General features: G+C 43.4%; 3 protein-coding genes across 7 annotated transcripts; all 3 read right to left on the bottom strand.

The window, feature by feature from the left end:
- Positions 1-15,689: 15,689 nt before the first annotated feature.
- LOC119143395 (regucalcin-like) lies at positions 15,690-22,774 on the bottom strand. The gene is made up of 6 exons (XM_037377606.1): positions 22,609-22,774; positions 21,935-22,117; positions 20,287-20,502; positions 18,329-18,460; positions 17,501-17,655; positions 15,690-16,231 (listed from the first exon to the last, which is right to left on the bottom strand). The coding sequence occupies exons 1-6, from the start codon at positions 22,772-22,774 to the stop codon at positions 16,181-16,183; spliced, it is 903 nt and encodes a 300-aa protein (XP_037233503.1). The 3' UTR covers positions 15,690-16,180.
- Positions 22,775-31,452: 8,678 nt separating this feature from the next.
- On the bottom strand, positions 31,453-44,454 carry LOC119143104 (regucalcin). Of its 2 annotated transcripts, none has more exons than XM_037376977.1 (7): positions 44,387-44,454; positions 43,605-43,769; positions 40,576-40,758; positions 39,072-39,287; positions 37,413-37,544; positions 32,777-32,931; positions 31,453-31,785 (listed from the first exon to the last, which is right to left on the bottom strand). In XM_037376977.1, exons 2-7 carry the CDS (start codon positions 43,765-43,767, stop codon positions 31,735-31,737), a joined length of 900 nt encoding a protein of 299 aa, XP_037232874.1. In that variant the 5' UTR covers positions 43,768-43,769; positions 44,387-44,454; the 3' UTR covers positions 31,453-31,734. The 2 variants fall into 2 exon arrangements, with proteins under 2 accessions (XP_037232874.1, XP_037232875.1); XM_037376978.1 differs by lacking the exon at positions 44,387-44,454 and adding an exon at positions 43,905-43,976.
- Positions 44,455-52,524: 8,070 nt separating this feature from the next.
- JADE3 (jade family PHD finger 3) lies at positions 52,525-120,447 on the bottom strand. 4 transcript variants are annotated; one of them, XM_037376838.1, is made up of 12 exons: positions 120,244-120,446; positions 102,190-102,242; positions 87,082-87,141; positions 85,796-85,878; positions 74,152-74,309; positions 72,040-72,230; positions 69,562-69,773; positions 66,791-66,958; positions 61,223-61,339; positions 60,298-60,771; positions 56,954-57,071; positions 52,525-55,430 (listed from the first exon to the last, which is right to left on the bottom strand). In XM_037376838.1, exons 3-12 carry the CDS (start codon positions 87,128-87,130, stop codon positions 54,538-54,540), a joined length of 2,463 nt encoding a protein of 820 aa, XP_037232735.1. In that variant the 5' UTR covers positions 87,131-87,141; positions 102,190-102,242; positions 120,244-120,446; the 3' UTR covers positions 52,525-54,537. The 4 variants fall into 4 exon arrangements, with proteins under 4 accessions (XP_037232735.1, XP_037232737.1, XP_037232738.1 ...); XM_037376840.1 differs by lacking the exon at positions 120,244-120,446 and adding an exon at positions 120,045-120,063; XM_037376841.1 differs by lacking the exon at positions 102,190-102,242 and having other exon boundaries at positions 120,244-120,447.
- Positions 120,448-121,896: the final 1,449 nt, after the last annotated feature.

The raw sequence follows: 121,896 nt of genomic DNA, 5'->3' as shown, positions 1-121,896 counted from the left end.
TTACAATATTGGGGATGTTGCATAAGACTTCTTTCTTCTACCCCAGTTTTTTTATTTTCAGACGTAGCACATCTTTTCTCTATGCTGCAACATTCTGTTAACATGCTGTAAACTCAGGATTTAAACAACCTTAACTGAATTCCTGGATTTGGGGTGTTTGTTCTGGGGATGTTTGCAACACCCTGGCAATGGGTGTGTTTTGCTCCTGCCCAGACTTACTGATAAGTTCTCTCAACCTTCACCTAATTTCTGTCCTTGTGAACAAACAGGCAACTAAATATTTCTGAAGGGAGGTTGTATATCTAGCAGCAGCAGCCACGATGGCTCCTAAGAGCAGGGCAATTGGTGGGGAGGCAGCCTGCAGCACCAGGGAGGTCACTCTGGGCAATAAAAAGACCTGGGAAGAAAAACACAACCTGGACCTGCTGGGAGCTTCTGTGTTTGCTTCTGAGGTTACTGGACCACAATGGCTACTCCAACCTTGCAATGCTGTGAGCAGGACCTGATGGGGATGAAGAGCACAGTCTGGAGTCCGTTGCACCTGGTCCCCATGCTTGGGGCTGCCTGTCAACAAGGTGCCTCTGACAACCTGACACCAGCCAGCAGGAACCTTAGGCAGAAAGGTTTGGATGGGATTTATTTTGCCCAAACACATCACAGCATGCCATGCCATCAGGAAGAAACAACCCGGGCTTTATTTGCAACAGGCAAACTCAGTGATAAAATACAGTGGCTGGTAAAAATGCTACTGTGATGGTTAGGCATGGGGTGCAATACTGCTCCCTTCACATGATGGATTCTCAAGAGCCAGGGGTACATGGGATGGGCTTTTTTCTTACCCAAGTTTTGCAAGGTGGGGGAAATGTTTTGACTTAAACAACAGGAGAGGCAAAATTAGAGTTGAATTTCATTAGCAAAATTTTTTTTTCTTTTTTAAAACTTTCAATTAAAAAGAGAAAAAAGTCCTCAAGTTCCTCCAATTTAACCCAGTCCCACCAATGTTAAGCAAGGCTTCAGTGGGCTTGGAGGAAGATCCAGGCAAAACAATTTTCCTCTTAAACAGAAGCAAATGAGATTTTAATTTCATAATGTAGTTAATTAACTACACCAGTATTGATAAAAACAGTTAAGATGCCCTAAAAAATGTTTAGTAAAGCCAGCTTACTTCATGTCTGACACCAGCGGTGTTTGAAACAAAGCATTAAAAGCCCTTCCAAGAGGCACAGGAGAGCTGCTCATAACGTCCTACCAATAAGAGAAGCTTAAGGAGGAGATAAACAAACCTCTCAGATGCAGCATCTGAGAAGACAGGAGCCAGAGGAGAACCAAGCTGTGTGCTAGAACCCATTCAAACAGAGATAGAAACTGGGGAGACACAAAAAGTAAATGCATTCCTGTCTACTAGAAAGAATTTCCAGTTACAGGAGAAGGGAAACCTCCTTCTTTCATTCCTCCCTTTGTTCTGTTAGTTTGTTATCTAGTCCTTCAAAATTGTGCAAATGAAGTAAATTCCTGAGCTATTTTCTCACCATACTCTTGCACCATTCTCTTTCTCTTTTTTTTTTTTTCTCTCTCCTATCTGGAACCGGTCAGAAACAAAAAACAAAGCCCTTTACTCTGATGTCCTGATCCCTGGAGAAGCTAAGTGACAATGTAGACCAACACCTTTCATCCAAGAAGGCAACCCTCAGAGCTGCACAAGAGGCATCAGCCTGGGCAGGAGGGGGGCTGCAACATTACCCTGAGAAAGGCAAAACCATCAAGACACTGTGCCCTGCCCGCGTCTTTCCCGTCTTTCCCGTGTGCAGCTCCTAATCTAGCAGCAGCCCATAGGGAGGAGGAGGAAGGACTCTTTTTGCACTTAAATTCCTCACTATGGTGAAAGCTGAGGAAGTAAGTCTGGTGTCCTTCAGCAGCCATGAACAACACCCCACCTTCTTCCTGGGATCAGTTTTGAAAACCAAGTGTCTTTGTGTCCTCAGGAACAAATTTCCAGTACCTTTGACACTGGGCAAAGGTTGAAGCTAAGAGTGTCTGGGTCTTTAAGCCATCCAGACCTTAACTCCTATGGCTCTCATGTAGGTTAAGCCTTGATGGCTCTGGGCTCATAATGGATCATTGAGAAATAACTGTGAATATTCTTCTAAAGTTGGTGGGTTCTTTTCCCCCTATGCATTACTGATTTGTACTGTCAACCATAACCATAGACTGCCATGGAGCAAGACCTCTTAAGGGCCACACTTCAGCAGAGATGACTCACAAGCTGATACAGGTCAGATGATAAACTGGGTCCTCAGTGCAGAACCAGCCCTATTCCATGCCCTGCAAAGCTGTGCCTGTTGCAGCTTCATAGGCTTGTTGCACATGAGCAAAAGCATGTAAGGATGGATGTCTTGGGCAGTGCAGGCATGATCTGTGGTGACCTGCAGTAGAGGTTCACCTTCCAGCAGAACTTCACGCTGCAAACAGTACAAGTCATCCATGGCAGAGAATTTAGGTGCAGGGCTAGTAGCAGCTGAGCTCAGGATGTCAGTCTGGGTCAAACATTGCTAATATTAAAGGCTAAGATCTACAACAGAAAAATGACATGTTTCCAAAGGGGTCAGATAACCTAGGAAAGCACCTCATCTTTTATTATGTTTCTTCATTTTATTACAGAGTAACAAAGCACCATAGTGACCTCCCACACTACCACAGGGCACTAATTTATAGCATAGTCATTTATAAACTACTTTATTTATATTACTTGGCCTTTTTCCTCTATCAATATGACCTAAACCCCACCATCCATCGGTGGATTGTTTTCCACCAGTACTTGTATCAGGAATGTCGAGCTGAAGAGTTGCACAAGATACACAAGGGCTGCAGCTGCTGGGGCAGTCCCTTTCTTGCACCCTCAGGATGGCAGCTCTGCTGGAAATGTTTGTAAATGTAAATGTAAAAAAAAGTTAACACTTCCCATGTATAAACTAAGTCTGTGTTGTATTTTATTTTGCCTGAGCTAATTCATCATTATCCAGATATACACTCAATATGGCCAATCTTCCCCAGACTTTATAAATATGATATAATAAGTACCCTTCAGGTTGTTACATGGTATTTTTAGTTAGGAGATGTTGCTAGCACTGCTGTGCACAACAAACAGACTGCAATGTTGTCTGACCACAAAAGCAGATTTGCCAAGTCTCAAAATACAGTGTTAACAAATCACCTTCTATTAAAACTAACGGTAAAAAGCTACCCCGATGCACTGGAAGCTCAGCAGCTGTGTGAATGATTGCCACTGTCTGTTTGAGGGAGGATGCACAAGCAGATAGAGAGGACGTGCTCCAGCAGTGGCTAAACCCTATGTGACCGGTATTTGTTTCCTCCCGCGAGTTATTTTCCACAGCAATTTTCTTCCAGTTGGACTCAAGACACACTAAGGCTTCAAACCCCACCCACCCCCATCAGGAAAAAAACTCCACTGCCTCTTATAAACAAATCAAATCACAAGACTTAAATCTGAAGTCTTACCTGGTCTGACAACTAGCTTTTCCATGGATTAGGCTGTTCCAGACTGTCAGGTTTTGCTATAAAAGTAAAGCAGTTTTTTCTTACAATTGTATACCTCTGTATCTATTTTACCTGCAGTGATCATGGCAATGGCAACTGATCATAAAGCACAGTAATAAGTCTCACTTGCAGGAGCATATGAGCACATTTATTACAGCACACCTTAGAAGCTGCAGGGAGCAAGGACATTTGCGGCAAGTTGAAATGCAAGTTTTTCCTGTTCCCTGGTGACAAGTGAAGAACATGATGGCGCGCCCGCTGTTCGCTGTTGCACTTGTTAAATTTTTTGTATGAATAGCTGTCTTACTGAGATGAGAAAATTTCATTCCGTTCGTGGGTGTGATGAGAACCATCAGCTACAGATTCAGACATTCCTATAAATATACTTGAAGCACTTCTGATCCTGAAATGGTCCTCAGGTCCTCTGACCTAGTCAAAACTTTGTATCAGGCTACATGGTTAGACCCTTGTTTTCTGCTCCATACTGAAAGGAAGCTCATGTAAAGAACAGGCCTCAGCTAGTTGTTGACACAAATCCAAAATACTGGTCGTTTATAGGAAACGGAACTTGGCAACTTGGGTTTTTTTCATATTAGCTTTGGGGTTTTTTTTAGGGAAATGAGATCTATGCAGTTGCCTTATCTTGTACTGTCTTTCTTCCCATTTTCTTACCCCCAGCACTTTTTAAATCACAAGCTGAGTTCAGCCAAAATGGTATCAACCATAGCATGAGGTTCTTGATAAAAGCCTTTCTTTACTGTTTTGATAACCTGATTAACAGGCTCTTGGGTAAGGGCCAAATGCAGAGAGGCAGACATTGCTTCTCTCCTGTGGAGGTCACACAGTAAGACTGAGAGGGCAAAAATTCAAGAAAGTTTATTTTCTCTTTCTTCCCTCTGCCATAGCTAGAGAGGGCCGACCGCATTGCAGACAGCTGTACACCATGGGGTCTGCTTGCTGCTGGGACCCTGTGTAGAAAAAGGTCCCAGTGATTCAGCTTTAAACATCTACATTATATTGGCCTTCACATCTGTGATCCTGCAGTCATCTCCTCGTGTAGTGGTGCTGCAGCACCAAATGGACCAAGCTCTGAGCAACCCATCCCACCCCAGAACTGCTCAGTTTTGGCAGGAGGTTGGACTCAAGACCCCCAGGGGGTCTGAAGAGGGGGGATTTAGGTTAGATATAGGGACGAAATTCTTCACTAAGAGTGGTGAGGCACTGGCACGGGTTGCCCAGAGAAGCTGCGGATGCCCCATTCCTGGAAGTGTTCAAGGCCAGGGCGGATGGAGCTTTGAGCAACCTGGTCTAGCAGGAGGTATCCCTGACCGTGGCAGGGGCATCAGAACTAGGTGATCTTTAAGGTTCCTTCCAACCCAAACCATTTTATGATAATTCTATGATTAAATGCTTGTGTACAGCAGGAGAACAGCATACTTGCAGCTTATTTTTGCTCAGGTGTTAGTTATGGGCTCTGTATGCTAAACAGATTAACCCTGATAACAAGCATTGGTGGTGGTCAGGATGTACTTCTTCCCCCAGTTCCTCCTGTGTGGGCTTTCAAAGAAGCACTAACCAACAGCGGCGCAAACAGACAGAGCTGCTATCTTAATGGCTCACATTAGTGGAACCACCCCAATAGCAGAAGTCCCTAATTTGTGCAAGGCCTTGGCATGATAATCACAACTAAGCAGAAGTATTTGCACAATCTCCAGTTATTATTTAATCCAACACCTAGGGCAAAACATCAGGCTATTGTCTTGCAAAAGTCCAGAGTGATGTCAAGGGCCGTAAAATTCCTTACATGAGCTTTCTCAATTCAGGCTCAGAAAAACACAAATAAAAACATGACTCATGTTCTGACAGAGCAGCCGAGTCTCATCCTCCACTTTGAGCAGCAGATGAGCAGGCATGTCCCTGCATATTACCATCCTTCTTGTCTTGATTAGGCAGGTTTCCTTCTAAAACAAAAGCTAATGATTTTGCTCACTACATGAGAAGTGAAAGCTGGAGTTTCTTTCTCCAGTCTTCTTCAAAACTTACCTCCAAAGAGTAGCCCTCAGGCAACAGGCACATCTCCTTGAAACACATGCAGACTGACAGAAGTACACACAAATTATAAATTCCTATATATTCCCCATAGTTAGCCAGTAAGCCTAGAAGTCTCGGGGGAGCTTGTTAAAAACACACAATTCCCCCCCCCCCCCCAACCTGTGTGTGCAGGTACCCCCAGGAGAGCAGGGAGGAATATAAACAGAAAATTCACAGGTGTTTGGTCCTTGCATAGGCAGACAGCAAAGGGAAGCTCTTCCATCAGGGCAGCCAAAGTTCACACAGCCATCTCCCACCGCCATCCCTCCCTACACCCACGCAGTCTTTGTTTTCCTGGGGGTATTATGCTATTTAGCAGCATTTTGGTTGCTTCACCCAGCAGATCTTGGCATCACCTGGAGTTTCATCTGAGAGAAACTTAGCATGTACCTGGAAGTTGTTCCCACCAGAGGATTGGAGCCACACAGCAGAGGCTGTTGTAGAGAGCAACCTCTGGAGAACAAGTCCTCCTATCCCCAACTGAAACCAGACAAACTGCAGCTACCAGGCTCCTTTAATGCTGATGGCAACTAGCTCCCCTGACAAGCCATCTCCAGGAGAGGAGAAGCTCTAATTGGTGCTAATTGGTCAAAATTGCTTTCAGGTGTTACAGAGAAGTTGTCTGCTGACATCAAGCCAGCACTTCATGAACGTCAGGCAGACCTGATGGTTCATATTGGATCAACATACTATGAGATGATGTGGTAGTACAAAACAGACTGGAGTCAGGCATGGGCATGCAGGTCACCATTAGCCAGAGCATCTGGCAGAAACGTGCGTGCTTTTTCTTTACAAGCCTGGCTTTATGCCAGCTGCAGGAAAGCCAGCCAATACCCGGTCCATTACAGAGCCTACTGGTACAAGAGAAATCACCCCGCTTTTTTAGCATATTTAAAACATCTGATTGAGGGGTTTTTTTAGGAAGCAAACACTGTGTGTCATTACAGCCAAGAGCTATGAATCGGTTGAAGAGTCATGGTGTTAGGTTTACTGTGACATCAGAACATGGCTTCATCACAAATTGAGTCTCCTCAAGTCTTGTCTCAGATGTATCATCTATTTTCTAGAGTACCAAATTCAACATTTAAAAGGACTTTCAGTAAGAAAGGGTTATGCCAACAGAGGTCAGTGCATCACCATAACTCAGTCTTTCCTAATCTTAACTGGTAGATTATTTTTTTAATGAGAGGAATTATTTAAGAGGTATTTTAAGAGGAATCATCCTAGTCACTAGCTCATCCCAAGAACAATAATAGAATAATGAACAACAAAACTCCCTGTTTTTAAAGGAAAATAGAGAATTTTAGTGAACCTAGCATTTTTTTACATTAATTCCTCCTCCACCCCTCAACCACACACAAACATTTAAAGCAGATGCTGAAAATAAATGAGAAGCTCATAAAATTACCCTATGTAGGTTTATTAGAAAAGTCACTAATATGACTGGAAATGTACCTGTCAGTACATTCCACATAATGAAGAGAAACTACAGCTCACCTTAGGACATTGTCTTTACATCAACAAGCAACTGTATGTCAAAACGTGTAGCTGAAATGGATAAAGCCGTTTGTTAAGCAGGAAATCTAATTTCTGCCCTATTAAGAAACCCCTAGTGACAGATTGTAGAAAATAGGAACTCTTTCTTGTTGACCTGCCTCTTAAGGAAAATCAAGAACAAATTCCTAGCATAGCCACCTCAAAGCTGCCTTTGGCAGCTTTGGTGCCTGCTTGCTAGGCAGAGATCACCCACACTGCAGAGGTGAGCGGTAAGGACACAGAGCTGACTCAAGTTACTCCCACTCACTCCTGTGAAAGCGGGTGCAAACAGACCTCATTGACATTGGCGGGGTGGGAGGAGGATGGAGCAACAGCAGCAGCCAGAGGAGGAAAGATGGGGTCTGCAGGGCTTGCTATCAGCTTTCCTGGGCATTAATTTTTGCCTTCCCTTCTCTCAGCAGCTACTCCCACTATGTCCTATTACCAACCTCTACTTCAATCCCCATGTCGCCAGAACCCACCAGGTGTCAGTGGAGTAGGAGGCAGCATATGGGCCTCTCCAAATCTGCTAAAGATTTCTTAAGTAATCCTGCTTGTGCCTCAGTTACCCAAGAGTGGGGATGATAGCACTGATCTCTTTCCAGCTCTTCCAGGCAGACAGTCTTTGTGTATCTTTACCAAGTTTTCTCTAGCAGGGTATCATCTGTCCTTGGTGTTCCTCATACCAGCAGCAGTGTAAAGAACATCACGTGCTTCAGAGAGGCTTATTGATCATGAAAAATGAAGCTCTTATCAATCAAGGGGAAACAAATTGAGCAATGCCAGGCTCCAGCATCCCTTAACTGAGAGGACTCCTGTGCCAACCTACATAAACCTCCCCTTGAGAACAGAGCTTAGAGAAGTCCCCCAAGCACCCAAAAGGTAGAAGTGACCACTGTCACTACTTAGTTTTCCTGCCCAAAGGCACAGGCCTATGCCATCACCCAGTAATCTCCCAGGTCACATTCTAACCTTTCGGCCAATGCCACCTACATTTGAGAGAGAAGTCCAGGTCACCAGAACATTAAGGTGAGATTCAGCTCATCCAGCTCCACAGATACCTGCAGTGCAGGTGTCTACTGATGTCTAAGGATGTCCACAACCCAGCTAAGATGCCTTTTGCAAATTAAAAGGTGCAATTCACTAGCCTCGAGTAGACATCTAAAATCAGTCTGCTGAGTTACACCCTAGAGCTGCCTGTTTCCCACACAGTGAAGAACTTGTTTGTTTCAAAGCAATAACTTTCATTAAAGAGCACAAACAAGCTGTCTGGAGAAGCAGAAAGAGCCCTGGCCCAGGCAGAAGTCTGGCAGAGGGGACAAGAGCACACAGCCATGGACAGTCATCCCAGGAGCACTGCCGACAGAGTAATAAGTGATCCCACACCGGATCCACACAATTGTTCCAAAAGTACAACCTTTCCCAAACCAAGATAGCACAGTCAATTTTGTCCATAGTACTCTTTTTTTTTTTTGACAGAAACAGAAATTTATGCCAAATCACTCAAAAAACCCCACAACCCCACTGTACCAGAAAATATTAATGCTACAGTACCATCTCAAGCTAATCTTCATGTTTTTCACTCATTTTCTCCACAGCAATATCCCAGGTCATCTGGAGCTTCCATCATTGGTTTGTAACTCCTAAGAGAAAGCAAATACCTACTTGAACCTTTCTGTACATGCATTGAAAAGATAATTTTATGTCATATTTCCAGTGATTGTGGCTGTACTGGCTTTCCTGAGTTCCCATCACATAAGCAAGTCCAAGCTGCTTCAAAGAAGCATGTACAAGTCCTGGGGGAGGATAGGGTAGAAAGAAGACTGAAGGGGGATCCAGGTACAGACAGAAAGCATGGCATAAGGCAGGACTGGAAAAAGTTAGTCTGCCATTTTCCTGCCACACAGCATCTGGCAAGGCATCCAGGAGATAGCTTAAAACCCACCTGTAGACCTTTGCAAATGGGGAAGAGTAGTAGGAGGAAAGCCACTGTAGTTGATTGGCTCACATATATGCAATTAATAGAAGGTCAATCTGTTATTTGACTTGCAATTTAAACAAAATACATAAATATCTGTAATGAAAAACAAGAAGGGATTTGAAAAAAACAGAGGGTGTTACAAATAGTTAATAAAACCTGGCCTTGGGAGAGTCATAAATAAATCAAGCTAGGGCACAAGATAATCTCAAGGAGAACCAAATGGTTAACGAGACCAAGCAGAAAATTCCTTGAACTATGTGTAAACTATCCTAACTGGCATACTACGAAGTCCACCCTCCAGCAAAGAAAGCCCCTTACCAACAAAGGCCCCTCCCCACAGAACATGCAGGGTGAAAAAAAGAATGTTGTATCTTTAAATGGTGACCGGGCTTGTAAGAACAAATGAGAATTAAGTGTGAATAAAGGTAATTGTGAACAATTGTTCAAAGTGTATAAAGTGGTTTACTATGGCTAGCTTTGTGGATTTACCATGCAGCCCCCATCTCTGTGCAGACATGCAACGAGTGGTCTCTTGGCTCTGAGTGTGAGATTGGCTTTTTGCCCAGTGGGTGAAGAACTCTGTGAGACCACACCACTAATCAGGCTTTCTAGCAGGAACAATATAGAAAGCTTCTGGGTCCATACACACCCTCATTTTCCTAGAGCAAAGTGAAATACTCTCAGGCAAGAGAATGCTTCCCAAGATACCCAGCATGCCAAAACAGAAACCAGCCCAGCACCTCATAACGCAGGCAAGGCTCCCCTTCTCTGCTCCAGATCAATGTTAAAGAAAATGTATTTTGAATTGAGAAATTTGAAGTGCTGAAGCTGCTAAATGGCAGAACCAGGCCTCGTCCCTTGTATAGCCCTAATCCAAGGCTGGTTTAAAACTTAGTCAAGTTGATCAGTAGGACAATAGAGAAACAATAGATGATCAATTTGTGTACACAGATGCTCACAGAAACACAGGTGTTTTTAGAAAAAATAGTATATGTGAATGGGAATTGCTTGTTCAAAGACTAAGTGTGCTTGAAGGATTGTGTGAGTTAAAGCAGGCAGAAAGAGTGATCCGAGGAGGACCTTGGAATCGAGGCAGAGACTGGAACTGAATAGATGAATCAAGTGGGACAGGGTCAGGTGATGGATTCACAGAACTGACAAGACTAAAGGAAACTTCTAAAAACTTCAGACACTGACTAATAATTTGATAAGTGTACATAAGCTGTGCTGTATCCCTTTGTTCTCTACCACTCACTGAGGTGGTGGTCCAGCTCTGAGTCATGATTAAAGCAAGTGCAGCGGTACCCACGTCTGTGTGAATTTTTCCTTTAACAACCAACCTCACACTCCTTGGCTTTCTTGTAGCTGGCCTGTCACTGCTCCAGATTCTTAATGTGACCGTGTTACCCCAGTGGCGTTGATGTGGGGATAACTCCATCATCGTCCAGTCCCACACCCTGCACTTACACTCCTCACCAAGTTAAATACAAACAGGTCCATTGTGTACCAGCCCAGCTTTTTGTGTCTGAGCTTTTTGAGTGTCTGATTTAAAAAAAAAAAAAAAAAAAGTATAGGTCTTTGCAAAAAGTATGGGAGAGAGCAGTGGCAGTTCAGCTTTTCTCCCACTGCTGTCTCCCTTTGGGTACAATAAACTATATAAAGCCCTGCAGAGGATGGAGCGAACATCTTCAGTTTTCTCTGACCCCTATGTGTCCCTCCAGGTACAATTTTTCCAGTTCAAGCTTTACTTCCACATTATGGAGCCCACCCTCCTGTCACTTGCCTTTTACCACACCTGCTAGCAACATGTTCTTCCCCTTTCTGTGCCTTCACCACATTTTGCTTTGTCATCACCTCAGCTTCCATGTTAAGTCTCACCTCTGATAAGTCTTTCTCTTTCCGTTCATCTTAAATTCTTCCAGTGTATCACTGCCATGATATCAGCTCTTTCCAAATGATACCACAGTCTTGACAGGGCATTCATCCGTATCTTCTCTTCCCCAACATGACTTGGGTACTGCTAAACACAGTTGAATACTTTTTTCTTTAAGACAGCAGCTGATGAGGATGAGGGACTTACACCTCCTCAGAGGTTATCACAGCTCAAGTGAGTCTTATTTGTGTGCAGGACGAGAACCTGACATCAACACCAACTTTTTTTTATTTTGAGGTTGTCAGTGCTGCACCATGCAGCACAAACTCAATAAACCAGTACTTTCAGCAGCTCAAGCAATCTATCATCTTAGACAAAATAAATTAATCTACAGTTATTTCTGCCCTTCAGCCATTCTTTTGCAGACATCCAGTTCCTGCTCATATACCTCCCAAGGAGATACCTCTTGTTCCTGCAGCTGTTTTCCCAGTCAGACCCATCTGTTGACCAAAGTCACCCCACAGGTCACCCAGTAGTCCCGTTAATAGTTCATAGGGCAAGTAGCTTCTCATTTTCCAAGAGTATTTTCATGTGAATAGAGGTTCAAAGTTCAGTGTCTCTCTTTTGTGGGCTGTGCATTATTACCTCTGAAATCCCAGTACACATTGACACAGAGATAACAGCAAGAAGGTAGCAAAGATCTGGATTCAAAGTTATATTTTTGACACTGATGTGAGTATGCAGCATGATAGGGTCAAGTAAAAAAAAAAACAAACCAGCTATGCAAAGCCAGGTCATTTTAGCAGGGAAGCTACCTTCTTGTGTTGCCAGGGACCTATTTACCCACAGCAGGTAGCACTTGTGAACTTTTTATTTAAAGTCAGCTGTTTTGTGTCTGTCCCTTCCCTCATTAGCAAAGAGACAATCTTTACAGTTTCTCTTTATGATGAAGTAGATAATCACAACAAGAAACAGATAAACAAAGATTGCTAGAAAAATTATTATGTCTCCTTATCCAGGATTAAGAAACATTTTCACATCTTCTTTCCTGCCTGAAGTCCTAGGCACAACAGTAAAAGGCAGTGAAACAAACACTACATCCCTGTATTTGCCGGTTCCAGGCCTGTGAGAGCACGTGGGTGCAGCAGCAATGCCAGCACAGCCGTGATGTTTAACCAGCTTCACTCACATCCTGGCTGCACTTACGAGTATTTGGAGATCCTCGGTTTAGATTTAACAGGTTTTCTCAAAGACATGTCTTTTTGGGCAGGCAAGAAAAGGCAGATAGTTTGTCCCACAAGGATTAGAAAACACAGGGATCAAAATCTTCCCAGTTGAAAGCATACGCCCAACACACAGAAAAGCATGCGAGAGAAGTAAGATTTATCCAGCCTGGTATGGGTTAAATAATCATTAAACATAGCAAGTACTTAGGAAAGCTTATAAAAAGCAGGATGTACAGACCAATCCCTTACAAAGGAAGTCGGCTCCCATCGTCACCACTGTCTTATTGACAGGCTGTTTTACATTTTGCCTGTGATCGATGTTGGGGAGATACTCCATCAGCAGCTTACCCCTGGGCAGGCAGCGTCCTCCCTGCCATGCTTCTCACTGTGCAGGGCTGACCCACACCAACCACATGCTCAGTCATCCAGTAACCACCTCAGAGCGTATCCTCACCAAGGAATACAGACACCGTGTTGTTCCCTACACACACAAAGGGAATGAATCCAGTCCTATACCCCCTTCCTTGATGCCTTCGCCTGGCCTAAGGCAAAGGGTCTTTGCTTCATTTCAGTTAACAAGGCTGGAGAACAGTCCCACCATGGTTTTCAATCAACACCATTTTAGGAAGCAAAATCACAAAACAGCAACTTCTGAAATTGGAAAGAGAAGTAGTGGGCCTTTGGGTAACAGAGAGAAATTCACCTTCAAACCTTTCTTTAATTTGGGAAGCTGCGCTATGAGACATCCCAAAACGCTTGGACCTTGGAGTCTGAGTAGCACGCACAGTGTGTCCCTTTAGAGATGGAGGAAGGTGTGACTGGGGAATTACAAACCAGTGAGCCTGACCTGTGCGCCTGGGGAAGCTCTAGAAAAAAAACCGAGGGTATTAAGGATTTCTCAAGTGCAAATTGTTTCAAAATTATCTACTTTCCTTTTCTGGCAGAGCAAATAGCCTAGTGGGTAGGCAATTTTGTAAATAACTGGATATTTTTAATTAAATAAGGCATCTGCACACACTTCCTACATTATTTTTTTTAATTAAAGGTTAGGACACTTGACTTGCCTCCAAATGTCATGCCTTGCATTCCTCTCCAGGTGGGGTAAACAGGAAATCTTGCATAATTGTCAGGGCTCCTTATACCAGTTTGGTATTGACATGGTGCCAAATGGCATTTAACACCTTTACTCATAAGAACCTTCAGCAGCTTAATTACTATTGGAATTATGACTAGGAAAAAACCCAACAGCTCAATTGTTGAGCAAACATTAAAATTAACCGAACATTTTATTTCTCAGTTAGGTTGTCTTTCTGCAGCATTATGGACTCACCTCCCTTCCAGGGCAAGGTAGGAGTGAAGCAGAGTGACGGGCCAAGAGCCTTCATCCTGTTTTACTAATCATCTGGTCAAGTATCACAGGAGCAAAGTGTTTGCTAACGACCTAAAATAATCGTCTAGAATAAGTGTTCAAAAAGTACCTAACATGGATTTTACAGTAGACTTCAGGTAACTGCACTGAAATAAATGTACTTCAGAAAATTCTGTTCAGTGATCAAGTATATTCAATAGTGCTTAGTGAATAAATCTCCCTTCTTGCCCCCCCTGGATCTCACATTTCTTTCTGGACTATGGCCTGGTTCAACTGGGGGGGCCAAATATACCACCTAACCTTCCCCATGTTACATCCTCCTTCAAAACAGGTAGGACATCGTCCTGGGACATATGGTTTGGGCTGCCCTCTGCCTGATCAGAGCTCAGAACCAGATCTCCTGCTTGTCAGCTGGCCAGAAAGCTACCACATAAGAGAGTCGGATGTTATGAGCATTTTAAAAGAAAGCAAGCAACCCAGCCTGGTTCTTTCAAGACTGCTATGAGGGACCCCTGGCCAGGAGAAAGATGCTGGCTATGGAGAAAACAGCTAATTCTAGGGGCAATCTGCATACAGCCCCATGGAAAATAACACTTCTGCATGGCTAACCACAGTTTCTCTGCTCCTCCATGCATGGGTTATTGTGGGAGGTTATCCTCGTGAGGCATTGAATACTTACTCCCTGCTCATACTGTCTGAGGGCTTACTCAAGGCTTGAATAGCAGTGGTGGAAAGGCCAAATACCTCAGAGAAAGACACTGAAACCTAAGTCTGGTAAATGATGAGTATTATTGACTTCTTTGTAACATCACAAAGTGTCAGCGTTAAGGATCTGAATATGTATTATGTGCTGTCTTCCCAGGCAGTGAAAAGATAGCAAATTCAATGCAAAGGCTAGATTTCACTGGATATCTACAGGTCTCAAGCATTCTTAAATAATGAAAGGATCACAGAGGTTCAGTGAATCCAACATAGTGTTGGGTCATTATTTAAATAGCCTCTAAAAACACACCTCGACATTGTGCTTTCTGCAGCACCAAGGTATAATCAGCTCCTGCTCATGGAGAAATGAACTGAAGGTCACGGAGATGTAGGAGACAAAATAGCTTTGTCAGGGCCCAGGTTTGCACAAAGCCAAGGAAAAACTGAGAGACCCCCTCCACTGCACTCTTTAAGTTTTTCACAGACTCATCTGCCAGCATTTTCCAAAGTGCATTTCATTTACTTAGATGCAAGGTGCTATTTCTGCTCTATCTGCAGACCATCCAGTAGAAGCAATGAGAAGAGGTGAGCAACTTCTCCACTTCCATTGCTCATCCACTCAGGCTGGCCAGATTTTGGCCAGGACCTGGCTCACTGCAGGTATGCAGAGGCCTTCAGGAAACCCCCAAATTCAAAAGCTTTGATGTAGTCACTGGTGTGGGAGAAAGCCCTGTACAGTTTGGGCAAAGGGAGAAACATTGATAGGCCAGATTTTCATTCCCAGGGAAGAAAGAGCAGGTGAGGGTAATGCAGCGAGAAACCTGGGCAGATATATACAGCATTAAAGACAGGGACAAGGATTTCCAACTTAATACTGATCAATATGGACCACAAAGAGACAGCAGAAAGCTGGCAAAAAGTGAGATTAAGTAGAAAGAGAAGCTCAGGGGGAAGAGAAGAAAAAGAAAATCTGAAGGGAAAAAGGAGGAAAATACTTGAAACAGCAGAGGAAGAGCTTTATAAGAAGAGGAATAAGAAACCATGCATGCAGTAAGAAAATATGTAAAGCAAAGGGAAGTCCATGTGTATAGGTGCAAATATGACCCCGGACAGGACAACTCTAGGGAGCATCCATTTTTGGTATCAGGCCATCCTGGCAGCTCACAGCCTGTTTGTACTCGGACTGTGTGTGGTCACTCAGCATTTTCATGGTAATATCTGAATGCAGGGAAAAAAACAAACCGTAAGCATATTTTAGGTGTGATTGCATAATTTATTTTCAGCAGCATAAACCATGTTCTAAAGACAAGATGGAAGAATTTATGACAAGGCAAATGGAAACAGGCTAGCAAGGATGTAAAAAAAATAGAGTCTGGATACTACAAATAGGTCTGATCACCAAGAAAACACCTCAGGGGGAGTCCCACAGCAGAGGAGTAGTCCAGTTCAAGCCATCACTCTTACAATATTTATTAAAATCTGCCATGTCATTGCTGGTAAATCACTGTAACATGAAAAGACAAACCAGGAGTCAGGTTCTTCTTTGGGAACACACAACCTTGAAAATCCAGAGCTGGTCATCAGAAAGTTCAACAAAACTAAGCTCAGGCTTATGTAGGTTTATGGAAAGTCACAAAAGCTATCAAGGTGTAACACAGATTAACTTTACCTCTCTAACCTATTGCGTCAAGCCACAGGCCCACGGAAGAAAGAATATCTTCAATTCCAAACAAGCATGCTTTCAGTTTAGAAATCCTCACAGATAAATTCTGTAGTTCATTGGACTTCTGCTTGTCAGAGCTACTACAAGATGCAAGCATTTCTTCTTTGTTATTTAGTGTCAATGTTCAAGCAGCATAGAAATTCTGTGGGATCCCTTTCACACCCAGGCCTGTTATCTGTTTAAAAATTACAAAAATAAAAAAAGGAAACATCTCCAATTGAGTACAATGAAAACACTCAAATGTTGTACAACAAAAACCATAGCAACCTACCGCTACATGGAAGGTCTCCGGCTTCAAGAGGAGACCAAAATGAGTCATTACATGGAGTTCTTTAGAACTCTTTAAGACTAAGGTCTTTATTAGCACCACTCAATAATTTTGATAATTTACACATTATTTGTAGCCCTTACATGTTGTCCCTATCTCTGCATTGATGAAATCACTCATAGTAACTTTTAATGTGCTTTGCCCATGCAAGACAAATGTGAGTTTGGAAAATATAAATTCCCTTCTAGAACTGGAGAACTGAGGAACAGAGATAAAAAAAACAAAGCTCCTAAACTCTGCTGCTTGAGAAATCTATCAATTCTCAGCCATGAGAAATCTCCCCCAAACACTGCTTTCAACTATAAGGTCCCAGATCCCAGACTAGATCTCCAGCCCTGCTGGAACATGTCTTCATCCTATTGCCAAACTGATTACAGTCTGGGTTTGTTTGGTTTTTGTTTGAGTTTGTTTGGTTTTTTTCATTTCCACTCATTTACGACCCTTCCCTTTCCTGCTGTGGTCAGCTTTCAGGGAATGAGGGCAATTGCTCATTAAGAACTGCATTTTATTCTCCTGATGTACTTTTTGCTAATGGACTGAAAAATGAAGAGATAAACAAGTTTTGGATTCAAGAGCCCTGGACAAAAATGTATATTATTAGTTTCTCAAAATGTAGCAACCACTTTTAACAAACTAAAAAAATCCCACAAGTTTTGGGATTCGGGTGCAAATTGGGTGAATTTAAGAATTTAATTTTTAAAGGAGCAACCTGTGCTGTAAACATCTAGATTTCTTGTCACAATTAAAAACTGAGAATTAAGGGAGTGAAATTTCCAAAACTGATGAAAATATAGGAAGAAATAGGAGCAAAACTCAAGTCCTGACAGTGTATTACAGAATATGTTATACAGGGCAGATCCAGATCCACTGGCTGCCTTCAGCCCCTGACTGGATATCAACTTCAGCTAACCAACATGTCAACACTATTACCAGCAATTTCTTCAAATCTTCCTTCCAAATGCACGAGCAGCTGTGCAAAAGCAGCTGTGCCTGGCCAGTGGACACGGAACGCATCTGGACCAGCACATCAGGCCAGTGGGATGAGTGAGGGCACCTCACTCTCAGAGCATGAGGCTTGGCAGGTCTGACATACAGAAAGAAAGGAAACGTGCTCACCTTGAAGATCTCTCCTGCGTGAGGTTCCTTGGCTAAGGTGGCCTCATCCAGTCCATCGTATGCAGAAGTCACATACATTTCTGAGTAGTCTTTTCCACCAAAGCAGCAAGAGGTGATCCTCGGAGTAGGCAGCCTCACGGTTTGGATTCTTTTTCCTGGGAAAAAATGTGCAATTGTTTCCTAATGTTCATTTTCTAGGAAACATATAAATATGAATGCAGTACTAGTGCACATGGCACAGATGTGGTATTTACTCAGAAGGCATCTCCCCTACAGACAGGGGCCATATGCTAAATGACAGTTTGTGGGGAAATCAAATTATTTCATCTGCCTCATGTCTAACTAGTTTTCAGCCTCTCCCCAATATCTGTGAGGCATCGCTTCCTTTTCTCACAATGAAGCAACACAGTATGAGAAGCCAGGAAAGGCAAAGACACCTGGCCTGGGATGGCTGTCATTCCCTAACAGCATTTCCCAGTTAAATGTTTCAACACTGAGAATTTTTTCTCCTTTAATTGCAAGTTTGTAGTATTTCTTGTAATAAATGTGCAGTGCTTTTTGTGGGATTTTAGTGGCATTATTAAGAAGAGGGTGTGGTGCATCAGCAGCCCACAGGAGCCAGGGTACCCGTGTAGAGGCAGCGCGGGGATCACTCTTCATGTGATCAGGGTCTGGGCCAGCGATGCTCTCGACAACCCATGGGGCAGAACTGGGCAATAAATGACACCACCTCATCTCACCTTCAAGGCATTCCTCCTGGGTGCCTTTCCTCTTGCGTTCATGGCATGTAGCTGACACTCAATACGCAGGTGCTGGCGGAGGCCTTACCTGTCTCTGGGTCTATGCGAATGACTCTCCCACCATCGATACAGGCCACCCAGAGCTTCCCTTCTGCATCTATGCACATCCCGTCGGGCATTTGCTCCTCCTTTTCTAGACGGTACAAAAGTTTTGGGCAGGCTGCAGGGAGAGTTACAGAGCTGGTGTTACATGGGCTGGTACCAGTTCTGTATCAGATCCCAGTCTAACATATTCCATGCTCTTGCAAACTGGTAAATTCACTTTCTGTGAGAAAAATGCACTGGAATATGTATATCATGTGCACATTTTGCAGATGTGTTAAAAGCCTAACTGAGCCTGGCAGAAGCAAGCCCCCAGCAGAGCCATTGCAGTTTGGGATTGTACTGAATTAGGGCTCCTGTTATTTTACCAAGGGAAAAGAACCTGTCCTTCCTGTTAACCCACTAGCTGCTTGTCATGCCACAACTGCTGCAAGAGCAGTGACTTTTCCTGCACTTCCATTGATCATTACAGCCTGGATTTCTTTTTATGAGCAACGCATCACACACATAATGACTTGGGTTTAAATGCTGGCAATAAGCAACTTCTGCCAGCTAAAGATCAAGAACTTTACTCTTTAATGGCCAAGAAAGCTACCGGTTTTGATTAAGCCTGGACACCAACTGCTGGCAGTCTAGGCGGCAGTGCAGATGGCTTGGTGGACACGTGCGCAGTCCGTGGACCAGTGCCCATGGGCAGAGGTCTGCTTGCTCTGACCCAGAGCTTTCTGGCCATTACACTACCCAAAAATAGCCAAGGCTAGGAAGTTCAAACTAGTTACATTTTTGTATTGGGAGGGGGGGGGGGAAGTTGGACTAAATCTTCTTTAGAAGCCTTATATCCTGAAATTTATAGAAATATATTTTCTTAGCAATTGTAATCTGAGTGAATGTAATTATTCTGTATGATATTCACCCATGATTACAAAGTCCACGCTAATTAGAGTGTGGATAACTGGCTAGCTGAAAAGGGTCACATAGACATAGTCCAGCTGGCTGGACAAAAATGCACATCGCTCTCAGCTTATCTGAAGTAAAGCAAAAATACACTATCCTTGGCTGTTCTTGTTACACAATAACAGGAAGATTTTGGTGGGAAAAGAATGTTGCAGGTGGGAACAGATAACTACAGAAGAGAAACTAGGGGCGGGCTTGGTATTTAGGCAACTAACCAATAATGAGCTTAACTTTTGTAATATGTATGAGCTAATTATAACAAGGCATAAAAGGTGACTGTAAGAGACAATAAACGAAGTCTGCTGATCACTCATATTGAGTGACTGTGTCTTCCCTCTGTCGCAACATTAGAGTACAAAGGCACTTCAGCCATTTAAATTTCCACGGAGTATAACAGATCGATATAGCTCCAAAATATTTCATAGAGTTTTGAAATGGGTTTGCACCCATTTCGCTTGCACCTGAATTTTCCTTTTTGCAGATACAATAAAAGATGTTTGTCCAGAAAATGAATTTAAGTGAAATTTGCCAAACATCTGAAGGCAATTTTAATTTCAGAATTGGGAAACCTTAGTCACAAGGATAACTTCATTCTTTAAATATATTTCTGTGATACACATGCATGCATATTCTGTATTTGTATTTATGGAGCTAGTACAATCAAAGCTTTCCAGTAGATGGCACTCAAGAATAAATAGCATCCTATAAATTAATTTTCACCCTGCAGTACAGATGACTTCTTCCCTGCAACTCCTTGAACGGGTCTAATATGATTATTTATCCAGATTAAAGTAAATGAAGGATTGTCAAAACTTTGTTCACCTGGTGTGTAACTATATTTGAGAAAAATCACAATCAGCCTGCTGACAAGCTGTAACCAGAAGATATGAGATCTGTCAAATAAATCACTGCATCTTACATGCCCAGGTCTCACTGCAGAAAGAGTAAGAGTCATCAAACTTGTCACCAAATTTAGAAGAGCATGTGTACCAATCTTTCCAGTGTGCACATCATAGCTGAAGGCATGCACAGCATATGCCAGGCTGTCAATGTGAAAGAAGGTCCTGTGGTCCAGGGACCAGTCCAGACCATTGGAGATGTCCACCTGGTCTAACTGTTTTATTACTGAATGGTCAGGGAAAAGGGTATAGAGAGCGCCTTGCCGGCTCGCTCGGACCCCTGGTGCCGTCTCTTCAGCCATTGTACCTGAAATGGAAATGGGAGCACTGGTTAGAAAGTAGAAGCTTGCTCCTCGTGCTTGATTAAAAACCTCCTCTGAGTGTTACTAAGAGGTCCTAGGGAGAAAGGGACTAACCCGGTCTTATCAGATTGATGAGAAGGAGGAAAAGGAGCCGATCAGGAGCAGCTGCGTCCCGCAGAGGTGATGCTGACTGATGAAAGGATGAGCTTCTGCATTGCTGTTTGAGTCATAGACACCAAAGACCCAAAGGAGCACCACGATGCACCAGGGGCCGAGGTTCTGCTCACAGCAAAAGCCAAGATGCAGGCAAGCATCATGTGCTCTTTTTGTTGTTGCTCCTCATAGGCTACTTTCATCATTTAAATGGGCTGTTACCTTAAAATACAGGTGCTGTAAAGCACACTCATCTCAGAAGCAAGTGGAGAATGCCACAGAAGTGAGATTTTTTTCTCAAGGAATTTATGCCTCAGTGTTAACCCCGTTAGGTATTTCCTGATTCTCTCTCCTCTGGAGAGAGCTCTGCAGTGATGGGATGGGAAGCACTCAAGGAGGACATTACACCTTCTTTTAAGTATGACAGACTGCTTCTGTTGGTCTCCCCTTTCAGAAGCCCTCAGGAGCTTATTTTACAATGCTTGGCCAAAACCCCTGTTAAAAGCATTGATCCTCCATGCACAGCTGGGAATGGGTGTGCAAAGCAGGTTTTTCTCTCTTATTCTTGCCCTTAACTCCAGTGACACGTTATCCCTCAAGCATAATCATGAGTCAAATGAATTTCCTGACTTTTGGCAAATTTGAAATAGTAAGAAAAGGCTGGTTGGCAAAACAAATACAGAGCCATTTTCATTCCCATCAGTCGCTCTCCACTTCCAGCTTGGATTGCTATGCTTGGCTCATCATTTATATGACAAAAAGCACAGGGGCACCCTGGCTGCATTGCAACCAGTGGGAAAAGTTCCTCTTGCCTTCAGGATGCCAAGGATCTCTCACCACATCCCTGTTTCCCATGGGCTAATCAGGGGAGGCTGTACCTGAACAGTGCAACCCGCAGCTCATCATCTACTCTAGGAGCTGTATCCTCCTCTATACCTCCAAAAACCTTCCTGTCTACATGTCTACCTTCACCTGCTTTTCACTTTCTGTGGAGGGAGATGTTTGAAAAACACCATCTTCCAAGTAGAAGGGGAGCCTTCCACCAGATGGCCCTTGTCCACAGCCTCTATCTTCATTATAAGTCAGAGGATGCGGCCAGCATCTCTTGTCCTCCCCATTGGGCAGTAACTGAGCAGAGGGTTTACAAGATAGCTCATGCTCACGACAGTGGTTTTTGCAGGGAAGTCAACAGAGGAATTGAGAACATGGAATAAAATGCACTATATAAAACACACGGTAATTAGTTCCTCTTTGCTCTTGGGGAAATTTCTGCCAGAAACTTACCAGCAAAAAACCTCCCCTTTGGATCCACTTTCCCATCATTGAACCTGTTGTTGGGCTTATCCTGCTCAAGCTCAAGGATGGTGGTGACCACCTGGGTGTCCCAGTCCAGAAAGGCAAACCTGGTTCCCAGGGCGATGACATAGCCCCCGCACTGCCGCAGTGCCACTGAGCCGACACGGGCATCTGAGGGCAAGAGGGAACAGGAGATGGTGGGCAGCTCCAGGGCCATCAGCCAGCCCTACCCCTCCCCACCTCACCGAGGTCACCTGGGTTTGATTGGGACATCCCTGACCCAGGACAGGCTTAGCTGATGCTAAGATCCTTCTCCCCTGAGATTGTTAGCACATCTCGCTGGCTTTACAGTCCCCGGATCCTTCCACCATCTGGGCAGACACAGCCATTAGGACTGCACCTTTTCCTCTGCAGGTCCCAAAGGAAACATGCCTTCCCACTGGGGCTCAGCAAGGGCAACATGGCCCTCCACACCTCAGCATGGTCCCCTCTGCTCAGCTGGCTTAGGCCACACTGTGCTTAGCAACACGTCAATGAAGGACAGGGCATGTGGCCCATGGAACATAAGGGAGACCACCATGCCGCAGGATTCCTACTGGGAGGGATGGGCAGGGGCAGGCAGAGAAGACTCCCAGGATGAGGTGGTGAGTACGGACCCTTACCCACAGACACACTCTGCACCTCATTGGTGACTGGGCTCCAGCGGCAAACTTTCTGTGAGTTAATGTCTACGTAGATGAGCGCGCTCTCCCGTTCTTCCCAGACGGGGCACTCTCCCATCCTGTTCTTCTCCTTCACAACAGATTCAATTTTGATGGAGGAGGACATGGTCTGAGGGGAAGAGAGTTGACAACGGATTTAAAGAAAAGCTCTTGTGTGGATTTTTTATGCCTGTGATGCTTAAAAGCAGGGTTTGTAAATGGAAAACCCTCTAAATCCCACATGATGGAGTAATTTAAGAGGCTTCATGGCTGGAACTCAGCTTGAAGTGCCAAGGCTTCTCCTTAGCAAACCTTTCCTAGGTGAGAGGCTTTAAGCCAGAGCTGCTGATGAGGAACTTGCCTCCAGGCAAGGGAGCGCTGGGACAGGGCCCTGAGCTGGCACCAAGCTGTTGGCTGGGGATCGGTGATCCCAAGGGCCCCCCAGACCATGGGGAGGGACTGGCAGGCAGCAGCACCAATGAGCCAGAAGCCTTTTTGTGGAAAAATGAGGCTCTGCCTTATTAACACAGATGCATTGATGTGCTCCACAGGAAGACATGCATGCACCCACAATACCGACTGCAGTTTGCCACCGAGGCCACCAAAGACCGAGTGCCTGTTCCCACACCGAGTCAGCGTGCATATGCAAACACTGGAGATGGCTCCTGCCTTTCATGCTCCTGCGTTTCATCTCCGCTGCCCCCCTCACTGCCCCAGCCACGGCTCCAACCCCTGCTGCAAACTCCGAACTTCACCCTGTGCCAGGCTGCAGGGTGTGATTATCCCGGCTGCTACTCCGGGGGTGAAGCCACCCGTCTGTGAAGCTCCCAGCCCAGGTGCCTGCTCCTGCCAGGGGTGTCCGTGCCCCGGCTGCCCCGTACCCCCATCCCTGCCGCAGCAGGGTGCCTGTGAGGACACTGGCCACTCTGCCACCACCCCAGCACAGGGTGCCCAGTCCCTAACACTTGTGTTCAGAGCCCGTTGATGGCCTCCAAAATGGGTAGCTGGGCCCCAGGGCCTGCCCTGCCCCAGCTGCGGTGCGAGCAATACCCTCCGCCATTCAGCTCCTGCAGGAGAAAGGGGCCTACTCGACGCCTCAGTCACCGCTAATGGAGACACTGCTGCTGCTGCTGCTGCTGCTGCTGCTGCTGCTGCTGCTGCTGCGGCTGCGGCTGCGGCTGCGCTGCGGCACCCACCAGCCTCAGCACATTTTTTCCACAGATCACAGAGATATTTCTTGGGAAGCAGCCAGTCCCTGACATAACACTATTCCTACAGATTAGTGTCTTCAAGCGGGCATTGTTTCTTGGTAGGTGAGCTGGTGATAAGGTTTACAGATAATTAATTAGCACTAATATGCTTCTAAGTATGTGGGAAGAGCCAGTCATCACTCTGAGTGGAAACAACAGGGCTGGAGACCCCTATCTTCCCTGCTCCCCAGCCCCAGACATGCATGATAAGGAGTCACCCTGCCAAGGTAAGGTCCAAACAACCCATTTATCAGGTATACCCTTCCCCCTTCCAAGAAAAATGGCCAGGAGAGGCCGGGCAGTGAGTTGCTCCCCTCAGGCAAACAGCATCAATCTAAAGTGTAAATAAGGATACGCAACGAGGTGCCAGTAAAACCTCCTAAAACCTGTTAAGCCATGCTTAAGCTGGAGGAGTGAGTTTCTCTTGGGTTAAAGCCTTATGTCATGTGGCTGCTGTATTTGGGACCCGAGGCTTGGAGATGCATGCTGACTTTATTGTATCATGGTCTGGGAAACTCAGACCTGCTCACCCCCATGGGGAAACGTGGTTCGGCAGCAGCCCAGCATCCACACAGCTCCCACAGAGGCAGAAATTCTCCAGATCTGCAACAGTCGGCGTGCATTTCTCTCATCAGTTGTTTCATTGACCTAAATGAGCGTTACTAAACCTTTCTCTTCCCACCAACTCCCATTTCACTTACCGCCCTTCTCCAGGTTCTGCAGCAACAAAACTGGGGCCTGGCATGTAAGCCATGGTGAAATACTGATTCACAGACCCATCCCGCACACCACGTAAAGAGTACGCAATCACGCCATTACCAGCTGTTTCACAAGGCACAGGCAGGGGAGAAACCAACCTGCCTGCACCAGCTGCCTGCTTACCCCTCTCGCACCCACCTCCATGATACTGCAGAGACCTGCCCCATCCCACAGAGCCTCAGCACGTGTCTGCCTTCCCCAGGTGTACATCCAGCCTCAGCATCTCTCCCCCCCACCAAAGAAATAGGCCCCGTGTGTCCCTCCAGCTGTGGGGTTTTATTCAAACAGCTGAATATTTTGTCTTAAATTGCCCTGTTTTGAAGAGGGCAACTAGAAGGAAAGATCTGTGCCTTGCTGGCTGAGGTTTCACTAACTTTTACAAGCAGCTGAAAATGGAGGCTCTTAGCAGGAAGGTTTGTCCAACCCTAAAAGGCAGCACTGCCCTCCGAAAGCATCCCCACAAACTGGCAGCGATGCAGCCCCCAGTTCCCTCTGTGCCAGGTGGTCCACCTCCTGCTGCACCCTCCCTGCGGCACTCCATGGAACTACGCAGCAGCAGCATTTCACAGAATACAGCGGCTCAGAGGGAAAAATGAGGAAACGACCGCAAAAAGCCTCGTTCAAAACACCACGTTTGGCTTCATCACTCCCCAGGCCTCCTGCCACCTGGCACCTTTTTGTGCAGCACTTCACACCCTGCTTGGTGCAGCACTGATCCATCAGAGATAAGCATGCAGGGGAAAAAAGAGCAACTCCAAGCAGAAAGCACAAAATCCTGATGTATTCTCCCCAGATAAAATCCCTGCAGACAAAAACATCACGTTCACCCTGCCTATATCCTCTCTGCAGTATTTTGTTGGTGTTCTAGCCTCCTGGACTTGTGCCTAAACTCCTTATGGAGACTAAGAGGTTGACGGGTGTCCCTGAAACATTTTCCAAGTTAAACTGTTATCAGAATAACAAGCTATCAGAATTTGAAGACTGTAAGAAAAATTTCCTATTAGGAATCAAAAACTAATGTAAAAACATCCAGTCTGCTCTAAAACCCAAAAATCTCTTTCTGGTAGCTATTTAAAAACAGCCTTTCTAAACCTCAGTTACATCCCTTTTCAAACGATCTGGACAAAACCTGGTCATTTCAGTACCCCTAAGATACAGGTAAAATACAAACGAATGACTGGCCTTAAAAGGTTTCTTTGCTGTTTCTCTCCCTCTCTCCCCCCTGCAAGCACACATAATTTCATTTTTAATTTTAAGCTGAAGCTTTGAATAAGCAGGCAGACAGCTAAAGCTTTTAATGTGCGTACAGTGAAATAACTGTCTGCATAAACCAAGGGATTTTAAGAACCCTTTTGCCTCAGTCAAACAGCTGAATATTTATATCAAGCTGGAGGACGCCTATGCAAAACTTTGCAGTTCATCACATCAACACACCTGCTGAGGAAAATATTGCAAGACCTGGGTTGGTATCCCTTTTCCAGCGCTGGTCCAATGAGTCCGGCTGCTGTTTTCAGCGACAATTAAAAACATGCAATAGTTGATGTTATCTGCACCGAGCAGGTAGCCTTTCACATTTTGTATTCAGTCAGCAGTCACATGAATGATGAGGCATGGACCAAAGCCCTTCTGAATGGTCTGGTTTGTGGTGCCAGCTGGTGCCAGCAGCAGAACATGTGATGGGGAAAACCCTTGCTCAGTATTTTTCTCATTTCATGAGAGTGGGAGAGGGAAACTGAGACATTGCACCATTCTGTCACCCTGAGGGCTAGCCCAGTCTTCCCAAATTTAGGGGCAGATGAACATCTCAGGTGATAAAAAGGGGAGGTTAATAAAAGATGCAGGGGAGGGTTTTGTAGTACCAGTCACTTTGAATGATAAGGAAAAAAATATTCTTGTGATTAAGGCATACTAGCATCATTAAGGCTTGGCTCCTTTTCCCCGCTGTGCCACAGCCTGCTTGGGTGCCGAAGTCACCTGCTCTCCTCACAGGGCTCCTCACCTCGAATATGCAAAGCCTGAATCCTGCCTTGGCAGAGAGCTGCAGCACGCCCCAGGAAGGGCTTTGGCCACAGAGCCTTGGCAATTGCCACGGATGCTGCAGGACAGCAATATCTTCTTTGGCTTTGAAGACTTCTATTTTTTCCTTCTTCAGTATTTGCGACTTTCGTCTGTGGTTAAAAGAAGACACCAAGTGCCTTCTCCTACCCAGCCCTGCTCAGCAGAGGCAGGTGATGGTGGGTCCCCCCTGTGGCTGGTCCAGCAAGGTGGGGGCAGGGCAGGCTTACCATGGGGACAGTCCAAGCCAGGTGGTGAGCTAAAGTGACCACCAGCATTTTAGTGGCAGGGCGCCTCCCCCAGTCCTGCATGCTGCAGCAAAGCAGGGAGAGGCAGGAGGCAGGTGGCTGCTAGCAGGCACTGCCCTCACCACACTCAGCAGGGGCAGAAGCCACCTGGGAGGAATCAGACCCAATCCAACAGGCAAGAGCAATGCATTTCTTTACTTGTGCAAAACTTCAATGAACATTTTAATTTGATGTTCAAATGATTCACAGGATGAACATTTTTCCCAATTAAGCAAATAGCCGAGACAGACCTAGTATTAATCCTATCATAGTCACCATTGATCCACATTTAGAGATTAAAAAATTACAGCCTTAAGCCAGAGACTAATTCAAACATTTCTAGCAAAAAAGCTGGCAATATTTCCAAGCCAAACTCCTGCCAAGGTCACTGCATTACAAGCAAAGTGCTTGTGGGCACCCTGAGGACTCTCCTCAGCCTTCCTTGGCCTCCCAGCCCAAGCTGTCAGCTCCATCTCATTTCAGCACAAACCTTCTGTCTCTGCTTGCTCTCACAGATCTTTTCACATTACTCTCTGCTTTCCTTCTTTTAAACTAAATGATAACTTTGAAGGGAGGTTCATGTAGAATAATATACTTTTTTTTCACAGCATTTTCAGCTGCAAGACATTCAAAAGGAAAATTCTGGTTTGCAATCATTTTAACTGCTTCCATTTAAAAAGAAAATGACTGGTTCTCAAGTGCAGGAGAGAAAAAAAAAAGTAATCTTTTTTTCTGCAAAATACTTCCCAAAGCATTTTTTCTAAAGCAATTTCGGTGGAGAAAACCACACTTTTCAGTCAGCTCTTTTCTTCTGGTGACTTGATTGACTTCCCCACCACAGGCTGCGGCAAACCAAAACCAAGTCAGGCAAAGGGACAACACATCTGCCTCGCTGCAACTTAAAAAAAATGTATGCGCTGCTTTCCTGGCGAGCAGCTTGTATGCTGGATCATCAATGGCACTAGGCAGGACAGCAGCCGGGAAAAATACTAGCAGAGCACGTTTCTCTGATTTACTTGGGAGGCTGAAAATGCTCTGGGGACACCCCCACCACATTTAGCACCATCTCTTATTCCTACCCCACTGACTTCTAGACTACCAGCAGAAGTATCACATCTCCCACCCTTGGCATGCCATTTCAACATCCCCCACGTCTACCTTTCCAGAGGTTAGCCAGTTTAGGACAAGACACACCTCAAAGGTTTTGTGGATGCTGTTGATGAGTGGTGCAACCCCCGAGCAGCAGGTGCATGTGTTTGTTGCTAGCCAGCCAGCAATTGTTTTAATTATTTCTACAAAATAAAGAGCCTGCCCCTGCCGCGCACTTCATTTATTTCTAATGTTGCTGAGTTGCAAAGCAGAAGTTTATAGTGAAGCTGGCCAAAGGCAGCCGGTACCTCTGGCTGGTGCCTCACTGCAGTGTCTCCTTCTGGGGTGGCTTCCTCTCTCCTTTCCCACTGCTTCAGTCTCCTCTGATGCAACTCCTTCTACGTCTTTTCGCAGTGCCTATTTTTTATCAACATAGTGTAGTTGGGAGAGTGTGTCAAGGCGTTGGCACACTGCATATATTAACGTCATATTTAAATAGTTGTATTTGTCTTCTGTTACCTACAGGCATGTGCTCAGACAGTAGCTCTGAATTTGTTCCGTGGCTTACAAATATTTAGTAAATCCATCGCTCCCCTCTTTTTTTCCACAACTCCCCCAAAATTACACTTGTGTTGCTTATTCCCCTTGAGAGTCCATCCCAGGTTTCGGTACTCCAGAAACCCAATTTCACATGTAATTTAATTGTCCCAATCTCTCAAAGTCATTCTTCACCTAGACAGAGTCTCCCTTTTGGAGATGACAACAGGCATGGTTAGAGTTAATGAAGACACAGTTATTAAAATCCTCAGGCAGGGAGAGGTGTAGCTACTCACCCCAGTGATATCCCACTCAACAGCGTTGTCCAAAAGTGAAGCCAAGGTTTATCTTCCTGTGGCTTTGCCCTTCTGTAGGAAGGGCCCGGTCCCTCCCTGATGCTTGAGATGGGAAGAACTGGAGCTCCTGGGCAGTCAGTGCCGCCTGCTTTTATTTCAGCAGAGCTGTTTTGCCAGCAAAGGATTACCTGAGTTTTCTCCAGCTTGGTTGGGAATAAATACGCTTCACCTATGACTATAGATTTTGGTCACGAGGGTGAAGAAACCCTTCAGGGCACAGCAGCTGCTCCTCCTGATACAGCCGTTCCTGTCACTGGGCTCTTGCTCAACCCTAATTGAAATCAGTGCAAGTCTGTGATCAAAGAGGTGAGCGCCATTAATAAGCAAGGGATTAAACAAAAGTCAGGAAGCCTTCCTAATTGAGGGAACCAGCAACTGCTCAGCTCCAGTTTGCTGGATCCGGCGCTCTGTCATGGGACTCGTCAAAATATGCTGGCAGCACCTGTTTGGGCTCCTCGGGCTGCGGCGCAGGAAGCAGCTACAGGCTCTGCACTGGAGGCTGCGGCGAGACATGCTCCCAGGACATTTCAGTTGATGTTAAAAATACAACTCTCCTGGCAGAGTTGGCTCTTCCTGCTCATGTGATGCCCGTGAAACCAGTGTAGCAAAGCCCAGCGGGTGATCTTACAGGAGGAGGAGGAGGTGGCATTTATTTACCATGTCTGCAGATGCTTATTTTACCTTCTCCTGCTGCCATGTTTACAAGCACAAAGACCTGTGCGCCTCAGACATTTGCCCAGGGCCGCCCATGCACAACATGGAGGATGAGGGGCTCCAGCAGCCTCATCCTCCCTGTCTCCTGGGTGCCTCTTGACCAGCAGTGACCAACTAATCTTTGACCGGACCCTTCATGCTTGTATGAGCACTTGCTGTTACCTTTCTAGCACAGCAACAACAAAAAAGGATCAGCGGTACCTTGTGTTGTGCTGGCCATCACCCTACTGCCATTGCAGCGGGCTGAGGGTGAGCACAGGTACAAAACCTCATGGTGTGTGCAGGAACCTCTGCAACAGGATAGCCATGGTAGAGCAGAGCTTATTTGTGTTTATGCCTATTTATTGCTTATTTGTGTTTATGCATATTAGTTTTCCACTGCATCTCTGAATGTCCATTAGCAATCAACGACAGCAGCCCTACAGCCTGCAGTTATCACCAGGTTCATGACTTCAGTGAGATCAGAGCCCTAAATTTGCCACCTTCACCATCTTCCTCAACTCATAAACCTTTCCTCTACCATGCTTTGGGATTATCTTGTAGCACGTACAGTAAATGAAGGATGGTAGACACTCAAACAAACAAGTCCTAGCTTACTTCACCACCTCATGCTCATCTTCTGCCCTGAAGCAGGGCTGCTTAAACCTCCTGCTTTTCCAGCTGCAGAGACATACATACCCCCACATGCTTTAAAGAAGGAAAACGGTGACTTGCACAGTCACCTTTCAAATCTTGGTTCAAAGCAGCACCAAGGCCTTGGTGTGGTCCAGGGGCTAGGCAGCTGTGTCACCCACCGCACACTCGAGGGGGCACAGCAGACACAAGCAGATCCAGCAGAGAAAAACTAACTCCTACAGATTTGCAGGGACACACTGGAAAACCACGCTGTACCAGTTCTTGGAGCTACCTGCAGAGAACACACACAGCCACTCTTGGCCAATGGTGGGTTACCCTCACGCAGCAGGACAGGGATGGACAGCTATTCCAAGTGCAAGTGGAGGTGCATGAACATGGGAACATGTCACAGGCCAAGAGCAAAACCTGCAGTTCACAAACCAACTGAGCTACATCACAGCTGTTTCAGCACAGACAGGCCTGAAGTTACCAGCAAAAAGGCAATCCAGTAAATAAGCTTGCCCTTTACAACAGGTGCTGTGAAGAAAGTACAATACACCTTCCATTCTGTGCACATTCGTAGAAGCTGTGGCCATTTGGGCATGTGGGCCCCTCCTGCCTCTCGGGCTGCTCTGGGGTTTGGTTCAGCAGGACATACGTGCAGGTGGTGCTTTCTTTTATACACAAAAGACCAAGGACACCTAACGCTTTCCTGTCATCACACATCTCCCTGGAACAGGGCTGAGATCTTCAGAGGATAAAAAAAAGTATGGTTCTTGATCCTAAACGTTTGGGTTTACATTTAAGAAAATGAGTGACATAGTGACATGCATTGGGGAGAGATGATGATCAACACCAGATGACCAGAGTTAAATTTAAGTACAACCACAGCTGAGGCCTTAAAAATGTAATGCAAAAAGGAAGCTGCAGATGCACCATAATAGGTATTAATGCTTCAGTTGTTGAGAACGTTATGGAACAAATGAAGTTCCAGTTAAAGCAGCGGTAAGACCACAAATGGATATTTTATCTGAAACTTTGAAAATATGTAAAAGAGACAGTACAATTAAGCAATAAATCAATATAGCCTAAGTCGCAAATGAGACAGGAGAATAAATAATAAAAAGAAAAGACATTGAAACATTATTTAATCATAAAAGAAAGTTACAATATTCAGTAGTTTATTAGGGTGAGAATCTTTTTAGCACAACAGGAAAAGTACCATCAGATATTTAATGTCATAAAGTTTAAAGGAGAAAAAAAAGATCAGTTTTTTAAATTCCATGTATTTCAGTAGTTTTTCATCCTTCCCTGATGAGGTATTGTGTTATGGTTTCAAAGCAAAAAGATGCTGAGCACCAGAATATGCCCTTCCAACTTGTCTTCCTTATGTCAGTCCTCTAATCCATTCTGAAGAACATATATTTAACCTGCAAATGGATACGGTGGGACTCCTTTCACCCCTAGCCCTGTTATCTATTAAAACAAAGGGAAAAAAAAAGATTAGTCCAATAATTCACCACTATCAGACACTTGCTTTTCTTTCACAACTAGACGTGCTTTAATTTAGAAAAGGACTGTGTTGTCCAACTTGACATCCTGCTATATTTTGCACACAGCAGCTCATCACAGCCAGGAACTTCAACCTACACTCTTTCTCTAAAGCTGAGTAACCTCAGGCCAGAGTCCATTCCCCAAAAGCCTCTTCTCAGATACTACTAAGCCTTAATTCTGCAGTTTACAATGTAACCTTTGGTATGCAAACATACGGAAGAGCAGGGCTTTAAAACAAATCCCACGGTGACAAATTTTTAAGGAGATAATTTAGTTTTAACTAACTAGAAAGTAAATAAAAGCAGATGGTTTTATTTGCCATTGATTAAGACACAAGTATTTACACATTCCTTCCATAATAGAAATATGAATAGAAAACTGAAACTGTGTTGGGAGGGTGAGAAGCAAAAAGGTGATGGCATAGAAAATTTGCAATATCAGCATTGTTACGAATTTTAAACCCAGAAGTATTTTCAAATCTCTTTTAACTTCCTTGTCCTGCGACAGGAACCAAAAATACAATCAATAGCTTAACGTACATAGCTTCCAACACAGCAAGTTCCATCTGAATATGAGGAAAAATATCTTTACTTTGAGGGTGAGGGAGCACTGGAGCAGGCTGCCCAGAGAGGTTCTGGAGTCTCCTTCTCTGGAGACACTCAGAACCCTCCCGGATGCAACTCTGTGTAACCTGCTCTGCGTGAACCTGCTTTAGCAGGGGGTTGAACTAGATGATCTCCCAAGGTCCCTTCCTACTCTGACCATTCTGTGGTTCTGTGATACATATATATATGACTGATGTTCTAAGAACCACTCTTCTCCTGCTTCCCACCAGTCCAACTGGTTTGCTACCTGAAAAATGCAGAAAGGAAAAAATGACCTTCTAAAACAACAGGGAAAAGTTATCATTCACCTTGAAAATCCCACCAGCCTGTGGTTGCCGTGAAAGCCACTCTTTATCCATCCCATCACGGGCAGAAGTCACATACATTTCTGAATAATCCTTTCCTCCGAAACAGCAGGAAGTTGTCTTGTCAACAGGAAGCTTCACAGTCTGAAGTCTTTTTCCTGGAAAAAAACATACATGACATTTCCTGTTCATCTACCCACAACAAGAAATTTAAACAAATTATTGTAAATAACTGGCGTGGAGCCAGGTGGTCCACAAAAGCAGGTACCAGGGCCGGGGAAGGTCCCATGCTGAGTTTCAGCATACCGCTGAGCACTGTGACAGGGAGAAACCAGACTTCTGTAAAGTGCGTTGTTGACGATGTGTCATTTGACAAGTTTCAGCCTCAGTTATCACAAAAAAATCCCACCCCCAATCCTAGCCTATCCTCTAATTAAAAAGCACAGACATGTATCTGAGCTCATCACCTCAGCTGCCCGTGCAGTCAGTCAATGGAAACGGGATATAATTCTTCCCTAAAACAGGCCACATGAATTATATCCTAGACCTGCTGACTTTTCTACTTCTAACTACAAAGGAAGCCTGGAGCAAGCAGACCTCATGCAGCTCGACTGAGGTGTATCTCATGCAACACCTCCAGTGCCTGCAATCAAGGAAGATTAATTCCTGTAAGTTTCTCCTGAAATTTCAATAGCCTTTCAAATCAAGCTTGAATAAAACAGGGATCATGGGACATATGTGAAGTTTACAAGAAACTGCTGCTACCATAAATAATACCATGCATTTATCATATCAACAAATAGCTACCGTCCTAATGACAGTAGTAAACAGATTGCCTCCAGCCTTAACCAGAAGACTGTCAAGACACCCTTACAGCAGACTTTTATAAAATTCCTCCTAATTCTGGGCAGTAAGTGCTTATACAAATCATGCCTATTTTAATCACTTACGATTGAATTTCTCTTTCTAGAAATAGGCTAAAGCACATGAATCTCCTTACAAAATGTGCAGTTTCCCTGGCCCCCCAGTTGCACGTGCAAAGGGCCTGGCCCTCTTACAGTAACTAACTGTTTAACGATGTGTTGAAATAGCAGGGAAGTAACTTTGATGCTGGGAACTCTACAAGGATAAAGAAAAAGTGGAAAGTTTGGCCCACATAAGACCTATGAGAAGTTCTCAGTCAGCTTCAGAGTGGGGCACCATTTCCCAGGAGGTGTTTTACCAAAGCAGGCACCTGTCTTTAAAAGCTGTTGCCTCACTCAACAAGCTGTGCCTTGGTCCCTTACAATGACATAGCAGCACTGCAATGAACTGACAAAAGCACAGACCAAATGGCTTCACCTGTACTACAACACTAAGTGGATCATAAGCACAGGTAAAAGCAGGGCCACATTATTAAGCCATTGGTGCAGTCCTGGTACAATTTTGGCCCACCTAGTTAGGTAAGCTGCTCCCCAGACACAGTCTGGGCTTTGATTTGGTGTGGGAAGACAGCCTGGTCGTACAAAATAAGCTATGAGATGCCTGTGGTGCAGGACTAAAGGGTATTGCCTGATCTGTTTTACCTGCTAGTATGGACGTAAGCAGTACATCCAGAATACAGCACCAAGGGGGAGGAGCGGAACTGTCTTTGCTTCTGACAACCCTGACATGAGGGCTGGATACTTTTAAACTCTCTTTTAATCCCAAAATAAATAAAAGAAAAGAGCAAGTGAGCAGTGGTGAAAGAGCCTCTTGTATGTAACAGTCTGGAAAAGCTGAGTACTCTGGGATTCCTGATGCTGTATAATAAGCTTATTTGGCACACATTTTGACCCACAATGGCCAAAGGAAAAATCAAATTCAAATTAAGAAAGAAATAAAACCCACTGTAATAGTGTTTAGATTGTCAGAGATTATTTGCACGTCTGGTTAACTTTTTTTTTTTCCCCCCTGAGAAGACCGTATTTTTCAAATTATCTAGAAAATTGGGACAGAAGTCCTGTCTGCTGCCTGGCAGTAACAAGGACCAGTATGAATCTCAAGGCAACGCTCCTGCCAACTTGCTCTAGCAACATGTCATGGTTATCCAGTCAGCTGGCAGTGGAAGGATTACATGGTGGCTTATAAAATGCTTCAGAGGACACCCCTGAAATTGGCTGACACCAAGTCTGGGAGAAAACGAGTGGGAAGGGCATTCAAAAGGAAAACACATGCACTCTAGAAGAGGCATGAGCCCCAAAGACAAGGGGAGAGACCCTGAGTGCACTTGCATTACAAAGCTCTGAGATGAGCAAGGTCTTCCTGGAGATGTAAGCAAATCTGCACCTGCATGCTCTAAAATCTACCTGAAGTATTCATCTATGCTTGACATCTATAGAAACGTAGCAAATCTTTTAGACCCTATACAATCAAAGGATATAAAAATACATTCATTAAGGAAGAATTGGAAAATATTTAATTCCTAATAAAAAACCACAAGTGCATAAAACTAGCAGGTCAGTAAGTGACCAGAAGGTATGGCAAGACTTGGCAACATACAAGTTAGACATCTTTTCCAAGCCCTTTGCAAACCTGGTGGGATCAGTCATCACAGCCTTCCCCTGCAGCACACCCTGAATCTAAAGGCAGCAGCTATCTAGGCTAAAGAAGCCCAGACCTGAATAACCACTTCACCCTGAACCTCAGAACCTTCACTTAGAAAAGACACCAAACAGATGTCCTCACCCATCCTGCTAAAAACACAACCCAGGCTTTGCTATCACTGAAACCTGAAACCTCCTCATGTGCTTTAGGTGCGCTCTTTATCAGTGGATGTATCTGCAACTGTCTGGCAGTCATTCAAGCCACACTTAACAGGTATGTGCATTAAAAGAGAGGCTTTCATGGAGTTCTCAAACCTGACTGGGTTATCTCCCCAAACAGTTGCTATTTGCTCAGAATTCAGCAAACTGCAGATCTTAGATGATATTACTTTAAAATGATAACACAGAGAGGGCAGATAAACATGAGATGTTCAAAAAGAAGGTGGCTCTTTTTGCTGCGAAACTTCTTACTACCGTTTGTTGTGAGTGCTAGGAGTTTTATGTGGGCAAGAGGAGACGGAACAGATTCACAGAAAAGAAATAACTGGCACCTCCTGATACATTGAAATCACATCCAGCTTTGAAAGACCCTTATCTGAGCATAGTTAAGAGACTGGAAGTGCATTAGGGATAGCTGCTCTGCTGTCAGTGTTCTCAGTCCCACTATGCATCTGCTTATGGACACTATTCCCTTTACCTTTCCCTTAAAAAAAAACTCCAATAGGAGGTGGAAAGGGAAAACAAGGGAACAAAGGAAGGTGAAGGCCAAGGAGGGAAAAGGTGGAAATAGTGAACCAGAGAGGAAAAAAATGGTAGAGTCCACTGCTCCAGGAGGGTATTCAAAGGGCTAGTGGAGGTCACCAAGGAGTGCTCTGCCCACCAAAGCAGGAGGATGTGGGACCAGAAACAGATCCCAGAGCTGCTGGGACCTCCCAGCTGGATTTTCCTCCTCCTAGGGTTGGGGTGCAGACTCTGCAGGACAAGAAAAAATCCTGCAGGTTGGCAAGATCTTGGACGCATACAAATCAAAAGGTGAGGGGGAAAGCACAGCCTGAGCCTCAAGAGGTTCCACCAGAGTCAGAAGAGAGGCTGCAGCCTGACCTGCCAGGTGCACATGTGTGCCAGGGTCCGCTGTGCACTGTAGAGGGGGCATGCGTCAAGGGACACTGGCATCCCTGAACCTGCAGCCCCACAAACCCCCAAGACTTCTGTGTTTGGGCTGGACCTGGGTTCAAGAGACCCCAGATGCAACCCAGTGCGGTTACTCCTATGCTGCATTATGCAAACCTGTGCTGTCTGGGATCTGTCAAAATCATGCTCCCATTCTCACCCACTGGCCCCTTGCAGACAGTGTGGCTCAGTCTCCCTGAAGTCCTTTACACCTTTTTTTTCACCCACACTAAATTGTGCCTGGCAGACCACCAAAGTGCAAATGAGAGTAGCAATGAACAAAAGGCTCAGACAATGGGCACACCCAAGACATTACTGTGGGAATGATAAAATGCTGTGGAATTCATTAAATATTTTTTATTATTTCAATTGCAAAACTTATCATGCAAATAATTTTCAGCAAAAAAATGTTGTTAGCATCAGTGTCACGTGGGACTTGCATTAACCTCAGCAGGCTGCCCAAAATAATACACTATGCTGAAGAAACGAGGCCAAAAAAATAGTTTAAGTCATCTTTGCTGTTTCATGGCTTATTCATTCTCATCTACATCATTTATCAATGACGTAAACACTGATCTTAAGTTTGGAGGATGCAAGAGGATGCTAAGTCAAACAACTCACAAGTATAATGGTAATCTCATCAGCAACTTTACCTTTTCCAACACAACAGAGGCTGGGAACAAAGGGCACTTATTTACAAAGCCAACTTCTGAGAGCAGAGACTTGTAATTGTTTAAATAAACAAATAAATAAAGAGTAGTGTTTTAAGAAGGGTAAATATACCATTTCTGTGAGGTGGAAAAAACCCACCTCTCATTCTTTGCTTTCTTTCTTCTTTTTTTTTTTTTTTTAAATAAAAATAAAAATAAACACAAAATTCCAGTCCACTTTTTGCAAGGACCTACCTGTCTCAGGGTCAAGGCGAATTACTCTCCCACCATCATAACAAGCTACCCAGAGTTTGCCTTCTGTATCAATGCACATCCCATCAGGAATGCTTTCCTCTTTTTCCAGTTTGTATATACTCCTACGGTTGCCTGCAGGGCAGAAAAAACACAACAAAACTGAGTGAGACAATTGTTAAAATTTTTATCAGTCACATTCCAGCAGTTATTTGTACTATTATTCTCAAAATCTGTGCTGAAGTCCTGAGCTTTTTCATATGAAAGAAATAGATCATGCCTGCTGCCCTGTTTGTTTCCCCGAGACAGTTTTTTCTCAGCGTGAAAGCCTGGGGATGAGTTTCTATCCATTGAAAGTATCATCCTTTTTTCTGGTGTACTTTTTCTAGTGCACTGCTTATGCTCCCTACTTACAATATTAAATGAATAACAGAATAAATTAATGTTACAGATACATATTCAGAAAATTAATTACTTGTTCTAAAAGCAGTTTGGATCATTTCAAGTATGGGTCACTTCCAGTACAGAACTGGAGACTTTTCAAACAGGCTGCTGGAACGTGCCAATAATCACTATTCTAACACAAAACTGACCTTCAGATACATAAACTGAGAGTTTATATAAACACAGAGTTAGGGAAAGCATCAACTTCAAAGGCATACTGTCAACCTAAAACCAAACAATTCTATCTGAACTTTTATCCACTGTTATTAAAGAAAATTAAAACAAACTTTCCAACATTGTTTATTTTATGCTCTGACAACTTCAATGTTTCTCATATGTAGCAATATTTTAAATGAGTTTCCTTTGTGCTCCTGGGGATTGTCAGATTGCCCACAGAAAGAGAGCAAGCCAGCGTGGGTGAGAGAGAGGAGAACCGCACTATTTACTAAAGAAAAAATCACTTGTAAGTCACAGCAGAGAGACATTGGGGGACAAGATGCTACGCCTAAAGTGAGTTTAAATTCACGGTTTTAAAACTAAATCCCAAATTGGCAGGGTTCTTTTAAAGCAAAAGCAAAAAGCAGTCCGTGTCCTCAAAAGCAAATTATTAGTCCAAGTCACCGGAATTGTTCTTTTGCCCAAGCCTGTAGAAGGCCTTAAGGGGTTGTGTTGTTTTGTTTTAAATAAATGAAGGAAGAAGTTTTGAGTTACTGCTTTCCAGCTGTTCTTCATCTCTGTTTGCAGAATCTTCATCTAAGAGCTTATATTTCAAAACACAAAACAGAGTGAAAAAAAACCTGAAGAAGCTCTCCGAGGTTTTGCACAAGACTAAAAGCTTTGTGTTATACTGCCTATACTATCAGTAATAAGAAACATGCAGCCACAGAAACATACAAGCCATACAAGAAACAGTCTGCCCTTTTTGCACAGGCAGATGAGATACGCGTTGTGTTTAGTAACAGTCGTCCAGATTACTACTTAAACTCTGCCACACAATTTAAATACTTTATAATATTACCAACAGCCTCTGCATAGTTCAAGCTAGGAGCCGATGCAGGCACAGACAGATGTTAATGTGGCTCCTGCTGTTTTGTTCTAAGGAGGCTTCTGAAGAAGCACTCCCAAAGCTCCAATCACCTCTGCATAACAACCAGAATGGAAGCAAACATCACAATCTTTAGGCACAAACAATTATTTTGGAATACAGCCAATTCATACCAATTTTTCCAGTTTGGAGGTCATAATCAAATGCATCCACTGAGTAGGACAAGCTGTCAATGTAGAAGAAGGTTTTGTGATCCAGTGACCAGTCCAACCCATTAGAAATGTCCACCTGATTGAAGTGCTTCACCACTGAGAGGTCAGAGAAAAGTGTATACAGAGAGCCCTGGCGTCTTTCCAGCACGGCAGGTCGAATCTCCTCAGCCATCGTACCTGTGCAGAGCCAGCGGGAACAAAGCAGGTTCAGAGTGAATGGGCTTTCCTCCAGGTTTGGTGGCAGCCCCTTGCTAGGATGATGACTGCACTGCCAAAGTAGAAGGGAGCAGTGCAGGGGCTTCAGAAATTCGTGGAAGAAACTGAGTTAAAAGCAAAACAGAAAGGTAGATTTCAAAAGTGTTTGCTTTTAGCAGATGAAAAAACACATCCTTTGGGTTTTTGTTGGACTGTGGCAAAAACGGTATGCAGCAGGACTTCTGCAGAGCTTTTTATTCAGTCATTCAAATATGAAGAAGGGTGTGGTCAGCACTTAACTTCCCACAAATCTTAACATCTTGTATAGCAGAGAGAATGGAAAAAAAATTTCCTCTTCCCTCAGGATGATGAGTCTTACTAAAGCCCCTTCAAAAACAAACTCACCTTTGTGGCTCGAAGTTGGCAACTGATACTTGCTCTTTGAGAGGCTTGGTAAATGCAAATTAAAGAAAGCCTGCAGACCCAGTCGCACAGCAGATGCACAGAACAATGTTTTAAATAACAGGACAGGATCACAGGACAGCTAGGGCTGGAGGGCACCTCTGGAGATCCACCAGGTGCACCCCCTGCTCAGGAGCAGGTTTAGCCGCTGCAGGTTGCTCAGGGCACTGCCATGTCTTGAAGGTCTCCACAGACAGAAACTCCACAGCCTCTCTGGACAACCTGTTCCACTGTGTGATCATCCTCACTAAAAGAGTTCTCTTACATTTAAGCAAAATTTCCCGAGTTCAGTTTGTGCCCACTGCCTCAGGTTCTGTCACTGGGCACCGCTAAGCAGCTCTGCCTTCTCTACCCACTTCTCTACCCACACTGCCCCCCCATCAGCTACTTACACACACGGGCAAGATCCCCTGAGCCTTCTCTTCTCCAGGCTGGACAGTCACATATTTTTTAGCAATACCATCTATAAATTCTGATTTATTAAGAACAAAACCCACAATGTCATAAATTTCTTACTGGAAAAGTATTTTTTATTGGCACTCTGCCAGTATTCAGACCACACGTGCCAACAGGGATGAGGCAAGACTGCTTAGGCTGGCTCTGAACAGTGGGTCTCAATAGCCCTGATGAGACGGTGTCCAGGTGATACATGTAGATTTGTAAATGGGATTAGACACTGCTTGAAGACAACAACAAAAAAATATCCCCACCATTTAACTATGAACAAACACTTGCCACATCTGCAGCTGATCACTGCATCTCATCACCAAAACCTAATGGAGCAGTGGAAGCAACTCCCACAGCATACCTGCAAAATACCTCCCTGCAGGGTCCACTTTCCCATCATTGAATCGGTTGTTTGGTTTATCCTTGTCCACGTGAGTAATGGTGGTTACCAGCTGCTCTTCCCATTTCAAAGCAGCAAATCTGGTTCCCAGGGTGATGACATAATCCCCTGATTTCCGGAGAGCCACAGAGCTCACAGGAGCATCTAGAAACAAGGTGAAATGGAAAAGAGGATTCTTTCATGTGAAGAGGGCATACTTAATGCATACAGAAAGCTGCTATGAAGAGAATCACCAGTTTGGGACATATAAACTCAGGGAACTTTACCAGCACCTGGTTCTACTAGATGCTTAAAAATACCCCACAAACAAACATAAAATGGGGTACTGATATGGGCATGTGTGCTTTTTACAACAGTTTACTGTGTGGGTTCCCCCCTCCCCAAGGGAAAAATCAATTGCCACTAGAGCTCTGGTGCAACTGTTTGTTTAGCACAGCTCCTGGGTAAATCTGCCCTACCATGGCCGTTCAGTCATAACTCACGGAGACAAGAGTATCTCTGCAGTGGGACAGGTCACACACCCCCTGGCACCACACTGCTGTGCAGTTCCGACATGCCTCCAGCAGCACCAAAAACACACCAAGGAGTGACAGAGCTTTCCAAGAGGTAGAGTAAAACAGAAGATTAGTAAATGCTCCATGGTTAGTTGACACTCATTTGAGCTATTATGCAGTAAAACCTCAATTGCAGGTTATTATAAAGGACTTGGTAAAAAAACCGGATAAATGAGTGAGAAGATAACATTTATGTTAAAGCCTACAATCAGATGCAATATAAGGAATAATAACTTTAAATATGGCAATAAAGTCTGCCATAATATTTAATATGCATGGGACTAATCGCCGACTTTCTAATTTAAAAATAAAACATTTTTTGTATTTATAGTTTTGCAGAGGTATAATTAGGCCATAGTTTCACAAACACTTATAACCGCCACCACTGCTGCCAAGAGAAATCTGCTCCCTTCTGCCTGCTTGCTCTTGGCTCAGGATGCCCCTTCCCTTCACAGCCCCAGCTGTGACCACGCCAGAAATCTGAATGCTATTTGCCCCCAACACCCAAGATGCACACCTGATTGCAAGCTCAGCTCTAGAAATTCCTTCACCTAGAGGCATGTGACCGCACTGCTGAAGCTGCTGGCGGTCTGGGCTCATCTACCCTGGGCGAGTGGGTGCCGCTTCTCCTTCCCATGCCAGCACAGAGGTCAGCAGCATGCCCTCAGCCGTGTGTGGCACCCGCCAAAGGAAGTCATTGTGCTGCTCTTCCAAATGCCAGTAACCACACCAATAAAAGCACTTTTCAGCCTGCAGCAGCCCCAGGGGCTTGGCCTGCAGAGCATGGGAATGCAACTCCCAGTCTGCTCTCCAGCAAAACACCTGGGGCCACGGCCCACAGGAGCCCTTCCACCTGAGCAGCCCCAGGGCCGGCCTCCCTCCCTCCCCCATGCCCAGCAGCCTGTATGCCCCTACCTGGTTCTCTCTGGAGGTGTTCCCCCCCCCCCCCCCGTGCCCCTACAGCCACAAGAACAGCCCCATTCCTTGACAAAGTGCCCCAGGGGGAAGGGATGTATCAGGCTAGCGAGACAGACACAGCCACCCTACTGTTCACTGCACAAATACTGCACACAAGTGAGCCAAAAGGCCCTTGTACCCAGCTCAGTCTGCTGCCACCCAAGGGGCTTCGTTAAGCTGCATCCACAGGAATTGATTTACTTGCGACACCACGTTATGCCAAACAGAGAACACTGACCACAAGGTCTCTGCCCTGGGCACCGTTATGTATGTAGTGCTGTTTTCCCTGTGGAGTCGAAAAGGGCATTTGAAGTTGTTGCAGAGTGTGGGGCTGCTGTAATTCTCTATAAGCTTCCCTAATGATTAACTTCTCAGTTTCCACTTTGGACGTTAACCTGCTGTTTTAATCACATGGCACTCTTCGGGTGTTTGAGGTCTTTTGGCCTTTTAATCATGCTACACCCAAAGGCACAGCTATTAATTGTAACTATTTTATTACTAAACAGAGGAAACAGAAGAAAGTAGGAGGGGAAAAAAAAAAAAAAAGTAGCTACTTCAGTTACTACCCCTTCTACATCTCCAGACAGGCCACGTGTAAAAGACTACACCTTTGAAGGTAGGTCTGAGCTGGGGGAAGAGGCAGGGAGCACATGTTCCCTCGGCTAAGGTCAGAGGAAGTAAGTTTGGGAAGCTGTATTTCCAAAATTACTTTCAGGCCTTCTCTCATTTTAGAACTGGTAACTACGGTAATTCCAAGGGCAGATAAGCCCAAATCAACTTTTTTGAATAATGTGAATATCTTATGGGTGGACAAAAGTGATTTTCACCAAGTATTACTGAACATGAGGAAGTAATAAATACAAGTACTTAAACCAATTAAGGAGCTGTCTTCAGACAGACAAATATTTATACTATCACATCCAGAAGTGAATCCGCAACTCCTTTAGAAAAGTTCCTTCTTAGAGTTAGCACTTCCTTCCTGGAACAAATACCTAAACTATGTTAAGTTAACTCTAGCTGGTGACACTGTTACCTTAAAAAAATATCATCTTCTTAAATCGTTATGGGCCAACTTCATCTAATAAAGAAAATGTTACCGGCATTACTCATTCACATCGGTAACAAAACTCCCACAGGCATCAACAGCAGAACTTTACCTTTGGGACAACGCGGGAACAAAAGAAAGCGAGTTGCGAACAACTCAGAGGGAAGGGAAGCAGGTCAAACGTAACCCGGCAGCACAGAATATTTAGTCCTCGGCACGAAGTCTGGCCAGTGCCCAGCGTCTGTGCGCAGCGCAAGCCCTAGCGTCCTCCTCGGCCTAGGAAGGTCGGGGTTAGGGAATGGTCTCAAGCAGACGAGCACCATGCCGCTGCTGAGGGGCGCAGCCCCAGCACCCAGAGGAGCCGTGCCCGTGCCCCCGGGAGGCCGGACCCCGCCGGGGGCACAGCCGGACCCCGCCGCGGTGCCGGTCCTTACCCACGGCGACCGCCTGCGCCCGCCGGCTGAGCGCGCTCCAGCGGCACACCCGCCGGCCCGCGATGTCCACGCACAGCAGCGCGTCTTCCTTCTCGTCCCACACCGGCGACTCCCCGATCCCGTAGCCCTCGCTGGCAACACACTCGATCTTAATGGACGACATGCCTGTAGAGAAAACCGTGCCGGCTGGGCGGGCGCCTGTCAAAAGCCGGCGCGTACACCGCCAGCCCCCGGGTCTCGGCACCGACGGCCGGTCTGCGGCCGCTCCGGAGCCGCGTTTCCAGCCTAGAGGGGTTTTACCCGTGCGGAGCGCCGGGCAGCGGAGCCTGTCGGTGCTGCTGCTGCCCACCGCCCGCTTCCCGCTACCTAACGACCCCCACCGTCCGGCGGCGGGTGGCCGTCCCCCGGCAAGGAGCACGGCCCGGCGCCCCCGGGGGGCTCGCACCGCTGTCATGCCGGTGACACGGCACATTCGTGAAGGAAAGGAGTGGGGGGGTGGTGGGGGGTGTCTTAGGGAAGGTGATAAAAGAAAGAGAAAAAAAGAGAAAAAATAAATCCGGGGGTGTGGGCGGCCGCCGGGAGGGAAAGGCCGGTCCCCGCACGCCCGGCTGCTCAGGCGCACCTCCCGCGGCGGCGGCATTGCTGCCGTGCGTGGGCCGGTGTAACTTAGACACTCGCGTGTGTGTATGCGTGTGTGTATATACATATATACATTCACACACACACACACACACACAAGAGAAAAGAGAAATGGTAGAACTCCCACCCCCTACAGGCCCTACCCGCTCCCAGCAGCGCACCCGCAGCTCCCGGCCCGCCGCCGCCGCCGCCGCTCTTATAGGCGGGGAGGCGCCGCGCCGCGGGGCTGGGGGCTGGCGGCGGCCCGGCCGCGGGTGCCCCCGCCAGGGGCCGGCCCCTCGCCCTGCCCGGCCCGGCCCGGCCCGGCGGGGGCGGCCATCTTGAGGCCCTCGGCGCCAGTGCCGGGAGGCAGGCGCGGGTGGCGGGTGGCGGGTGGCAGCGGTTGCTGGGGCCGGGGTGGCTCGGCCGCCCCGCCAAGAGCTGCGGGGGGAGGACGAGGGAGCGGAGGTCTCTCTCCGCGGCGGCCCGGTTTCCCGCTCCCCGCAGAGGCCCATTACCGAAAGGCTGGTTCTTGCGTGCCGCCTTGCTGTGGTTCAGGCGTTTGCTGGGCCTTGGCCCCAACTTCCAGCGCCGGGCATCTTTCTCCACAGCTCCTGCAGCATTGCCCTGCTTATTCAGAAATCCAGGGCCTTCAGCATGCCGTGCCCTCTTTTGCTCCCCTTGCTGTAAAGCCTCAAAAACTTCCAAAAGCGTGAGGCAAAGAGCTAACATCAACATCTCCGCATGCAGTTCTCCATTGCACCTGCCTGCCTCTGTGTGCTGTGGCCGCTGCAGCTCCCCGGCCTCCAGTCATAAAGCAAAGGGCAGCTTGTAAATGCCAGTGCTCCTCTTCAGCATCCCACAACAGATCGCCTTCTGACTTGGATCCAGTCATCCCCTGCGGGGATCTGTCATCTAAAAGTGCCTTCAGTCTCGCTGCTCTGTGTCTTGTGTGTCTTCTGGCAACTTGGGGTGCACCACTTAAGTGCTGGCTCACTGCTGTGTCCCTGCAAACCAGGATTCATTTGGCTGCTCCAACGCCCACCTTCCAGCCAGAGTCTCGTTTCCAGCTGGCACTTGTAGCAGCCCCTTTATTCGAGGGGCAGGTCCCAGTACTGCACACCAGCAACGCTACAGCACCCGCTGGGGTCTTTTACCAGGCAGCCCCCTCACAGCTCCCGTTACAGATTTTATCTGTTCCTTATCATACACCTTCCTATTGGCAACTGCCTCCCTCTCAAGCATTCTTACTGGGTTACCTTTATTCATACAGCAGGTGCTCACACCCCAGGCTTCATTTGGTGATTTTTTTTCTTTTAGCAGTGTATTTGAAAAGTTCATGGGCTACATGACCTTACCAACATGTATGTCATGCAGGCTTTCCTCAGTTAACTGCTCAGGTAAGGTGGCAATAGGTTAATAAATATCACATTGGTAGTCAAGCTTTCATTTTACAGGCTTGCATAGCTTTACTTCAGTGCTTGAATTTTCTCTTTCTGTCCCCACTGTGGTGTCATACAACAAACAGCAGGATTTAATCTCAGACCTGAGGCAAGCAAATTACTAGTGACTGCCAACACAGAAAACAAACATCCAGAAAAGTGCCACAGCTCGCTCTTTTTTCCCATACAGTTTACAGCAAGGAAAGAAGATCCGAAGGTTTAAAAAAAACCAACAAACGTATGTGAAGAATTCATTAAGTAAGTACAGTAAAGTACAAGTATTGCTTTTTACAAAGCTCAGCCACATTTGCTGCTCTCCCATTGCCCTGGCACACTACGAGGCCATTTGGGATACATGGCCAGCGCAAGGGCTTACTGAATTCAGCAGCAGGAGATAACTCACACCCTCAACCCACCCGGCCAGTCTCTCTGCTCCTTGCTGACTTAGCATGGTTTGGAGGCATCAAAACAAGCTGTGCGTTGGCACACACCTTGGGAGAAAATTGACAGCTTCTGCGAGTGCCAGGTTACAACACAAAAAATCCGGCCATCTTCTGAAGTGCCAAATATTTTGAACTTGGATCTCCAGTTACACAGGACAATAACAGCTAACCCAGACTTGCTGAGTAGAACAGCGTGGAATTTGTGGAGGGGTAGCTTCACAGAGAGCATCAGCTGAGGTCTTCTGCCAGTATGAGTTCACCATGGGAAAGAAGAGCACAGAAGAGATGGCTGCTGAAGGTGGTGCTGCCACATGGCTTCCCCATAGGGAACTTCCTGCTGTTGCATCGCAGCTGCATCATCTACTTTGTGGCCTCCAAATCTGAGCAATAGGGAGCACACACAGCACCTCCGTGGCTTCCAAAGGGGGCAGTTGGTGGTTCAGCATTTACGCCACATGGTAGGGCATGTTGCACACTTACCTCTCCTGCTTTGCAGGGAGCAGGGGACAAGGAATCTTACTGTCACAACCATGAAGAGCAGAAAGAATAAATATGTGATGCAGGAGGTCCCGTAAGGTGAAGTCACAGCCCTCCCCCAGCCTGTAGGTTCCCTGAGCCTGCCAAAAGCCATTACTCTTCTCGCCAGTCAAGGAATATTCAGCAGTTCTGGAGAACGGCTCAGTGTGCCACAGAGCTGGAAAAATCTCCCACTGCTAAGGGCTGCAGGCAAGAAAGAGTGCCGGATGATTTCAGGAGTTAAGAAAAGAAACCAGGTTTTGCTTATGCCGGTTCCAGGAAGGTCACAGTTGTTCTCTCCTTTTATGAGCCCGATCCTGTCTCTTCTTCATCTTTAGAGCCATCTTCTTTTTTCCTTTCACCTTTAGTCCTCACGTTTTACTTCTCTGTTAGTCCTCCTCCCTGTTTGTAGGTGGGAGGGCTGCAGACCTTATCCATGCCTGGTACAAAGTGCGAATGACATATTGGATGCCCATATCTTATAGCTGCCTCCAAGCACCACACCGCATAAAGGGAGTCTGTCGGGCCTCCTCCACAGCAGGGCAAGGTGCGGCTGAGAGCAGGGACTATGCCAAGGGCGCTGGAGCCCAAAGAGCCACTACCTCGGCGTAACCCTGCCCTGCTGTTACATCCATTAGGGCAACCATAGTGTGCATGTGGGAATTTACCACTAGCAGGTAGTACTGCATTTTAGCAAGGTGGGAGGGGGAACAACAAACCAAAACAAAAAAACCCTGACACCAAGCAAAGGCAGAGGTAGAAACATGAGATCAATCACTGCCATCAGTTGGCTGGAAAGCAAGAGTTGGTACTGCCATGCACTTGTTTTCATCCAAGTATAGTTCTTGGAATTGACCTGTGTGTCTGCATCATGCTTTTATGTGTTAGTAAGCAAGAAGTAGGTCCAGGAGAGATCAAACTGCTGAGAAGTCTCAGCTGTTTTCTAGTCTGGATGATCACAGTCACGTATTTAAATACTCATACAGTTTGAACGTTGGCCAAAGTACACCATTTCCCTACTTTGCAAATGCCTCCTTGGGAAAAAGTGGCACGAGGGTGCTAAACAGCAGACTCATGCCCATCGACTGATTTACGTGTTACATCAAGTCTAACACCCACTGCTGTCACACTGTCACAGAAGTTAATGCAGAATGAACTAAGAATCTCAAACAAGGAATATTTTCTAAAAAGGATTGCACCAAATTACCATGAAGTCATATTGAAGCATTTAGCCTTAAAAGTCCAGTTTTTCTCACAGAACCAGCAATGGTACTCTCCACTTATCACGGTTTATTATGCAGACTTTTTTCAGTACCATTTCTTATATACTGGCCACAGTCTCATGAAAAAGCATCTCACACCTAAGAATGCAGTGCTACAAGCAAACGTGTGACCCTTCCTAATGCAGCCAGCTTCTCAAGTGTTTCACAAACACCCCTCAAATGGTCACACTTGCACCTCCAACTTCTTTGTCAGGAAGCACCTGCAAGTCCTAGTTCCTGCCTCCTTAAGCCTCACAAAGCTCGAGTGCCCAGCCTGTGCCTTTCCAGCCCTTTGCTCTGCGCTTGGAGCAGCAGGGCAACAGGGCACTTCAGAAAGTGTTCTTCAGTGGAGCCTGGCCAGGACATTTTTCATTAATGCCTTACTTTTCTGCTCTTTGTACCCCACGTGACCCGGATTTGCACTTTGCTTGCCTCAGGATTTAAAAAAAAAAACAAAACAAAAAACCCCAAAAAAGCATTGATATGTGCTACGGCAGCTGCAAAATCATAGCCACAACGGAGGCTGTGCAAGGGAGCCAGGACTTCACGGAAAGGCAGCATCTTTCATTCAAGGAGTTGATTTAGCAACAGTGCTTTCAGTGTTTGGAGTTTTCAGGCACACAAGCCCTCCTTCAGGCCCAAATCAGAAGAAAACTTCAAATTAACTGCAGATTTGGGGTGACTGCTCTGAGCTTAATTTAGCACTCTCAACCAGACAATTTGAGAGAAGTCTGTTTTCTGTATAAGCCATTCATAACGAGTGCAAACTACAACTTGCTTATGGATATTTGCACCACCTGACTCATCCTGCTTTTGGCCTCTGTGCTTCCTCAAGCCAGTACAGACAGTTGGCTTCTTGTAGGAGTGATGAGAAGGAAGAGGGTAAGACAATGCTTTTACTCCATTTTAAAGGAGATAACAGAACAATGACTGAGCCATCGTTTGTAAGGAGCGGAAGTACTTTGGTCAGGCTCCATTCAACCAGATGCAAATGGAGCCAAACATACCAGTGATGCCAGGCCAGGGGCTCCCAAACTACTCAGCACCACCCTTCAGAGATAAGAGAGATGGAACTACAAAGGAATGCAACCAGATACTGTGGTTTCAGGTGAAGTGAGTGGGCTAGTTTAACGATTTCCACCCCATACACCTCCCCCCTCCCGCGCAGATGTCTCATTCCCTCACTAGGGCCTGCACTTCCAAAGGTATAACCAGAGCCATTTTCCCAAGTGTCATGTAACACTTTATATATATATATATATATATATATAGTTACTACTCCAGCAGACTCCCTGTGGTTGCTGAGACCACAGAAAATAAGAGCGCCATATCCTGATGTTAGTCAGAAAGGCTTCCACATGACCAGGAAATTTCTTGAAGGCATCTCCCTTTATACATCGCTGTTGCGCTAGGTTTAAAATTCTTCCTCAGGACACTGGCATACCAATTTGGTCAGCGGAGCATCTCTAGAGCTGTTACGGAACTCTCAAAATATACCTTGTGTCCCTGCCTTGCCCAGTGCTCTTCCCCACGGTGAGGGTGGGTGGGGCAGCAACTGGGGAAAAATTGTCTTGAGGAGAGTTAAGCCAAAAGAAACCATAAAGGTGTCATTACAGAGACTACTCAAGATTTAAAACAATGTCTCAGATAAGGCAGCCTAGGCAAGGCAGGTGCCCAGCTTCAGGGCTGCTGAGAAAGCAATGGGAAGGCAGGGAGGGTCTGCCCAGCCTGAAACAAAAGAAGAGTCCCAGAGAAAGGGCAGGGCAAGGTGGATCCAGGAGATCTTCCCAGCCAGAAGCAGCCTATTTGAGAAAGATTATCTGGAAGCTGTACACAAGAGGCAGGAAAACTAATGGGCAAATACTCGGGGCTGCTTCTCCTTACACAAGGTAGTCACGCAAACTTATCCAAACTATCTGCAGAGGGCCTAACCTGAGGAACAGAAATAGGCATGCACATCTGCTGTCTTCAAACAGCTTATCCAACTGCCGTGTAACATTTTGTTTCAGAAGGCTGTGCTTGCAGCCACTTCCATCCACTTCTGCCACATCCCTCCGGAAGAGTCCAGTGGTTGCTAGATGCACCAGCTGGGTTAGGAGTGGAGCCCAGGAGCAGTTATCCCAGGATGGTCTCTGCAGGAGGGGTATGTTGCAGAATTGCACCCCAGGAGGGGCAAAAGCCTGTTCAGCTGTGAAGCTGGCAGAAAGGAAGATTCAGAAGCAGCAGCAGCAGGGCATCTCTCATGAAACCAGAAGTCCATGAGTCTTCATTTCTTCCTAAAGCGGCTGCATTGAGGCACTCTATTGTTTTCCATCTCTGCCCTTCCCCAGTATTTTTCCCTTGCATGCCAAGCTTCCAGGTTGTGCAAGCAGCTTAATTTTGCTCATTAATTCACATCAAAAGCATATTTTCCTAATAGATGTGTCAATTCCCTGCAGTGCTAAACCTTCGCAAGTACTGGGATCATCAAAATTCACAACGATCAAAACGACTGGTTTCGCTGGATTATCTTTGCAGCTCACAGAGGCAGGCTTTGAACACTTGGTAACGCTCAGTCCCTCCCTGGTAGCAGGTACACACGGGGTGGCTGCAGTACAGCCTGTATGCCTCGGCCTAGTCACCCACGAGGTATCGCATCAAAACCAAGTGAATGTTTCAGGCTTCTATTTAATAGTTTAACAGTTGTAATTTCTCATTCTGTGGCTTGGGATTCACGGTGATGAGAAAATACTCTACAAATGGCACACACAAGTTACAGCTGAGAAACGTTTCTTTGGACAGGGACGTAAATGTGGAAATGATGGTCCTGGGAACCACCATGCAAGGCCCTACTAGTGCTTGTGAGAGCTTGGCCCAAGTTACCACCAACAAGTAACAACACGTACTTATTTTTAAAGGCTCTACAAACCAATAGCAGCTGTTTCCAAAATGGACATACCAATTTCCTCGGCCCTGTCTTTCCCATATCCCAGCCACCAGCAGACTGTACTTACAAAGGGAATAGGAGGCCACCAGTTAGAAAGTCACAGAAAGGAAGTCTGTTGCTGAAATCTGTTGCAAGAATGCCTTTAGGGAAAGAGAAATCCTGGTCCTGAAAAACAGCTGACAATCCAACACTTACTGCTTCTTCCTAATGCTGGTTTTCACTCTCTTCTGTATACACCTTATCTTTACAGCTTTTTTACTTCCTCCCCCCCCCCCTCCAGTTTCCTTTTCAGCTGAGGGACTGGCTGCTCCATTTCACGCAGCCCACCTCCAGCTCCATTCCTGCCCTGCCGGGGCCAACTGCCTGTAAGCCAGGCTGCAAAGCACGTTAGCTGCTCAGCTCACACCTCACCCTGCCCACCGCAGGCAGGAGTATCACAGCTGCCTCCAACACACAGACTGCAAATCCCCCATCTCTCTTGAACGCTGCCAGCTACCCAAGCCGGTCGGAGCAGGAAGGATGCTATCAGATTGGTTGTGCAGCTACACCTGCTCCTTTCTTTTCATCTTCCTCCTCAAGTTTTGCCTTCTTCCCTGCTCTGGCAGAGGGAGCAGCTCCTCTCTGGCAGCAAGGTGTATCACAGCACCGGCCTGTGGGAGTCGGGGGAACTACAGCAAAAGGTCACGCAAAACCGACACCGAACATCCACCCCGGCACTTGCTTGCACCGATTTTGCACACACACGGCAATAGCTGGCTGTTAAGTATTTACTCGTGCGTGTGTGTGAGTGTACAAGAGGGACGAGACAGAAGGCCCGGCTACGGCTCCTCCTTTATAACTTAATTTGTCCAACCAGGGAAAAACAGTCATACTACGGCATAAGCGAATACATTAAAAAGTGAGGCCAGGGTAGCAAATGGTCTGTTGCATTTGCTCAGCCAGGCAGAAACAAAAGCCAAGCTTGGACTATTTGCTATACACAGCAAATTAGTGTTCAGCAACTGCTTTTTGGGAGGCTGAAGGGGAAAGGTTTTTCTTGATACTTAACTTGTTGAAGTATTGCCAACTCTGCAGAAATAATTTACTCCTGATGGACATAGTACTGCTGTTAGACTGATGAGTTTAACAGCCCACCAGACACAGAGGATAAAGCCCTGAATAAATCACAACAAATGAAAATTCTGTTAGCAGTTTCATAATTTAATGAAAAAGTACTTGTAAAAAGGGGACATCTGAAAAAGACCGAGTCCATCTTGGAAAATTGAATATATATATATATTTATATATATAAAACAAAATGCAAAAACACAAAAAAATTTGACAAATAAGGTTAAGAGGTAATACTTCAAACAGTTAGCCACCGAACACACAATAAAAACTAGCAAATGCACTTTGGGAACAATACTTGAGAACTACATAACCAAGGGCTCCTTCATATTATATATTAAAATCATGTAAAAATTAGCAAAACCATTGCCCAGACTGGAAACAACTGAATTTATAACCCCAGAAGAGCAGAAACACTGAGTTTTGCTGAAGCACCATTTTCCCTCCCTTCTGTCATACACTTCTGGCCACAAAATAATACGAACACTTTGCTGACCTCCCAGATAAGTGTTCCCAATACAAGCTTCATAAGATTTCATGACCAGTGAGAGAGGATTACTAATAAATATTGAAGGAGAACTAAGAGAATCAGAACTGGAATACAAATGAACAGACATTTGTTTACTTATTCTGAATGACCCATGGCTTAGAACACAAAGCATTTCCCGTTAAAATAAAATATGTGGAAACCTAAAATGCTACTGCATATTTACACCAGAAGAAATAATTTTGAAGATACAGCTCTAGAAAGATCAATTACACAAATATACATAAAATCAAGAAGTGAAAAAAAATATTAAAATTAAGATGCATGAAGCAAACAGAGCAGAATTGCCAAGTATACTTTTTTTTTTATTATTATTTTTTCACTACTGAAAAGTCCTCCAGACCCTGCTGACCTGCTAGTCCTGTTGCAACTAGGAAGATTTTGAAGTTTAAAACAAATCTGAAAATGTCATTGCCATTTCCCAAGCTAAAAGCAATAAATTAAAGGTTATGAAGAAACAGGTGATTGTTTGGATTCTGCATAGTCATCTTCACGCTGGGTGGGGAACACTACATAGAAACGACATGTCGTATGACATGCCCTATACAACCTACAGCCCATTTCAGCCAGTGACGTGGGGACAGAGGATGTTGCGTATTTACGAAATGTACAGCATTTCAGAGAAAAACAGTGCAGTTATTTTGCTGATCAACAGAAAACCACCTGGAAAACAAGAACTTTGTTTGCATTCAAACAAAAATCCTGTCATTGAAACAAACCGACAAGGATTCCCTTTCCTTTTTGCTTCTTCAGTACTGGCTGAAATGTAATCACTACTTAACAACTGCTAATTTTAAAGGACATACAAAAAAGTGTTAGTTTGGGAAACAGCAACTGATCCAGAGGTTGACAAGCAGCTTAATAAAATAATAGACTTTCAGCAATTAAAAAAAACCAAACAAAACATACTCCAAATGATGACCAGCTAAAATTTTACAGACCTAGATGCCAGAAGTAAGGGTCCTACACCTGTATTCAGGCAACTAGGGTTGAAAATTTGTGCCTGCATAAAAAGTTCAGACAAAATTATTTCTAATTCAGCTTATTTTAAAAATACCAGGTACAAACACCTCTGGACATGATATCTCAGTTTCAAGAGGAACCTGGCATCACCGGTGATTGCCTAAATGTAAGTGTCAAATAGCATTTTTCTTTGAAGTAGTACATCTACTTTTGTAAACACTATCCACAAAATTAGCCATCTGTACTTGTTAGCTGGGTAAAATATTTACAAGTGCATCCCACAACAAGCAACTATGTACAGAGATTAAAAAAACTGAAGTACTAGAAGTTGTATATTTACAAAATAAGCAAATTATTGTGAAGAGAAACAACCTTCAGCACGAGCAGGGAACGGGGGGCACGTCTAGAGGTCAGCGAGTTTGGCAGCGCCAGTGATGCCTGCTTCCACCCTCCGCAAGGAGCCTGCAAACGCCACTGCAGTTCAAAGCCTCCTGTAGGAGAGGATCGTCACTTAGTAGTCACTTTGGGCCTGATCCAGCAGAACACACTGGCATGTGCCGGGAGATCTGAGCACAAATGTTCCCGGGGGAAACCAGCAGGACTTTTTACATGCTTAACTTCCTAACACATCTACGAGTGCGTTGCTGGATCAAAGCCATACGGCAGGTGCCCTAAGAATGCAGTTTCAGTGTCTCCGCTTGCAGTCTCTTGCAACGCCATAGAGCAATGCAAGAATTTCTTTAATACCTGTCCACCACCACAAGATTGACGTAACATGAACACATTGCCGCGCATGTAAGCTGGCAAGGGGGAAGCAGTTTCCTGAATTTATGCAAAGATTAACCGCTTCGTGCTCTCCCAGATGTTACCCTCTAATAAAACACATCAATTTACACATGACTTTGCAGTAACTGAGTTAACCTTGCGAAGACAGCAAGCCAATTCACAGTTGAACAAAACTACTCCGCTTTCTCTCCCCTCCCCCCATCCCCTACTGCAACTCTTCCTAACACAGGTCCTGGACTGTTTTTCTGGAACCTTTTGATGCTGAGCTTTGCACTGGTACACTGGAATACATAAAGGCTGAATTACCCCGTGGGGGCTTCTAATCACCTTTGTACCGAACTGTGAGAAATCATGTTCTTTTTGTTTCTATTGTGGCAATCTCTTCCAAAGTCCTTACTTGGGCTTTCTCTCTCTGAGCTACTGCGTCTTAACCTCACTTGCTCTTTGTTTTCATCGCTTTCTGCTTCAGAGTCACTCAGCTCTAAGTCAGGACAGTACCCATCGTTGTCCTGGTACGGAGCACCTTCAAGTGTCTGCTTGCTCCACAAGCGATCTTTTGTCGCAAGTCTTCTCGTTGGCTTTTCACAGCATCGGAGATCTTCCGTGGTCCTCACCAGACTGTTGGTAGCCTCTTTAAAGGACCGGCTAAAATGTTCTATGGTGGATTTTCTGAAACCGCTCTGGCTGGCCAAGTGAGCCGTGAGCACGGACTCTTGTTCGTAGGACGTCTGGCTGGAGCTGTCTCTCTGGCTCACATCTCCAGCCCTGCCCATGAGACCGTTGGATTTGGCCGCTAGCCTCGAGTTCTCCTGCTGCACCCGCCCATTCCCAATGGAAGACTGTCCATGCAAAGCAGCCTGGAGTGCTAAGGGCTTCCCGGATGGCTGGCCCCGGTGAAACTCCAGCATCTGTGTGGGGACAGAATCCTTCACCTCACTTCGAGGCTTGCCGATCCCTGCCAGCGACCCGTTACTTCTGCTATCATGCTGATACCTGGCGTAAGATTTTGCTTTAATTTCAAACGATTCCTTTGACATTGGCATGCTCCGTTTGCTGTAAACAGTGCTGTTGTTGTCAGGAGAAAGCGGTCTGTTTCCAGGCTTCAGTGAGTTATTTTTGCAATCTCCTAGTGCCGATTTGGGCATTTTTAACTTCAGGGTGATCCTGGGAGGTGGGTAGAACAGTGTGTTCTCTAGTGCACTTGTCAGGGTATGGCCTACAGGAGGAAGAGATGAGAGGGTAGGAGGAAAAAAAAAAGAAGCTTTTTTAAAAGAGGGTAATAGTTTTGTTATCTGTAACAAGTTTTATAGTCCATTAGAAGGTCATTCAACAGTAAGAAGCATTTACAAACAATTAGCATGAAATTATTTTAGGACATTAGAGAAGTTGGGATAATGAAAACTGTTCCAAATGATCCACCGTTTCAGAATTTAGGTAAGCATTTTAACATTTCCATTAAAAACAACAATGTGCCCTTTTTACAGGGCTTTAAGCCAGTGAATTGAACGAGTTTTGAGATATGACTGAAGTAGTTCCAACAAAGCTAAAAAAAGTTCATATTCAGTATTGGATAAAGAAAAAACAATGCTTCAAACTGAGTTTCAATTTGGACTTAGTTCAACCCTCTGCTTTGTATTATAAAATCCTCTACACTTTAAAAGTCTTTTCAGCCCAATATATTAGTCTTTATGGTATTATACGCATACAGCACCCATTGCAAAGTAGCTATCAAGCTTGTCTAATAAGCATTTAAAAAGCACTTTTATGTGTAAAGATATAAAATGAGTTTAGTAGACATTTCTAATAAAATGCACTTACACAAAACCAAAGTGCTTTATTAGAGTCCTGCTGCTTCCACGAAGTACTAGTATGATCTATAGCAGTTTATAACCCCCACCCTGTCAGTACTAATGAAACCTACCCTTGTTTCAGGGGTAGAGCAAAAAAAGCACAAAGACTTCACTCTAAATTGGTCATTAAAAACATAGCATGTATCTTGAAGGAACAGAGAGATCTTAATTTCACACTAAAGAAACAGCTGACTTCCCGATTAAAAAGCCCCACAACACGTAATTGCACTGTAATGTATACCCTTCCTCTTTCCAAATGTTGTATTCCTTATTACAAAATGGTCGCTATAAAAATTAAGGGCAGAGTGGGTTTTGGTATATCAACATTCCTACCTAGTTACTGTTCATTATTAAAACCCAGAGTACTTAAACTCTTTTTGAAGGAAGAAGAGTAACTGTGGATGGTGAGCTAAGAAATGCCTCTTTGCACTACTCATCAATCATGCAAGGCAACATAAGGACAGCAGCAATTCCTATCAAGTCCCTCTTCCCTTTTGCCTGAAGGAACAAACTACTGACAGCAAGTGAAAAACCTTCTCGGCTCGAGTGCCACAGAGCTTGCTGTGAGGAAACAGCACCATGAACTAGCAGCCTAAGAAAGCAAAATCCTAGAGATCACCACTAGCTCATTTCTGCTATCTGGATGCCGTAGCGATTGATAAGTAATAGGCACATGCCAGAAACAGCCATAAAATAAAGAAATATCCAAGTAAATATTTTAAGGGATTAAAAGAGGTTTGTGCGTGTTGCTACTTTCGTTGACCGTGTACTTGAAGAAAGTTTTTAAAGATTTACAGTGTTAGAAACACTAAGCAGGAACATAAAGAGAACACATTTTTTATTTTAAATACAGACAGAATTTGTAAATATTGTACATTTATATTGTTACCTGCAGCAATTTCCTGATTAATGAGCTGGACTTGCAAATTGAAGACCTGTTCATGTACTTTACTGTGAGATAACTTCAGTTTCTCTCTCCTGCTTACCATGTAGCAGAGATTTCTTACCTATGGAGGAACAGCAGGAGACTTAATAAGCAATAAGAAAGTAAATCCTGAAATAGTTTAAAAAGTGCATCAAAACCAGAATTAAACAACATTATGTGCAAAATCCCTTGGCAATGTTCTTGTGAATATTACTAAACACATGTAACTATGAATTTAAAAAAATCCTGGATTTTTTTTTTAATTGCCAATCTTGTGAATGCCTTGACTAGACTCTGCTGTATATTTTCGTCTAAGAAGAGTGAATAACCAAAAAATTCCAGTCAAAAGTAATTTCTAAGACTTGCTCGTCTGTAAGCCTGCTTCCACTGTGTACAATGCCAAGGATGCTACTACTGCAGGCAATACGGGATTCTCCCAGAACTTCCCTGCAAAGTGTTTCATAGAATAATTTTTAACAGCTAAACTATGTTTCCCCTAAAATTATTGCAACATTTTGAAATAAAACTTTTTACAAAGCTACCCAAGAGAGGCAGCCTGTTTAGACTAAAACTAACATGCATATCACCTCTAAAAGAACACTATGGCTTCCTGTGCAATGTACACATTTTGGCTGACTCCATGGCATTGACTCTCATGAGGTTCAACAAGGTGAAATACAAGGTCCTACCATGGGTCGGGGCAGTCCCCAGTATCAGTACTGGCTGGGGGATGAAGGGATTGAGAGCAGCCCTGTGGAGAAGGACTTGGGGGTACTGGTGGGTGAGAAACTGGACATGAGCAGGCAACGTGTGCTCACAGCCCAGAAAGCCAACCACATCCAGGGGTGCATCAAAAGCAGTGTGGCCAACAGACAGAGGGAGGCAATTCTGGGCCCCTACTATGCTCTGGTTAGACCCTCCCTGGAGTACTGCATCCAGCTCTGGGGGCCTCAGCACCAGACAGACACGGACACGTTCGAATGGGTCCAGAGCAGGGACTCAAACATGGTCAGAGTGCTGGAAACCCTCTCCTCTGAAGAAAGGCTGAGAGTTAGGATTGTTAAGCCTGGAGAAGAGAAGGTTCTGGGGAGACCTCATTGTGGTGTTTCATTATATGAAAGGGGATTATAAGAAAGACAGAGACAGACCAGGGCCTGTAGTGACAGGACAAGGGGCAATGGTTTTAAACTTAAGGAGGGTAGGTTTAGATTGGACCCGAGGAAAACATTTTTTACAGTGAGGGTGGTGAGAGACTGGAACAGGCTGCCCAGAGAAGCTGTAGATGCCCATCCCTGGAAGAGTTCAAGGTGAGGTTGGACAGAGCTTCGAGCAACCTGATCTAGTAGTGAAAGACGTCCCTGTCCATGTCTTTAAAGGTCCCTTCCAGCCCAAACCATCCCGTGATTCAGTTCCATATAATTCACTATTAGAGTTGATAGCAAAATTTCTACCTCATGTAATGAGAACAGGAAGAGGAACTGAAAGTTCTTGATAAACACTTCAAAGAGCTTTCAGAACACAAAACCAGCATAGGGGCTGGTTGAAAGATATTTGCTGAACATAATTCACTCCACACTCTACCATGTCTGTTCAGAACTGGAACCTCTCTCCCCAGAAAAGAAATTCAAAGATTCCCAAATCTATATTCATCCCAAGATATAACAGTAGAAAGTCTTCGGGCACAAGAAGTTCAGAAACTTTGAGAGAAAATGTTTTAAACTATGAATTACCTCCTCTCAGAATAAGTACATAAATTTCAACAAAATTTCATGCAAACCAACCACCTTGTCAAAAATCTCAAAATAGTTTCCTGAAAGAAAAAAAACATCCCAAAATTCAAACCCTACATTTGAAGCATGTTATGAGTGATTTTGTTTTTCATTTTTAATACGGATCTATATCCAAAGTAGTCCTGAAAAGGGGATCCAAGATGGATTATGACTAGATTCAAGACAACAGTTACACTGACAAGTGGAGATCTTGGCTCCAACACTTATCTCCCTGTATTTCCATGTCCTTCTCCCTCCGCTACCGTTTTCCCTTTTCATACAACACTACTTTCTCTCTTCTGCTTTTCCTTCCCCATTCCTCTGCAATGTCTCTGAAACACATTTAGCACATCCACTTTACTTTTTTTTACATTCGCTATCTATCTCTAAACACTTGAAAACTGCAGGCAATCACTAGCCAACAGGCCAATTTAACGGGCAAAGCCTGGCTTCCTCCCTCATCAGCTGCCAAAAGGCAGCACCCTGTATGCCTTCCTAATAAATTCCTGCTCTGAATTTTGCTGATGGATTCCGTATTTTCAAAATAGCAGCTAGCTGGCAATCTGATAAGAGCTGATAAAATGGTAATTTCCTTTTCCTCCTTCTCAGTAAAGCCACACAAGTAGTGGTAGACTCAGTGAGTTCTTTTCAGACCGCTAACCAACCGTAGCACCTAAGGCAGCTACGTGCAGTGAAAGCATCTAGGTCAAGACAGTGATGAGTGATTCAGCCTGCCCACTACCTGGGACTAGCTGACACCAGCAAAGAAGAGAGGTGAGTAATACTCCTGAATCAGATGCCATGGGAAGTGGTAGGAGTACAGGCCAGCATTAGGGTTCTCTGTGTGTGGAGCCAAAGCGTCACTGTGGAAGTTAACCATCTGGGTCTCCACCTACTTGTCTTCAAACCATGAGGGTAAGAAGCTCTGCTTTAATGCATTTTTAAGATTCTCCAAAAGCTTAATGCATACCCAACCAAAGAATACTTACTGCTTTACCCAAATCCAGAATTGGCTATTTACCATTCTATTATAAACATTACAAAATGCCTTTTTAATTACAAATCAAGAGTCCCTCCATACCAAGACAGAAGGTGGAAGGATAAGAATTTGTTAAGCCTGTCCCATTCCTTTGCTGTTTGCACTTTTGTTTAATAAAAGTCATATTTTTTGGTATTGAATCTGTATCACTAGCAAGTACTACAGCTGGGTCAAAGTAATTTACTCAATTTTTTTTAAACATTTACTCAGTTGAAGTTGAAATCAAAGAGTCAATTAGGAAATGTGTCCACTGTGTATAGAAACATGCATCTTAAAATACGTAAGGAATAACCTGTAAGCAAGTCAGGAAGCACTTCTTTCACACTGGATCTCTCACTGGACTGAGAAGGGAACAGGCAGTGCAGCATATCAAAAGCCTGGAGTTGAAGGCCTTACTTTTTTTTTTTTTAAATATTATTTTAAAAATCACTTCCCTGTGCTTCCCACATTCCCACTTCTGTTCGTCAACAAAGAAAAACTTTTACCAGTTAAATTCTTACCCTCTCTAGGTCCTGCCTCAAATGCATGAACATCCTCATGCGAGTATGAATACTATCTTCTTTTGGCTGCACCAAGCCATTTTCTTCATCCTCCTTGGGAGGAAACAACGGTTTGTTAAAGTTACTTTTTCGCTTTAATTTCCAGTAATTGTAGATGAAGTCTACAGCAAGTTTAGGAAGGCCAAGTTCTGCTGCAACATCCTCCACTTTAACTAGTGAGTAAAACTCCTCTTCCAGCTCTCGGAGTTTTTGGGCTCGCAAACTGGTTTTCTCGCTCTCCGTTTGCTTCTGGTCTGATACACTCTTGGGGTGCTCATCAACATCAGGCAGAGCATTCTGTTTGTTCTTGCTGTGCTTTAGACAATACGACTTGAACTTAACCTCATCCCCATCATCCAGGATAGTCTTCATCTCTAAACTATGCTCAAAGGCACAGGTGACATGAAAGGCAGTGATGCAGCTTTTCACGGAGCACTACAGACGAAATAAAACAAAAAACCTCAATCACTAACAGCAGCAACAAAGCAGAAAAAAAGGACTGAATCATTTTAATTATATGAAAGTCTATCCCTACAAAAATCTGTTTCCTAAGCACTCTTAAAAATAGCCGTTGATCTCTTGAAGCCGGTGGTACCTGATTTAGTACTTTGTTTGTGAACAGTGTTCAACAGAAGGACATTTCTATCCATCTCTGGCCCACACAGTAGCAGTCCTTATACATCTCAGCCTTATTCAAAAGAAGGCAACTCAGACTAACTCCTAAATCTCTGTGCTAGTGAACTAATTTGATAGTAAACAGGTGTAAAGAAGTAGGCATCTACCCAATGGTCACCTGCATTGTGAAGCATCTCTGAACACAGGAAGAGCAAAATTCAGAACTGAAACTGCCCTTCTCACATAGGCTCACCACAGGACAAGTACATACCTGAATGCAAGCACCAGTTTTCAGTTTGCATAAACTACATACTAGAGCCCATCGACTTGGTGGAATGTGAGACACCTTTGTGATCGGCTCCATCCTTTCTGGGCAAGCAATACTGACCTGTAAACAAAAAAACAGCATTGAAAGCAGTTATCAAGGCAATAAAAACAAGCTCTCCATTAATATCAGAAGAGGAAATACGACCACACGTTCATCTCACTGTGAGAGTTCCATGTGCTTATACTTCTCAGCAAGGGACCCTAAAAGATCCCACATGAAAACAATGGTGTGGAATACTACTAGTTTAACCTGGTGGCTAAAAAGTTGCAATTCTTCAAAACATCTGAGGCATTTACAACATGCCTTGTTACGAACAAGTTGAGAGACTACAGTAAGTGATGCTTATTTCAGTTCCATTCTGGGGTTTGTGTTTTTTTCTGATTGCTGTTTTTCCCTCTGCTGCTTTCACAGGTCTAACTTAAAAAGTACCAATTTACAAGCTACTTGGACCAAACCAGGAACACATACTTACCCAGAAAGTTACTTCTTTAAGATCCACAGATCTGCTACAACAGCTACTTCTGCCAGCTCACCATTCGGGACAGAACCAGATCTATCAGTCAGCAGCCAGGGAAAGCCTCACTTCCAAGCTCTGCCTCTCCACCGAGTGCTCCCAATGCAAGATGTGATTCTAATACACTTTCCTAACTACAGATTGTATCGAGTATAATTTGAGAAAGAATACAACAAACTTCTCTTACTGCAAAGCATGGTATATTCTCTTGTGCCAGTTTTCACATACTTAGTCTGGATGATCCATTTGTCTCTGGTAGACCAGATTATGGATATTAATACTAAAAGAAAGAAAAAAATTCACATAAGCGCAGGATACCTTTTCCTATTCTTTGTTATACTAACATCCACATATCCATTGTGATAGAAATTTCTCAGCTGCCTGTTGTCCATACTCAGAAACAAGGACTGTCCTCCAAAATTTGGACACCAAAACAGACATAAATTAACTCCATAGGCTTCCCTGAGATACTCCTGACAGACAAATTTTATCCAAGGGCAGAAACAAAAAGCTGGCCAGCTCTGAATGACCAACATGCAGAACTGGGCCAGTATGAGAATGGCACATAGCAGAAGATTTCAGTGAGATAAGTGCTCTGTCCCAAGAACGCCAGTCTCCAAAAGCTTGGATTTTGATGCTTACAGAGCACTTTTGGAATTTAGCAGTTGTGTGCTTTGGAGGTCTACCTGCCTGAAGCAGAAATACAATGCTGATTCTCACTAGGAAGAACTCCACACTTTCTATGAACAATCCACCTGTACAGAGCAGACCTGTATTTCCAATGCTGGGATAGAGGCCTACTTCTCAGAAGGGTCAGATCTAAGAATTCAAAGAAAGGAGGTTCCTAGGTCATGCTCTGTGGCACTGTGAGGCCAGAATAAAGCTGATTGCTTAAGAAAGCATTAAGGCTGAGATTTGAACAGCAATTTTTTTTTCCTAGAAAACTTTAAGAGCATTATGCTACAGTAATTTTCATAGATTAACTCCATAATAAGACTCTCCTAGGGAAATCCAGGTTATATGAATTAGTTTAACATGTAATAATTAAACCACTGACTTTACAAGAGCCAGTAGTCCAAGCTGAATTTCCTAGCTTCCCTTTGGGAGTACATCAACAATCACTTGGTGCAAGTGTTCATTTTAAAATCTTCTTAATCTCCGAGGAGGGAAGGCTTTGCTTCAGCAGACCTCCTCTGTAAAGCAGACTTATCCAAAGATACCAGTGCTAAGTTAATCAAGTCTGAGAGTCATAGTTGCTATGCTCAGGCTGACTAATTTTGCTACTCTCTCCTTATCATTGCTCTAAGGATCACTTTAAGTAGGTGGAAAAGATAGCTTTGCAAAAGTTGATCAACAGTTCATGAATGACATAAATTGACTGAATTAAGAGTTGTATTTGTTACAGTACTTCACCCTCTGATCCCCCAAACTGCAGTCCACATCTTGCGGAATATACTGAGGTCAACCTGCTGCATGCCATTTCCAGAAGTCCTCATTAGGAAGATCATGTGATGCTTCAGAGAGGGTCCAGGTTTTACCAGACAAGAAGGAGAATAGGCAGACAATATGCGATGCCCTCATCAGGTAGAGATGACCAATAATTTAATCCATTGTGGCCTTCCTATAAATTGATGGGAAAGCGACAAAGCTGTCCTTGAAATTCTTGAATGGTTCCACAAAATCACGTCCAGCACTCTTAAACATCATCAAATATAGCTTTTTTCCTTCCAAAACGAAAGAGCCTTTCATCAACCTAACTTGACCTTGCTCATAACACAGCTGGTTACAAATCACACAGGTATTTCTGAAACAATATTGTACAAAGATTGACCACAATTCTCATCCCATTTACCACTACACTAAGAGGCAAGACTTCCTCTGGGAATTAAGGGATTGTAGCAACTTGTCAGGTTGTCTATATTCCTCTCAAAAAGATGCAAGAATCTTTGGTGAATTTTTTTGGAGACTGAGTAACACCAGCTTTCCACTGTGCCTCCCAGCAGGAGCTGGGAATTGACATAGATCTTCTCCTTGTCCCTCTCTGTCCCTTTTAATGCTCTCCCTGCTCCTTCCCCAGAGGGAACTCATAAAGGTCAGGAAACATTTATGTTGGAAACACTGTCTATTCAGCTTGTAATGCTGCCTGTTTATATTACGCCACTTGTAAAAGCACAAAGAGGCGCTTACAGAGTCAGGTGTGATTTATTTATACTGGCCTCACGCCACCTGCATGTTTCTGATATTCAAAGAGAGGAGTCAAGGCAAAGTCTGTTTGAACTTCACTGCTCACAAGGGATCCAGAGAGTGGAGAGGCCAACCTTTTCATTCCCAAAACCTCCCACCCCACGGCAGAAATGATCCATCTGCTATAACATGTGGCTGTTTTCTCTGTTATTTCTTCACCTTGTATCAGGTTACATTTTGACTGCTGTACTCTGAAGAACCAGTTTTAAGAGTGGGATAGAGTGAAGAATAGGCTGTTGAAGCATCTTCTCTGTGACTGTTACACACATGAGCTGCCATCTTGATTGTCACCCTGCTGTCCTCTGCGCCCCTGCTAACCAGACAGCCGCAGCTGCAGGAGTGCACAATGATCTGCATCAGTGGCTGGGAAGGGCAGCCCAGTGGCTGGAGCACAGCCACTCACAACGGCAGCTAAGGGTAGTCAGTTTGATACCCTTCCAGCTGTAGCAATGAAAAATAACTTTCTGCTTCAGCTAACACCACATTGATTGAGGGAAGACATAACTGTAATGGGTTATCTAAGGCAGAGAGGGACCTTGAATTTCAAAACACCTGGTCCAAGTTTTCTGGTCTCAATGTTTTCTTTATTTAATTATTTTTTTAACAGAACTCCTTCTAAGAAAACATGAAATAGACTATGCATTTACACTAAAAGACAATAAAGGCAGAAGATATAAACCAATGAGTACACTGTGGAAAGTAAAACCTGTCAAACGTCCCAATCAGTCAAGAGAGGGTCAAGAAAGCCTTGACAGCATAAGATCACAAGGGAGGGAAGAAAAAACATTTTAAGACGGTGCTGAATGAGTTAATGAAGGAAAACACCTGGTGCAATTGCCTGCAACAATGCTAGCCTAGAAGTGGTGACCGAACAAGTCCCTCTGAACCTTTTATCACAAGGCACAGACATGTTTATGGCCCATTCCTCTCTTCATTCTGCCTTGCTCCATTTTGTTGGTTCCACAAGAGGAAACGGCAGTACACTTTGTAATTAATCTGTTTCTTTTTGGGGACTTCCAGCACTACTATCTTGGGGAGAAGAATAATAGGTATATAAGAATACGCTTTCCCCCCTAAAATTTCCATCCTCAGGTCTTGAGACTCTGCGTCTTTCTTGTCCCAATAGCACATAAGGCCATAGTGACCCTCCAGCCAGGAGCTGACCTGCCATTTTAGCACAGATTCCCAAAGGTTTCTTTGGCCTCTCTGGCAACTAGGCTGTTTTACAATGCAGGAGGCAGAGAGAAAATGGATCCAAGAGGCATTTCCCACCCCTACTGGCAGGTGCGACCTCCTCAGTATGCCTGACACACTTGGCATTGGTGTGGAGGAGACACGGTGCCCAAGGCCTGGAGAGACTTTCAGCCATCAAATGGGCTGTAGGAGCAGACAGATCCAAGGTCTCCCACCTGGGTGCTCCCCTGGCAGCTTCTCCCCCTCAGCTGGAGGGAGGTGGGCAGGCAGGAAGGCAACGTGTGTGTGCTCCATGCCCTGCTGCTGCCCACTTCCCAAACTTGCCACTTCCTTTTTTGCTAGAAAGAGAATCAAGGCAACCACATGCAGAAAGGACCTCTTAGGAAAACCAATCTGCTCAGAGCCAGGAGAGCTTCCAGTCAAGACACTCTGTAAGTACAGGAGAAATCGGGAGTTTTGGGTGTTTGTTTGTTTTTTAATTTTAAAATAAATATTTTGGTTTTCTCTCAACTCCTCTCTCCTTAAAGGTAGAAGAAACTGGGAAGTACAGGCAGCCCTTGAAAGGAAAAGTGCAACTGCAAAGATAAAAGACATCTCCTTGAAAAGCAGATATATGCCTGAGACAGAGCTAGGAATTACACACTGCATCTAGCTGCTACGTTAAAAAATTACTCAATCTTAACATCTCCCTCAAAGTTTTGCAAATGTGAGGCCTGGCTGCACTTAGGAGCAGAAGGTTCAAAAAATAAGGCATCCACCTCCCTTGATGTCACAGTGCTGACAGGTCAGGCTACTGCCTTGCCTTAAACTACCCACTGTAATGGATTTGTGTATCTTAACAGAAAGCAAACAGAAATATTCCAAGTATAAAATGAAACACAAACCCTACCTATACATGAGTTAACATTCCAGTTTACAGAATTATACTGTGATGCTAAACTTGATTCAAATGGAGAAAAAGAGTAAAGCTTCATTATGAAACTCTCCATATACACACGCAGGTGTACCAAAAAAGCCTCTACTTATAAGGCATAACAAAGAAGATAAAAAGCCTCATCTCCCCACTGCTCAGAAAAAGTTTAGTTAATAAAAACCCTAACTACGAGTCTTAGAATCCATCCTATACAAATATGCCATGTTTTGTCTTTTTTTTTTTTAAAAAAAAAAAGGAAAGAAAAAGACAGTGAATGTATTCATATAAATTATAGACCTAACTGAGCACACAGATTCTTCAGAAAGTAAGAGAGACTATGAAGCTGCATAACTGGTGTAAGCTAGTGTTCACTGTACCCTTTCTAGCAGGTCACTCAGATACCATAATGGCACCAAGAAGTGACTGCTGAGTAAATGGAGAGGACAAAGTGATTAATTAATGGAACATAAGCTGGACTCTCTCCCAGCCTTCACAGACTGTGCAGACTCATCAGAATAAAGCCCGGTATTAAGCCAGACAGACACCTTAAATCATGAGAACATAAAAAGGCAGAGGAGGGAATAAGGAAGGGGAGCACAGAGAGGAGTTTATGATACAAAAGAAAGAGGCAGAAATTAGGTTTTACCTCTGGAATCCAGAGAGCACAGCTCACATGTGCCCACTTGGTCCCTGTCCTGGTAGCTTTCATGGCACCTCCTCTTTTGGGACACAGGAGGCACTGAGGATGTATTCCCAGGACACAGGTGCGACACAGCCAGCTCCCTTCGGGTACTTTTAAGATTCCATAGCACGCCTTGGAAGAAAGAGGTATTGAAATCATTGTGCTGAAACATTTCACACATAAGCATTAATATTCATCCAGAGCAAAGCTTTCAAATAGTAAAGGCACAGTTTGGCCTTCATTTAATACTTCTCTGATTTCTTAAACTTAAAATGAGTCAAGTGATTAAAGAGATAAACAGCTTCTAAAGCAGTCTTTTTATGTTGGTTCCTTTTTAAAATATGTGCTGATATTATTTGTTTGTAGTGTAAAACACACCCACTGTGACTGCACAACACCACTGGTGTTAACCTCTGACTTTGCTTTTAGTGACTTTTAAATTTTTGAAATAAACCCAGAGATGTTTCTTTAAATTTGCTTCTGTATCTAATACTTTTTAAAATCACAATTACATACTGCTAATAACTTTACAGTCTAACATAATTCTATTTAGATGTGAAGGGATGTTAGCTGTTTGACTGAAGACCGTTTCCTGCAACATTAAACCACCTTTGTGGTTACAATTCTGTGAATTGTTTGTTACGTAAAAAAAAATATTTATATAACATTGCAACAAAAACTACAGTATATACTGAAATCATCAGGTGCTGGGGTTTATGCCTATTTCCTGAGTACTGCATTTAACCCCTTCAAAAATGAGAAATTTCTTAAGTTTTGCTAGGTCTGAGAATTAAAAGCAAAAGGAAAAAAGAAAAAAATAATCTGCTTTCTGATTCAAATTTCTAGCAGTTTTTAATGGTTAACTACACATGTATCTAGATACATCCTGCTGTATGGGCATACACACATATTAAGCTAAGTGTATCTGAAAACATGGGCTGCCACCAAGGTGTAATTCCACTCAGCTGCTCCAAATAAAAGGTTTATCAGAAGGGTGGCTTTCAGAGGAAATCCCACCATTCCTAACACTGTCTCTGGGATCAATAACATTGAAAGACTCAACAGAACACGATCATTAGATGTAACCACTCTTCCAGATTCAAATCTAGTATAAAATCCACACACTTGCCTTCCCAGCCTTCTGTTTGTAAGATCTCAGTATTTAATATGAAGTGGTAACATAAAACATTGCACATTTATGTCAGGCTTGTAGAGTAGGGGACTTTCCTGAATTAAACTCTGCAAGGCTGACTAACCTAAATGCAATTTTGATATGACAACTGTTGTAAAACCCAACAGGGGGAGCTGTAATCTAAATTTTACAAGTGATTTTTTTCCTCCTATGTGGCACATAGCCACAAGCATTCTGTCTATTACTAAAGCAGAAGTGACATTACACCTAAAATCACACTTAGGGGCTTGGAAATGGACTGAAACTATTTTCTAATTTAATCCAACTAGTAAGTGGAGGAGGCCTAGACTACTAAACCCAATAATTTCACATGTTTGAGCTTGCACAAGAGGACACGGTGAAGGAGGAAATTTCTCACACTCATTTTTCCCCCAATCTCCAAACCGTGTGATGACAAACAGACTTGAAGCTACTTGGTGAACCAGAGCCGAGCCAGATTAAAAATCAAATTGATTGGTTGTTGTTGTTAGGATTAGCTCTAGCCCAGATACGGTCCCCAGTTCATTTTGGGCAGATCCGGCACGGGGAAGGTCAGGAGCAAGGAGGCAGCAGGCCACCAGCTCAGCCTCAGCTGTCAGGAGGCAACCACAAGCCTCCAACTGCAAATGTATCATTACCTTTGAAGAGGCACAAGCAGGGGCTGAAGCAGACAGCCCAGCTGCCAGCCGTATTCCTGTCACTGGCTGCGTTACTGTGGCACTCCAGCTCACGCGGCTGCTTCACATGGTGAATCAGATCAGGAAAACGGCCGGGCTAGAAGCCAGCCCACCGTGAGCAGGGAGATGACAGGTCCTTTTTCAGCCAGATGTTTTCCAAGTATTACTTGCAGTCGTTACAAAAATACATTTAAAAAAACCCACCTTCTTAGTCTCTTCTCAATTTATAGCAAAAACTCCTTCCAGAACAGAACGCACAGAAACCACAGGATTCATATCCCTTTTTTGATTATAAGGATACCTCTGCCTGACTATGTTGAGCTCAGTCAGTGTAAAGTCTTGGCTACATGTGAAACTCATAAACATGAGCAACATTCAGACTGAGAACACCATTACTGCAGGTGCTTATGCCTGCTAAAAAAGATCAGTCTGTTAAAGTGCCTACATGTTGTTTCAGACGGCTAAATTTGGACAGCTCGTGTCTGGCCAATTAACTAGTAAGTCACAGAGGAAAAACCCCAGCTCTGAAACAAATGATCTTTAAATTCTTCACAAATAGGCAAGCCATCATTTCCTGCCCTGTTCATCTACAAAAGCAGGTTTAATAATAGGGGGAAAATTGTTTACAGTCACAGAGGAAGTACTTGCAAGTCCCAAGAACACATTTTGTGTTCCTATTAGACTGCAGATGTCCACATATTTACCATGCTATGCCACTTACTCTACTGTAGCTGTCAGGGTACAGAAATTCAATTTAGTATTACATCACCCTTCCTACCCAGAAAATCACAAAGCCCTCCTATTAACATTTAATACCAGTTCAAAGCCACACTTGCCAAGGTAAACTAAGACCACAGGACAGTGTCAACATTTGTGCAGGCACTAACCTGATGGACACAAATATTACATTTGTCACAAAACACCATGTCATTCCCATCTTCACTGTCAGGGGACCGGCACACATCGCAGATGACGTCTTCATCATATTCAATACCCAATCCTTCTTCAGTCTCAATAGCGTGATTCATGTTCTCATGACAGTGCCGTTCCAGCACTTCAATTGTTTTTTCCATTGTGTTTTCATCCAGGGGCCCGCATCCTGTGACACAGAATAGGGAAGGGGAATTAGAGGACAGTCAGGTGTCTCTGACAGAGTCTGAGATGCAAGAAGAGAAGACAACTTCTAGCAACTAAAGCAGCAGACACAGCGTCTTCTCTCCCATCACACATGGAAAAAATAATAATAATAATAAAAAAAAAAAACCAAAAAAAGAAAACCTTTTTCACTCACTGGCTAGTTGTAGCATTATTCTATAAATACAACTAGAACTAGAATAGAAGTTTAAGTTGTACGTAGAACACTAGACTGCCTGTTCAAGAGAACACTACAGCCTAAAACAGACAGCAGTTGCTGTAACTACTAGCAGCTCTCATATAATCATTCCTCCATCTCCCTGACTTTAAGAAACAATAATGACATCCAAAATCACATACAATGTTCTTCTGAAGACTAACTCCCCAGGAAATAAAACTTACCAAAACACTTTAGATCTTATAAAGATAACAGAAGTTACCACCACCCAGTACTACCCAGTACACTACTTGACTGATCAGCATGACAGTTATGAAAAATGCTTCTTTTGTTTTGTTGTGGGCCTTTAAAAATAAATTAGTAAATAAATATACTGTTGACAATCCATACTATCTGTTCACTTGAACACTACACATGCCATGTATATACACTTACAACTAATCAAACTTAGTGGAAGCAGAACCACTTAAAAAGGATTTGCTGTGACACTGGTCCTCAGCTTGCAGCCTCAAGACATATGCTACAAAAGAAACCCTACAATGTTCACAGCTACAAGAAACCTCCAAACTGCATCCTTTTCAAAATCCTCAGTCAAAAACCATGCTGCTGCCCATAGTTTACTATTTACTCAGACCTTCAAAGGCCTCCAAAGGATATTCATGTAACATTAATGTCAGAGATTAACATTTTAACTGCTTGACTATGCACAAGAACATGGCTATCAATTTTGATTCCTTGTTGCAAACCATAAACAGGGAGATGGAAAAGATAAATGACTGCTGATACAAAGTGCCTTCTGCTATTAAACTGTTCTCTCCCATGCCCAGATATTTTCTCACTCCCTGAATGAACTAAGTTACAGGATCATCCAGGTGTGAAGAGGACCTTCAGAGGGGCTCCAGCCCAGTCCCTGGCTCCAAGCAAAGCCAACAGTGAATCTCCAAGGCAAGACTGTTGCTCAAGTATGTCTAGTCAGATCTTGAAAATCTCCATGAATGGAAATCTGCCCCACAGAAAAGCTAACAGCATCTCTGCATGCCTGGGAAGCTTGTCCTTGCTTCTGCCTCTTACATACATCCTTTAGCACTGGAGCTCAGTTGTGAGCTCTCCTTCACCAAACCAGTTTCCTGACGCATCTACTTGGTCTCCTGGATGTCTGCATGGATCTTTCTTGTGCTTGGAGGAGACTGTTCTTGAAATCCTGCTAGCTCTCTTAATAGCAGTTCCATTCTTTGAAGCTGCCTGCCAGATCCCACCTACCAATTACCCAAATAAGTAGAAACCTGCTCTCCCAAAGCCCACGACCAGAAGGCTACTTCCTTTCCTCGCTACCCTCAGGATCTCAGTCACCACTACTTCCTATTATCACAGCCCTACAGATTTTTCCTTGTTTGTCAACAGCAAATCCAGGTGATGCCAGATATCTCCCTCTCTTGCCCACCTGTCCTTCCTAAAGGACCTGCAATCATCCATGGAAGAATGCCAGCCACCCAGGCTATTCCACCACAACTCAGTTATTCCAGTGATAATTCCAAGATTATTTTCCATAGCTCACTCCCCCTTATGGCCCTCTGTATCCACAACTTGCATGGAAAAAAGAAAGTTTATTTAGCTGATTTTAAACAAGCTAACATGTGTGAAACTTAATTACTTTGTTAAGAACCCAGCATGCAAGCTCCTCAGAACTCCAAATTTGTAGCAACAGTATGTTCGAGTTTAAGAAATGGAAACATCTGCTTTTCCTACATAAAATTTTTAACTTTGGAAGTCCTAAAATTAATTCCACCTGGTGTGGGCTTTTTCTCTCCTGCCTCACTCTGCAAAAGTTGCACATGGTTTTGGATGTGCAGAACTTCTTAGGCACAACAGGTAAAACACAAAACATTAACAGATTGAGCAAGTAATTATTTTAAGCATTTTTACCTCCTGTTTTTCTTAGCATTTCCATTCAATTCTCATTCAGCAATTTTTAAGATATCTCACAGACCAGACTATAACTCAAACAGCAGAAATTAACTGCTGCTTTTAAAATTAGAACATGTTGTGAAATTACCCATTTCTGTAAGCTCTTCATTTAGCTCTTGAAGCCAAAAGATGTCCATGTCATCCAAGTCATAGCGACACACAGATTCTGCCAGTTCCAAAATGTTGATGTAACCCGGTTCTGTAGGCTCTTGGCTGGAACAGTGGATGTATTTCCTGGGTCGCGTATACAGTACTTCTTTCACCTTTTCTGCTACAACCCTAAAGTAAAAAAAGAAATAGAGAGTTACAGCTTTTTAAGACTCATCCTCGCAAGACATGAAATATTTGCTGTAAGTGTGAAGAAATCAGCGTTTCACAGATCTTAAACTCGCCAGCAAGTGTAGCCAGGCTAGGGAGACAGGATTCTGTAAATGTCATTTCTTCACACAAAATGTGCTAAGGTTTGCTACGTATACAGAATCCTTTTTAAAATGTAAGCCTGTGCATATGATTTTCAATTTCACAAATGCTACTAGTGTGATGATGCAAATGTTTTTGAAACTCACAGAAAGTACTATGCACAAAAGCCCCTACAATCTTTGTTCTATATTCTTCTTAAATGATAGAAGGAAATCTTGCCAACTGATTTCTTGAAAATACCAGCTTTTTCATGAAAGCTTAGTTTATTCTACTGCAGCATGTCCATGTGTGTGAAGAAATGCTTGCTCCTCATTTGGGATAAACAAGCTACCCATATTTTGTAAATGACGCTTTATCCATGCTAAAAATGAATATTTTTGTTATGTAAGAACTATTCTGATGCCAAGCAAAAATGTAAAGGGGAAAAAACAGCTAAAAATCAACCAGAAAGCAAGGGAGAAAAATACTGGTGTTCTCAATCTTCCAATTATTTTAAGAGATAAAACTCAGTGTTTGAGTAGTAAACTAGACTATGGGAAAGGAAAGACTGGCCTTAGCTAGATAAAGTCAATCTTTTTCTGAATTCAATACATGAGGCCCTGCATGTGAAAGGAAGACGGGGAGATACTGAATGGAATGGTGCCATGTGTGAGCAGCTCTGCATGCTTTCTGGAGCTAAACCCTCCACAGGACAAGGATAAAAGAAAAGCTGAGGGAAACAAGGCAAGAGAAGTAAGGAATGAGCAGGCAGCAGTCAAGCAGTATCCCACGTAATTCTTATTGGACAATGTGGGTTATCAGTATTAGCACAAACAATGTTCTTCTGCCGTTCTTCTTTCCCCTTCACCTTGCTCATTTTCCCCTCTTGTTCCCTTGTGAGCTTTTCTTTTCTCCAGTCCAGCCAAATCTATAGCAATTTTTTCCTCTAATGTAATACTGCTGGTATGAGATGCAATATATTTATTTTTAATAACTTGGTACTGACAATAGCCCCAGTGGAAATTAAATTATGCTGGCATCAGCACTTTCACTGGACAATTCATTTGTCTTTGTCTCAAAGACCATGTTGGCAATAACATTTCTACATTGAAACATACTCTGTTTCCACCAGGAAGAGCTGCAGGACTACAGTGTTGCGTTTTCCTAGTCTAAGCACAGTGTGAGAGAACAAAAGATTATTTATCTATTTCCTGAAACAGAGATCACTGAACTTCTATAAAGTTAAGCAGCTGTGGTGAGAGAAGGCAGAAAGGGTTAAAGCTTTAGCAACAATAACCAAAATTAAACTATATGAACAAGTGAGTAACTTCATCAGGTATCATTAAATACTGCATGCCTACTGCTCTGTATCATCATGCTTCACAGGGAAGCCTTTCAAGTAACATGTGTAAGATTTGTGTTTATTTTTAATTTATTAAACTCACCATATTCAAATGAGAAAAGTTTTTAACTCATAGCACCATGTGACTCAGGAAGAGATCTCCTTTTCAAAACTTGCAATGTAGATACACTAACAGTGTACAGATAGAACCAGATCTGGACTGAAGTGTGTCCTGGTTTCAGCTGGCATAGAGTTGATTTTCTTCACATAAAAAATATTCACAGAAATGTTTTAAAAATTGGTACTTGTTTGGTTTAAGAACATGCCTGAAGGCTGCTGCATTGGAGATTTATCCGTAATAACACAGGAAAGGTGACTGCATTCAGACAACCTACTTTGAGAGACCACCTTCTCCAAATTGATGTTTCTTGCATGTGACCTGTTTCTGATCGCCATTACCTGAGAGAAGGCTGTGGAATAGTTTCTGGGCTGGCTGGAACCTGAACCCCTTTCTCCCATTCTTGTTTCCACGTGTCCGCAAAGATATAATATTCATCAGGGTTGACATGGTGAGAATCTGGTAGTTTCATGGCACTAATGAGATCCTTGCGGAACACCTGCAAGAAACACCAGGGAAAAGAGTGGCTTGAGAAAGAGTGTTGTGTCAAAGGAAGCAGTAGGTGTTTTTCTTAATTCACACTGAAACAATGCATATACCTTGATAATTTTTTAAAAAGAGTATCATCATATAAACTAGTAAACTTGAGATTACCTACATTATTAACTCTCAGTGTTATCAGGTGCGGTATGACAAGTTTGTGCTAATTCAAAAGCACACTGTTGCCCGAACGCTAATCAGAAGGAAGAAGGCCGTTACAGGTGACCAGGGAGAGAGGAAAGGAGGCCTGGGTCTGATTTAAGACTCCTCACCCTATCACTTTCAAATGACTTATTTTACTTGTCACTCTGTAGGCTTTTACCCCAACTTAGACACAAGGTAGCATATCCTTTTCTTTCGCTCAATTTAGCTACTTTAAACTGTCATATTCATCATGGGCTACGAACAGTTGCCATGGCGAAATTGATGTATAGGCACTTCTTCGTTTATTAAAACCACTTGAAGTTTTACTGGTCAGGATCTCTGGGATCAAAGATGAACAGCTGCCTTTGCTGAAACACAAGACCTGTGTGGCTCTGTGCCTGAACCCCAGCGATGCAGGCACAATCCAGCCTCAGCATCCTTTAGCAAACCTACGCAATGAAACGCGCCATCATGAAACAAAGCAAACTCACGACTGACAGTCCTCCAGCCATAACATTCAACTCTTGGCTCAAGAGGATTTTGTTTTTACAAGCATACAAACACAATTATCAGTCATGTCAAAGCTTACTTAATGTCAATGTCTGTCAAATACAGATGCAAGCAATTTAAATAAAAGGCATCTGCATCTTTTGTAATTTTTTTTTCCTCCGCTGCTACAATGCACCAGTTTAACATTCATAAAAGCAAAAGAGTGACTATGGCTTAGTGTTAGGGAGACATCACAACTAATTAACTGTATTATCATAACGAGAAATCAAATCCTCAAAGGGCAATAAAATGAAACGGAAAATATCCCTGTAATAAAGCTGTGGCAGGTTGAACTCTCTTCTTACTATTTCAGTTTTATAGCCAGAAGAGTGATAAAATATCTCAGAGCCAAATATCTTCATGTACCCTTTTCAATTTGACAGCACCAGACCGGTTATGCTTACTGCAAAAATTCTCAGCTGTTCTTGGAAAACATCAAGTAAACATTATTAAAAAAGGCTCTATGCTAAAAACAGGTATTGAAATAGGCTGCGGGTGACCTGGAACATCGGTGTTACTTCATTATGTCCTACAACCACATCTCACATGGGCTGCCAGGAGAGCAAGCTGACTGAGGGAACTCAACACCCAGACTCAAGGCTCTCTTGCTGCTGCTGTGTTATCTGCTCTGGGTCAGACCAGACTGTTCACTGTTGTCTTCTGTGTAAAACTCCGCAGGTACCTAACCAGCCTGATTAACATCTGAATGACAACAGTGAAAGCATTAAGACTGCAAGCATCCACTTTTTCCCAAGCAGTATGTGAACACACAAAAAAAGTAAAATTATTTGTGCCACTTAAAAGGTATTTTCATTTTCTGTGTTACAGATACAGAACCAGGATTATGAGAAACACTAACATGGGACAATTCCAAAAGGACTCCAGAAGGAAAAAACAATCCAATAAATAAGTAGTGCAATGACTGGTTTAATTATCAGAAAAGATATTCCTTAAAATTTATCTAAGTGTTTTACAAACTACCTTTTAAGCCACTGACGGAATATAGAAGTAGAGTGCCTCATATCAAACCCACTATTTTTTAAGCATTAGATCAAAAATGCTATTAAAGGCATCAGTATTATAACTACATTGCTTAGCAGCAAAGTCATCTTCTGATCATCCATTATGTATGTGAACTGTATCATTGCTATTTTTAGAGCACAAATCCCCTGGATTTTTGTTGTTTTTCTGACTGCTGTACAGTACTGACCACATCATCACCATGCCACAATATTAAGTTTTCTAAAATTTACAGTAGAGCTACCACCGAAGGTCAGAGATTTAACCAATATAAAGGTAACTGCTGAAATCTGAAGGAACCCCAAAACTTGACCAAGAGACCAGTTCCTAAGAACTGCCTATTCATACCTGTGATAATAGTGCAAGTGAGTATTTATTTCCTGCAGATGCTTGGAATCATTGGAATAATCTCTAGTCCTCATCATTCTTTATTTCTTCATGTCTGGCCAAGCAGGGTCTTCCAACAGTAAAATACTCTCAGAGGACAGTGTATGAGAACACTCACTCTGTATTTCCTTTGTTGTGGAAGTAAACCAAAACACCCAGGGGTCCCAAAGAGAGTTTTCTGACAAATCAAGTCAATTTTACCTCAGCAGTCAGCCTCAAGGCTATGAACTAAGCCAACTCAATGAAGAGCAGACACACACCTTCAGGATTTAGATACCCAGCTTTTCCTCATGGTTGTTTCTTTTTGAACACTTGTTTCAAAACCAGTGCAGCTCCTTTACTAACTATCCAACTGGCAACAGCTAGTCCGCTCCACAGCACATACTCTCCTCTTGGCAAGGACCAACTTCACTTCCAGTTACCCCACAAAGTGCAGTGGTCATCCTTCGGTTACCCAAAAGCAGTTCTATTTCTTACCATACATAAAACATAACCCTTCAATTTTATTTTAATATAATCTGTAGTATCACACATCTTGAGAAGACCCATGCCATGTCTAGGCTAATAAAGCATTCTCATTTGGACACATCATTCCTCAAGAGCAGACTCAGCTAGCTCTGCATGTCTTTACCATGATAGAGAAGGGCCTTGCACAGCTGAGCTACAATTGACCACAGCTAGCGGAGCCAGGTCACACACACAAAAATGGGAAATTCCCCAGCACTGTAAGTACTTGCTAAAGTTACTTTGTGACAGTGGGATTTAAAAAAAAAAAAAAAAAAAGAAAAAAGAAAAAGCAGCAATTGAAAGCATGAAAGAAGAGATGAGTTTTAGCCCTGCTTACCATGCAAGACTGCTTGGTCTGAACTTGTCATTTGATTTTGCTACCAGGAATTTTTAGTTTCAGCTGAAAACGGTGCAGTACTTTCAGCTAATGACGTCAATGAAAAATGTGTTTGCTTATGTAGTAATAATAGTCATCATCACTTTGTTGAGAGACTAATAATTATTTTACGCTTTAGAGCTGGGGCTTAAATCTAGAAGAGACCTTGTTCTTTGGTCAAGATTAGCTTTTTGCTCTGCAGTAGAAGTCTGCCTTGTTTTGCTAAGGCAATAAGAACGTCCTAGTCACCTCCTACAGAGATGCACCACAACTCTAAAGCCTTCAAAAGCTAAATTCTACAAAAATTCTCCAGAAATAAGGATGCTCTGCTCCCCCATGGCACTAATGCACCAAGCAACAACAATATCACAGAGCTGTGGAAGGAGAGATATGGTTCATACATTTTATTTGTTTTTCAGACTTACGAGTCTTATTTGGAAATTATGTTAGAAGAGTATGTAAAAAAAAATTAACTTCTTAGAACCTGTTTGTAAATGCTTCATCAAAAGCTGTCTGTGACTTCAACCCAAATTCCTTCTGGAAGCACTCTATGAAAATCCATTACATAATCTTTCTCAAAGGACTCTCCTGTGCTTACTCTGTGAATAAATCAAGCCTGTGAAACAAAGAACACGATTTTGTGTGGAATATTTTTATACACTAAAGATACCAGGGATGATACAAGTAATGCTACAGAGAATTACACTGAAGTATTAACACTGAAGACAGAGAATGGGTCTTGACTATACAACAGCCTTCTACAAACCCTATCTTCATTGAACAAGTCAAACATCAGATCTGCACAGACTGCAGCCACCTTTTGTTCAAGACCACTGCAAACCTACCACATTTAGAAGAGTCAAATACCTTTTCCAATACCCCTCTGCAAGATACTACTGAAGCTGACCGATGCTATTGCTCATTCACCCTATCTTGCCCAAATGCATGTGTGAGGGAAAACAAATAGATTGTGCTACCTCTTAAAATGGAAAGAAAACCAGTATTTCTTCCTGTGACACACTCTGAGCTTTCCAGTACTTTGACCATTTGCTTACAAACCCCCAAAACAAAGGTAAGCCACTTGTCACAGGCACCTAGGCCACCACTGGGAACCACACCTCAAAGGTTGAAGTAAATTATGGGTTAACTGCTGTGTTGTTAAAATCAAAGCAGGATTTCTGCTGGATTGTATGTAATCGCTTCAGTCCTAAGGCTTCCCCTGCTCCCAGCAGAGCCCCAAGTGAGTCAGCAACACACACTGCTCATGCTAGGTGCCCACTGCTTAGGGCCCCCCCAGAAGACCCACTGTGTTAGAAACAGAGCACCATGATTTTTAAAAACACAGGAAGAAATTACTACGTCCTGTCCTGTACTCCCACAAGAGTATACTCTCAGAAATCTTTTACAGAAAACCATGTGGAATGAGGGCCAATACCCTCTCCAACCAGAGAAAGCTAAAACAGCTAGTATTTTCCTGGATTTTTGGTCTCCTTCGCAACCCACCTTGAAGGCCAGCTTTGAAATTCCAGGTGCCAAATGTTCAAACCACAGTGGGCACTTTCTGTAAAGTGTAAAGTAAATTACACCAGGGTTTTTCATCGTGTTTGGGGTCCAGTAGTCTCTTTTTTATTCACCTTTGAAAGGATCTAGTAACTTTTATTCCCACAAGCACCCATAAAGCTTAAAGCTTACTCTGCTATTGTAGCTCTCACGAAGAACACCCTCACCAAAATCTAATACTTCAGAAGCAGCAGTTTACACCTAAAATCACCTTGTAAATAATCAAACAAAAGTCAAATTATAATATGACCAACTACAAGTATAATATAGCCACATAGTATCTAAGCATAGATTAATTATATCTATACAAATACCTTTATATAGATGTTCTACAGTATGTGCAAAAGACTGCCCATTTATGGAGGATGAAGCTCCAAGGACAAAATATGGTGGGCTCATCACAGAAAGGTTGAATTTTTCTCGTTAATACGTTGCAATATGGGCATGCGGTTTCTGAATCAAGGTACTTTATTTTAGAGCACTCTGGAGACTCAAAACAGGGCAGTTTTCTGTTTGGCTGGGGGTTTTGTGCTAGGAAAGTAAATAAAAAGCAACATAATTTTAAAACAGAAATGAAGCTACAGTTCCAGGCATGTATACTGACTGGATTGAAAAACTTAAGATGTTAAAAAAGCTGGGACAGACAGTAATCAAGTGTAGCATTAAATCTGTAGTTCTCAAGCATCCACACAATTTGGACATGCACTGCAGTGAATACTAATGTTTGAACCTCTACTCCCTAAAACTGCTTTTATGAATTATCCAGGACGCAAGTGAATGAAATACTGTACTTTTCTTTTAAATAACCGTGAATTTTCTTAGCCTCCTTTACAAGGATGTATAGGAACAGCCAGGAAATCAGATACTAAATCAACCCCACCTAACATCACATCTCAGACAGCATCTCATGAGCCAGAAGAATGTGCAAGAACACATCAAGTTTCCTTCTGGTTGCTAATCAGATATAAGCTTCGGATTTGGGGATTAATCCTAACAATCAATTTTTAAAATGGTATTAATTTATACAGATATTTAGAAAAATCTGTACTCGTTATCATCTGTCCAATTCCTTTTTTAATCTTGTTTAATACTCAGTCTCAACAACTTCCTGTAGCAGATGAGCTCCTCAGTCTAATTACATGATGCACGGAAAGGATATCCTTTTAATTGCTACAGATTTCCTAACTTTTGGCCTCACTCACCAGCCCCTGCTTCTACCTTTTCTGCCCATTTCTTCCATCACAAAGACAGGCTGGACTGAAGTTCTAGCTCTGCTGTTTCCAGACCACTCATACTTTACTGTTACACCTGCTCATTTACTTCCAAATGGAAAATAGCTCAGCCTTTTCACCCCAGCCTTTTCACAAGCAAGCTCTTCCTTCCAGACCACTCATACTTTACTGTTACACCTGCTCATTTACTTCCAAATGGAAAATAGCTCAGCCTTTTCACCCCAGCCTTTTCACAAGCAAGCTCTTCCATGCCCTTACGCATTTGGGTCACCGCTTGCTAAAGAGTTCAAATAGCCTGAGATGGTATCTCAAAGCAAAAAAAGATCATAAAAATAACCAGCAAGGTTGTACCTCTAACTTACATAAAAGTATTGTAAAATTTTGTTCTTTTAATCAACTAACTGAAGCAGGCTAAAAAGCAGCTCATTGAAATGCATAAGGCACATTTGCCATAGGTCTTGAGAAGCCTGTACAGATGTCCAAGTTAATTCAGAATTTTTTTTAAGGTAAGCATGTGCATAAAGGTAATGGTCTCCTATTCTATTACACACGGTACATGCGAAGCAGTATGATTTAACCACATTGCCCATTCCTTCACAGAATAAACCCAACTACTTTCAAACTGCACAAGAATCCATTTTCTGCCAGGAATCTAGCCTTGCAGGGTGCTCCTCAGGATCAAGACCTATGATTTATGTGGCAGTTAAATGCCTAAAAAAAGTTTCACATACTCAAGTAATGAAAGCAGACCATTTACTTGTAGAAGACAAGCTACACTTCACATGATAACACAGCTGTCGCTATCAGCAATGAGGGATTAAAAACTACTATTGCTACGAGATTCAAACACCTACTTGCAAAGAGAAGTAGAATACTGCCATCTTATATGGGAAGCGTTATAAAAAAGGAAAATGCTAACTTAATTCCTTTACAGTTTCAAGAGGGACAGAAGATTAAAAAAACCCCACAAAACATGTACATGCTTGAGCATCACAAAAGATCTCTCAGGCTTTTTTGTGACTCCACTAGCCTAAAAGAAAAGAAATGGTCAGTCATTCAGGATGGTCCAAGCTAATAAGTTTTCCCTGCGAAAACAATTCCAACTCTCTGCCATCATTTTCTGCTGCAGCTTCCATGGAGACAGGAAACTGCGAAGTACAGGCTTCATGCTAAGCCAGACATCCAAATGCCTCCCACCCTGCTACTCCCACACAGCCTACTGCTTAGGCCTGCGAGCCCCTCCTGTCTACGTTTAAATCCGTAAGGGGCAACACCACAAATGGCATGTGGCCAACAAAATCATACAGGTCTGAAAAACTCATGATTTATACTACTGGTGTGCCTGAAACCTTAACACAATTGACTTATTTGAAGTCAATGCTAAAGCTAACCTAATAGCAGAATTTTTTAAGTCACCGTTTCAGTAGTTTGTGATAAGATCGTAATCCAGAAAGGGAGCACCAAGAGCCACAGTCTTGCTTTTGAAATTATGTAGAGAAACATCACACTCTGCAAATGTACTGTTACAGGCTTGCCTTCTCACCTTCTTCCCCGAGAAGGATAATGGGATAATGTCCTGGTTTCAGCTGGGATGGAGTTTATTATCTTCTTAGGAGCTAGCACAGAGATGTGTTTTGGCTTTGATGTGAGACTTTTCAGTTCCTCAGGCTTGTTAGTGAAGGCTGGAGGGGCACAGGGAACTGGGAGGGGACACAGCCAGGGCAGCTGACCCGAACTAGCCAAAGAGGTGTTCCATACCATGGGATGCCATGCCTGGTATGTATACCTGGGGGGTTGGCCAGGGCGGGCAGATCATTGCTCAGGGACTGGCTGGGCACCAGTCGGCAGGTGGTGAGCAGTTGCACTGTGCACCACGTGTTTCTTTCCTCCTTTCCCTCTGGATTTTATTCTTTCCCTTCCTCTTTTCATTATAACTGTTATTGTCATCATTGTTATTGCTGTTCTTTCATTTTTATTCTATTTCAATTATTAAACTGTTCCTATTTCAACCCTCGAGTTTTACCTTCCTTTCCAGCTCTCCTCCCCATTCATCTGGGGTGAGGGGGGAGTCAGCAAGCGACTGCGTGGTACTCGATTACTAGCTAGGGTTAAAGCACAACAGATAAGCAGAGCCCAGATCCAACCCAGTAATACCCCTTCTGTATTGATGTAAACCCCAGGGGTAAATAAATCAGGCTCTGAGAACAGGCTTTGACATTTGCCCTCTAACACTGCACCCCTTTGCCCTGCAGTAACACCAGATGACCTTACTCCACTGAGGCCATCCCCACACCCACCTCAATTCTGAAGCACCTGGGAAACAATTCAAGGCAGAGCAGTCCAACTGTAGCCACTCGTCATTTTTTATGGGTGGCCACAGAGGACCAAGACCCATACAGACAAGTCCTGTGAAGCAACTGACAGATACGCTAACTTGCTCGTTGGTCACAGTACCAAGACCCAGCTTTTATTTGGAAAGAGAACCCAGGTACTTGGGTTGGCTGGAGATGATTGAGGAAGTGGAAAAAAGCCTATGTATTCATGTGCAATTTAATTGAGAAAGCTGGGCTTACTGGCATAAAAGAAAAATTAATGTATAAAGACCACGAGCAAAAATATTCTCAAACAGCTATTTATAGCTTTGACCTTTTAGATTTTCTGCATCACTAACTCAAGAAACAGCCTGCTGCCTGGCAAGCAGAGGTGAATGAAAGGAGAGCAATGCCGACTTGTTAAAGAGTCCTTGCTAAAGGGATGCTGTCAGCCTGAAATTTTAAATTTCTATCTAACAGATATTAGACAACTATTACTACAAAAACCTTGTGGAATTACAACACGATTTTTGGAAGCGTGTGCAGTGGGGTCTCTTTTCAGTCTTCGCTTTACACTCTTGTCACCACTTGGTGCATAAATAATCAATTTCAATGCTCTGCTGACAACAGCATTTCATGTAATACACTCTCTGGCATATGCTTTCCAAGGGTGAGAAGGAGTGCTTGCTTCTAGCAGAAGGAAAGGAAAAACCGGAGGGACAGCCAAGAGCCTTACATACAAGCAGTAGTAAGCATTACTGCCACCTTTCCTTCCATTCCCCTTCTGTCCTGGTTTCAGCTGGGATGGAGTTAACTTTCTTCTTAGTAGCTAGCACAGTGCTGGGTTTTGGCTTTGATGCAAGAACAATGTTGATAACACACTGATGGTTTTAGTTGTTGCTGGGTAATGTTTATACTAAATCAAGGACTTTTCGGTTTCTCAGACTCTGCCAGCCAGAGGGCTGGAGGGGCACAAGAGACTGGGAGGGGACACAGCCAGGACAGCTGACCTGAACCAGCCAAAGAGATACCCACACCATGGGACGTCATGCTTGGTGTATAAACCTGGCAGGTTAGCTGGGGCAGGGGGGTTGTTGCTCTGGGACTGGCTGGGCATCGGTCAGCGGGTGGTGAGCAGTTGTGCTGTGCACCACTTGTTTTCCTTTCTCCCTTTTCCTTTGGATTTTATCCTTTTCCCCACCTTTCCATTATAATTGTTATAATTATTATTATTGTTGTTGTTCTTACCTTTTTATTCTGTTTAAATTATTAAATTGTTCTTATCTCAACCATTAAGTTTTACATTCCTTTCCGATTCTCTTCCCCACCCCTCTGGGTGGGAGGGAGTGAGCAAGTGGCTGCGTGGTGCTTGGTTGCCAGCTGGGGTTAAACCACAACACTTTTTCCCAGGGGACTTTATTTTTTTGTCAGTTGTTTTAAATATTATACTTGGTACACTCCTGCAGAAGAGGACGTATTCTAAGGTCTGAGATTTCTTTCTTTCTTCCCTACCCCTTCCTTTTTCTTTCTTTCTAGGAGGGTGATCTTAAAGGAAGGATGACAAAAAGATGCCAGTATTACTGTAAGGATGATGCTATGAAACACAGTGTTAATTCCAAGTGTATATTCCGGATTTTGTTCCTCAAAGTTTTATATTTCCAAGTATTAAAGGGCTCAAGATTTTGTCTTGGAACAGGTAGAAAGCAGCAAAGAAGATCTCAAGAAGAAGAACCGAAAATACTGCTCATTTTAATTCCTAGAAATTACCAAACAGAACACTTGCATGCTATATACATGGACCACATCTTCATAATTATTGTTAATAATGTAAACATGCACATAAAGACAGCAAATGCAAAGCAAAGAGTAATATGACAATCCGTAAGAGGAAGAGATACAAGAAAGCTGGATGGTGGGCAGAAAGAAAAAGAATGGATTGGTAAGACACTAGCACTGAAGTGTATTTAAAACAGCAACAAGACTGACAGCATATGTGTTTCAGTTCCCATTTTCCCAGATAGGCTAGTAACAAAGCTAATGCATAGGCAAACTTGAGCAACAATTACAAGACCTTAGTAGCTGCAAGCTGTTTTAAGATTGAAATTCTTATAGAACCGTAATCCTCAGACGAACATTTTAAAGGTAAAAAGCATAGTAGGCTTTTCTTAACCTTTTTGGTGGCTGTAAATAAAACACTGTGTAGCTAGTTCTGGCCAATTTTGCTTTTATTGAAACACTCATGGCAAAATTCTCTTTTAGAAATGCATCAGTGAGTTTTCTTCAATTAACTTGTGATAAAAATTAAGCTTCCAAAGAAAGAACACGTTCTGTAACATTTACCTTGTTCTTACCAAACCAAACTCATCTAGTTAGCAGCATTTAGAAAAGAAGCATGAAGTATGTTTGCCAAACAGCTTTTGCTATATGAGCACAATCTATATAGTTTATGCAATCTCTCACAGTAGTATCTAAGCAGGTAAAAAACTGCTGGTATAGTACACAAAATTGCTTCTGGGACATTACTCACAGCTTTAAATTCTAGAAATGCAAAGTCAGTTTTGTCAGCCTTTCAGTAACCTCGGGCATCAACAGCCATACTACACGCTAAAGGACTCATTCAGAGGGAATGTGATAGCAAGCAAGCGGAATTAGCCACAAGATACATTTCTCCCATTTGCAGTTATTATTTAACTTCAGCCCTTAAGAAAGAAAACATCAGATCTGGAGAAGGCAGCCAACAAATCCTCCCCAAATAGGGCTACCAGTGGAATAGCTGATAGGATGGATTTGATCACTAGATTGTGCATAAATGCCATTATCTCAATTGGTGAAATACAGAACCAGTGACAGTGGCGATAGGTGGAGAGGTCCTAACATCCTAGGGGATGGCAAAGTAAAAAAGCTTTACTGAAGGTAAGAAGCCAAGAGTGACAAACCGGCAGAAGATGAGTAAGCACTATTTATACATACTCTGCCCACTTAAGTGTCCCACTGGTTTATCCTAATGCAGAAAGGAAGTATCTTTCCCAGACACATACACACGAACCACTTCTTTCTGTGGCACACGCTCATATGGTAAGGCCATCCCAGCTTTTCAATTTCAAAATGAGACTAAATTTCAGGGGAAGAAAGATCTACATGTTACTGTCTGCAAATGCCAGAAGTCATTTTGGGACATCAAACACCAGAGCTCCTGTAATACTTGCACACTGGGGAAAACACAGTTTCACAGAGAATTTGACAGGTGACAAAAGGACTCACTGGCACTAGTTCAAAGCTCATGATTTCAAGGCTTAAAAACATAAAAACTATGTAACAAAAAACCTACCAATGACCAATCTTTAACCCTGATTCTTACCTCAGCAGGTTTCTTTTGTTCATTTGCTGGTGTTTTTGACTTGCTCCTGTATTTAGAACAAGAAGAAAAGGAAGTGGAAGGACCTGTTTAAAAAAAAAAAAAAAAAAGGAAAGAAAAAAAAAAGAGAGAGAGAGATAAAAAGGACCATTCTAGCCCATTTCAGTTATTTTAATATTTCAGTAAAACACAAGGCACTCCAGTCTCCTGAATTATCGTAATTTTTGACAAGATGTGGGCAGAAAACTCCTAGGCAGCCTGTAGGCTTGAGTACAGCTCCTCCTGTTCCACTCATTCTTTGTAAAACCACAGCACACTGAGTTTATGGGTACATTCTACTCTGCCCAGTACAAGCATGAGCAAACAGAAACAAGCAGGCAGACCACTTTCCTTCATTTCCTTTCTAACAAAGTGGAAAGAGGAGCAAACTCAAGGACAGAGTTTGCAAGTGCTAAAAAATACCAAACAAAAAAGCAATGATACTAAGGCATGCTGATGAGAGATGCAAAAAAACCCTGTCGTGTGATGTCTAGACATTTCTGGGCAAAATGTTATTTCAGTACAGGGTACGTTGATGACTTACAACGAATATGAGAATTAATCATCATTATGTACAGAATTACTAGATAGCTACAGGTTTACAAGAAACAAAACAAGACCCTGCCATACAGGGTGTGGTTTTTTTGCAGATAAAAAGGGAAGATGCAACCTCAGGCAGATTGTGTGCCAAGGAACATTTACAATGTAACTATTAAATTGTATAACAGACTAAAGTGGAATAGATCACGAACCAGTATAAGATAACATAACAATCAATATACCGGTTATAACTTTACCTTATCTATAACTCTAACATATCAATGCTCAAATAAGCTTGCCACCACCAATAATTTCAAAGTTGAAGCTCTGCACAACAAGAGACAACACAACTCCTTTTAAAAAAAAAATAATTACAAAATAGGACCCTGGACAGCAAAACTTATATGTAATTACAGATTTCTTTTTCCCAACTCTGAAACGGAAAGGCATACGAGTTTCTCTTTGAATTCTACGTAGACTCAAAACTCCTCCCAGGTTTACAGGATCCTTCACCTCCTTTTCCTCCTGTAACAGGATTCAGAATACCAAAGACCACAGAGCGGGGGAAAAAAAAAAAAAAAGGAAAAGAAAAATCAAGCAAGAAACATTTTTTTTTGTAATGATAAGAGGTGAAACAGTTTGCCCTCAAACCACAGAAGGAAACCACAAGGGGGTGATAGACCGAAATAAAACTAGTAGGTATTACTTACTCTCATTGTCTGAACTGTCACTGGTGCTTAGATGCCTGTGGCGTTTCATCCTGACGCATCCTAAAGAGAAAAAAAAAGTTGATGGCAACCATTCTACCAGAAAATCACCTGCTGCTGGCTGACGCCAAGCTCTTTGCACTAGAGGCGAAGCTCCTCTGAAGAGCTTTCAGGCACAGAAATAAACCCAGTTCAGCCACTATGTTTTATTTGTACAAGTAACTATTAGACCACAGTATTATTTATGAAACCGAGCACCCTCAAAACCAGCATGCCTCTGCCGGGCAGAGCTTGCTTTACATTTTGCAGAGAGGAGTGCAACCTGCTAGCTGATTCCCAGCAGGGCGCTCTGCTCTCAGAGGAGACTCAATGTCCCATCTGTTCAGCCAGAGAAAGAGTTGCCATGGTGGCAGTCGCTAGCTGAGAGACGGGTGGAGGCCAGGAAATAAGGTGGATACACAGCAAGGCAAGGATTTAGAAACCCAACTTACCTTAAAAAAGCGGGGTGGGGGTGGGGGGTGCCAAAAAAGCCAAAGGCATCCATTGAAAACAAAAACCAGATTTTAGATAGGGACAATCACAGAAAACGGTGACTGATGCCATTTAATTTAAATCATCTGATCATTCCTTAGTTTCACAAGAAGTGTGGTTTTCAGAAGTTTGAGAAGTGATCATGGGTATTGCTGAGAAATTCTTCCATGGTGTGGCACCAGTTCCATTAAAAATAAAGGTATAGAGCTTTCTGAAATCAATTTTTGAACATGTAACACACACAGAGAACAGGGAAGAAGAAAATTCTGCACCTCAATGTAAGATCAAAATAGTGATCAGCTATATACGCTATGTGCCAACAGGAATACATAAACATTCTCCTAAGTCCTGTCATTCTATAATACTCAATGTTACATTTGTTAAATAAGAACCAATACATTTACAATTAATAATAGTAAATGAAAATCACTCTGATCTTTTTAATGGATTGAATGAGCAAATCGTTAGAGAAAAGAAGTGAAAAACAATTCTGCAAGAATAGACAACTTTTTGGGGGGAGTGGTAGTGGTGTGTGTTTTGTTTTGTTAAAGCAGTAGATAGGATGAAGTAGGTTACAGAAAGCTGAACCTGAAATGCCTGCAGTATTAGAAATGCCAGCTTGGCCACACCTGAAACATAAGCAGCTTCATTTCTTAAGCAAACCCACATACCATTGGGAAAAAAAAAAAAAAAAAAGGCAACAGAGCTGAACAGTCCATCTGATAAACCCTCCACATTAGTTACTGTACAACGGGTCTTGAGATTATCCAAAGACCATAGGATAAACAAGATTTCCAGATAAGACAAGTCTGCCTGAAGGCTTGAAGAGATTGCAATTGAGTTGTTTGCAGCACAAATGTTTAATTTACTGGAAATTTTAAGCAGCCTTTATATTTAAGAGAGTGAGTTTACTGAATCAAAATGCAATGATCACTCAAAGTTTAAAACAATCCTTCTGACCTATCTGTTACAAGAAGACATTGCCCATGCTCACGGAAGTTGAAACAGGAAGCAATGCCTGCAGTTTTTGATACGCAGATACAGAATTTACAAGCCAGGTATTTAACCTGGGGGGAGGACAGACAGACACAGTGGTCAACAGGATGGGACATCAAAAGGTATCATTCGTTATCACTTAAGCAAGCTATAAACTCCAGTTATGTAACAATTACTTTCATATTAATTCACCTTCTTACAGCTCAAGCAACCTTGGGGGAGGCAAGGCAGCCACGCTATATACAAAGACCAGTGTCCAACAGAAGAGCAACATCAAAACCAAAACAGCCAAAACACCACGAGACTTCTCTTCCACCTAGCAACATAAGGTAGCTTGTTCAGGCACTGTTCTGATGAAGAAACTTCCATGAATCTCTTAGGCAAAAGCTGTTCGACAAGCAGAAGGCACTTGGGCCTGAAGGGCTTGTCTTTGTGCATGTTTGGGGGGCACCAGACTTGAAGTTAACTGCTGTGTAGTGAGGGGAGGACTAAAAGACTTTCATCTTGCAAACTCATGAAATTTAAAAGGCATTAACTTTAATCAAGAGCAAATAAAATGGTACTGCCTATTCGAGAGCTTGCACTCCAGCAGCCAAACCCAGCCCCCCAGAGCATACAACCCTCCCTAAAAAGGAGCAGGTTCTGCCCCTGGCAACAGCTTCTCTGCTGGCAGTCTTCAGTTCCAAACAACCCAGGCTTATGGACCACTGGGCATGTTACAGGAGTTTGGGAGATGATGAAAAGATGCATCTAGGTATGCCGAGTAGTATTCCTTGCTTTCATGTCTTAGCAAGAAATGCAAGTGCTTGCTGCTTGCTTTGTTTTTATGTTCAGATGAATTTTTGAGCAGTTGTTAAAAGGTGCTGAAAGCTTATGGCAGGCAATTCTCATCGCTTACAGTCTATATAAACATGCAGCAATAAAACCTTTCCACTCTGTACTAAAGACAGAAGAGCACAACATGAGCATTCAATTAAAGCAGGGTCAAACACGAGGTTGAGAGACACAACTGCAGGAGAGAACACCCAGGAAGCCTGGACTTCTGCCTGGGCGACTAGGAAAGCAGAGAGGAGATGGCTACTTCAAAGTCAGCTTACACAGGAAGGGCAAGCGTAACAAGAACTTCGGAACCAAAGGCACATCTCTGCCAACAACTACTTAGGCAGAAAAAACCCCAAACAAACCAAAACTAAACAAAATTAAAAAGTTGTATTTGAGAACTGGATTTGCAGCAGCTCAGGCAAGAGATTTACACCTCCATCACAGCAGACAGAAACAGAAAAAGCAGTCACTCAGAGTAAAAGCCCCAAACAGTAATAACAGTGGATTCCTGCCTGATTTTTTGCAGTAGTATTAACCACAACAGTGAGTTAGAGCCCACAGAGCTACAACAAATCACAGGTGTGCTGCGTTCAGTAAGACAGGTTATTAAAGTTACCAACATGCTATGAGTTCAATGTATGCCCCCACGTGATGCAGGAGTAACAGCCTCAGCATCATTCGCCAGGACCACCTCTCAAGGGGGTTTCACTTTTGTTTTTAATAGGAGACTCCTTTGCTATGTCCTTGTGTACACTGGGACTGCCACAAAACTTCCAGATCACTTCTACCCCAAAGCAGAAGGCTCATCAGAAAGGCTCACTAAAGGATGTTTCCACTCCCTAGCTATTACAGAGGGAGCCCAAAATAACACCCGTTTTGTGGTAAAGCTCCCATCTCACTCCTTCACCTGCCTTTGCAGGATGTGGAAGAATCAGCAGCTGTTCAGCTCAGAAAAGACAGGAGTTGCAAAGCCAGACCCCACAGTACAGAAACAGATATCAACCTTTCTGAACTTCCGTCCAATTCTCCCAAAGCAGCCCACCAAGCCTTCAGTTTGTCCCTCAGCTTCACACGACAATAACTGGGTGATACGCTCCAGAGCAAGGCTGCAAACAACCCTGTGCCTCAATTCCTGCTTCTTCCATCATTTTAACGTTTTAGCACTTGCAAAGCACTGTGAAGGAGTTAAAAAAATAAATATATGAACACACACACATATATCCCTAAGAGGGCTAAACGTAGAAAGGACAATCTATACATATCAAAAACCCAAATTAAACAAGCATAATCAAAAATCCCACAAAAATGTGTACAGTCTCTCATATATCCTAGCTTTTCCCCTTTTTGAACTTCACCTCTGAGAACTATGATGACAATAAAGCCTAGAATGAAGGACCACAATTAATTTTTTTCAATGTGTGCAAGACAGTCAAAAAGCAAGAAATAAAGTAATGAGATTGACAGTGCCCATTTCCTACTTCAGAGTATCAGTGATAATGAACGGTATGTGACAACACTAGAAGAGAATCAAGTAAACAGTATTATTTTTACACACAAAATGACATATCTAGTAAATTTTTGTAACAGTTAAGAAATACTTTTTTCCACAGAACAGTTCAAAAAGAGATTTAAAATACAGCCTCATATAGACGGTACTTATAAAGAAAAAAAGAGCCATCAGGAACATAATGGAAATGGGACAGTGAGCAGCTAGAACCATCAGCCTCCTTTCACCTCTGTTATCCTCACCCAGGCATTTTGCAAATGTGCATGTTGAACTTTTTGTTTGAATTCTGAGAATTAAGAAAATGCTTAAGTTTTAGCATTTCAACTTTCTAGCAGTTCCAATGTACAAGCTAAGAAAAACAAGGAGTGTAAAGCAACTCAACACTAAAATGTTGCAGAGCAGAAGAGGTATGTAGCCTCATGCCCTCAAAAAGCCCCAAGAAAATCCTTACTTCCCAGTCACTGAGTAATGATTCTCACTACCTTAAAAAGTAAGTAAGTAGGCATGCTTTCTTTGTGGGTTCAAAATGTGCTCAAGCCTTATGGTCAAGCACGGATGACCTTAAAAATTATCATTAAAAATAAGAACATAACATGTCTTGATCTGAAGCTTTTTTTGCCCTCTTTTTTAAAAAAAAAAAATCCACAGAAGGACTAACAGCTGATCAATCACTTGTATGACAACATATACTAATTCCAAAGATGCTCACCTTCAGGGATCTTATAAATGAAAATTAAAATACAGAAACGACACTAAGAAATCACCATGTTGCAAGCAAAAAGATACTCAACTCTCCAGGCAATTATTGCAATGGAACATATCCTGGCATCATTTTTAATATCAATTACCAGAGCAGCTCCTAAAGTTGAACTGTATTCCACACCTGTTGCATTTCTGACTTGACACAACCATAGTTGTGTGCACATCCCTGACCTGCTCACAACAGCTTAAGACAAGAACCACAACGTAAAAAAGGAGGGGGGGGGTGTGTGGAAATTGGCTTCATTCCCTGCTGTCACCTAACTACACAAACGCAGGCCAAGATGCCCTGAACCCTCCAGGTGTTCAACCAAAAATAACCCCAGGAAACACAGTCTCCTCGAAACAGTCTCCTCAGCCACAGGCAGCAGCGTCATGCTGCCAGCACTTCCCTGGCTTCCAACAGGCTGCTGTCTATATTGGGAATTTTGCCCTAGAGCCAAAACCAATGCTGGATCCAACAGATCACTGCACTTTCAAGGAAAGCCAGAAAAAGCCACCCTGCGTTCACCTGGCTGAAATTAAACATAGATCCCAAGGTAAGAGTAATCAAGATACCAGCCAGCATGTGCAAGAATCTGAATAAAAAAGTAACACTGATATTTCCAAAAATCTAGCGGAGATGTTCAGTAATTAATGATTTCTAAATTATGGTTGTTCCCTTTTGCTTATTCACAAATACCTGCACTGCTGAAGTGAAGAAGAAACAGCCACTTGCCTCTACCACCATTCTTTCATCTCTCTGAGGAAAAAAAATCAATGTTGCGCTGACTTAAGAGACTTCCTATTTCTGAAAAGCTAGTTAACATGCATTACTCAAAAAAATCAGTCAAGCAGCATATGTAAACAGCACACAGTTAACAAAATTTCAGAGCTTTATTCAAAGCAAAACTCCATTTCAAATACCTGCAGAAACAGCAGCAACAAACATTTTTCCCGTTTCAGTTTGTGTCCAACTAAACAACTAAATTTACCAAATTAACTATTAAGTCTACCCTATTGTTCTGACACATTTCTCAGCATAGTTCATCAGTAATAAGAGTTAGCAGAAAGAAGGATGAGGTATCTCATGGAGTCTGAATTCACACAGCATATTAGGCAAGACATCAGTGACAAGCGTACAAAATGAATCCTTAGATCCAGCCAAGATTTCTGAACAAAACAGCATCTCTAAGGAGTAGCAGTCCTTCCTTCCTGGCTTCAGTTTGTTGCAGAGAAAGGTTAAACATACCCATACGCTACTCAGTACCTGTTAAGACCTATATACAGAAGAAAAATGCAATCAAGAAATTCAAGGAACTGTAATGCAAATATATCCTAGACCTGTGAGATTTTATTTCTTCATGTTTTAAAATAGACTGACAAAAATGGAATTGGCCACAGCACTAAGGAAACTTTCAAGTGGGACAAAAAATAACCTACTTTCTTAATCTTATTAAAAACTGCTTCTATGTATGAAAACCAAACAACAAGCTACATGCAATCTCAGATTAAAATTCTGTATTTACATTTTTACAATATGGCTTGTCTGGGTGGGGGGGGGGGGGGGAAGGCAAAAAAAAAAGGCAGAGGCAGTAAGTAGAAATTTCCAAGTCTCCAAAATGTGGTTTATGTAACTGTTAAATTTAGATTAGGAAGCAAATTATCTTGAAAGGTCTCCAGGAAATGTAGTACAGTGAAACCATTTAAATAGGTCAAATTTCATAGTCAACTGCCAGGGAAATTACGAAATATGAGTAGAGTTAATACAACCTTTCAAATAACTAGAGAAAGAGAGATCACTTGTGTTTGGGTTTATTATTATTATTTTTTAATATCATATCCAATCTCACAAAAAGGCTATATAAACTGGAAAAAACACCCACTTGGAACTTGCACTGAAAAGGTTTGAAAGGTTAAACAATTCACAGAAAAGGAAGTTCAGCAAAAAAACCTTAAGGTTGTTTCTTTATTTCACTGTAACCAGATTTTTTTTTTTTTAATTAGTAATATACCCCTACTCTACTTAAGAACCCTGTAACAGTGACCACATCTAGCCTATCCTCCCCTCACCCCAAAATAAAACCTTGAATTATTTTCTGTACTGGGCCTACCACAAAATAAAACTTTTCTTGCCACTACTTCATTCTAAGTCTTGGTTAACAAAATAATCTGTAATTCAATAAAGGAGGAATGTGCCAGTTTTTAGAAGCAGCACTACCAGCAACAGCAGATTCCTCTGTCATTAGGTATATAATTTCAGCAGGTAAGGAACAGCATGTTACAGAAATCTGGCTAAGAACATGGGTCTGTATGAAGTGCAAAAGCAACTAGACATAGTCTGGAGCCCTGTTTTCCTTATACATTACCTTTTTATATAAGGCAAGTTGGCAGCTGCCACAAGGATACCGTGAGTTTAAAAATAAGGGCGGGGCGGAGGGGGGGGGGGAAGTCCAAAATATAATCTTCCACAGCATGACTTATCCCCTGAAATAGTTAAATTCTGGACTGAAGATAGCTGATAGATCATAAAACTAGGATGAAGAACCCCCAAATATAATTGCTCCCCTGCATACATTTGTGGATTATAGGCCAAAAGGGAACCCTGACATCCTTTCATGTGCCCTTCTACGATGATGATTCATCATTTGGTCTAGTGCAAAGCACTTAAATGCCCATCATTTTGCTTTGCAAGTACAGAAAGAGGGTAAGTGATACTACTTCACATTTATAACATGCTTTGATGACACAGTAAAACACTGCACACCCCCAAGTACAACTGCCTTTCCTACCTTGAAAACAGAAGTACAACTTTTAATTTCCAGTGCTGCATCCGTGTGTTGACCCACCGCGAGTGCAGGAGGATGGCATGACAGATTTCTACTACTGGCCTTCAGCTAAATCGCTTCATATCAAGCAGCTTGTTAAAAATCAGAAATCCTTCTCAGAAAAGCAAGTCACCAGCAACATGCACAGCGTCACCATTACCTCAACAGAAACTTTCCAAGAGGCTAGAACGAAATTAAATCGCGCTCTCTTCCCTGTGCTTCCTCAACACCCAGCAGTGACTGAGCAGCCCGATTTTTCTCTCTGAAGCAAGCTGCACACGTTGGGCCTGTACACAGAGCAGCCAGGTGGCCAGGCTGACATGGAAATATTTCTGCCCATTAAACGCTGCAGCTTTAGCATTAGCATCCTAAAGACGATAACGATCTGGGCAGAATCAATTTAAAAAAATAAACAACGTCAGACTGTCATTAATTCAAGCAAATACACCAATACGTACATGTTTCTGCTCCTCTCTTGTTTCTGTCCTTGTAATTACTTTCTGCTCCTGAGCACAACACTGTTTTTACACCAGTTGTTTACTAACAGAACTACTGTTTTCTTAAAACAGCAGCAGAGATTTGGACACACACAAAAAAATATTTCCTTCAAAATACCATACTGAGTTTGAACAAAATTGTGCTTTTAAAATAGAATTAAAAAAGCACTTTCCTGAAACCACAACCAGCCCAGTGCTGCTCGGCACTGCTGTGCCCAACCACCTGAGGTACGTCTGCCCAGTGCAGCCTGGTGAACACTCCTCACCCACCTCCCGCCATCACTCCCAGTCAGGGGAAATGCCAAAATGAGCCACGGCCCTCACGAGAGGGAACCATGGCCCTCAGCAGCGTACCATGCTTGGTATTGCTGCCGGCAGGTGGCTGAGGGGGTACAACACCCCACCAGTGCTCCTGTTCTGCCTGCCCCAGCCAGGCCTGCCTCATGGCTGGGGTGCCCTCCCTGAGGGAGCGACAAAGCCCCCAGTGGGATGAAACAAGGAAGAAGTTCCCAGCAGGAAAGCGACAGCGGTGGTAAACACACAGGCAACCTGAGAGGAAGAAGTTCCCAGCAGGAAAGCAACAGCGGTATTAAACACACAGGCAACCTGCAGAGTACCATCATCCCGGCGCCCCCCCCGCGCCCCCCCAAACCGCAGGTCAGTGCTGGAGGCTGAGGTGGCTGCCAGGGCAGGCAGGCCCTCAGGGCACAGAGGAGCACCATGTTGCCAGAGGGAAGCCATCACAGCTCTCGCTTCCTCAGGCCACAGTCACACAAACAAACTACCTCTTGCGTTAGGCTGTGGGAAACTCTACGGTAGCTAATTGATCCCTGAAGGAAACTCCCAGCAGGCAGGGGTTAGCTCACATACAGACCTCTAACCAGGCAAGTGCACCAAGCGTCATGGAGAAGTGCCTGGGGAGTTTGTCTGCACCAAAGAGGCCTCAGCAGGGGCAGTGCAGTTACTGGCTGTTATGTCGTCTGTTTCACAAGACTCTCTCAGAAGAAAACTCATACCTGACATTAACACCGAGACATCTAGTAACCAGGGAGCAAAAGAAGAAAGAAAACCCCACAAGCCCACGTGTACTTACTCAACAAAGATGAAGCTAAGGACAACGTCTGCTTTGATGAAAGACTGCCGTGGAGGTACTGCTACTAAAAATGGACCAGTATCCGGTCATCACACCCAGTGCTAAGATGGGTAAACAAAGAGCTGGCTGCCCAGGAGCTCCCTGTGCCCAGGGGGTTTGACACCCGAAGAGGGCCACATGCACTGCATCTGCAAGGAGACTGCAGTCACAAGCGCGCCAAGAAACAGGAGCAGCATGCACATGCTTCACCAATATGACTGAGCAGAAAAACCTCAGAGAGCATTTAGCTGGGCTTTCTATTTTAAGAACTGGTATGATTCACGTTACCTTGGCTGTAAGTGTTTTGCAGTCTTTACTGTATCTACCCTCACGATAAGCTCATGTTAAGCAAGCACTGAAAGCCCTGACATTTCAGAGCAGTGGCGCAGAGCAGCCATACATCACACAGGGAGCCCCCGGCAAAGCAGGCAGCTGCATCCAGGTCTCCCAAGCACATATCCCACGACCTTGCCACTCGCTGCCCTTCCTGCAGATGCACACATGGAGTCAAACAGAAGAAAAAATCCCTGTGATGCACTATGTCACTAAGTATTGTCCTGCTGTCATACAGTGATGAAATTGCACTGCACCAAGCGGGGGGTGGTATAAAACAAACAACCCCCCCCCCCCCCAAAATCCCCCAACACAGAAGCATCACTACTTAATTGAAAATTAGACAATAATCAGTATTACAGTAGTTCAAGTGAAGCTGCCACTTTGCCCTATCTCGCCTGGTGCTGCCAGCAGTTGCCTGCTTTTATCTTCTCTGCTCTCCAGCTGTACCAACGCATACAATCATGACAAAACACAGGTAAGGACCTCGTATCACAGCTAGGAATGCAGGCAGGAAATACTATCAAAGAACGAAGGATCTAGAAACGCATGTACTACTTGGATTACGAAAAACAACTTTTCTTGATAAGATAGGCAAAATTTCTCATATCCTGCAAGACACTTGCTTAAAATAATCAGTTAATTTGTTGGTACTTGCTAATAAACAAAGTAGGTTTCCCTGTTCTTGTTTTGTGTTTCCTAAATCGTAAATAATAAAAGACTTAACAGCAGCAGCCTGCATTAAATATTTTACCTGTTTTGACTCATTTATTTCTTGCTTGTAATGCTTCGAAGAGGCTAACTGCTTTGCTGCAACATTCTGCATCACTAACAAAACCTGAAGGACTGCAAAAAGCAGAAAACATCAAGTTATGTCTTTATATTCTACTCAAAGGATAAGAAAAAAGCAGAACACAAATATTTTCCTATAGGAAATATTAAACTGATAATTTCTTTCCTCATGTGACAAGAAATGTTTTTCATTTACAAGGTGAAAATAAACCACCTGGATGCTAAAGTTTTCCTCAAGTAAAAAAAGGGTACTGAGGGGACCATTGGATAGGAACAATTAAAGGGAATGTACTGTCACAGCCAGAACTCAAAATAATATTTGGAATATTCCAAATCATTGGTTGCATACTGACATCCCACTATATTTTCTAGCATTTCACACATGACACATTTATATGAGGTTGCACTATTATTTTAGTTCTCCATGTCAAAAATTCAAAACATGAAAATTTTCTAGTCAAGTTGTTAAAGCACTTTTTTAGTTTAAAAAACTTTTTAAAAAGACAAATTTGTCTTAACTAATGAATTTTAATTAATTTTAATGGCTAGTCAATTAATTTAATGTTATGTGCTACAATCTGTAATATACAATACACCAAAGATACTGAGGGGTCTTTTAGTCAGACAGATATAGAGTAGATTTATAAAAACAAATACCACTCCAGATTTCTCTAAATCACCTCCATCCAGGTGCAAGAAGACACTGTGAAAAAGATAGTGTGACCCACTGATGTTTGTCCATGTTTATGTACAGACCAGAGGCAGAAAGAAAAAAATACTATCTTTTCCTGTTACAACACAAGGTGCAGCAATGACAAAATAAATAGCAAACTTGCCCACTGTGGCTGACACCGCCCTAGAAAGGAGAACCAAAGACTGACTGTACTTGGCCAAGGTTTCTAAAATACCACATCTTGTTTGAGGAAGCAATCAAGAAATACATCCTAAAGACCACATAAGGTTCAATTTCTCATCAAACAGCCAACATCCAACTTGAAGTCAAAGTACTTCTATATTTTTTGAATAAGGGGACACACTGATAAGGACTGACCACTAACGCTCCTCTAAACTCCTCTTTCCTCTTCCTTCCCATTGACTAAACAAACAAGATTAAAATGAGTAAGAGTAGACTACCACCCTTTCATTGTTCCTAATGGAAAGCACAGCCTACTCGAGCTAAAGCTAAGTGGATGGAGGTCAGTTTTCTCGGCACAGGAAAAGAGGTGCCAGCTCACAGGGTGGATCACAATCAGCACTGGCACTAAAATAGGTGGGGTCAGAAAATACAGGAAAATATCCTTCCCACCCTATGAGGATAAGGAACTATCACAGCTGACCTTCCAAAGCTGCAAGGGGATGAGATAATGAATCTAACTCCAAAGCAAGTCCCTCTGTCCACTCTCCTCTCCTGTACTGGGAGGAATGGAAATGCCTAGAAACAACGGCAGTAGGAGGTATTTCACCCGGTCTATTCATAGCTAAGAGCCCCCAACATGCTGCAGCTGCTGCATCTGAATCCCATGCTATCAAAACCAGTAATAAAATTTCTGCTGAGAAATAGGGAGAGAAAACAAGGTTACAACTAAAAGTGCAACTATAGAATTGAACGAATCAAACAAAACCACCTTTACAGCACAGTTGCTCCGTGACACAACACGAAACCTGCGCAGTCAGTATGTTTTGTACATGGAATTCCAGTTGGTCAGTGAGGTTTTCAGAAACCTGTAAAGAAGTCTCCTTCTCAACAGTCTCTTACCCTGTGCAGCTGCTATCAGGGGCTCTGCAACTGAAAGAAGGCACAAGCGCTTGGGCCGCAACAGAATAAAGCCACGCAAGTGACTTCTTCCACCATCCACCTCCCCAGCTCCACAACAGCAAAAGTGACCCATTGTTTACACTGAAGCTGTAACCCAGGAGCAGCTCAGGCACGGTCCATCTGCTCCCTCGGACACCCTTGCCAGGGAGGCTGAGCGCTGCTGCCTACCCCAACACCAACTATGGGTACCAGTTAATACAAGCACAGCCATGCCACAGCACCTGCGGGAGGCTTCTGAAAGGTCTGAAGATGAAAACACACACATCAACTGAATGCCTTTAGAGATGGGGTCCTTGGACATTCCCAAATCAGCCTGTAGCAGAAGATATTACAGGAGAACAGCACGGAGAGCAGCACATTGAAGGGCAAAAGGCATTCTTCTGACAAGGCCCAAGCACAACGGTGACAAGTACCAAATCAAGCCTGTCTGGTTTAATTTGCTACACCTGCCGAGCCACATGGAGAAAGCTTTATGAATGAGCAACGCTAGTAGATCACTCATTTGGGCTAAGAGCAAAGGAGTATTTCCTAGCTCCCCTGCACCGCTGAAGAAAAAGCATTTGCAGGACATGAAACTCCAACTACAGCTGTAAGGGAAGCATGCCATGACGTTAGGGTAAGAGTTTAAACAGACTGAGACTACCCAGCTGAGAAAGGAGGATGCAGAATAGGAGAGATCTGCCCTAAGTGGTATAATGAAGCAAACAGGATGAAGAGACTACTCACCAGTTATCATGGCCCAGAAGACATGGGACACAAAGTTACAGAACAAACTTCAAAGAAAAGTCATTAGAAGGAGAAAAAAAGAAGTAATTTTGTGCAAAATTACTTAGAATTTTAATGCTATGGGATGTTGAAGAGGTTGAAAAGTAAACAGATAGGAGAGAATTAAGCGATTGGAGGACAAGGGCTATTAAACACAGTATGTCATATTCAATCTGCTGGAAATCCCAAAGTCAAAATTGTACAAGAAGGAGTCTAGATGAGCTTTATAATGCTTTCTTTCCCTAGGTGTCCACTGTTGACCATTACCAGAGAGAGTACGTGGCCTGAGTAAGGGAGCTCGTTTGGAACCAGATTTACTCATAACAATTCAACATTGTGATGGATTTTATCAGTTCCCAACATGAACTCTGTGGACTACAGATCAGACAGGTTGTCTACAGGGCCATGGTAAATACTGAAATGAATATGTTTACCAGCCAAGATTCTGATTATGATAAACACAACCACCAGAGATTTTGACAGCCAACATATTGTTGCCCTGAAGAGTTTGTTAGTCACTGTTCAATGTAAACAGCTATTTTGGTCAAAATTATGTAAAAGATTAGATCATTCCCAGTGTGTTAGAACTGTTGCTTTTTTTTTTTTTTTTTTTAAAGAGAAATTAAATAAGCACGCTACGCAAATATAGACTACATACACTTTAGGGCACTACCCATTCAGGATTTTCTTTTGGATTCTCTCCTACTCAGCAGAGATTCAATCCCTTTAATAACTAGATTGTCAGCTTCATGGCTGAAGTTTAAGAATCCACTGTACTTCCATTTCCCTCCATTTTTCCAAATCTGGATAACTAGACCAGTGTTCTCATTTGAATTCTTACAGGTTTATTATCTCAAATCTTTCCAAGATACACATCTGAAGTTATTCTGTCTCCTCCCTCACAGGGAAATAACCCAAAGCCTGCAGCCAGCATTGTGCTGCCGCATGCTTGAATTTTGTAAACTAAACTCTTAAAAACATACTTAAACGACTTAGAAAAAAAAAGTAACTGTGCTTAAACTTTCGCCTGTGAAGCCCAAACATGATACCGATCCATTAATTTTATTAGTCAAACCTGTCCGAGGTCGTATTTTCCAAATGCAACAGCAAAGCACATTGCATTATAGCGCTGCTAACAGTACAGAATCAGGTGGGAGGAGAGGCTGATGCTGGTTTTGTGTAGGAAAAAATTGCTAAGCCCTGACCCCATGAAAACAAAGTGATGGTGCAGGAGTAATCAAGGCCAAAGCTCTATCTGAAGAAAATCAATGGGTTATGCACAATAGCAACTACATTCAGATGTTCAGAGCTCAGCTGGATTCTGTAGATCTGCTCTCTAAATTCAGAGTATCTGACACTGAAAGCTAGAAAACACCACCACCTCCTCCTTTTTTTTTTTTATTTAAACAGTCAAAGCAGAAGCAAGCTTTGAACTAGAAGTCTTGAAATTGAGATGACTGCATCCCTTCTCTTTGCCACTCCTTATGATCTTTGGTAGCCAACCAAATGGCTCAGCTTAGCTTCACTTTCCAAATCAGTCCAAAAGTTAAGTAAGTAATAAAACTAGCATCAGGAGAGGGCTTTATAATCACATTAGAGACATGCAACACAGACCAGCTACCTCGGTTCACTGGACAGCTTCAACAAGGCCTCATAATGAGGTACAGGTGTTGGCACTAATTAGGAATACCCAGCTCACTGCTGACATCACCTCTCAAAGCAATGACTGCACTTTAATCCTTTAAGCCACATAAAAGCAGAGAGAGGGCGGACAAAAAAAAAAAAATTTCTCTGAAAACGCCTCTGCAGAGGAGTGAAATATTTTTGCTTACTTAAGGGAAAAAAATAGAACTGTCACAAAACTGCAGGAAGTTTACTGTGAAATATCTGGGTACATAAAAGAATCTAAACCTTGCACATAACTAGAGTTTTTAATTTTAGGAAGGGTATCACCATGTACAGCATGTATTCATCACAACTATAAAATTGATATCCAGCAAAGAAGCACAGAATAAAGAGGAGTAAAAGCAGCACATGTAAATATTGTGGTAAGTTAAAATTATTCCTGTCTATGCCTACCAGCCTTCCAAGCATTATGGAATACATCAAGATAGATTTTAACCAAAATTATTACAAGGGACTTCTGCAGGCTGGAAGTTCATTGTTAACAGCTTCTTTTATAACTTCCTCTCATTTAAAAGACTTTATATTCCTTTAAAATGCACAAAGCTTTCATTTAAAAGGTGATACCTGAATGTTGAAGGTATATAGGTTCAATTTACACACTGTAAACACCAACACACACATTTTTTTTATTTAATTTTTTTTTTCGCATCAGTTCCTCCTTCACTTACATGCCAGGTCATGAGGTAGATGTTTTCGCTTCAGCTGATGACATCACAAGCTCCTAAAAAAATGAAAGGAGTGCTATTTAGGTAGTAGGAGTGACATCAGGCATTTCATGTTTGAGCTACAATTTAATTTTTGGCAAGTAAGTGAAGGGTATATTACATTTTCATTGCTATTTTCCCAAGCAAATGATATATCCATAATATAAAGCCTTAAATTCCACAATTCTCACTTAATATATGGAAAAATGAAATGCATCAGCTATATGTACACATACTACGACATAAATACATTAAGATTAAAAGTAAATTCATCAGAATAATCTCCAAGTCAATTTCACCATCCTCTTAACATGAATGGGAAACAACTTCAACAATACCAACAAAACAAAACTTTAATTAGTATTTTCTCTACCCTGTTTCAGGATTAAAAAAAAAAAGTTCTGGTAGCTGCACATTCATTCAGCTGACTTAAGGGGTTAGTTTCTCCAAATACACTGATGCTTTCTTCCTTCTAGAGGGCCTTACATGAACTGAGCATGCTTATAAATTCATATGAGGGCAAATAAAAAAAAAAAAAAAGTATAGAGGAAAAGCTTCATGTGGCTCCTGCCTTAATTCCTCAAGACATTCCTTTAGACCTCCTCCTGACAATCCTGGATAGCTCAGCTGCCCTGGCAGGGATTCTGCTTACTCGCCCTTTTTAATCTAGTCCTGAGCCTTGAGCAATATTAAGTATGGGAATAGAAGGAATTTTTCCCTCCACCAACTGCCTGCATTCCCCTCCTGCAGGATCATGAACATGTATGTTTTGTGTCCTATTGTAATGGACATGGCAAAAGCATTAAAGTCATTACACCCAACAGATTAGTTGCAGCACTCCTTGGAGACATCAGCAGTTAGACCAGGGTTTCTCCTGGCAGGCAGTCCACCCCATGCCTTTTGAGTATAAAGCTAACAAAAACGGGACCGCTACGAGCTTGGAAACACAGTATTAGAGAGCAGAAATTCAAGTAAAAACCAAGGAACTGATAACTGCATACCCTGCCAGAAGAAGAAAAATAAAAAGGGGGAGAGGGGAACGCAGTGCCTTTCTAACTGAAATAAGGCAGTTTCTGGCCGAAGTGTCAGCACCGTACTGTAACATTTCTGCTCCTCCACCCATCTGCAGTACAAGAAAAGGATACCACCACCCATCCACTGAGGAGTGGCACAGATCCTATTACTTAAGAACTATTGTTGCTCAACTTAGGCTGTGCCATCAAAGGAAAATATTTCCCTACAGCTGGGGGTGGGGGGAGAGAAGGGGAATGCACAATATATTGTAGTTCCTATATGCTGACCTTAAAAAATTGTAAAGTTTTGTCTATGTTGATTTTCTTTGGTTTAAGGTTTTGTCTTTGGGGGTTTTGTGTTTGTGTGTTTTGCAGTATTTTTAGGGGTTGGTGTTTTGTTTTGGGGTTTTTTTTTAATTGTCCCAGTTTCCTCTTCCTCCTTGACAGTGTCTGGCTATACCCCACATTAAGCAATTAATTTTTGAGCAATGCGAAGAGATCTGTAGATCAAAGCAGTACCAGAGCCAAGGTTGCCAAAATATAAATCACGCTACGTGGGTTGGGTTTTTAACTTCAGATAAGCAGATACACTCTGCAGCCACCACCACACACATGGCTTGAAGCAATCCACAGAGTCCATGAGCAGGAGACTAAGTGCACTTGGCATCAGCATCAGTGGGAGCCTCCAGTCTCCACCCAGAGGGACGCAGCTCGTGCACAGCAGAAACACAGTGTGCCAAGCCAACACACAGCAAGTGGGGGTTACCAGAGAGACTTGCTTTAAAGCCAACTGCTGCTCTGCTGCAAAACCCTGGTACTAATGCCGCCTCTGCCCTCCAGCTAAGAAATGCTGAGAGCCTCACCCACAAAATGCACTGGGGGAGTGAGGGCAAGGGAAGAGATAAAGTAAAAAATTAATAAAACGGTTGGATCAATTTTTCAAACAAAACTGTCTTATGAGATGTTTCATTATGGAATAATGCTTTAGTGTCCTGACTGAACCCCTTTAATGTAAGTTTTCCATAGGAACACAAGCAAAGCTCTGGTTGTAGCAGCTCAAATGGCATCTTTAAAATGCAACACAGCCTACAACTTTTAAGTGTGAACAGAACCACAGCTTTTGCCTCCCAGCTGAACCACAAAACCAATATATTTTTGAACTCTTCATTAAAAACACATTTGTTTGCTCAGTTAAATGCCAAGATGAACTCTGAAATACCAAAAGATTCAACTAAAAACCTTTTCTTTCTCTAACCCTTACACTACAGTCATAATCTTCAGTCCCAGCTTTACTTATTTCACAACAATATAAAATATACAAAATAGCATGAAACATGTAGCTGACCCCAAAAATACCACTCCTCTGTTGGTTATTTCTGGGGGGAAATCCAGCCTTAACATATTGATTTGATGTGAATTAATTTAATGTTTCTGAATCAATGAGCAGGGGGCTCTTCACCAGCAGGTAAAAAAACAGAAGAGTGCTCCCCAGCCTGGAAAGGTGCTAACTCCCCAGCCTCCCCATAAGCAACAAGTTCAGGAGCAGAGTAATGAACACACAGAAGATCCTCACCCTCCTCTCCAGACACACTGTACCAACAGACTCTGCATTTCTATCCCTGGGAGCATTTGAAAAAGCAACAGGGCAGCAACAGAAACTGGCACAGAGAAACAGAAAAGCAAAAAACCAAATAAAAATAATGTTGTAGGAACTAAAGGACAACATAGACACAGAAAACAAAACTTAGAAATGCACAGTAGCTTTTCATAAATACTGCCTGGAAACTAAGCGTCGCCAGGGGGAAAAAGCATCAGGAAGATTTATTTCTTAAAATACAACTTTTAACAACAGAAAGCCATTTGGAACAAAGACCTACTTTTGCAGTTATCGCTACTGTTATACAATCATTCCTTCTGTAATTTACCATAGTACCTACCAACAGCCAAGCCTCAAAAAACAAGAATTGTGATGGTTGAAAACACTGTGTCATGCTTCTCTCTCTCCTTAACCATCCTACATGCTGCACTGCCATTTAAAATGAAAAAAGTAGAGAGACAGATGCAGAAAATAAGGATTTGCCAGGGTCCAGGAAAAGAGCACCAAGATAGGACCAAAAGCACAGACTGTGCATTACAGAGGCTCCACAGCCTCTCCAGGTGAGCCCCTTCTACTCTGCACAGCCCTTACTGCCAGAAAGCTTGCCCTGGTGCTTAAACCACACATCTCTGCTGACGTGGCTCAAGTGGTCTCTCCTAGGTCCAGTATTAATTAATATTTGCCTTTTAATGATGTGGGTGGACCTGGCCCTTTACCAGGTCTCTCTCTGCACTGGACCCTGAAAAGGTCATCCCTTTCTTCTTCACACGGTTAACTTCATGTCTGAACACTATGCTTAACTCTTCAGTTTGTATGTTCTAGTCTTTTCTCCAGACTAAATAAAACCCATTTTTTTTCACCCTCTGCTCACAGGCTGCATTTTCTACTTTTCTGATCCTTCTAGTGGCTGCTCTCCATTATCCTTTTAGGGCTGGTGCACAAAACCACTACAAGGTTGTGTTGCCCAAATCTGGGCAAAGCCTTCCAGCTGAACCCTTCCCTACATGGAAAATACTCTTTTCTTGTTACAGAAAAACATCCTTTACTGTCATGTGAGTCACAGGTAATAATTCTATATACAAACTCCAGTGTGTTTGCTTTTGCAACAGCATGACTCCACTGCCTCACGTCCTGGCTGTGAGCAGTTATTGCTGCTGGGTCCACTGCTCCCAGCCTGCAGGTGTGCAGCAAAACCCCCTGCCCCAGAGCTGCTCCTCAGCCCCAGAGCTGCTCCTCAGCCCCAGAGCTGCTCCTCAGCCCCAGAGCTGCTCCTCAGCCCCAGAGCTGCTCCTCAGCCCCAGAGCTGCTCCTCAGCCCCCTGCGCAGCCTCATCCATCCCCTCCTTTCAGACTTCTTCAATCTGTCAAAATAACTTTAAGTTCAAAGCATCTTCTCAAACAGACACACAGCTCCACCCAGCTTTATCTGGTATTTGACGAGCACAGTCCTCATTCCTTCACCCACATTATTAAAAGGCAAATATTAATTAACACTGGACCTAGAAGAGACCACTTAAATCACACCAAATTCACCTGTCTTGTTTGAAACTAACTACTAACTATCCTCCAGTTTTCTAAGCAGCTGCAAACATTCTCGTGACCATTTCACCTAGTCCATGTTTCCTCAGCTTGCTTCTGATAACGTGTTGTCTGATAACTTGCATCATACACTGTGCAATCCCCACCTCACAAATGACTTTCAAGACTGAATTAGAAAACTGGTCTTGTGACACTTTGCATCTCCTTCACAATAAGTAATGCCATAGGTATAACAACTGATTACGTGGGAGAAGTCTTAGAAAATCATTTTATTATTTCCAGTTTTTTAGAGATTGTTTCAGATATCTAACAATTGTAGCCAGTTCCCCAAGGACTCCCAGTAACCTGACACAGATTTCTTATGTAAGGCAGATAAAGACTTCAATATTACCAAGACAGCACGGTAAATAAAGCCAGTAGTTTTTGAGATTATAAATAAATTACAGTATGAAGCAGGAAGGTAATGGCACTCTTCCCCTTACAGTTCTGGAAAAATCATAATAGGAACAAGTATCGAAATACCAGAAGAGTATCCATTGTATTTAACTGAAGAGATACTTCAGGCAATACTTAGCCTATGGGGACTAGAAGTAGAAAAGAAAAAGTTACTAAGCTTTAAGAAAATTCTTCTAAAATCCTTATTAAGTATTTGTGAACAGGGATGGATTTTTGCTTGTAATAAACTGATCTGGTGCTTCTTCTTCACAAGGTTCCAACAGTGCTAACTACAGTGAGTATTCAGCAGCTTCTTGACTTTTATTCTCTCTTCCACATTGGCTTAAGCCAAAAAGGTAATTCAGTATAAATTCACAATCTCATTGTAAAAGTCAAAAAATAGTCCATCTCACCTTAAGGTAGGTCACAGACACAGAAAACTTCTAGCAAAGGCTGCAACTCTCTAGCGCCTTCACTTTCTTTCACCGTCCCAAAAATATTTCATTACACCTTTATGTAGCAACAAGCCTATTCTTAATAATAGTCAGTGACTTAGTAATTCCCAGCAACCAATTAAGATTTGCTGGGAAAATAATTTCCCACAGTGGCTTATCCCATTTTCAGACAAACAATGCAGGAGGATGTCTAGAAGGATAGGTTTCATAAGGCAACTATTAACAAGTAACATCAAGCCATTTTATGAAACGCTCTGAAGTCCTGGGTCCCTAGGCACTTGCATGGTGACCCAACACAGCAGTTATTTAGCGTGTGTGTAGTGCCAGCCATTCTGCAAAACACTCAAAACTTCTTATTTGTTGCTTGCAATTACTTGTTACACAATATGATTAACATACACATGCAAAAAAGCGAGTCGGGGCCTGAAACAGCTGCCCTTACAGAGACTAACATGCACGCAGGATTCAACTTCAACACCTAACCTAAGGTGCACACAAAGTTGTTTATATGCTTCATATACCAGTAGCATATTAACATTAGTGAAACAAAGGCATGAGTCTGTAAGAGATCAGATGCATTGGGATAAATACAAGGGGAAAAAAAAAAGTTTAGGCTTGGCATTAAGGAAACGGTCCTGACAGTCAGAACTGCTGGTCCATGTCCCCAGGGGAAGGATCGGAGGCTGCAGCTCTTAACGTTTAAACAAAGATTGGACAAGAGTCCTGGTAGCTGCGCTGCCAAGACAGCATGCTCCAGCTCAGCGTTTCTCAAATCAGCCTGAGGGCAAGGCAACAACAAATGGGACCCAAGTATAAAGAGGACTGCACAAAGTGGTGTGTTTGGCCTGCCTGCACTGAGGACCGTATCTAGCCACACAGACACACTGCTGGAAGCATCAGATACGCCACAGCACATGCACATATTGCTGTGTGCTGGTAAGAGCAAAGCAATCCCATTATTCCTATTCCACCCTTAACTTCTCTCCTCCCTACATCTGAGACCGAGGGATATATATATATATGCGCCAAGGGATGCTACAGTGTACAGCTGCATGCAAGGACAGTTACCGCACACCAGCTCAGGTATGTACATGCTCCTCTCTTTCAGGACTAAATGTTAAGGAGATGCATTACTTCAGCCTGGTGCAGAATGCATCTCTCTCCAAAGAGCAGGCATTCCCTGCAGCAGGTCACACTGCAATATAGAGAAGCGTATCAGAAAGAGACCACAAATGCACATGGCAGAAGGCTGCAGTAGAAGACCTAAATTGGGATAAAAGTACCAGGAATGTGCAGAATTCTTCCTGAATCCACAGAGCCTGGAATGGGGTACAGGCAGAAGTAACATTTTGGTGCTACCTACTATCAGGAGCTGGAGAACAGGGCTGTGAGCCACAGACCAGCAAAACCAGGCCATTTATGAGGATATGGAGCCACAAAAATGCCTCTTGATCTTGAGTAATGGGAACACTGCATGTCTTGCCATTAGCCACTGCCACATGTCAGCCAGTTGGATTTTAAATGACAACCCACCTCATTCAACTTACACATCTATGCTAAACAGATGTGCTTGCATGTATTTCCTAAAGCTGAGTGATGGCAGAACTATTTCATGCTATGTTCTGAAGGGAGGTTCAAGTGAATATTTCAGAAGCAATAACCTAGATGACCTAGAAGCATCTTTTCCCATAGCTAATTTCCATTATTTAATGCAACTATATTTGTGCACGGTTATGGGTAGCTTTAGTGGAGATCTTAAAATAAAATTATTCACTAAGTGTGAGAACTTTTAAAGTATGGTAACAGATGTTATGTTTCTGCTGGCAAGAGCCATGCCATTCTCATATGCTCTGCAGCAAGTCCCATGACCCCACCACACACACAAGAGAGTCACAAATGCTATAAGCAGCATCACTGTTTCTTGCTGGATGCTCCACACCCCGACAATATAAAAGATTAAGGGCCAGATTTAGACTTCAGACTGAAGTAATACCAAACTGTGCACTTCAATGCCTTCAAGTTAGATCTCTAACAAGAAGAAACAACAAACCCCGTAAGGCTTTAAGTCCCCATGTTGCAAACAAAAAGGTCTTTACAGTAGGACTCACAGAGCCCAGCACGTTCAGGCCACTCTACACACCAAAGAGGGCATGTCACCAGAAATCTCTCCACTCGCAGATTCAGCTGCTGATTTGCAGCCCTGTAAACGGATACCTTTAGGAATCTGATCACTGCTTGGCCCCTTCTTCCTCCTTCTCCTCACCTCACATGCACTCTTCAGGCATCCAATTCAGCATCATATAAGGCCTTAGCAGCTGTCACACCTGCAAAGGCTACCCCTTGTTCTGTGCCTCACCTTCCCTGCTCTCCTCTCCATCCACCAAGATTCAGGCCCAATACCTCCTTCACCCCAACCCCAGCTACCAGACGCTGGCTCCTTTCCCTTGCAGGACTCTGGCTGCTGCCAGAGCACATGCTGGAGCACACGAGCACCCATGGTCATCCCCACTGAACTGCTGGAAGACCAGGCTGTGCAAGCTCTTCTGTTAGTTTAAAGAAAAGATGAAGAATAATTTAGGTCTGAATTACAGGAGGAAAGCTATCTCACAGTTGGATGACAGTAGTCAAGAAAAGGCCATGTCTCCTCTTCTGGATACATTAAGTAATAATGCTCTCCAGTGTACAACACAGGGTTCATACAGGACACGGAACACACGCTTTCGAGTTTCTTCATCTGCTCTGGCTACAAGGAATTTGAGCACTTAAAAGTAGCATGGACATACTGCGTATTCCTGGCCTTGAAGGTGGTCTCAGTGGCCGCAGAAAAATCACCTTCACAAACAGCTCATCTCATATCAAAATATTTAGTCAGTATTTAACTGAATGACAGTCAATTCCCAGAGAAAAAAAAAGAAGGGCAAGTGAAAAGTAACAGACTGTTAACTTCACTTGCTCATCACAGTGATTTAAAGTACTTCTGACATCCTTCATCAAACTCCGGACGCTAGTATTTGTGAGATTTCATAAGGAAAGACCCTCTGTTCTCTCTTTGTCAGACATCTGATCATCACACCAGCACTCAAACTGTCACCTCCCCCTGCAAAGAAACTCCATAAATAAATAAAGCACCCAAGCTTTGCTCTTAGACCACAAAACACAAGACTTGGAGCACAATCAAATGACAATTAATGAAGCAGCAGACATGAAAACACAGTAAATAGGACTTCATCAACTTCATCCTTTGTGGCAGCAAATTCCACAGCAGCATCCAAAAATTACTTCTTCCTTGAATGTGATCTTAAATGGTCAGAAAGGGTTGGGGTTTTTTTTACTGCTATGAAAGAGAAACCTGTATAAACGAAGTAATCCTTTTCCAAAGCCACTCCTGCTCAGTCAGACAAAACACATGACAAGCTCTGAGAAACAAGCAGGGAAATTTTGGCCTCTGTGGAGTCAATAGTAATTAAAGTCAGTGCCAAAACAAAGCCAGAAATTCACAAAGCACTGATCTGATTAATTTGTGTGCGAGCACAACTCATACGCAACAAAACTGAATTTATTTCTTCTCAAAATTTCCTGATGCAAATATGTTGGGGAAGGGTGGGGGATTGCAAGATCAAGTTGTAACACAAGAGAACTATTCCTTTAAAGCACTCACTGCCAGAACAGCTTACTGTCAAAAGGAAAAATGTGACCTTTAATAAAATTGTCTATAAATATACAGACCTTTATGATTTCTTGTAATTTATTAAAGTACAAGTTCCACTATATAAAACTGTTGCATTTACAGAGGCAAAGCCTTTGACATTGTTTAGCAAGGGGTTAAACTAGACCTACAGAGACTGACACTCGCATAGGTATGGAGGAGCTTCCACCAGTTCCGAGGAGGAAAGCAGGTGACACTGCCCCTCACTATATGCTGGTATTTCTGTGCTTCAGGCACACAAACAGCACCAAGGTCCCCTGTGCTACATTTGCCAAACCCCATCAATGACCCAAAGTGGGGTGGGGGTGGGGTGGGAAGAAACTGAAAAAAACACCCCAACTTGTTTTAATAGGTTTGGTCCCTCAGAGTTTTACCTCACTTCTGCTTACCTGAAGCACAAAACCTTTCTTAATGGTCTCAGTCCTGGAAAGCTCAACAGAGAAAGTAAACACAGGAGCTGAGCTGCTTCTCCTTTGCAAATTGCCATCATGCAGTTAAACCCACAATTCTGACTGATTAAATCTCTAGGAGCCTGTTAAGAGCCCATGAACAGGGAGAGGTGCTACAGAGTAGCCTAATGTGGCACTAAAACCTCTAGAAGATAGACCTAAAGATGTGTTATTATGGCCAAAGAAGTCTGGTACAGGAGCAAAGCAGGCTCAGCTTCTATAGTCCTCATACAAGGGCTGACACTAACATCACTGCTTCAGAATTAAGCATATATGGCCACTCTGATCATTATAATGTAGCTACACTAGTGCAACACCTTCAAAGTGTTAGAAAAGCCGGCTTCGTTGACAGAATGAGCTTAATACAGATCCCCTAAAATTACTACAAGGAGGAAAGAAAAAAAAAGCATTTTTGATAAAAAAAATTATCATAGGGTAGGAAACCATTAGAAAACTATTTGGGAACAAGTGCAACCTGGTTACTTTTAAGTGTTTTGAAAGATACTCCACTAAACCAATACTTTGCCACTGCCTTGTTTTTTCAGCAGTTCCTCTTGGTACATAAAAGTAAGTTTATTCTTGAAACATACTCAATCTGTACAAAACACATAAAAGCAATTGTATTTACTTTAAGTCAAACACAGATTCAACTTCATTAACCAAGCACAACTTACATAGGTACAGGCATTAAGAGCACAGAAGCTTTTGTTAAATACAAGCAAAATACTCATCACACCAATACAAGTGTTCACTGGAAAAAAAAGCGCATTATATCACAAATGCTTTCTTTTCTATGAATATTGGAAAACACAACTTGATTTTTCAGTGGATGGTGCTTTTATATAAACATATGTAAACCCACACAAATGTAGCAGCCACAAAAAAAAGTAGCACCTCACATAAAGACGAGGCTTTTCCCTCACCAGTGTTTTTATTAGACCTAGCAAACCTACACAAATCTTCTAAAAAAAAGAAACCCAAAAGGTCTGCCAAAATATTTTTAGGCCAATTACAAATAATTTGGAAGTCCGCAATGTCTGAAGTCTGGTAGAGAAGGCAAATTTAATTTTGACCGAGATGATTTATAGGGTCCTAAGAAGACTGTAAGACACTCACTAGAAATGCTGTTTTCTCCAATAACAAGGAAAAAGTTGGGAAGTCAAGGCAAAAAGAAGAGGGGACAGCCAATGGGAGACAACAAAGGCATGAAACACATGGCTGGGAGAGATAAGTAGGAACTATAAATCACATTCAAGTTGTCATGGGCACTTGAGGCTTTTTTTTTTGTTCCCCTTTTGATTTAATTTAGACTTTTAGACTTTTTTTCCAATTCTTAACCCACTCATACCTCAAAAGTGAACTGGCTGAAATGCAAAAGTCAAACATGCAGCAGCAAACACACAGAAAACAAATTTATTTCAATGATCTTAAAAAGAGAATGAAATGGCACCTGCAAAAGCTATTAGACTTCAGCAACCTAAATTAATGCATATCCCTGTTTGCTCTTACATATAGAGACTTCTGAAAATCCAGAACAAGTACACAGAAGATGCCAAACACGGGATCTAAGACAGCACTTAAGCCAGATCAATCCACATAATGGGAGTCACGGGGCTCTGACTGATACTAAGGTGACTGTCAGGAGCACAAGCTTCCTAATAACTTACATCCCACCTTCTGAAGTTTTGTGACATATATAGAGGAAGAAGAATGAAAACACCACATGTCAGACCTAGCAAAGAACCATATATTCAGTTTTAAGCAATAGAGGAAAGACAGAATACACTAAGTACTGAAACAAAGTAATTTTTAACCTGCTCCTCTTTTCACTTAGCTCAGGCCAGAGTCTTTGTATTTGACAACAGTTCCACCACAGCTATTTCACCTCTGTATAGGCATATAGATTCAACCAGAGCAAGTCAAATCTCTGTCAAAATTGCAGTAGCATACATGGATGTAACTTGCTAGATTAGGCAAAATCACATTCAATTGCCACAGTAAGTAAACTCTTTGTACACCAGTTGTATAAAAATTATTTTGATAAACTTCAACATGCCTAAATATCTGAAAAATACCTGAATAAAGAAAAACTTTTAAAATGTTCACAAAATGGCACTGGGAAACTACAGTATGAGATCTTAAAAAAATGCAAAACCAACGGAAACAAAACCAAACCACCTAAATTGATGGGTACCTGTTGCAAAGAGCACACAAAACCACCTTTCTTTATTTTCAGGTTTTTCCACCTTTTTCTTTTCTTTTTTGGCCCAAAATAGTGAAGAAGCACTAACCAAAGAAAGCATGGAAAATTAATCTCTCTGTAACATGGACAAAATATTTTGCAAAAAATAATTTCCGCAGAAGAATCAATACCATTAAGCAGGAGTGAACTTTACCTGCTATGTATGCCAACAGCCATCACAATATTGTTGCTCGTAAACAAGCACCTTGTATTAAGATCAACCTTTTAGTTCCTCCCTCAGTCTTACACATTCTGTTGCAGAGCTGCAAGTTCAAATTTGTCAGGCAAAATGCTTCACTTACTTCTTAAGATTGCTCATTTCATGCTACGCTGGAAATGATTATGTTGTTAACATAAGGAAGACTGCAACTTCATTATCAGGTTTAAGTATCTGCCTTTCAGTTGCTTAAATGACAGCCAATTTGATTTTTATAAAAGAACACAACTGCTCTCAAATTAGGCTGAAGTTGAAGAGTTGATAGAACTCCCCCAAACAAGGTTAATGCTACCGAAGTGTATCGAAGTGTAGCAACACTGACAACCAGTAACTTTTCCCTTGTCAGACCATTGGTCAGCAGTTCTTGAAAAAGCACAAAAACCTATTTTCTGTGCTTGAAATGAGCATTTCTCCTCCTTCCTATCAAACAACATTTAACAAGGTTTACATTGCACTGCAGAGTAATCACCTGTCATGACTATTTCAGTCAGTTACCTGCTGGGAAAAGAGCCTATTTGCATGAAAGCAGGAGCAGGCGTACAAGTTTGTTACTCTTCTTCCCTTGCAAGTACTAATAAAAGTGGGAGGTATTATACTCCTACCTCTTCTTCTGCTGAGGCTCCTCGTCACCAGGTAATTGCTGAGCCTACCATTTTCTTGTGCTTCTCCATAACTTGCTCACATACTGAGTACTTTAGCTCCACAAGGGTTTTGTTTGTTTGGGGTTTTTTTCCCCTCTTTAAACCAAAAACCTGGGTAGGACACAGCACTATTTCAAACGGTGAAAAAGTCCTCTCTCTACAGCCACTTTGCTATCAAAGCCTGCAAATTAACACTGGAAAAATATTAAAGAAATACAAGCATTTAACAGCAGAACTATAAAGATAATTAAAAACTGAAAGTAATCCCATAAGGGAAATATTTTTCCTCCTCTGACAGAATACGCATTTCCCCTATACATTTTTATATCCTTCAAGATGTAAGATTTTTTTATGCAGCATCAGAAAGAAAATACTGCCATTTTAGTCTGCTATACTTACTATGTAGCGAAGTTTTAAGTATTTGTGCATTAAAAATAATAATGTTCTCAGTATCTTCATGCTCTTTAAAGCAAGCATTATTTAAAACTTGTCTGGTTTGTTAAACCAATACTCACAATTTTGAAGTAGCATGAATAAAATCTCCAAGTTTAGCTATGATTTTCAAGTGCTCGTGAACATTCACATTTCTGCCTAAACATAGCAGTGTAAACTAATAACCAAAATATCTTTAGCAAAAAACTTCTAGCATTTGTAGCAGATATGTCATTTATTTGCACATTTAAAGAATTTCAGTAATCCAGTATTACACGATAAACTATATATCACAATGAAAAGCTATTTAGCACACAGGCATGTCCTATGGAGGCATTTTTCTCCCGCTACCTGGTCACCTACCCAAAAGCATATTCCAAGACAAGAACCTGGGAATTTAAAACACTGCTTAGAAAACACTTCATAACACAGTTGCACAGAATTAACTACTTGCAATAAATGCTCCTGGTCAGTTTTCATTTGCACAGCCGGATAAGCAGGGTACCACCTCTCCCTTTGGAGGATCCCAGGCATCCCAGCATCTACTCACCCACTCCACAGCCCTAATCCTTGGAAGCTGTTGGACTTGCTGTGCATCAAACCACTTGTGCAGGCGTGAAATTGCTCTCTAGGACACGAACAAGAGCCTGAGACTTTCACCAGCAAAGGCTACCACATAGTCAAGAGCTTTTAGCAGGTATGACAGACCCCTAGAAAACGTTCAAGTAAGAATTTTTCAGAGCAAGCTGGGGAAAAGGGAAAAAGAAAAAGGGGCAGAGAGGAAGCCCTGGACAGTAGATTAGTGAAATAATACATAATTCCCTCAAGACCAGGTGACAAGCAGATTCATTTTAGCAACCAGCAAGGCAAGTGTATAAACCTGTTTTTTAACATCTCCCCACAGCCCTAATTAAAACACAAGGAGGCATTAACGACACGATACGTTATGTTCAGCATTCAGTTCAATAAGCAAGAAACACAGCTCCGTAATCTAATGCTGTAACAGGTGTACTTTAATGAAGGAAAGCACTCCAAAGTTTTCAAAGTTTAACAAGCTAAGGCAAGCATCCCAGTATTTAATCCAGGAGAAAGTTACAACAAATAGCATCAGCAGTCACGAGCTTATACTCCCACCTTCTCCTGCTCCTCTGAACAGAGCGACTTAACAAGTGCCAGCGGAGCCTCCACAGCCATGCTTGCAGCTCAGGGTCCCATCCATTTCTTTAAAGCCAAGTAAAGCTTGTATTATAGCTCTACAAATGCAGGAGCTTTCATTAGGCCCAAGATCACACGTCTCAGACTGCTCTAATCCCCAAATTCTTGGTCTCCTACACACTGAAATAAGATCTTAAATGCTGGAAAAGTTCAAATGCCACCTAGGGAAGTGACTTGGAAGTAAATAAATATGAAGGAGCCAACAGCCCAGGGAAACATGGAGGTGGTTGGATATTGCACAGACACCTCTCCACAGAAGTCAATAGCTGGGCTCGCACGTCACACTTAGAAAACTTCTTTGCCAGATACCATCTTACAGGTGAAGTAAGTCAAAGTATCACTACAAATAGTACCTATAGATACACTTTTTAGGAGTTCTGAACATCAGATGTGCAGCTGTAGAAGATTGTACAAAGAAAACTAATTTTAAAGTGACAGTGTAATTGATTGTTTAACATGGATAAATATAAATCACCTCTCCTGCTCTTTTTATTTTAAATAGCAGCATTAAGTTAAAATCAGCTGTGTGCTAAGATACAAAATTTCATATCATTATCCCACTTTTCAGAGGTGCCATGAAGTCCTACAGATCTCCCACTCCTACCTGACCCAGCCTCTGCCAGCAAAAAACCTTCTAAGGCCCTGACATAACATTTTATTCATCAGCACTTCAAGATGCAAATAGCATCTGTTGGCTTCCATTACATAAATATCCCCAATAAGAGCTATTAACAACTTGTAAGTTTCCATTTTAAGTAAAGTATGTCAAAATTGCATTTATGTCTCCAATTACATGAAGCCTCAAGTGTTACAAGCACTTCAAATCTTCAGAAAAGAGAAATGCCACATAACTTCAGTGGAAGGGTTCCCCTCTCCAGAAATTCCAAAGCCTCTGAGTCCCCTCAGCTGTAGCTCCTGCAAAAACTGTGGTAGTGGGGAGAGATTAAGCTGGCACGATCAAATGTCAAACTTTCCCTAAGTCCATTTCTGTCTATAATGCCAGAAGTAATGCCAACCAAAAAGCAACACCACCACTGACCTAGACAAAACAGCAAGTTTTTGGTTATAAAATGCATCTAGACAGTAATACCCATGCTTAACAAAATACGAAGTTATAAATTTCAGTTGAATACAATGTTCTTTGTTATTAAATTGTCCTGTATTTTCTGAAGAGTGGGCATGTGCTACACTGTCAAACCCATTCAGTCAAGAGCCTACAAAACCACACGCCAATGTCTAAGGGAGACTTCTAGGAACTAAAGGAGAAAGACATATCACAGAAAGAGCAGTTTATATAACATTTTCATCCATGGATCATAGAAGACTCACTACAAAAACATGTACACATTCCTACTCTGGATATATCACAGGTCTCGCAGAACTAACCAAAAATGTACAGACACCACAGCATACTCCTTACCCTCTATGGCACAATAGTCAGAAACTGATTTCGAAAATTGAAATAAGCTACCTAAAGAGATCATAGGGAAAGATCATAAGGTTATCAACTTCAAACTCAAGGCAGATTATACAGGGTTTAACTTTACTTCTCACCCGCAGGTCTAACACATCCAGCTGTTTTCACCACAGCCTTGGACACCTGCTGTCACACCAGCCAAGAGTTCAGGTCAAGACACCTCACAGGCCAGCTGCAGCAAGCTCTTCAGGATAAACACTCTACAGCACTCAGCACGTGGTAGCTACTACAGTGACCATATGCATGTGTGCCTGCCTATGTGTACATATATAAAACTGTACAGGTAAAATTAATACTCAATTGTAGCCAAACAGTCTTTGTAAACTCTCCTCCATAAGCAAACCAGCCAGCTCTATGAAAACTACCTGTATTTTAAAAACAAAACCAAAAAGCCTACAACAATCTCAGGTATCCCAATAAATCCCTGATGCAAATTTCCTTATTCTTCTCCCATGGGGAAGAAGTCCACAAAACCACAGAGGAGGAAAAAGCTGAGTTTATTCTAACACTACACTGAGATCCTCTAGCCCAGGCTTTTACATTCACAGCGTATTTTCATGATTTTAACGAGATCCCAAATGAACATGCATCGTTGCCAATAAATGCCACTGCTTACGTTCCTGCATCAGCTCTCTAGCAAACCTTTGTAGGTACCTGGTACACGTACATAACACAAATAAAATAAACAACAAAACCCCCACAGTTGTGCTGACTGACCCAGCTCAGGGGAATTTTTCCTGCTGACAGAGGGAGGGAGGCTAGTTCTGTAAAAGGAACCTAGAAAGAGGAAACAGCACGTGAAGGACAGGTAATAGAGACAGCTCTTGTTATTTTGATGACTTTTACTGCATCTAAAGACCAGCTTTTGCAGCAGAGAGCTTTCTCCTGCTCCAGTTTGGCACCAAAAAAAGGGCATGTCATGTCTAGTCTGGAAAGAGGTCAGAAGTTCTGTTTAAAAAAACACCAACAAAACTTCAGATCCTGAAAGCACTAACTTGCTTTTAATTTGAAAAGGCACTTTCTTCACTAAAGTGACTTCAAATTACATTTTGTCCCTTCAGTAATGCAGGTGAAAGATTTTCTGACATCCTGCTAAGAACTCTGGTGGCAGGCTTGAAAGTTACGCTAACGTGCCTTCAACCAGGTTGCCCTTTCCTCTCTGAACCCACCAGTCTCTTGCATTTTCAGGTTAGCTCTAACCACTGCTAAGACATGGTCTCACTTTGCAGAGATTAGCAGGTGTGCTCGAGATGCTCTATACAACAGCCCACAAGCACCAACATGACGTAAAAAGCTGGCTGCAGACAAAACATTTTGCATGCACCAAGACAACATAGTTCTCTTAAATCATTCAGTTGTACTGCAAAGGCTCTTTCACGTTATCAGAGAGGCAAAATAGCTTTCAAGTTTCTAGTGTATTAATCACAACTGGATGCAGACTCCTGCATCCCCCTCTCCTGAACATGGAAAAAAAATCGGCTTTAAAGTACAGCGCTAATTTAGTGATGTTTTAATTAAAGTATGTAGCCACTCGTTATAACAATTTGTGAACAATAGCTGAACTCTTCAACTATAAATGCTCTTTGTAAAAGAGTTGTATTTACAAACCAGGAGAAAAAGCAGAATTTATTCTTCTCATCAGGATGTATTTTAAGGTGTCCCATACCCAATCCTCCTGCGAATCGCCACAGAATTATTTGCAACTGCTACTTTTGCTACATCCCTGGCCGTTAATTGCAGCAGTCGCCGGCCGGCCGGCCGGCCGTGAAACGAAGCCATGCCATTGCAGAAGGATGAGCGGCATTCCAGCAAACCCCGTGCGAGGGAGGAAGGTTTGATTTGGAGAACCGAAGTCGGGAGCTTCCCACCCCTGCCGGCACCGGGGACTCCGGGGCACCATCCGCGCCCGCTGCCCAGCGTAAAACTTACCGTGGCGCCGCGGCGGCCCGGCTGCGCTAGCGCTTCATTGTCAAACTCAGTTCTAGCAAGTTCCTCGACATACTGGCGGAGCGGTGCTCGGCGGCGGACGAGCGCCCGGCTGGCTGCCTGTCTGCCCGCCCGCCGCCCGGCCGCCACGCCCAGCCGCGCTCCGCAGGGCCCCGCCGGCTCGGGCACCGGCGGGTCGCCGCCTCTCCGGGCTGCGGCGAACAAAAGGGCGCAGCGCCGGGGGCCGCCGCCGCCGCCCAGCCCCTGCCGCCCCCCGCGGGCACAGCCCGGCCAGCGCGGGGGTGGAGCGGCGGAACCGCCGCAACTTTTCCCTCCGGACGCGGCCGGAGCCGCAGCGCCCACGCCGGACGAGCGGCCCGCCGCGCCGCCCGGGGGACGCTGCCCGCCCGGCACAGCACGGCTCGGCCGCCACCCCCGACCCGGCTCCGCGACCCCCTCCCCGGCGCCCCACGTACCCGCAGGACCCGCCGCCTCCCCCCGCTCGCCGCCGCTTCCTCCGCCCTCCTGCCCGGCCTTGGCGCCAAACACCGCCGCCGCCTCCCGCCCGCCGCAGGCCCGGCGCCTCCCCCGCGCACAGGCCCGAAGCGGCGGCCCCGGCGGCCCGGCGCCCGCCCCCCGCCCCGCCTCCATGCGGGCAGCCCGGGCCGCGCTCACCTCCCGCCGCCGGCGCCGCACGGCACGGCGCGCCGCCGCCTCCTCCCCTGCTCGCCGGCGTGGGCGGCTGCGGCCGTCAGGGCTGGCGCTGGTGCTCCCGCCGCGGCGGCGGCTGCTGGTGCTGCTGCTGCTGCGGCTGCTGCTGCCGTCCCGCGCCGGCGCGCATCGCCTCCGCCCGCCCGGGCCCGTGGCCGGCGGCGGCTCCCGCCCTGCGTGCCGGCTGCTCGGCGCGCCCGCAGCCAGGCCCCGGCCCCGCGCCCGCCCCGCTCCTCCTCCTCCTCCGGCGGCGGCGGCCGCACAAGAGCCCTATTGTATTATTGACACTGCTGGGCTCCAGGCCCCGCCTCTTCCCCTTCCCTTCCCTCCCTGCCCGCGCCGCGCCGGGCCTTCCTGCCAGCTGCGCCGGCGGAGCCCGCCCCCGCCCCGGCCGGCGGGCGGGAAAGGGCCTGGGGCGAAGGCCCCACTCCCAGCCCCTCAAGCGGGCGTCAGGGCTGAGGGGAGCGAACCGCGCCTGGAACCGGCTGGGAGCCGGCTCCCGCCGCACTCAAGCGTTACTTCTCCCTTCGAGGCGCCAAGCACAGACGCTGAGGCCGTGGCAGTGCCTGGCCCGCCTCCGCGGAGCCATCAGCTACCGAGACCCAGCTCTGGGCTGGGCAACGGGCAACAGGAGCAGAGGGGGCTGAGCACCTCGCCACATCCTACCTGCCTTCCAGCAGCTTCCAAGGGTGCCATGTGCCCATCCCCACCTGGTCCAGCCCTAAACCGAGAACATTTTGTGCAAGTGGCCCAACTTGTAAAATGATGATCATAAAGTCTACCATAGGGTGGCTTTAGCCAGCCATTTTTATAGCCACTCAGCCTGTAATGGAGTTCCTCATCCAAACATTTGACAGAAAGCACAGTAGACAGCAAAAATTTGGCAAACCTCCTTCATTATTAGGCCCCACACCCACACACGTTTCCCATACTGCTATTAGCAAGTATCACTTGCATCAAATGCACTGCAAACCCCTTTTGCCTTCCTTACCAGAAGAACTGCTGCAGAGATTTATCTGGAGAATGCCCTTCGGCCACTGCAGCCCTGTTCTCCGTGCACACAGTAAGTGACGCAAGGGACGCACAGAAACTCGGCAGGGAAGGAAAACAAACCTGGGGTCTCAAATCTGGGATACAGCCCTTGTCTCTAGGCCAGGCACAGAGGAGAAACAGCAAGAATGTAATAAGCAGGAGTGACAAGGAAAAGAGCAGCAGCAAACATGGCAGTGATAGTTCAGCATGCCTCAGCTGCACTTCTACAGGGCTTCCGGACAACAGCCAAAAAATGAGGTGAAATGGATGGTAAGAAAGGAGGTACTGTTTCAGGCCAAATGTTCCGTCTAGCTCAACAGCCTCCCACCTGCTCTACCAAATCACAGGCCCCCCGCATCAAACTTCCTCCTGGCCCAAGTGGCCATACACAGTAAGATACTTCCCCCATGTGCTCCGCAAGCCTCCAACTGCTTCTTACTCAGATTTCCCAAGCAGGATGTGGCACGTCTGTTTAGTAACCCTCAACAGATCACTCCTCCAAGTACTTGTCCAAGTCAGCTTTCACTGAATCCATGTAGGCTTCTGGCTGTAAATCACTGCTGGCAAGGACTTCCACAGATCTAC

Source organism: Falco rusticolus, chromosome 2 (genome assembly GCF_015220075.1).
Source record: "Falco rusticolus isolate bFalRus1 chromosome 2, bFalRus1.pri, whole genome shotgun sequence".
In the NCBI taxonomy this organism is placed as follows: domain Eukaryota; kingdom Metazoa; phylum Chordata; class Aves; order Falconiformes; family Falconidae; genus Falco; species Falco rusticolus.
This window is presented reverse-complemented; position numbering and strand designations above follow the sequence as displayed.

Bases quoted from the DNA above. Each gene is read 5' to 3' on its own strand.
- JADE3 (XM_037376841.1), bottom strand. From the start codon at position 87,130: ATGAAACGCCACAGGCATCTAAGCACCAGTGACAGTTCAGACAATGAG. The intron at 74,310-85,795 runs GTAAGAATCAGG...TGTTTCTTGCAG, and splicing joins AACAAAAGAAACCTGCTGAG to GTGTTCCGCAAGGATCTCAT. The intron at 61,340-66,790 runs GTAAAACCTAAT...TTTTGTTTACAG, and splicing joins GTGCTCTCTGGATTCCAGAG to GTCAGTATTGCTTGCCCAGA.
- LOC119143104 (XM_037376977.1), bottom strand. From the start codon at position 43,767: ATGTCGTCCATTAAGATCGAGTGTGTTGCCAGCGAGGGCTACGGGATC. The intron at 39,288-40,575 runs GTATGCTGTGGG...GGCTCTGCACAG, and splicing joins TGCAGGGAGGTATTTTGCAG to GTACGATGGCTGAGGAGATT. The intron at 37,545-39,071 runs GTATGAATTGGC...TCTGCCCTGCAG, and splicing joins CCTCCAAACTGGAAAAATTG to GCAACCGTAGGAGTATATAC.
- LOC119143395 (XM_037377606.1), bottom strand. From the start codon at position 22,774: ATGTCCTCCTCCATCAAAATTGAATCTGTTGTGAAGGAGAAGAACAGG. The intron at 22,118-22,608 runs GTAAGGGTCCGT...TCTTGCCCTCAG, and splicing joins GGTGCAGAGTGTGTCTGTGG to ATGCCCGTGTCGGCTCAGTG. The intron at 17,656-18,328 runs GTAAGGCCTCCG...ATTTTTTCCCAG, and splicing joins TCGCATAGACCCAGAGACAG to GAAAAAGAATCCAAACCGTG.